The sequence below is a fragment of the Hyperoodon ampullatus genome, assembly GCF_949752795.1.
Source record: "Hyperoodon ampullatus genome assembly, chromosome: 18".
NCBI classification, from domain to species: Eukaryota; Metazoa; Chordata; class Mammalia; order Artiodactyla; family Ziphiidae; genus Hyperoodon; species Hyperoodon ampullatus.
This window is the reverse complement of record NC_136931.1, coordinates 53,133,136-53,243,362: the sequence shown is the minus strand read 5'-3', so window position 1 is coordinate 53,243,362 and position 110,227 is coordinate 53,133,136. Positions and strand designations below refer to the sequence as shown.

Sequence of the window (110,227 nt, the reverse complement as noted above, 5' to 3'; positions counted from 1 at the left end):
TTCTTGACATTCCTTGGTCTGCCCTCTTCCTCCAACTTCAAAGCCCACAGCGTGGCATCCTGCTTCAGTGTAGCACTGCCTCTGTTTCTGTCCTGCTGTCAAATCTCCCTCTTATGAGGACACGTGATTACATTTAGGACGCACCCTGATATCTCTCAAGATCCTTAACCATCACACCTGCAAATTCCCTTTTGCCATATGCGGAAGGAAAATAAAAGTGGAGTCAGTATCGCTAAGAGAACTCTCTAAAATGGAGCTGGGAGGCCATCGACGAAGTGTGACTTAAGCACATCCCAGCCTGGATGGAATCTGACCTTCTGATCACTTATTGTCTTAACATAGGCATCAAGAACATCTGCCAAGGGACCTCCCTGGTGGCACAGTGGTTAAGAATCCGCCTGCCAATGCAGGGGACACGGGTTCGAGCCCTGGTCCGGGAAGATCCCACATACCGCAGAGCAACTAAGTCCGTGTGCCACAACTACTGAGCCTGAGCTCTAGAGCCCGCAAGCCACAACTACTGAAGCCTGCACACCTAGAGCCCGTGCTCCGCAACAGGAGAAGCCACCGCAATGAGAAGCCCGTGCACCTGCTCGCTGCAACTAGAGAAAACCTGCGCTCAACAACGGAGACCCACGCAGCCAAAAATAAATAAATAAATAAATTTATAAAATTAAGAAAAAAAGAACATCTGCCAAAAATGCAAGATACTTATTGGACCCTTACCCTAAAATAACTCATGACAGCCTATCTACTTGTGGGACCCTTACCCTAAAATAACTCTTGATTCCTTAAGGACAAGTATTCCCTGGCTTGTGTCAGAGCCAATCACGATTCTCACCAGACAACTTTAACAACCTTGTAGCTTTTGTTTTATAAGCCCCTGATGCTTTCTCTTCCCCAGAACACTCCTTCAGTTTTACCCGAATCTGTCTCCTGAATTGCAATTCTTCTTTTTTTTTCTTTAAATTTTTATCAGAGTATAGTTGATTTACAATGTTGTGTTAGTTTCAGGTGTACAGCCTGAATTGCAATTCTTAAGACCCCATATAAACTCTTGTTTGCAACCTTCTGTGTTTTGTTTTGTTTTGCTTTTGGTTGACACATGTAACCTATGAACATTCATAGGTTCCAGGGCCTGGAGATCTTTGGGGACCATTATTCAGCCTATCCAGGGTGTATTGCAATTTAAACAGGGTGGTCAGGGAAAGCCTCGCTGAGGAAAGGACTCTTGAGGAAGACTCTAGGAAGGCTTGAGGGAGGTGAGGAAAGAAGCCATGCAGAGATCTGAGAGAAGAGCCTTTTCAGACACAGAGAATAGTGACTACAAAGGCCAGGAGGAGGCAGGAGGCAGTCATTCTAATTGGCTGCTGTCAATCACCCCTGCTTCCAGATATTCATGCCCTTCAGTAGCCCCTCCCCCTGGCTGTGGGCTTGTTGTGATGTATCCTAAGGAATGCAACACACTAAGTCCTCACTATCCATGGGTTCCGCTCAACCAACCAACAGCGGATTGAAAATAAAGCCGTCCCTTGGTATAAGCGGGGTGGGGGGATTGGTTCCAGACCCCCACGGATACCAAAATCTGTGAATACTGAAGCCTGTCATATAAAATGGCCTAGCACGGTTCGTCTTCTGTATCTGCAGGTTCTGAATTCGTGGATACGGAGGGCAGACTAAGGAACTTGAGCATATATTCACTGAGCCCCTGCTCTGGGCATGTCCTGTACTGGGTGGCAAAAGGCACACACAGTGGTGACCAAGACAGTCTCAGCCCTACCCTCCTGAGGCTCACAGTCCAGTGGGGGAGACAGAAACATCCTCAGAGAGTGACGACCCAGAGTGGGCAGGGCTTGGATGAAGGTGGGATGGGGAGCAGCACCTGGCCTAGCTGTAAAGCCTTGGGCCAGTTTTTCTCTGAGACTCAGTTTCCTCGCCTCTAAAGTGGCGATGATGACCCTTACATCAACAAATGACATTTATCACAGTCACACAAATGAGAATATCCTTCCAAAGTTAGGCAAAGGCTCTGAGAATAAGTCCTAGGGAGCTAGTAGAACTCATGATGATGGTGGTGGTAGGGGCGGGTGTTGAGCCAGTTAGTGAGGTTGCTGACATGACCTTGAGCCTTAAGAGATACCACAGAGATGCTCCATGCAGTACCATGTACGAGGAGAACAAACTGGGAAGAGCAAACACACCTGACATGAGATAGTTGGGAATAAATCATGGTGATGTCTTCCACTTCAGAGAAGTCTGTGCTCCTTAAGCCACATTCCAGCCCCATCTTGCTGCTTAGTTCCCTGCTTTCCACCTTCCTTTTTGCCTGCAGTGTCGTCTGCCCCACCTTACCCTGCCTCATCCCTACTGCTCACCTTAGTTCTCAGAGATGACTCCTCCGGGAAGCCCTCTCTGATCCCCCAGCTGGGTCAGGAACCTTGTCTGGGTTCCCCCATTTCAGCCCTGGTTACTTTGTTAAAGTGTGGGGGAAAGGAGGGAGGACATCTTAAAACCAAGAATATAATAGAATGAAACTGAGTATGTATTCGCTACTCAGATGATCTGGACAGATGCCGGTAGACCGAAACCCAGTGAATGCGATCTATTCTCTCGGTCCTCTTCCTTCCATGTTTTGTTCTTGGTACTCGGCGATCTTCAGCGATGCCTCCGGCACCGCCTCTCCCGGAGCCCGCCCCCGCATTGCCGTGCGCACGCGCATTATCCCGATTGACTTCGCCCCAGTGGAGTGATGGGCGGGATCAGCCAATGGAGTCCTGACGAAGGTGGAGCAGCACCTCGAGGACGCCCCGCGGATCCTGCCTCTACTGAATATTCATGAGGGAGGCGGGCCGACGCCGCTTCAAGCCGCGGCCGGCGCCATGAAGTGAGAGAGGGTCCTGGGTTCGCGGCTGGCGAGCCGGCGTGGGGGTCTGGAAGATGCAGGGGCCAGTGGGCAGGCCTCGGGTCCCGGCGGGGCGAGGGGAGGCTGAAGGGGAGGGGTAGGGATAGCCGCGGGGACCCACGGGGCGGTAACGGGGATGGTCAGAGACGAGATGCAGAAGGGACCCGGAGACTTCTGGAGAACTGGGAGATATCCGGGGGGGTGGGGGCAGCGGGCCGGTAACCCCTCTCGGTTCGAAGGCAGGGGAGTGTGGAGGCTGGAGAGGGGCTGAGGGGACGGGGGACTGACCCGGCAGCCCCCGCCGCCAGGCTCAACGTGGACGGGCTGCTGGTCTACTTCCCATACGACTACATCTACCCGGAGCAGTTCTCCTACATGCTGGAGCTCAAACGCACGCTGGATGCCAAGGTGGGTGGGCCGGCCCCCCTGCTGCCTATCTGACAGCGGGGGCTGCCGCACGTGCGTCCAAGACTGAGATTGCAGGACATCTGGAGTTTAGAAATCTGAGGTCCTTGGGAAGCCAGCGCTGCCAAACTTCTTTTTATCTCAAACAATAATAGTTAATAATAGCAGCAGCTGACACTTGTCAAAGGTTAAGCTGCTCAGTGGTTGGCTTAGGAATATAGAGACTTTGGAATCGGCTACCCACAGCTGTGTGTCCTTGGGTAAATCACTTAATCTCCCAGTTCCACAGTTTTCACCTTTGTAAAATGGGCATAGTAATAGTACCTACGTCAGCTTAATATGAGGGCTTTAGGGGTTAATTCACTAAGTAAGGCGGAGGTTCTCAACTGGGGACCATTTTGACCCCCAGAGGACATTGGCAATGTCTGGCGACATTCCTCATTGTCAGTACTAGTGGAGTGGTGGTGCTACTGGCATCTAGTAGGTAGAGGCCACAGATGCTGCTACACATTGTACAGTGCACAGGGCAGCCCCCTCACAATCAAATATTATCTGGCCGCAAAATGTCAAGAGAGTCGAGGTTGAGAAGCCCTGATGTAAGACACTTAGTACTAGTTCCAGGCACAGAGTAAGTGCTGTGGAGGTGCTTGCCAAATTAAAACAAAAAAGGTTCACTATATATCAGACACTGTACTCAAGATTTCACTCCCAGTTTCTCACTAATCCTCATAGCCATGCTATGAAGAAGAGCTTATTAGGCCCATTTTTAGAGATGAGGATCCTGAGGCCCCAGAGAGGTTGAGAGGTCTTGCCTAAGAGCACTCAACAAAAGTGGCAGAAGTGGGGTTCAAATCCGCTGCCCCTAAGGCCCAGACTTTTAACTGCTCTCTTGTCCTGCTATTCCAATGGTGGCATTTCGGGGTGGGGGTGGTTTCCCAGAGTTTGTGTCCCTGAAGTTCTGAGAGCCTGTGTCTTGTCCCTCCTGCCCGAATCATGCAGGGTCATGGAGTCCTGGAGATGCCCTCGGGCACTGGGAAGACAGTGTCCCTGTTGGCCCTGATCATGGCGTACCAGCGGGTAAGTGACCCACGGGGCCCATGGACGGGGAAGAGGGAGGAGGCTGGACAGGGGCCGAGGCTGAACCCATTGTCCGCAGGCGTATCCACTGGAGGTGACTAAGCTCATCTACTGCTCGAGGACTGTGCCTGAGATTGAGAAGGTGAGTCTGGAACCAATCCCAGTGCCCCTCACTGTCCCCTAACCCAGCGGTCCCCCTGGCGGTTGCCATCATAGCTTTGGGGGCCTGTGGGAAGCTGGGGAAGGGGCTGGGGCTTTCAATGAGGCCAAGTTCCCCCCTCCCTTATCAACTGGAACAGGTGATTGAAGAGCTTCGAAAGTTACTCAACTTCTATGAGAAACAGGAGGGCGAGAAGCTGTCGTTCTTGGGGCTGGCTCTGAGCTCCCGAAAGAACCTGTGTATTCATCCCGAGGTGAGTGCCCATTCCTCCCCTCGCCCTAAGCCTCAGGGTGGAAGAAACTCTTCCATCCAACCAGGAGTCCTACATCCCCACCCAGACCAGACATCTCAGGGAGATGTGCAGGTGCCATGCACAGAATTCTCTTCTCACTCATCAAATGCTGACTCATCGTTCATGGCCCAGGCACACCTCCTCTGGGGAACCTTCCCATTTTCCCCAGCCTGAGAGAAGTTAAAAAGGCAGCTCCTGGAGGCCGGCAGGCCTAGTTTCCTGATTCTGAAATGTACTAGCCATATACTCTTGCATTTCTGCTCTCTGGGCCTCAGTCCTCTTTTCTGTAAAATGGGGATAATTAATCACCTGCTTCATACAGTTGTTGATGAGATTGTGCAAGGGGGTGGGGTTAGGCAAAATCGGTGAAGGGGTCAGAAAGTACAGACTTGGGCTTCCCTGGTGGCGCAGTGGTTGAGAGTCCGCCTGCCGATGCAGGGGACACGGGTTCGTGCCCTGGTCCAGGAAGATCCCACATGCCGCGGAGTGGCTGGGCCCGTGAGCCATGGCCGCTGAGCCTGCGCGTCCGGAGCCTGTGCTCCGCAACGGAAGAAGCCACAACAGTGAGAGGCCTGCGTACCGCAAACAAACAAACAAACAAAAAACAGACTTCTAGTTATAAGATAAATAAGTCACATAATGTACAGTTGACTCTTTGTATCTGTGGATGCAGAACCTGCAGATAGGGAGGGCCAACTGTGCTACGCCACTTTATATAAGGGACTTGAGCATCTGTTAATTTTGTTATCCATGGGGCGGACCTGGAACCAATTCCCCCTTGGATATTGAGGGACAGCTGTACAGCATGGTGACTGTAAGTCGTATACTGTATTGTATATTTGAAAGTTTCTAAAAGAGTAGATCTTAAAAGTTCTCATCATAAGAAAAAAGTTGTAACTAGGTATGGTGATGGATGTTAACTAGACTTATGGTGGTGGTCGTTTCCCTACATATACAAGTATCGAATCATGTTGTATACCTGAAACTGATCTATAATGTTATATATCAATTATATTTCAATAATAAAAAAAAGATTGGGCAAGATAATGCATGTATAGCCCTTCACACGTATGAAGAGCTAAAAGAATATTAGGAATTATGGGGAATTCTCTGGCGGTCCAGTGGTTAGGATTCTGCGCGTCCACTGAAGGGGACACGGGTTCGATCCCTGGTCAGGGAACTAAGATCCCACAAGCCACACGGCACAGCCAAAAAAAAAAAAAAGAAAGAAAGAATATTAGAAATTATAGTGATATTAATAAATATTAATATATGATACATAGAAAAATAGTTGTTATCATTAAATTACAAAACCACTGGGGTCACTAGCTCCAGGCATGGTTTTAAGTGTTTTAGTGTGGTAATTCTTTAGTGTGGTATAATATATTCCAAGAATGTATTTTTTATTTATATATATATATATATATATATATATATATATATATATATATATATTTGGTTACGTTATTTATTTATTTGATTGTGCCAGGTCTTGGTTGTGGCATGTGGGTTCCTTACTTGTGGCTCACCAGCTCTTTAGTTGTGGCACGAGGGCTCCCCAGTTGTGGCTCGCGGGCTCCTTAGTTGTGGCATGTGAACTCTCAGCTGCGGTATGTATGTGGGATCCAGTTCCCTGACCCGGGATTGAACCCGGGCCCCCTGCATTGGGAGTGTGGAGTCTTAACCACTGCGCCACCAGGGAGGTCCCAGAATATATATTATGTAATGTAATTTGTAAGAATGTATGAGAAATAATACAGATGGTGTATGATGGCTAAAGAGCAGTGGCTCCCCAGCACTGTGTTTAAACCCGCGGATGGGAATCTTCCCCATTCTTGGTGATGCTGTAGTGCACAAATATCCCTGCCTCTTTCTTTTTGGACAGCCGACTTTGTGCCATCCTGCTGTTGCTATGTGGAATTAAGGAACATAAGTCTCTTCAGCCTTTGTTATCTGATAGCAAAGGAGGATTGGGATACATGGAAGCTTCCACAGACTCTGGAGCAAAATTTCAAGATGCTTTCTTGTAAACAAAAGTTTAAATTATGACGTTAAGTTTAGAGGCATAAATGAAGAGGAACCAGGTAGTAAATGGATGTGTGCGTGTGCCCAGAACACGCTCAGGTGGTGGTTCTGTCCCCCTTAGGAAAGTGAGAAGTTGAGAATTAATTAACTGGATTAGATTTCCTGGAAATGTGATAAGTGTATAAGTAGTATTCTGCTGTATGTCAGGATGGTATCTTAGTTGTCTCCAGAGATATATAGTGACCTGGATAATGCTAAAGATTGCGACAGATAAGTCCATCTTGGTTTTGTCCCTCCACATGCCTGCTGCCTTGGAACGATGTAAAAGCATAGCTGTAGTTTTCATTTGGATTGAATTTAGTTCTTCAAAATAGATTTGCCATTGGGTCTCTGCTTCAATCCTAGATAAAGTTTTCATAGTTTTAAAATACTTTTCTGTGGGAGCATACATGACACTTAACATTGTGTACCTTGTGCAATGTATTTTTTCTTAATAAATTTATTATTTATTTTTGGCTGAGTTGGGTCTTTGTTGCTGGGTGCAGGCTTTCTCTAGTTACAGCAAGCGGGGGCTAGTCTTTGTTGCGGTGCGCAGGCTTCTCATTGCGGTGGCTTCTCTTGTTGCAGAGCACGGGCTCTAGATGTGTGGGCTTCAGTAGTTGTGGCTCGTGGGCTCTAGAGCGCAGGCTCAGTAGTTGTGGCGCACAGGCTTAGTTGCTCCGCGGCATGTGGGATCTTCCTGGACCAGGGCTCGAACCTGTGTCCCCTGCATTGACAGGCAGATTCTTAACCACTGTGCCACCAGAGAAGCCCAATGTATTTGTTTTTTTATGTGATCTTTTTGGGTATTTATTATTTGTTTGTTTATTTTTGGCTGTGCCAGGTCTTAGTTGCAGCACGTGGGATCTTCGTTGCAGCATGTGGGATCTTTAGTTGCGGCATGCCAACTTCCTAGTTGAGGCATGCGAACTCTTAGTTGTAGCATGAGGACTTACTAGTTGCAGCGTGTGGAATCTTAGTTGTGGCATGTGGGCTTCTTAGTTGAGGTATGTGTACTCTTAGTTGGGGCTTGCCGGCTCCTTAGTTGTGGCATGCAAACTCTTAGTGTGGCATGCAGGATCTAGTTCCCCGACCCAGATTAGAACCCCAGGCTCCCTGCATTGGGAGCAGGGAGTCTTACCCACTGGACCACCAGGGAAGTCCCATACGACGTATTTGTATTACCTAATTAAAAAAAGATAAAATGTAAAGGCATCTAAGAAAGAGAAAGAAGTAGTATAAGCCTTGGCAACTAGGGACTTCCTTGGTGGTCCAGTGGTTGAGACTTCGCCTTCAATGCAGGGGTACTGGTTCGATCCCTGGTCGGGGAGCTAAGATCCCACATGTCTGGCAGACAAAAAACCAAAAAACATAAAAGAGAAGCAATATTGTAACAAATTCAGTAAAGACTTAAAAAAAAAAAAAAGCCTTGGCAGCTGATGGAAAGGGAGGGGGAGGGGTCAGCAGCCTCAGAGCCTTCCCTTTGGTGAGGGAAAGGTTTTGTTCTGAGGGGAGAGGGAGCCCTGGGCTGTGACGGTGCCACCAGTGGAGCCTCAGAGTGTTTGGAGCAAGGCAAAGGTAAGGCAGGTTCTCAACCTGCGATCAGAGCCTCCTCTGATTCTTGGGCCTTGCCAGAGTTCTGGCTGTTTTAGCATTTTAAAAGATAAAGCAGGACTTCCCTGGCGGTCCAGTGGTTAAGACCCCGTGCTTCCAATACAGGGGGCGCAGGTCGATCCCTAGCTGGAGAATTAAGATCCCACATGCCGTGCGGCACGGCCACAAAAAAATGATAAAGCAGTTATCCTTTATCTACATGCTAAAGAATCTTCAAGCCTTAATATTTTGAAAAATTAAGATGTAATTGGCATTATATAGAGGTTAAAAAGAATAAGAGCCTAACAACTGTACCACTCTTGCATCCCTGCAGTAAGTTCTCAGGTGTCTTAACTGTTTAATAACGAAGCAGATTGAGGTTCGAGTTTTCCACAAATGCCCGAGTCTCACCCCAGTTGGAACAGGATGGCCTCCTATCCCGCATAGCCGTTAGGTGTTGAGCCCCGGATTCGAGGAGTGGTTGGGCCTCTCAGCCTGTCTCGGTGCTAAGATGCTCCCTGGCCCCTCAGGTGACGCCCCTGCGCTTTGGGAAGGACGTCGATGGAAAATGCCACAGCCTCACGGCCTCCTACATAAGGGCACAGTACCAGCGGGACCACAGCCTGCCCCACTGCCGCTTCTACGAGGTGCCTGCGGGGCAGCGGTGAGAGACGGAGGGCGGGACCACTAGCAACGGCCAACCTCCCTGACCCCCAGGTACCCTCTCACCCATAGGAATTTGATGTCCATGGGCGCCAGGTGCCCCTCCCCGCTGGCATCTACAACCTGGACGACCTGAAGGCCATGGGGCGGCGCCAGGGCTGGTGCCCATACTTCCTTGCCCGATACTCAGTGAGGAGGCCAGCAGGGGTCGGGCAGAGGGGCGTGTGTGAGGGTTACAGGCCGCCTGCCCATCTGTCTGTCTGCCTAGATCTCCCTATTGGTCTGTGCCTGTATCTGTTTGTCAGTCTCTGTTCGTTTGCGTATATGTATTTGTGCCTTGCCTGTGTCTGTCTTGCCTCACCTCTGCCTACCCGTCTGTGTGTCTGTCCATCTGCCCGTGTCTCTTGCCTCGCCTCCCCTCTGTGGGCCTGCGGGGCAGTGATGTGGCATCGTGGTGTGGATGGCGGTGGCAGCGCCCTAGGGCTGGGTGCTGGCAGACGGCCCGGGGTGACCCTGCCCGCCTTGATCCCCAGATCCTGCACGCCAACGTGGTGGTCTACAGCTACCACTACCTCCTGGACCCCAAGATTGCCGACCTGGTGTCCAAGGAGCTGGCCCGCAAGGCCGTCGTCGTCTTCGACGAGGCCCACAACATTGGTGAGGGAGGGGGCCAGGGCAGGGAGGCGATGCCAGCCCCTCGGGCTGCCGCTGCACCCACCTGCCTGAGCCCGGCCCTCTGCCCACTGTCCTCCAGACAATGTCTGCATCGACTCCATGAGTGTCAACCTCACCCGCCGGACCCTGGATCGGTGCCAGGGCAACCTGGAGACCCTGCAGAAGACGGTGCAGAGGTGGGGATGCTGCGGCCGGTAGGCCCTGGCGCCTGACCTGCCCCCCAAGTGTCCCCACTTGGTCTGCCCACACCCGGTCTCCCCACAGGATCAAGGAGACGGACGAGCAGCGTCTGCGGGACGAGTACCGGCGCCTGGTGGAGGGGCTGCGGGAGGCCAGCGCCGCCCGGGAGACCGATGCCCACCTGGCCAACCCTGTGCTGCCCGACGAGGTGCTGCAGGGTGAGCCGCCGCCCGCCCCTGCGCCCCCTGCATCCCTGCTGCTTGGACCCCCAGCGGCGCCTGGCTGAGCCCCTCTTCCCGCAGAGGCGGTGCCAGGCTCCATCCGCACGGCCGAGCACTTCCTGGGCTTCCTGCGGCGGCTGCTGGAGTACGTCAAGTGGCGGCTGCGCGTGCAGCACGTGGTGCAGGAGAGCCCACCCGCCTTCCTGAGCGGCCTGGCCCAGCGCGTGTGCATCCAGCGCAAGCCCCTCAGGTGCGGCCCCGAGGCTGGGTGGGTGGGTCCCTGCTGAGGGGGGGGCGTGGAGGCCCGCCCTGGCACTCGCTGAGCCTTGTCCTCCCAGCCAGTCTGTGGCCTGGGGTCACCGTGTCACCAGTATCGGGAGTAGGGGAAGGGTGGTGGTGGGGGTGCATGGGTGACACGCGTGGGTCAGAGCGGGCAGGTCCGCGAGCTGGTCCTGGGGCCCTGGTGGGGCAGGCGGCACGTGGCTCGATCAGAGAATTTACCTGTGTACAGGGGGGCGGGCAGGGTGGAGGAGCTGGCGGGTGGCGGGTGGCGAGGCCCCTGGGCCCTTGCTAGAGGTCAGAGGTGTTCTTGCCCCAGGCCACAGCGGGGGAGGGAGCGGCCCCGGGGAGGGGCTGCTGATGAGGCTCAGCAGAGTGGGAGCTGGGAGAAAACGGGGCCCTCCCCCCCGACCCCTGTCTCCTCCATCAGCGCCTCTCACTGTGCCCCCGCAACCCCGGCCCCCAGCCTGTGAGCCGGAGCAGCCCCTCACTGCGATCTGGGGGACAGGGTCAGTCTCCCCGTCACAGGGCAGGCGATGAATAGACCTGGGAGTGGGGATGGAGTTTCCTGTGCTTTTCCTTTGCTGTTTTGCATAAGTCATTGGTCTTCTCTGAACCTTAGTTTCCTCCTTTGCGGAGGAGTGGGGGCTACTCTTCGTTGCGGTGTATGGGCTTCTCGTTACACTGGCTTCTCTTTTTTTCTTTTTTAATTCATTTATTTATTTTATTTATTTTTGGCTGCATTGGGTCTTCGTTGCTGCACCTGGACTTTCTCTAGTTGCGGCGAGCGGGGGCTACTCTTCGTTGTGGTGCACAGGCTTCTCATTGCGGTGGCTTCTCTTGTTGCGGAGCACAGGCTCTAGGCACGCGGGCTTCAGTAGTTGTGGCACGCGGGCTCAGTAGTTGTGGCTTACGGGCTCTAGAGCACAGGCTCAGTAGTTGTGGCGCAGGGGCTTAGTTGCTCCGCAGCATGTGGGATCTTCCTGGACCAGGGGTCGAACCCGTGTCCCCTGCGTTGGCAGGTAGATTCTTAACCACTGTGCCACCAGGGAAGCCCTATCCTGGCTTCTCTTGTTGCGGTGCTCGGACTTCAGTGGTTGCGGCATGCGGGCTCGGTAGTTGTGGCTCGCGGGCTCTAGAGCACAGGCTCAGTAGTTGTGGCGCACGGGGTTAGTTGCTCCGTGGCATGTGGGATCTTCTTGGCCCAGGGCTCGAACTCGTGTCCGCTACGTTGGCAGGTGGATTCTTAACCACTGTGCCACCAGGGAAGTCCCTCCTGTGGTGGTTAAATGACAGAGCAGTGACGCCAGGAACCTACCCAGTCTAGAGCACTGATGATGAGCTAAGTGCTTTACGGTCCACATCCCATGGAATCTCAGTACAGTGTCCTCCTTACCTCGCGGTCCAGTGCAGTGGTTAAGACTCTGCCCTTCCACTGCACAGGGCACAGGTTTGATCCCTGGTTGGGGAACTAAGATCCCACATGCCACGCAGCCAAAAAAAAAAAAAAAAAAAAAATACTGTCAATACAGTGTCCTTGCCTTGTGCTGTAGATGAGGACGCTGTGTCCCGCAGAGGAGAAGCCATCGCCCAGGGCCACACAGCGCTGCATATGGCAGTTGTGACTCGAAGCCCGGCCTGTAGGGCTCCGAAGCTCCTGGCTGCTCTGCCTCTGAGGGGGTGGGGAGCCCTCGGTGTGGCTTCAACTTTCTCCCACAGCTGAGAGACTTGTGAGGACAGAGGGGATCTTAGTTAGCCACATGATACATGTTCTGAGTGTCTGCTCTGTGTTGGGGACGCAGTGATGACTGAGACAGCCCTGGCCCTGCCCTCCTGAGGCTCACAGTTCAGTTGGGGAGACAGACCCGTCCCAGATAGGGCCAACCCAGGGCTGGGATGGGGGAGTCCTGGGGGCTGAGGGAACACAGGGGGCACCTGATCGAGCCTGGGGGTAGAGAAGACAGACTTGAAGAAAGGAGGTTCAGGAGGCCAGTTTTAAACTTGACCGTCTGCCTGGCTCCAAAGCCAGGTTCTGCTGCTCCACCGCCCGTCCCCGAGGGGCGAGAGCCTCCAGCTGGGTGGCCGTGCGTGTACGGCTCTGTGAGGGTGTGTGAGATTGTCCTCTGTGAGCATGTGGGACTCTGCCGCTGTGAGTGTCACCGAGGGTGGTGAGTGTGACTGAGACATTGCGAGAGGTTCTGGGCGTGCGTGTATGACGATGTGGCCGTGCGGGATTCACGCTGTGACTGTGGGAGGCTGGGTCGCCCCTTTTGACCGAGAACCTGCGTGTGAGAGTGTGACCTCACGTGACATGACCGTGCGACTCTGTGGGCCGTGTGATTATTGCTCCGTGTGTGCCCTCGTGTGGCTGTGGCCCCGTGGGACATGCAGTTGTACAAGGTGGGGACACAGAGGTGACGGACACAGACCCAGGCCCTGCCCTCACGGAGCTGCCAGGCGGCTGGGGAGGCGGTGCGTGACCACGTCCTCTGAGGTCGAGGAGGGGACTCTGGGGCCCGCTGCCTTCCCTCAGCCCGTCCCGCCGCCCCGCCAGGTTCTGCGCCGAGCGCCTCCGCTCCCTCCTGCACACCTTGGAGATCGCGGACCTCGCTGACTTCTCCCCTCTCACCCTCCTGGCTAACTTCGCCACGCTCGTCAGCACCTACGCCAAGGGTGAGCTCACCTCTTCCTGCCTCCGCCGGCCCCCGGCAGCCGGAATCGGGATCTGGCAGAGCCTAGAGGGTTGCCTCTGGGACTTGGACTGGCGGGACCTCGTAGGGTTGGGCTCGGGAGTTTGGGCTTTATTTTGAGGGCAGCGGGGAGCCACGAAGAGCTCTGAGTGAGCGAGCCTCGTGCTCAGATTTGCGTGTTCAAAGGTTCTCTCTGGCTGCAGAGTGGAGAAGTATGGGGGTGGGCAGAGGCCTGAGATGAGACCGGAGAAGTTCTGTTGGGGGTCTGCTCACACCGGGCGGTGGGGTCAGGGGTTGGTCGTGCTGCTCCCAGTGGCACTGGGGAGCCACGGCAGGTTCTGGGCAAGGGAGAGGCAGGGTCAGATCCGTGCTTTAGAATGCTGCTTCTGGCGGAGGCTGGGCCAGTGCGGGAGGAGAGAAAAGGAGGGGCTGGAGAGAGGTGTGGGAGCTAAAGAGGCCGGGACTTGGTGCCTGGTCGTGCGGGGCCTGGGGGAGGGAGTCGAGGAGGATGCTCACATTTCCAGCCGGCCGGGGAGAGGGGAGCCTTCCCTCCGCTTCCTCAGCTTTAAGCCGGCCAATCCCCGGGGATTACTCCTCTATCCAGGAAACTAGGTCAGGCCTGCCTGATGTCCTGCGGCCCGGTGTGGCCTTGGCAGGAGGATAGCGAGTCCGTCTCCCCCACCCCAGGGCCGATCGGCAGCAAGTCTCACTGGAAGCTTCCTCTGCGTCCATCCCTCTGTCCACCCCGTCTTGCCTCTCGGTCTTTCTCCTCTGTTCCCCACTTCGCCGTCTCCCAGCACCTGACGTTCTTTATTTGGAACGTCCTTCCCCACCTTCCTCAGCCCCCAGCTGTCTCCCCCTCGTCCTTCAGTTCTCGGCTCGGGAGAAATGCCGCCGCCTCCTGCAGGAAGCCCCTTCTGACTCCCAGGCTGGGCCAGGCCCCTCCTCTAGGCTCCCCTGTCCCAGCCTTGCCCACTCAAGAGTGGTCACTCTGTGGGGACAGGTCTGTGTCCCCATCACTGGACTGTGAGTCCTGAGAGGGCAGGACCAGGGCTGTCTCAGTCACTGCTGCATCCTCAGCACAGGGCTAGGCACAGAGGACTTGATTTTTTCAAAAATTTTTACCAAATGAAATTGAATATGTGGATTCATTCATTCATTTATTGGTTCAACAAATGGGCCAGGCCCAGCACTGGGCAGGAACCAAGAAAGACCTCATTCCTGACCTCCCAGAACTTACGTGCTAGCTGGGAAGACAGGGAGCCGAGATGCAGACACAGGTAAGGAAGATGATTCCAGAAAGTGATAGTTTTCATGAGAAACAAACATGTCGCCACGTTGGAGAACACCTACATGGCCGGCGTGGCTTTCCTGAGGAGCTGACATTTCAGCTGAGTTCCGAGTGACTAAATGGAGCCAGCTGCCTTGGGAAGCTTTCCAGGCAGTGGGGCAAGTGCAAAGGCCCCGGGGTGGAATGAGCCTGGTGGTTTTGAAAGTGAGGCAGGAGGCCAGTGAGCAGGGAGGAAATGGGGTCATCGTGGCAGGATCCCACAGACAATTCTGGACCCTGGGAGGAGTGGGGGGGGCTTCTGAGCAGGGGAGAGTTGTGAACTGACTCAGGAGTTCACAGAGTCTCTCTGGCTGCTGTGAAGGGAGCAGGGGTGGGAGCGGGGCGCCCAGTGAGGAGGCGACTGCAGTGGTCCGGGCAGGAGGTGATGGCGGCTGCACTGGGCCGGGGGTGGGGGAAGTGGGCAGCTAGACTTTGGAGGCAGAGCTGACCAGCCTCCTGATGGCTTAGACAGGTGGTAGGAGAAGGTTCGAGACTGGCTTGAGTTGGGGGGTGGGCCCCTGCAGCCCGGGAGAGCGAGGGGTGAGCCTTTGGTACTCTTGGCTCAGGGTCCTCTGAACGTTTGCACAGGTGTCAGCCCTGGGGAGAAGCGGGCGGATTGGGGTATATTGTGGACTCAGATGCCTGGGTTTTAGGTTTGGGCTACTGGTGGCTGGTCCCATTCACTGAGGAAGGTGGGGGGGAGGAGGACTGGGGTGGAGGGAGAAAGTGGGGGGCAGGGGTGGGGGGTGGCCTAGTGGGCATGGTCATGACTGGCGCCCAGGGCATCTCACCGGCCCCCTGTAGGTTTCACCATCATCATTGAGCCCTTTGACGACAGGACCCCAAGCATCGCCAACCCCATCCTGCACTTCAGGTGAGGCCTGACCCCAGAGGGGGTGTGAATGGACCGCAGGGGCCTGGGCCCCCCAGCCTGGCACTCAGCACCCTTGTCTGCTCCTCACAGCTGCATGGACGCCTCGCTGGCCATCAAACCCGTGTTCGAGCGCTTCCAGTCCGTCATCATCACGTCTGGGGTGAGGGCCCTTCTGGCCCCCAGACCTCCACGGGGGGACTCCTGACTCCTGCCCAGTCCTGCTAAGACCCCTCCTGCTGTCCCTGGTACAGACGCTGTCCCCGCTGGACATCTACCCCAAGATCCTGGACTTCCACCCCGTCACCATGGCAACCTTCACCATGACATTGGCTCGGGTCTGCCTCTGCCCCATGGTGCGTGGGAGAGGGTGAGGTGATGGGGGAGGGGAGATGGGAAGGAGGGCTGCCTTTCCTCCCTCCACTCCCCGCCACTTCTCAGGCAGCTGCGGGATTCTGGATTGAGACAGACCTGGGCTTGAGTTCGACGGCCCAAGCCTTCGTTTTCTCGTGTGTGAAATGGGAACACCCCGTCCGTGATCTCCCAGGGTGGTTGAGGGGCTTGAGTGAGACAGTGGGTGTGAAAGGCCTTTGTGGCCCAGGGCCCGGTACTTGGTTAGCGTGGCTTTGCCCGGTTCATCGTCTGGCTGTGACCTTGCTGAGTGACCCTTCCACTCTGCCTCGGTCCCCTTCTTTGTAAAATGAACATCGTAACACGGGCCCTCAGTTTCATATCTGAAGTCCCTGGGCCGGCTGTGGTTTTGTTTGTTGTTTTTTGTTTTGCGGCGTCACGCGGCTTGTGGGCCCTTAGTTCCCTGATCAGGGACTGAACCCGGGCTCTCAGTAGTGAAAGCGTGGAGTCCTAACCACTGGACCACCAGGGAATTCCCCGGATGTGTTTTAGAATTGAGAATTTTCCAGACTGGAAACTGCCAGTGGGGCCTGGGCAAGTCCCTCCCGTGAGAGTCATATTTCAGCAAACATTTTGAAGAGTCAAACTAAGGGAGATACGTCAGGACTCTGAATAGGCTCAGGGCAGGTTTTGCTGCTGTAGGAGTTCGCGCCAAACTTAAACCTCTGGCGTTTCCAGAGCGTTTTCGCTTCTGAATTGCCCTTCAGGGGTTGTGGACTGGTGCTGACCATGGGCCATGTACCGCGTCGTGCTTCTGTGAGGTTGCTGGCGGCGTTGCACAGTGGCTGTCGAGCTGGGGGTGAGAGGCAACTTCCTGAACCGACTGGCTGGAGGCCGGCGCGGGCTAAGAGGGTATTTGCTGCTGAGACACGTGGGCAGACTTCGGTTCAGTTCCGTCTCTGCTGTGACCTTGGGTGGGCGACACGACGCGCCTTCTGTGAGCCTTAGGTTACTCATCTGCGCCATGCAGGTAACAGCGTAGCTGAGGGTTCATTCAATGACCCTGTGTCTATAAAAAGCTTAGAACAGCGCTAGCAGGCCACCTGCACTCACGCGTTGGAGCGGTTGCTGCTGTTTCCCTTATGACCTCTCTTGCTCTCTCCAGATCATTGGCCGTGGCAATGACCAGGTGGCCATCAGCTCCAAATTTGAGACCCGGGAAGATATCGGTATGATACCCACAGGGGATGGTTTGTATGGGTCCCAGGAGGGGAGGTGGAGCAGTCAGTGTGAGCTGGGTCATGATGCAGTAACAAATACCCCCAAATCGAAGTGGCTTTAGGCAGAGGTACTTCTTGCCCACAGTACATGCCATTGTGGGTTGGTGGGGGCCTGCTCCCCGTCTCCTCATGCTGGGAACTTCCACCATTGGACACATCACTGTGGTGGTGAGCTGTGACAGGAGGGATCATGGGGAATTGTGAACTGGCTCGTAAAGGTTCTCACCTGGAAGTGCCATGTGGCCCTTTCTGTATTCGGCCATGGCAAGTCACATGGCCACGCCTAACTTCAGGGGTTTGGGTGTGCTGTCCTCCCAAGGAAAAGCAGAATGTGTTTGAACAGTCCTACAGAGGCCTCAGTGGGGTTTTTAGGAGCCCAAATTCAAGAGGAGCCATTAGACAGGATCGCTCTGATAGGGAGTGGGGAGGAGGGACCAGGCCAGGAGAGAGTCCAACCTCTGACCCCTCACAGCGGTGATCCGGAACTACGGAAACCTCCTGCTGGAGATGTCCGCTGTGGTGCCCGATGGCATCGTGGCCTTCTTTACCAGCTACCAGTACATGGAGAGCACCGTGGCCTCCTGGTACGAGCAGGTATGCCCAGCTCCTCACCCCACAGAAGGCCCGTCTCAGCTCTGGGCTCTGTTCCCCTGTGTTGGCTTCATTCCTCTTGTGTTTTAAATGGTGACATGTATCATAGGTGATAGGACAGCGTATAAAACACAGATGGACAGTTTAAAGAATAAATAGCGTTCACTCTTCTCCCAACATCCAGGTTAAGAACTAAGACATGAGCAGCCTCGCTGGGCCCCTTCCTCAGAGGCGTGGCCCTCAGGAGAGGTGACCACACCCCACCTTATGGGTTTTGGGGGTTACTTCATGACTGTCTCTCCAGCACATATGGCTTGGTGTCGAGACACTGGGTAGCAGGAGTGACTCTAGCTGGGTGCTGTGCCGCTAGAGGAAGGTTCTGGAGAATTAAGGCTGGATACAGGCTCGGGGCAAAGAACCTGCAGGAGCCCCTTCTGGGGAGCGTGTGGGTGAGGTCATGGGGAAATGGAGCTCACAATGGCTGGGCACTGGCAACTCAACAGGATGTGGATGGGGAAGGGGCACCCTGTCCTTTCTGATTCTGAATGCACCCCAGGCCCAGCTCTCGGGTAAGTTAGGGCAAGTGCTTCTTCGGGCTGAGACGAGTGAAGTTGTCTAATGTGAGCACCAGGCAATGTGTGGGAACCTCATTCACGCACAACCAAGACCTTGGTGGTTTCCACACAGTGCGAAAGGTGGCTGTCAGCCATCTGAGCACCACATCCTGTGTGCCTTTCGTGTCTTATTTAAGAAACCTTTGCCTACCCCAGGGTCACGACGATGGTCTCCTGTGTTTCCTTCTAGAAGCTTTGTAGTTTTAGCTTTCACATCTAAGGGCTGTGAGGTACCTCAGATTTACCTTTGTGTATGATGTAAGGCAGGGGTCAAGATTCATTTTTTTCCCATATGGAAATCAAGTTGCTCCAGCCCCACTTACTGAAAAGAGCTCCTCGCACTGAGTGGCACAAGTGACCATCTGTGTGGGGGTGTGTGTTTCTGGACCCTCTGTTGTGTCTCACTGGTCCATCTGTCCTTTATTAGTACCACACATCTATTTCAGTGTCAAATATGAAATCTCAAAGTCAGCCTCTGATTGGCTCTGCCTGGCCTCTCCACCTAGCAATCACCTGCATCCCGATGGGCCATCTTGAGCCACAAGCCTGTTCCATTCGTCCAAAGGATGAGGATTGGTTCCCTCCCCGGGTCACGGGGTTTTCCAAAGAAGTGACAGTACCACCACCCTCCCCAAGTCTCCAGTGGGCAAGCTGAGGCCTGGGGAGAGAAGTGGTCCGTTGCATGGGAATCTGGCAGAGTTGAGTTTAACCAGGACTCCCCTGTCCTTTAATCCTTCTGCCAACCCACACCCTGACCTCCCTGGTGTCTTTCCCTAAGGGCATCCTCGAGAACATCCAGAGGAACAAGCTGCTCTTTATTGAGACCCAAGATGGGGCTGAGACCAGTGTGGCCCTGGAGAAGTACCAGGAGGTGGGTATTACTGGGGGAAGAGGAAAGTCCAGGGTGGAGAGGGGCCAGAGGCGGCAGCTCCGAGGTGACGCATCTTGTGTCCTGGCCTCCCCTCCCCAGGCCTGCGAGAACGGCCGTGGGGCCATCCTGCTCTCGGTGGCCCGAGGCAAAGTGTCCGAGGGAATTGACTTTGGTGAGTGGACTAGGCTCTCCCCTCCCCAAGCGCCTGCGTGGATGTCTGGCCGTTTCTGCTCCCCCAGGGGACCGGCGGCCTATAGCCTGGGCACGCACGGGGGCCTCCGCTTCCTTCCGTCCTTCGGTGCTCTGCAGGGCCCGTGGGGTGCAGTCACTCAAACAGCACGAGCTCCCGGGCCACGCGAGGGCAGCCCTCTCCCTCCCCCTCCTCTGTCCCGCAGTGCACCACTACGGCCGGGCCGTCATCATGTTCGGGGTGCCCTACGTCTACACCCAGAGCCGCATTCTCAAGGTGAGCAGCGCCTGGGGGCGGTAGGACGTGAAGGCCTCTGTCGGGCCCTCTCCTTAGGACTTGTGTGAAGCAGGGATGTTGCCCCTCCACCATCTCCCCACCTACAGGCGCGGCTGGAATACCTTCGGGACCAGTTCCAGATTCGAGAGAACGACTTTCTGACCTTCGATGCCATGCGCCACGCGGCCCAGTGTGTGGGTCGGGCCATCAGGGGCAAGACTGACTATGGCCTCATGGTCTTCGCCGACAAGGTGCGGGTTCTGGGCCCCCGCCAACCAGGCTGTTCCCCCAGTCGTTTCCCAGATGGGGTGGGCCAGGCCGAGGGTGCCCGGGCTCCCCCTGCCAGGGTCCTGACCTCCTCCCTCTCTCCCACTCACAGCGGTTTGCCCGGGCCGACAAGCGGGGGAAACTGCCCCGCTGGATCCAGGAGCACCTCACCGACGCCAACCTCAACCTGACCGTTGACGAGGGGGTCCAGGTCGCCAAGTACTTCCTGAGGCAGATGGCACAGCCATTCCACCGGGTGAGCCCGCGGCGCCTAAGCTCCTCTTCCAGGAAAGGGCCCTTGGCTTTCTCCCTAAGCCCAACCTGCTCCCTGCCCCCGACAGAGAGGGGTTTGTGTGCACCCGCGCACCAGATCTGGGAACTGGAACTGCGGGGAGGGTCGAGGGCTACAGACAGAGTGTGTGTCTCCAGTGGGAGCCCCGAGCCGGCCGTGGGCCTCTGGAAAGCCAGTCCTTCTCTAGCGTGGACACAGCTCTCTGGCTGCCGCCTCCCTCCCTTGGCCCATCTTCTGGTTACAGGAACGGGATGCCCTGGGTTATACGGGTGTTTTGAAATTCAAGCATCCTGTCCTATAGCCCCCTGGGCGGGCCGCCTGTCCCTACTGAGTTGTGGACCTCTGTGTTAGGAAGTGCGGCAGCTGACACCACCACCCCTGTCCCCCACCAGGAGGATCAGCTGGGCCTGTCCCTGCTCAGCCTGGAGCAGCTGGAGTCGGAGGAGACACTGCGGAGGATAGAGCAGATCGCGCAGCAGCTGTAGTGGGGTGGGGGCAGGGCCATAAAAGGAGTTGGCTGAGACTCCTGAGCCTTACCTGGCCCTGGGGCCCAGCAGCTTGGAGGGCGCCTCCGGGGGAGTCGCTTAAAGGGCCCTGCAGGACACCTCAGGCAGACGTTCTGGCTGCCAAGTCTACAGCCTTTAATCACAGGAGGAGAGGACAGCTGGGAAGCCCAAGACACTGGGTGCCCCCGAGGGGTGGGAGCGAGTCAGGGAGATGAAAGGACCTCCCTCCTCTCCTCCCATCCCTCTCTCGCTCCTCCTGAGAAGCCGCAGCCACGTGGTTCTGTCGCCTTCAGCGGGGGCCCAGGTCCTGGGTGCTGGCGCTGAGGGTCCGAGAGGCCTCACCCAGGTGCCGGCTGGGGAACTGGGGACAGGCACAGGGGGCGAGTGAGGGGCAGGACACAGCTCTGCTGCAGCTGCCCCTAGGGTTACTCCCCAGCAGCCTGGCTGCCAGCTTGTCTGTCCTGAGGGCCGTGTTGCTCGTCCTCCTGTCCCCACGTCCGCCCTGACCCAGTCCATCCGTTCCCCCACCTCTACCCAAGTAAAAGCCATCCATGCTCCCTGTCCTGGCGTCCACCCCCCCGCCAGCCAGACCACTCCCACCCTTCCCTTGCCTCTGGGCCTGTCAGTGTGGCCCCTCACTCCACCCTTGGCCCAGTGTCCCCCTCACCTGGTTCCCAGCAGCCCTGGAGCCATCCATGTTCAGCATGTTAAGTGACATGGCTCTCTTCATCCTACAAAGGGAAGTTGGTGGGGGGGGCACGGGTGAGCCCAGGAGTGTCTGCTCCCACCCGGGGAGGGACCTCTCCAGCGCCAGGTTTGATGGTGTGTGTGGCAGGGGAGATGGGAGCCATGGACGGTTCTTGAGCAGGACAGGGAGGGGTGGGCTACAGAGTCGGCCACACCAACCTGACCCAACACTCACCCGGCTGCGCCCGCCACCCCCTCGCCTCGGAGCCGGGAGACCAGCTTCTCGCTTCCCCGCCGGATGGATTCTCGGAGCTTGGAGAACGAGCTGCTCCGACGAAGGGTCTGGGGAGGGCGCCAGGGACACGGGTCAGCCCCCCCCCATTCCATCCAGTCCCCACCTCCACCCTGGGAGCCGAGGCAAAGCCTGTCCTCACCTGCTGTTCTGCCTCACCAGCTGTGCCTGTGTTGGGGGCTCCTGGGGAACAGATGGGGCCATTGTGGTGGGGATGCTGAGGAGCCCCCTGGGGGAGGGGAGGGGAGGGGCTGGGGGCTCACCGAGAGGGGCAGGCAGGGCCTCCCTGCTGAGGATTTCTTTGTACAGTTCCTCCGCCTGCTGGTACTTGTTCTGTTTCAGGTAGGCTGAGGCCTGTGGGGAGGGCATAGCTTGAGTGATCTTGGCTCAAATCTGGGAGCTTCCCAGGCCCCAGCACTGCACCCAAGCACATCCTTCCAGCCCCCGCAGGAAGAAGCCCAGGTTTACCCCACACTCCAGGCCTTGGCCGACAGCAGGGTGGGCTTGGAGCCCAACCCCACCACTTCCCATAGGGTAGATGACTTCCTGACTCAGAGCAGGAACCTGTTCCCCACTCTACCTTGAGCCAGTGACACACCTCTCTGTGCCTCAGTTTCCTCATCTGCAAAATGGGGCAACGGGAGCACCTACCTCATAGGGCCCTTGAAGAAACGGACAGTACAGGCAAAGTCCTAAGAAGGGGGTTTAGCTCAATAAATGCTCTCTTCTGCTCCCGGCCCGTCTCTCTGGCTTCCTCTTTGACTGGAGCAGTTCTCTGGCTGCCACCAACTTGCCTGTTTCCTGACGCTTCCGTGTCCTCTGTGCTGAGCAACCTCACCAGTCAGGGCCCAGCTTGGAAGCCGAGTCTCATGGGACAGCTCGAGGGCTGGGCAGAGGTGGGGCCCCTGGCCTCCATGGTATCCCACCCTCAAGCCGATAGGCGCTCCCCAGTGCCGCGGCCCCAGGACCAAGACACCCGCGCCCCAAGGCTGCCCTCACCAGGTTGTTCTTGGTCTTGGCCACATTGGGGTCGTGAGGCCCACCTAGGGCCTTGTAAATGCTCAGGGCCCGGGCGTAGTGCCGCTCCACCTCCTCGAACTTGCCCTGGTTCTGGCACAGCAGGGCCAGGTTGTTGAGCTGCTTGGCCACGTCCGGGTGGTTGGCGCCCAGGACCTAGGAGTCGTGGGATCACAAGTCATTGGGGTCAGCCGGGGTTGGCGGGCCACATGATGCCAACAGCCGTAATGAGAGTCATGGGTTGGTGGTTATAGGATTGAAGTGGATGGAGAATTACAGGAGGTTGGGGCGGAGGGCAGGAACTGCACAGTCAAACTGGGGAGTAGCTGGGTCAGAGGTCATGGTGGTGCAAAACCTCGTGATTATGGGTCAAACAGGTAGATCAAGGATGGGGTTGTACTGGTCACGTGGGGTTGGAAGGTCAGGACCGGGTGGGGGCATGAGGTGACCTATGAGAGTCAGAAGTCAAGACCAAACGGAAGTCACTGGTATGTCAGGGGTGGTGGGTCACGGGATTGGGTGCTCTAGGCTCAAATTGGAGGGGCACATAAGGTCAGAGGTCACAGGAGCAAATCAGGGTCATGCAAGGGCCACAGAATTGAGCGCTGAAATCAGGATCAGAGGGTGAGAGCCACTCGGGACAGGGACTCCGTGGGAGCCGGGTGGGGGTGGGACCTTCTCACGGATCTCCAGGGCACGCTGGCACAGGGGCTCCGCCTCCCGGTAACGCCCACGCTTCCCGTAGAGGACGGCCAGGTTGTTGAGGGTGGCAGCCACCTGCAGGGCGGGAGAGGCGGTCAGGGGTAGGGAGGCACAGCGCACAGCCCTCCCTCCTGGGCCCCACTCACCGCGGGGTGCTCCCGGCCCAGCGTCTGCTCCCGGATCCGCAGGGCGTCGTGGAGGAGGTCTGTGGCCTCTTTGTACTTGTTCTGGTCCCTGTGGGGCGGCCCAAGGGTGGAGGGGGTTCGGCCAGGCTGGGGTGGCAGGGGCCATGGGCTGGGCTGAATCCCGCAGGCCCAGGGACCTGACGACCAAGCATGGGTGGCACCCTGTGGGGGTCCCTTCTGGGGGTCCCCATACCTCCCAAGTCTAGCACAGGGTCCCCACACTCCCAGATGGCTGCCAAGCCTCTGCCACCCCAGGTCTCTTCCCCACTCCACTGTGGTCTCTCTTGCCCGTGCTGACTCCTCTTTGCCTGGGTCTCAGTGAGTGGCCTCCCCAGATCTCTGTCCCTTCTCTCCACCACCACCCCTGGTGCCCTATGCTGGCAGAGCAGGACACCACGGTCCCCCCCTCTTCTGCCCAACGACAGGTCCCCGCCCTTCCTGCCCCCTCCAGCCGTGGTGGCTGCAGCCCTCACCGGTACACCAGCGCCAGGATGTTGAGCATGGTGGCCACGTCAGGGTGGCAGTGGCCCGAGCTCCGCTCCAGATCCTCTAAGGCCTGGCGGCACAGCGGTGCAGCCACCTCGTAGCGGCCCTGCCCCGTGTACTGGAGCACGAGGTTGTGAAGGGTCCGAAGGCGGGCCGGGATCTCGTAGCCACCCTGCTGAGCAGAGATGGCCCCCGCTGCCTCGGGACCTGGGGGTGCCGGGCACCGAGTCACTGCAGGCCTCCTACTCCTGCAGCCCCGCACAAGGGGACACGTGCACCCCAAAGCTACAGCTGCCTCGCTGGCCCCTGGGACCACGGGCCCCTGTTCTGACGTCTGAGATTGGAATCACAGGCATCTTCCTGGCCCGTGGGATGTGTCCTAGCCTGCGGGACAGAAACGTGGGAGCCACCTGGCTCCTGGGGCCGTGACAGGCCTGCTTTTGCAGCTTCCAGCGTCACCTGCCCGCTGTCACCCCCACAGCCCCCTGCTTCATCCTCCTGACACCCCGCCCTCACCTTCCCCATCCTCCCTCAGAGGCCTTGGGGGTCCAGCGAATCAGCCATTCATCCTCCTGGCTGAGCTCCTCGCACCCACCTTTCCTCTCCTCCTCCTCACTGGGGAACAGGGAGTCCAGGCTGTCCTGCCGATGGGGGGACTCGGGCTGCTGCACAGAGGACAGGAAGGTGTGTGTCATGAGGCTTTTGGGAGTCTGAGTCAGAGGCTGGGGTCCTGGATCCCAGGGCTTGAGGGAGGTGGTGGTCAGGGGTCTCCTGAGGGCTTGGGGAGGATCCTCAGGCTTTGTGCAGCAGATGGGGGCCTTCTGTGGAAGTTCTAGTGGGTCTGGGATCTGTGGGGCTCTGCAGAGGGTCGGGGGGTTCTTTGGAGGGTCTGGGGCATTGGGGGGCACCACGGAGGGATGGGGGCTGTGGGGTATCTAAGGAGTGCGGGGTCCCTAGCACATCACGGCCCCCGCCTCGCTGGGTCCCGCAGCACCTGGCTCTCCGCCGGCGGGTCGTACTGCCGCAGCTGCCCCAGGAACTGCAGGTGGCTCTTCTCCTCCTCCAGCTGGGCCACGGCCTCCTCGCTGGCCCGCAGCCGCTGCTGCGTCTCCTCCAGCTCTTCCCGCAGCCACGCGTTCTCCTGGGCCAGCCGCCGGGCCTGCGCTCGCAGCCGCTGCTTCTCAGCCTCCAGTGCGCCCACATGTGCCGACAGGGCCAGCAGCACCTGCCGGGGAGGCGGGAGTGGCGAGTCAGAGGCCTGGTCCCTCCCGCCCCCGACCCAGCCCAGGGCCTCAGATCAAGCCAGAGCACCCCATTCTCTCCAGGGTGCCCCGGATTATACAGAGACCCCTCCGCTGTGGCTCCAGGGATGCTCAGAGGCTCTCAGGGACATACCCCAATCCTGCCCCGGGACCCCTCTGATTTCACCCAGGCACACAAATTACACTCAGGATACTTCACATTCCACCCGTGCAACCCCAAAGTCTCCCCAGGACCCACAGTTCCACGGAAGGGCCCCACGTGGTTCAGGGGTCCCTGTCGCACATAAGGACCTCATCCCCAGTGCAGCCCAGGGATCCCATCCCAGGACTGGAGCCTCCCCCGCCCAGGCCTGGCTCCCCTAGTCCTCCCTCTCCCCAGGCTGCCCCCTCCAGCGCACCTGGCCCCCTCATCCCTGGGCAACCCCCAGGCCTGAGCCACATCCTCCATAGTTGGGTTGGCCCCCACATACCTGGGCCTCACCCAGCCCCAGCTCGATGGCCTCCAGTGAGTGGCTCACCACCTCCTGCTTTTCTTCCAGCAGTTCCAGGCCAGCCACCGGGCCCTGTCCTGCCAGGGCCTCTGCCAGGTGCCCGGCCAGGCCCCGGTGCTCTGCCCGCAGGGCCTCCAGCCCCTGTACCACTTGTCGCGTCTGTCGCACCAGCTCCTCAGGGCTCAGGTGCTCCGGGCCCAGCCCCATGCTTCCCGGGGCCACCACCTTCACGGACATTGCTGCTTCTGGGGGTGACCGGGATCAGGGGGTCACTGCCAGGGCCGGGCAGGTCAGCCCCTCTGCCTCCGCGCCCTTTGCGCCACAGGCCCCCTCAGCCCTCTCCCTGTCCGCCCATCCCGGCCAGCCCTCTGCCTCCGTGCTCTCCTCACCCCGGCCAGCATCCTGTCCCACACCCATCCTGGCCAGCGGGCAACTGGAAACCTTCTAGACTCCTTCCCTGTCCTCAGCCCAGGGCCCCGCCCTGAGGGCAACTCCAAAACCTCATTATGTATGATTAACCAAAGGAGGGCAAACAGCCATCTGGAGGCCTCCCACCCACCTCAGCTCACCCGGCCAGCCCAGCCCACCCCAAGGCCCCTGGGTACCCTGGCCCAGCACCCTCGGCCGTGTGACCTCGGGACCAGAGGTGCCCTCTCCCGCTGGGCGTGTGGGGCAGGACGCGTGGAGGCGGCAGCCTCTCTGTGAGCTCATTCTTAGGGTGTTTTTTCTGGGAACCAGTCAGACCACTGGGGGTGGGGTGGGGCGGGAGGAGAGGGTCAAGGGGCTGGGGTGCTGGAAGCAGAGGCCTCTAGACTGGGGAGGTCAGGAAGGGGGGCCCCGTGTGGTGGCTCCCAGACCCCGAGGACCTGACAGACCCAGAGGAGACAGGCTCCACCCTCCACTGCAGACATGCTCAGCCAGCCCAAGGCGTGCTGGGTCACACGTGTGGCAGGCGTGGCCCATGGATGTCACATTGGCCATGTGACAGCTGAGGGTCTGACGCCCAGATGGTAATGGATGGGGGGGTTCACATGTGGGACTTCATGGGGTTGTATATGGGTGACAAGGTCAATGACACATCTGGTGACGATGCCTCTGGGGCCCTCACATACATACACACACGCTTCTCAGAAATACAGCGTAATACACATTGTCCTCTCAGAACTGACACACACTTTCTCTTAAAAATACAACTCAGCACACCCTCACACACATCCACATTTTCCTTTCAAAATATTGATACAACCTAATGCAACACACTAAGGCACGCACACAAATACATTCTTCTTTCAGAAACAACACATACACACTCCTCTCTGAGAAATACAACTCAACACACAGGTGTATTTTCCTTTCAGAAATAAAAGCCAGACATAGAAAACAAATTTATGGTTACCAAAGGGGAAAAGGGGTGGGGAGGGATAAATTAGGGGTTTGGGATTAACATATACATATATAAAATCGATAACCAACAAGGACCTACTTTGTAGTACAGGGAACTATACTCAATATACTGTAATAACTTATAATGGAAAAGATTGTGAAATATATTATATATAACACAACGGAATCACTTTGCTGTATACCTGAAACTAACACAACAGTGTAAACCGACTATACTTCAATAAAAATTTAAAAACAAAAGCCAACACACAAACTGTCTCCTCCCTCAGCCCCCATCACCTGCAAAAAGATAACCAAATCACTTCCATTGGGACTGTCTCCTTGAACTTTTATGCCCATGACACATGCCCTCTCCTACACCCCCACAGTCCTGCCAGCACCTAGCGCTCCATCCTATGCCCAGCGCCTCCTCCATGCTCCCAGGATTCACGGTGGACCCGTCACCATCCTCCCCATTTCCTTCCTTCCTCCCCACCTCGCCAGCCAGGGATTCGCACACAGACACACTATAGAGCTTCACACGTGGACGTGCGAATGACCCCTGAGGCCAGGCTCTTACACCGTCACAAGCGGGTGCCCATGGCACAGACAGCTGTAGAGACACGGGTAGTTCCATGCTTTCCCCACAGAGTCTCTCAGGCTTACTTCACTCAAGCCACTGTGTTCCCCAGAACAGCCCAGAGCTTTTAGCACCTGTGCACAATGCTCCCAATCACATCCACTCAGACACAGAGTAAGGGCAGGTGTGTAATCCTGCGGGTTTTATATACTGCAGCCTCTCCATCGCCATCAATATGTATATACGTGTTCGTGCATACATCAATCTCTCTGTGTACGTAGTATATAAGTGTGTGTATGTATATCACACCATACGTAGTCTCACACCCCACACACAAGTCAAACAACCACACCCGTTCATTGAGTCATCCCGACAACCATGACCATCATTCACGAAAGTCTGCGGACGTATACAACCTCCCACAACATCACGCACGATCTCAGACAGCTGAGCCGAATGTTCCAGACGTAACCTCTGCACAGTAACAGAGCGACACGCACAGCCACACATCACTCGGGCTGTTTCCCTGACACACGCTGGCTCCCACACTCATGCCGGCCCCCAAACAGCAAGCTCCCCTTCACCAGCTGAGCCCCGTGCGCACAACCGCGCAGCTGACAGCGATGATCACAGCCGCACTCCACGCATCCATCCTGAACCCACAGTGCCCACCTCCTTGTCAGCCCCCCAGTCTTACAGGCAGAGACAACCACGGCCACACAATTTCTTGGTGACACACCTAACCCTATAAACAGTTCAACTCCCTGCCAAACACACACACACACACAGCATTACAGACACACAGAGGTCGCCCACATTTTCACATCACTGAAACAGTTTCACATCATTCAAGCAGTCCCTCTGTGCCCTCGCAGGCTTACACGGACAGGCCATCTCCTGTACCCACCTGTACCCACAGCCTGACACCATCACACACACCTGAGCTTCGTACACTATCTCTCATGCACACGCACGCACCATCTCCACACACACATACACTCGCAGGCGGGAGGCCCCCATCCTGGCCAGCCCCCCAAACCACACAACTTACCCCTGGCCGGCCGGTCCAGCCCCGCGCACCCCGGTTTCACCGCCCGCGCGCCCGCCCGCCGCCAGGCCGTCACAAGGGCCCCCTCCCGTCCCCAGGCCCCGCCCCGTCCTCGCTCCTGTTTACCTGAGCCCGGCGGAGGGGGTGCGGCCCCAGCTGGGCCTCCAGACCCCGGGGAGCCCCAGGGGGGGACAGGGGGCGTCCAGGGGCCCCAAGGCCCGTCCCCGTCTCCAGGCTAGAGGGCCCAGGGGTGCGCCAGGCCCAGCCCACACCCTCCACCCTCGCCTCCATCCTCGCAGCTCCTGGGACTCCCACCCCGCATTCCCGGAGCCTACCTGACCGCAGACAACTCCCGGTCCTGCTTCACCGCCCTGCGCCCGCCCGCCGCGCACGCCCCGCCGCTTCCAGCTGCGCAGCGAGTCTCGGGCCGCGGGCGGGTCCTCCGGGGGGCGGGGCGGCCTGGAGCCCCGCCCCCGCAGGTGAGACCGGCCCCGCCCACCGCCCGGGGAAAGTTAAGCGCTGCGGCCCCGGCCCTGCGGCAACCGCAGAACTTCGCGCGCGCGTAGCCGGTAGCCTCTAGGGCACGTCGAATCTGAGATGATTCCAGTGCGCAGGAGGCCTGGAAACCAGAGTCGCAGCGAAACTAGAATCTTGGAAACTTTGGATCCCAGACGGATGGCTTTCTTGCAGTGCCAGCCGCCGGCTCTTTGCCTTGGCTGTGCGCCCTGCTTGGACATCTCTCCACACAGATCTCGACGTTTGTCTGGTCCCTTTTCAAAGGCCGCTTCCTCCGAGAGGCCTCCCTTGCCTGTCTCTTCTAAATTACACCTTCCCACCAAAACACAACCCCATTTCTCTGCTTGATTTTGTTCACAAAACTTTTCAGGACCTAAAATTATTTCATGTAACATTATAATTACTATGTTGTGTTACATCACATTATTGGTGAGGCTAAAAATTGAGCTCTGAGTTCACATCCGATTTCAGCACTTACTAGCTGCGCAGGCCTTGGACAAGTAACTAAACCTCTCTGTCTCCGTTTCCCTAATCTGTAAAATGGGGGTAGTCAAAGGCTGTGAGAATTTTTTTTCTGGCTGTGTTGCGTCTTCGTTGCTGCACGCGGGCTTTCTCTAGTTGCGGCGAGCGGGGACTAACAGTGCGCGGGCTTCTCATTGCAGTGGCTTCTCTTGTTGCGGAGCACGGGCTCTAGGCGCGCGGGCTTCAGTAGTGTGGCGCATGGGCTTAGTTGCTCCGCGGCACAGGGCTCGAACCGGTGTACCCTTCATTGGCAGGCGGATGCTTAACCACTGCGCCACCAGGGAAGCCGAGGCTGTAAGAATTGAATGCGTTAATATATGGATCGGAAGCATTTAGCAAATATTACCTACTGATTTTATGGTGTTATATTATTGGTTCTCCCCCACTAGAATGCCAGCTCCCTGAGGGCAGGGCTCTGTATTGTCAGCACGGTATCTTTAGCATTAGAACAACCTGGTGCAAATTAGGTGCTCAATAAATAGGTACCTTTAGCATTAGAACAACCTGGCGCAAATTAGGTGCTCAATAAATATTTGTTGAGTGACTGACTCAATGAATCAAGTCCTAGAAACATAAAGTGGCCAAAGCTGGGCGAACAGGATTCTAGCATCATCGAATTTGGTTCAAGGCGAGCTTTGCCAAACCCAGGCAGTACACCGGTCGCTGCACTAAAAGATACTTCCAGCAGAGGGCGCTGTTGGTCCGTAGACCAGGAACCAGATTCCCGCGCGGCTCTCTACTCCCCTGTTCTCCGATCCTCCGTGCAGATGCTCCCTCCTGCCGGAGGCCCTCTCTGACGACCCCAAGGCTGGAGGAAACGCCCTTCCTGGGCTCCTGCAACCTCCTGGGCTCCCATGTTCCAGCCATGCCCATCCTGGGTCATCTCTTGCCTGTCTCCCATGTAGGACTGTAAGACCCAGGAGGGAAGACAGAGCCAAGGCAGTGTCAGTCCCGGCTGTGTGCCCAGTGCTACCCAGCACAGCCCGAACACAGAGAAGTCACTCGGGACAATGGTTGTTGACTGACTGATGGAAAATAAAACTCAAGCTCACGCTCTAACTTCTCCAGGTATTTCTAGGGAACAGGGTAGAAGGCGGCAGCTGAGTCCTTGTCCCCCATTGTTCTGGCCTCAGGACACGGGACATTGGTTCTGGAACTGCCACACGCTTACTACGAAGCAGTGCAGGGACTGGAGCCAGATGACCTAGGTGCAAATCCCTGCTCTGTCATTTGTTGGCTGTGTGACCCCTGAGCCAGGAACTAACCTCTCTGGTCCTCACGTTCCTGATCTGTAGAAATGGACTCACATGTGTAACCTACTTTGTGAGGCTGATGTGGGGATTAATGAGTAATCCCTGTAAAAGGCTTAGAACAGAGTGGCACATGGTAAACACTATGTGTGTATGGGGGGTTGGGGGGTGGCAGGGAATTGGAGCCAGGTAGATCTGCATTCAAATCCTGGTCTTGACATTTCCTTTCCATGTCACCTGGGGCAAGCCATGATTTTCTGAGCACCTATTTCCTCATCTATAAAACAGGGATGGGGACTTCCCTCGTGGCACAGTGGTTAAGAATCCGCCTGCCAATGCAGGGGACATGGGTTCGAGCCCTGGTCCGGGAAGATCCCACATGCCACGGAGCAACTAAGCCTGTGCGCCACAACTACTGAGCCTGTGCTCTAGAGTCCGCGAGCCACAACTACTGAGCCCACATGCCACAACTACTGAAGCCCGCATGCCTAGAACCTGTGCTCCGCAACAAAAGAAGCCAACGCAATAAGCCTGGGCACCGCAATGAAGTTAGCCCCCGCTCGCTGCAACTAGAGAAAACCCACGTGCATCAACGAAGACCCAAGGCAGCCAATAAATAAATAAATAAATAAAAATAAAACAGGGATGATTGCACTCATCACATAGCATAGTGGTGAGGAATAAATGAGATAAAGGCTGAAAGAAGGTGTTAACCAAGGTGATCATTTGGCCTGGCCCTGTGCCAAGCACTTTTGCACAGCGTCAGCTGGGGCTGGCATTCCTGAGTTCTTACCCAAGACAGGCCCTATGTCAGGTCTTGTCTTGTAGATTAATTCTGTTCACCTTCACACCAACCTGCTATAATTGTCCTCATTCCACAGGTGAAGATGAGGCACAGAGAGGTTAAGCAACTTGTCCAAGGTCACACAGCCAAGGAGTAGCAGAGCCCCTGAATCCATACAGCCACCCTCTGAGGTAGGCACTGTTACTTGCCATATCTAAAAAGGAGGAAACTGGGCCAGGCTGCACTTCAGAGGACGTGGGGCTAGCCGGTGGAATCGGTGGGGTCTCTGGACTGGCTCTGCCATGTCAAAGGTTTTCTTTAAGATCACTCTGACGTCAGACTCTCAGCTGCCCCGCAAAGTACTCTGTGTTACCAAAAGTACACCTTTCACAGCAGTCTTAAAGTTTGCAACAGAAGAATTTAAAGTTCCTGCAACATCCAATAACTGCAATTATTACCCATAATGGAATAGGCATAAATCCTGCACAGACTGCTGGAAATGTTTTTCTAAAGCATGGTTCAGAACTGCAAATTAGGGACTTCCCTGGTAGGCCAGTGGTTATGACTCTGCGCTTCCACTGCAGGGGGCACGGGTTCAATCCCTGGTTGGGGAAATAATATCTTGCAACCTGTGTGGCCAAAAAAAAAAAAAAAAAAAGAACTGCAAATTGTTCCTAGAGATCATGTTGGAAGTTGTTAATATCTGCTACTTGGAACATAAGATTACCTTTCAGAATGAATATTGGTATTGTTGTTGTAACATTGAAATCAGGCATTTAAAATCCTATGAAAACACCAATAGTTGAGGAAATAATGAAGGTGACTGTCCCTTCCTGTTATTCACACGCTTCATGTGAAGAGGGAAGGCTTCCGCATTGAGGGCATCACTACTGCAAGAGGATTGTAGTCTTTCACTGCTACCTTACAACACACACAGGTAGTTCCTGTGGGGTAAATGGATTTACTCAACTGGAGGATGCTTCAGATGTAGAGAACAAACGTATGGACACCAAGGGGGTAAAGTGGCAGGGGGTGGGGGTGGGTGGGATGAATTGGGAGATTGGGATTGACATCTATACACTAATATGTACAACATGGATAACTAATAAGAACCTGCTGTATAAAAAAATAAATAAAATTCAAAAAAAAACAACTGGAGGATGCTTCTGTTCATTCTTTCTGAGAACATTTGGGAAATTAAAATGTACTGAATCTTATTTGTCTTTAAGTTAAAAATGTAAGAGGATTATGGATTGTACATGGCAGTTGGCTTGATAGCATCTGACTTGCAGATGTAAAAATAGTTGAATTCTTACTTATGTATCATTTATGATAGAGAATATAAATGTATCGATGGGTTCTTTTTATCATTTAGGTTGTTTTTGAGTTTCAAATTCATGTATTCATATAAAAGTTAATTTAATATCAGAGCCCAAAATTGGCTTTTTGGATCCAGCCATTGTGTGTAAAATTGATATCCTACACCAAAGTGTTCTAACTATGATCTTGCAGAATCTGACACTTGTAATGGTGAGAATTGAAAATAAAGTAGACGCATCTTTGGCTGAAAAAAAAAATAAAGAAAAAGGAGGAAACTGAAGCTCAGAGAGGAGAAATCCCTCACCCAGTCCACAAGGCAGTCAGCATGTGAACTTGATTCTAGCTGGAGGAAGGCAGCTCTAGTTCAGTCAAAGCATAACCAATTCCCTGGTTGCCTTCTCTGTTGGACTCAATTTTTTTTAGCATTTCCACCTTTTTCCTCCACTTGCAAGAACACTGTGGAAATTATTCCTAATGGTCCATGAAAAGATCAAGGACCAGCCAAACTCAGATGTCTTCAGTTGCCATGTTCTAGTTATTGGCAATAGGGTGAGTAATGCTTTCCTGAATATTTCCGGTTAGGTTGCTTTACCAGATGAAAAATGGCCAAGACAGTTATTAATTAAATAAAAATGCAGCAACCAAATGTGAAGATCTCAAACTGTTTCATTTTGAAGTATCCATTAAGAAACACTGGGTGGGGACTTCCCTGGTGGCGCAGTGGTTAAGAATCTGCCTGCCAGTGCAGGGGGCACGGGTTCGAGCCCTGGTCAGGGAAGATCCCACATGCTCCGCAGCAACTAAGCCTGCGTGCCTAGAGCCTGTGCTCCACAAGAAGAGAATCCACCGCACTGAGAAGGCCCGCAGGTAGCAACGAAGACCCAACACAGGCAAAAATAAATAAATAAAATAAATTTATTTAAAAAAAAAGATAAAGCATAGCTAATTAAAAAAAAAGAGCCTATGTCAAAAAAAAAAGAAACACTGGGTGGGATGGATTGGGAGTTTGGGATTAGCAGATGCAAGCTATTATATACAGGATGGATTGGATAAACAACAAGGTCTTACTGTATAGCACAGGGATATATTCAATATCCTACGATAAACCATAATGGAAAAGAATATGAAAAAGAATGTATACATAGAGATATAACTGAATCACTGTGCTGTATAGCGGAAATGAACACGACATTGTAAATCAACTATACTTCAATAAAATAAATTAGAAAACAAAACAAAAGAGACATTGGGTAGAAGAGAAATTTGTCATACCTTTTAGCTTATAAATGTATTTTCAACATCCATCCATATACAACTAACTCCTGGTTTCATTTTCTATCAAATGATCCTTTGAACTTGTCTTCCTTCTAAAATCAAAATCATCCCAAATAAACTCATATTAACTAGTGACAAAAAAAAAAGAAGAAGAAGGCGGCACTCAACAAAATCCCCATCCAATCACTTAAGGCCTCAGTTTGCCATGTTAGGAAAATGGGTAGATGTGATGGGGGCTTTTCTATTTTCATCTCTTGGCCATAGTTTTTTAAAAGCCTCCCCCCTTTTTAATTTTTATTTATTTATTTATTTATACTCTCTTAACTTTCTTTTTTTTTTTTTTGCGGTACGCGGGCCTCTCACTGTTGTGGCCTCTCCCGTTGCAGAGCACAGGCTCTGGATGCGCAGGCTCAGAGGCCATGGCTCACGGGCCCAGCCGCTCCGCAGCATGTGGGATCTTCCCGGACCGGGGCACGAACCCGTGTCCCCTGCATCGGCAGGCGGACTCTCAACCGCTGCGCCACCAGGGAAGCCCTACTCTCTTAAGTTTCATATAACATACAGCAGTGTGAATTATATTTACTCCCTTTTTTAATTTAAGAAGTAAAGTGCTGTCAGAAAGGATGTTCACAGAGAACAAAGGACTACAGAGTGAAAAGTAGGTCTTTGTCACTCCATGATCCCCACTCTTCCCAGAAGCAAACATGATTACCAGTTTCTAATACCCTTCCTGAGATATTCCAGGGATATGAATTGTATGTGGATGTCTGAGGATGAGTGACCATTTAAGAAAAACACAAATGAGAAAAACCTTACCCATGGAGGTAGACTGAACAATGGCCTTGACTTTGAGTGTGGTCACGTGACTTACTTTAGTCAATAGCAGAGTGGCACAAGTGCCAGTCATGCCAGTTCTGAGCTTCGACCTAAGGAGCCTTGAACGTTGCCTTTTGCACCCAGGCACAGGCATGAGAAAAGCTTCCCCTGCATGGCTGCTCCCCCTTTGGCCCACACACCACAACGTCTCTGGAGTGTTAAAAGATAAACTGAGGTATATTAAAATGGTATTGAGTTTGAGCAAAAATCGATTCGAATCAGGCAGCATCCAATCTAGCAGATAGAAAGGAGCTTCGAGGAACTAAACAAAATGAAAGACTTTTGTAGGTGGAAGGGAGCAGAAACAAGAAAGTTGCACCCGGAAAAAAAAGCAGGCTGGTTATTGCAAGGTCACTTTCCTTTAGGGACGGCAGGGGTCTATCAGGCAGATTACCCCTAACTAGTGCTGATCTGAGTGGGTGGTTTGAGATTCCATCTCCAGGAGAGCCGAAACTGTCATTAAGTCTTGATTTGGTGACATGGGGCTTAGCATTTTGAGCCCGTTGTCTTGTTTTTAACATAAGAGTGTGGAGCAAAGCTTCCCAGTTGTGCCCAGCCCAAATCAGCCAACTCTCAGTCAACCCCACATCCATTTCAAAGCTCCTGCATTTTGGGGTGGTGTGTTTCACAGCATTTTTGTGGCAACAGGTATATATATATTTTTCTCTCCCCCCCCCCACTTAGCAATATATCTTGGTGCTATGATCTAAATGTTTATGTTTTCCCAAAATTCATGTTGAAATCCTAACCTTCCAAGGTGATAGCATTAATAGCTGGGGCCTTTGGTATTAGTAGGAGGAGAAGCCCTCATGAATGGGATTGGTGCTCTTATAAGAGAGATCCCACAAAGCTCTCTTGAACTTCTGCCACCTGAGGATACCAGAAGTCTGCGATCCCTTGCCCTTTTCCAGCCTCAGCATCCATCTGCTGTAAAATGAGGCTTTAGCATGAACAGGTGGAATCAGGAAGGGAATGACTACCCGGTCCAGTCTGGTTCTGCTACTTCCCAGCTGTGTGATTTTGGGAAAGTGACTCAACTTCTCTGGGCTTCACTTTCTTGACTTGTAAAATTTGCATATCTACCTCACAGGACTGTTGGAGAATTAAATGAGTTAATACACATACAGTGATTGAATCCTGAAACCAGACTGCTAGGGTGATGAAGGAGGCAAGGGGATGTGGGTGCAAATTGTCAGGGTCCGAAGACCCAGAAAGAGACTCTGGGCTGACAATATTGTCCGACCTTGCTGAGAGGCCTGAAAATGATCCTTACCAAAGCCTGAACCCACTCTCAGCAGCCCTGTGCCAGTCTGATTCCCAGCTCTGCCCCTTCCCAGCTGTGTGACCTTGAGCAAGTCACTTAACCTCTCTGAGCCTTATTGTTGGGAATGTTAAACGAGCTAATATATGTAAAGCAGTTAGCCTAGTACTTGACATATAGGAGTGCTCCATGAGAGTTAACTGTTAGGGTGGAGACTGTGGAGTGGCCACTCTATATCCATGCTAACTTCCTTCTAGCACGTCCAGTTTTTCAGAGGAAGCATGATTCTGGGGGCAAGAGGTGTCCCTGGAGGCCCAGCCTAGAGCCTGCTCCTTCAGCCCTTCCAACAATTTTGTGAGCATCTAATATCTGGTAGGAAAGCCCTTTCTGCTTAAGCTGGGTGAAGGGGTTTCCAAATGACTGATAAAGCGACTATTATTTACTTAGTCAACAAATACTCATTTATCCTGAGGGCACTGGGGAGCCATGGCAGGTTCTGAGCAGGAGAGGTCAGCAAGGAGGGAGTAGGTGGGACAGGGCAACACTGGGGCAGGAGCCCCGCGAGGAGGCTAGGGCAGGAGTGAACGTGGAGGTCTTGAGCTAGGGTAGGAGGGATGGACAGGCCTTGGAGACTGATGGGCTCAGGGGCTGGGAGTGGGAGGAAGATATATGATGGGGATTATAGTGCTCCCCAAGGCCAACTGTTTCTGTGAGACTCAAAGAAGATAAAGGAGGTAGAGCTTATGATACAAGGTCTGCTGGAGTGTTTGGTTGGTTCAGCCCTGGTCACATGACTGGACCATTGCTGCAAAGGATTATGGGAAACTGAGTTTCTGACATTTTTGGCGTCTCCAAAGGAGGTGGTCAGAGGGTGGGGGGCTCCCCAGACACAGAAAGGGCTCCGGATGCTGTGTGGCCAAAAGGAATGTCAAATGTCCACACAAGGGGTTATTAGGGGTCCAGGGGGCTGAGCTGTGTGTGATGTGGCTGGATCCTGTCTCTCCCTTGCTCATAGCCCTCAGGGGCTCCTATCCCACTCACAGTGGGATGGAAACTCCTCCACGGCCCCTAGGGCCCTACAGGTCTGCTCCTGGCTTCTCTCCAACCTCATCTTCTCCCTCCCACTCTCCTCTCTGCCCCATCTGCTCCAGCCCTCCAGCCGTCTCCCTGTCTCTCAGATAGGCCAAGCCACTCCCACCTCAGGGCCTTTGCACCTGCTGTCCCTCTTCCAGATCTCCACATAGCTGGCTCCCTCCAGTCTCTGCTCAGATGTCACCTCCCCAGAGAGGTCTGACCTGATCTCCTCTGCTGTGCCATCACTCTCATCCCTTACCCTCTGTCACTTTCCTTCAAAGCCCCATTGTCCCTAACATTAGAGCACATACTGACTTGTTTACTCTCACTGAAATGTCACCTCCGCGAGGGCAGGGGTTTTGCTTATTTCCTGCTGTGTTCCCATTAAGTGCTTAATAAATGATTGTTGAAATGATAAATGCGTAATAATTCTAGACCAGTTCCTTTTAGTTCTCTGGGCCTCAGTTTCCCTAACTGTGAAGGAGAACTTTGCCACTCTGACCTTACTGGGAAGGGGGAGTTGGTGGAGAGGTAACCTAGGGAGAGGCAGAGAGGGTCCCCTTTCCCTAGATCCGTGCCCCCACACCTGGGAGGAAGTGGGGAAGACCGGGGAGGAGGGAGGAACCTCAGAGGGAAAGGAACGTTCTCTTCTTTGTTTCAATCCGGGCGCTCCCTGAACCTCCTCCTCCCTGGACTTGACCCCGCTTGCCCAAGTCTTGGCGCCTTCCAGGCGGAGGAAGCAGTTTCCTCTGTGCCGTCCCATTTCCGCAGAATCTCATCCTCGGCCCTTGAGGTCCCCCATCACGGTCGAGGTGCTGAGAGCCCGGATCCGAGCGAGTCCTGCGCTCTGACCTGAGCCGCCACCCAGCCCCCTTCCCCCTGCGGGTGGGGCTGGCCTCCCGGGCTCGCGCGGCTGCCCTTGTAAGGAGGCGAGGCCTGGGGACACCCGAGATGCCTGGTTATAATTAGCCCGGACACGTGGCGACCCCACCTCCTCACACCTGCCCCCGCGCTCCCCCATCCCCAGCACCGCGGGTCCCCCAGAGGACACAGAGGACTAGCTCTAAAAATAACCTCCCTTCCCGGCAGGCCACGTCCCTCCCTGTCCCCTCCACAGCGGAAATCTCCCAGTGTCACCAGGAGGGCGGCCTGGAGTGGGAAAGGTGACCACTGCCTCCAACCTGTCTTTGAGTTAGAACCGCCCCAACTCAGCCCAGCCTCAGTTTCCCTCCCACCCGCTCCCACGGAGGAAAGTACATCCAAGCACAGGCTTCTGGGGTCAGGTCACCCCTGTTCCCACCCCGGCTTTGGTCAGATGCTCCCTGTAGCTGGGTGACAGCAGGCAAATCACACAGCTTCTCTGGATCTCTGTTTCCTCTGCTGGAAAACCAGATACCTGACCTTCAGGGGTCATTGCAAGGTTTCCCCAGGGCTAGGGCTCAGGACCTGCTGTTTGCTGGGGTCAAGGCCGCTGGGGGCTGAGGAGAGGCTGGTGGCCTAGCGGAGGGCCAGGGGAGGGTGGCTTCTACGTGCCTGAGACATTCCCTGACACTATCCCGTGGCCCCGGCGGGGGGCCAGCTGTCCCCGCCAGCCCGACTCAGCACTTGCTCGGGGGACCAGCTTGGTGGTGACAGGGGTGTGGGGGGGTCTGGGCCCAGACCCTGGGGCGGCCCATACAAGGCCATGGGGATGGGCGCAAGGCATCCCTGGGTTCCGGGTGGGTACGATGCCTGGGCGGTGAGGTGAGAGGCTCAGCTGCCTTCCAGCCTCCTCCCGGGGTGCAGCCCCTCCCAGCCAATAGCACAGCCCGGGCTCCCCCCTATATAAGGCCAGGGCTGTGGGCCTCTCCTTCGGGTCAGTGTTGCCTCCGGGATACAGACAGCCCCTTCCAGCACAGCACAGCCAGGTACTGCCTGGGGTGGGGTTTGGGGTGGGGTCCAGAGTGGGGTCCTCCTCTGGAATCAGAGGCCAAGCTGGCTCTGGAAGGGGTCTTACGTGTCCTCCCCGACGTCCTCCTGCACACAGGTGGGTCAGTGTGTGGCAAGGTGGACCTTGTGTCAGAGAGTCCCCTCCACCTGTGAGCCCCTGACTCCTGGCTGTGACTTGTGATCTCTGCGGCACAGGGTCCTGGGGAGGGTTCCCAGAATGGGAAGGAGTCTTGACAGCTGCCAGCTGTCACCCCCTGCAAGGGGCTTCGGGCCAGGCCTTGTTCATGATGGTTTGTCACCAGAACTGGGTGCCATAAACTGTGTCACCTGTCAGGGTCTCTGAGAGGGCAGGGACTGCGGGGTCTTTGCGTTGGTGACCTTGTGGGTCCCTATGGCGTTCCACACAGTGTGACCTTGTGTCTAACTTTCCGTGGCTCCTGCATGAGTACCTGTATCCTGGGTGTGTCCCTGAGCTTGGAGGTGTGCGAGTGTGCGTCCGTTTACGGTGTGATCTGGGGGTCCATGGTGACGTGTGTGTGTGTGGCTCTGGGGCTATGACTGCTGGTGTCTCTTGGGCTCACCAACCTTGCTTCCGTGCCTTCTCCTGGCCTGTCCCTAGCAGGGATAGGGGTGGGGACATGCTCTGAAGGGGGCTTTCTGGGTGGAAAGCCCTTGAGCCCCATGGCCTGAATGCATATGCTCCCGGCCACCCTGGTCCACCTGTCTCTGGCTTGCTGACTTGGTGCAAGCCGAGCCCCTGGAATGTGGGGACTGGCAGCGGGGAAGGAGGAGTTTGCCAGACTCTAAAAATAAATCCCCAACCCTGGACGTCAACTCCAAAGGCTTTCGTGGGTTTCCATCCCCCTTGGCCTGATGCCTCGGCCTTCCTCTCACCCTGGTCCCCATCTCCTTCCCACCATCCTACCCGCTTCCCATTCCTGGAGCTGGGAATGAGTATCCCATCCCTACCACCACCACCAAGGGGTCCCTCCTCCTTCTGGGACTTGTGGATAAAAGTAATAATAACAATAATAGCAGCCACTCCTCTAGGTATCAGGCCCCAACTCCACGCTCGGGCCTGCGCTCGACCGGCCACATGCCTGAGCTCAAAGAATCCTCCCGGCAACCCCATGGGGAACGTTCAGTTCACAGAGGACAGAGGCTCAGAGAGGCTGAGTCACTGGCCTGGGGTCACACAGCCCGGAAATGGCATGGATGGGATTTGAACCCAGTTCTGTCAAACTCAGAGGCAGAGCTGTTCTTCTACTGTGCCCTGCAGGAGAGGTGTCAGCAAAGAGAGGTGGGGGCAGGCACCCGGCCATCACTCCCACCCTGCCCCTCACCCCTCGACGGAGCACCCAAGAACTTTTATGGAGAGAATGTCCCTTTTCTGCTCACACACTCATTGCCAGCAACACCCTCCGTCTTCTCACCAGCTCCTCACAGTTTAAAATAACAAAAACAACAATAACAATAGCTGAGCAAAAAAATGATTATTGTGTTCCAGGCACTATTCCAAGTGCTTTACATAATTAACTCACTTCATCCTTCCAACACCTCCATGAGGTGAAGGCTATTATACCCGCATTTTACAGGTGAGTACTTTCAGGCACAGAGAGGTTAAGCAACTCACCCAAGGTCACACAGCTTGTTGCAAGTGGCAGAGCTGGCATTCAAAGCCAGGCTGTCTGATTCTAGAACCTACACTCTTACCCATGCCATGATTACTACTCTGGCTTGAGGGGTTCCCCCCTCCATTTTCCAGCTGGAGAAACTGAGTCTCTAGCAAGGTGACTAGTCTAGGGTCACCTGCCACGATGCGGTGGAGCTAAGATCCTAACACAAAACTCTTGATACATCCTGTCGAGATGCCGGGGCTCAGAGAGGGGATCCCTTTGGCTCCAAGTCACACAGCACAGGAGTCAGGAATGACCCTCAGGCCTGCCTGACCCCAGAGCCTGGCTCTGTTCTTTGGCTGGTCTCTACTGGATGTGGGCTAATCTTCCCCTCCGCCCCTGCCCACCAGGTCCCCCACGCCGCAACCATGCCGTTCAGTAACACCCACAACAAGTACAAGCTGAACTTCAAGTCTGAGGAGGAATACCCAGACCTCAGCAAGCACAACAACCACATGGCCAAGGTACTGACCCTTGAGCTCTACAAGAAGCTGCGGGACAAGGAGACGCCATCTGGTTTCACTCTGGACGATGTCATCCAGACAGGTGTGGACAACCCAGGTAAGCCTCCTTGGTGGAGCATCACAGGGACCAGAAGGCTGGGGTGGGGCTCTGGAGGTTGCCTGCCAGGCCTCGATCCCACCTCCCTGGGTCTCAGTTTTCCCATCTGTAAAATGGGGACCATACCCATGGGGCTGTTGTGAGAAACAGATGAGTTGAGATGGGTGAAGTGCTTGGGACAGGGTGAAATGCTTGGGACACGTGGTAAACCACTCGCTAAATCTGCAGGAGTATAATGTGAGACTCCCCTGAGGAAGCTAATGCATCTCCCAGGCCTCAGTTTCCTCACCTGCAAAATGGGTACCCATGTTGGGAAAACATAGGCATCAGTACACAGGGAGCGGTGCCTGGCACAAAGTGAGCACTCAGACTCTGACCGGGGGTATCATGAGCACTGCGCTTCTTTCTCCAAGGACACCCCTCCAGGGCGAGTGGAACTGGGCAGGAGCCCAGCTTCTAGCCTTAGCCCCCAACTCATGGTGTGATTGACGGGAGAGGCCCTTTCTGTCCAGGCCTCTGTTTCCCCACTTGGGAAATAAGAGGGTCTTTCAAGTCTCTTATTATCTGTGGGGGCTGATAGTCTAAGGTTCTGAAATTTTTTAGGGGAAGATTCCATGATGTGGGGACTCTGACATGGTAATATTTTTAGTAACTGGCCCCCCAGACTCTTTCTCCTCTGTCCTGCCCGCAGCCTTCCTCTCACCCCCCCCAGATGCCACCTTGACCTTTCCCAGCCTTCCCTCCCCATTCCTACCAAGCCTCAGCCTTCTCAGTTCTGACCCAGAGGTGTCGAATGAATTCCCTTCTTGCACGCGCACGCACATACGCATACAGTCTACACTGGACCCAGGAGCCCAGGCCTTCCTTGCTGGGGACGAGCGCCTCTGACCTCCCCGCCGACCCCCCCAGGTCACCCCTTCATCATGACCGTGGGCTGTGTGGCTGGTGACGAGGAGTCCTACGTGGTTTTCAAGGACCTCTTTGACCCCATCATCCAGGACCGGCACGGGGGCTACAAACCCACCGACAAGCACAAGACCGACCTCAACCACGAGAACCTCAAGGTTGGCTGCCCCCAGGGAGGGGAGGGGTGGGGGAGAGAGGGTAGAGGGCTGAGGAGAAGGAGAAGGGAGGAGGGTGGGGGGGACACCCAGAGAGACAGGGAGACGAGCAGAGATGGAGAGAAACGCAGAGGGAGATGGGAAGAGAGAGGGACAGAGAGACACGAAGTCAGGCAAGGAGATGGGGCTGGGGGGCAGTGGCGGGGGGGAGAGAGAGAGAGAGAGAGGGAGGGAGGGAGCGGGGGGAGAGAGAGAGAGAGAGGGAGGGAGAGAGAGAGGAAGGCAGGTCCAAAACAGACATGTAGAAGAGACAGAAACAGAGACACAGAGATGGAGAGAGAAAAATGGAGAGAGAGAGAGAGAGAGAGAGAGAGAGAGAGAGAAGGGGTGGTGGTGGTGAGGGAGGCCAGTGGGGAGGGAGAAGCCAAAGGCAGCATCAGGGAGCCTGAGAGATCTGGGAGGGCCTGGCGGGAGACTTGACCTCACTGGGGAGGGGGCCAGGGCTCATAGGATGGCCCGCCCCGCCTTGACCCCCGCACCCATTCTCTAGGGTGGAGACGACCTGGACCCCAACTACGTGCTCAGCAGCCGCGTCCGCACGGGCCGCAGCGTCAAGGGCTTCTCGCTGCCCCCCCACTGCTCCCGCGGTGAGCGCCGAGCCGTGGAGAAACTCGCCGTGGAAGGTGAGAGCCCCCCCCAGCACACGGCCGGGGTACCCCAGCTGTGGTTCTGCTCCTCTGTGGGCAGGTCTCTGGACTCCCCTGGGCCCCCCTTTTCCAAAACACTGAAAGAACTTGGTAAGTCATGAGTACTTGGTGAGTGACAGCTGGCAGCATTACCCCTGGTGGAAGCCTGGGGGTGCTGTCAAGACTTGACACCCAATTGCACCAGGGTCCTGACCTTCGTCCATCTATTCATCCGTCCACCCATCCATTAAGCAAATATTTACGGCTGTTCTGGTGCTGTGTGGGGAGCTGGGGCTCCCGTGATGAATACGATGGACAAGGTCACTGCTCTCACAGAGCTGTCAGCCTGGTGGGGAGATTAAGAGGAAACACAGAAACCAACAAAAGAACAAGATAATCCCAAAATGCCATGAAGCCAAGAAACAAAGGTTGTGGCACAGAATGACTGGCGGGAACTACGTTAGAAAGGAGTTGAGACCTGACTGCCGAGAAGAAGTCAACCTGGGGAAGGATTCCAGGCAGGTGGAACAGCAAGTGCAAAGGCCCTGGGATGGGAAGGTGTGTTGGAGGAATAGCGAGGAGACCAGTGTGCCTGGAGCCGAGGGGCTGATGGCGGGAGGGGAGGAGAGGAGGTCAGAGGGGTGTGGGTGGCCAGGTCGTGCAGAGCCTTGTGGGCTGTTGGGAGGACTATGGCTTTGACCCTGTGGGAGAAGGAAAGCATGGGAGGGTGGTGAGCAGAGGGACAGGTTCAGACGAATATGGATCCCCCTGGCTGCTGTGCAGGGAGCAGACTGTGGGCAAAGGTAGGAGGGAGGCTGAGAAGGGGGCAACTGCAGCTGTCCGGGTTGGGGGTGAGGGGGTAGCAGTGGAATGGAGAGGAAGAGTGGGTACGTTTGGGAGGTAGGACTAGTAGGGCTGGCAGGCAGTGCTGTTCTGCTAAATGTTTAACACTTGGCTCTCAACACAAAAAAACAAAAAACCCAAACAAACAAACAAACAAGCCCTGATTTGCAGCCAGCAACTACCAATTTCTCTGGTGTAAACTCTCCTACTGTGGCCGAGTTTAAGCTGATCACGTGACATCCTACAGAGCCGGGCAATGGGGGGCAACGTGCAGTAGCACATGGTTCTGTAGCATTTCCACCGTACAGATACAATGGATGCGAAGAACTGCAAGAACACAGAAAACAGTACGTGCAGTAAAATCATTAGAAGGTGATAGTTCTGAGCATGTATTCCCTATGTTTTAACTGTACGTTATTGAATTGTAAGTGTTTCAAATGTAGTTTTAACAGCGTAATATAGAATATAGTATATGATATAGAATATATTATGTGGTATATTATACAAATAATGTATAAAACCTATAAAACTATGTATATGTATTATATACATATATGTATTATACACATAATACATATTTATTATGTATTATGAATACATATGAATATATACAAATACTATAAATACTAGAATAGTGTTTACTGATGGCTCCCAGATTCCTGAGACTTTGACTCTCTGTCCTGCCAGCCAGCAGGAGCGGGCACCAGCACACTACTGCTCGCAGGTGAACTGGATGTGAGGCTTGCTGGCGGGAAGGGGAGAATCCATGTTTTTTGTCTTGAGCACTTGGTGTGGGTTTTCCCAGGGCAGACAAGGGGATGAGCACGTTTGGGGGAGGGGTCATGAATTTGGGTTTAGACACAGCGTTTAGGCGCCTTTAGGACCTCCAGAGGGCCAAGGTCCAGGCCCGTTAGGGGTGACAGTGTGGGGTCCCCAGGGTCTCTGCGCCCCACTTGAGGTGGGGCGGGCTGCTGACCACTCCTTCCTGCGGCCCCTCAGCCCTCAACAGCCTGACGGGAGAGTTCAAGGGGAAATACTATCCTCTGAAGAACATGACAGAGAAGGAGCAGCAGCAGCTCATCGATGACCACTTCCTATTTGACAAGCCTGTGTCCCCGCTGCTGCTGGCTTCAGGCATGGCCCGAGACTGGCCCGATGCCCGTGGCATCTGGTGAGGTCCCCCTGCCCTATGGCCCCCTTCTCCCCTGCCTCCTCCAGCCTTCCCATGACTTTCCACCAAAGTCAAGACCATTACAGTAATTATCCAGAATGATCTTGCCCTCCACCCCTGCCCACCCTGTGGCCTGCATGTCACATTTTGGGAAACTTGAAACTTAGACTTGAACCAGACTCCCTGGATTCAAATCCCAGCGCTGCCACTTACTAGCCGTGTGACCTTTGGCACATGATTTAACATGTCTCTGCCCCAGTTTCCCCATCTATAAAATGGAGATCATGACAATTCATAGCTTTTGGGGTTCTTGTGAGGATTAATTGAGTTAATTTATGTAAAGTATTAGAAAAAGTGCCTGGTATATAGTAAGCACTCATATTGGCCATTAGTATGATTTTTATTACCAGCTGTTGTTGCTAGCTGGGCTTTCCATGAATCTTTGAATCCCTGATTCTGATAGTCAAAGATTTTAAAAGGTTTTGAGGACCTAGGTTTCAAAAGATTTGGAGAGTGTAGGTTGTAAGATTTCAAGATTTTAAATATTTTTAGATTCCACTAATTTCCGATTCTGTGATTCAGTGGTTTCAAACATTTCCAGATCCCAGAGTTTTACAGTTCTAAGACTCTTTCTGAGATGCCATAATGTGATGGGAAGATTTATCAATTCTGATTCCTGGCTTCCGTTTTTCAAATATTCTGAGACTCTAAGAGTCTATAATGTTGTCCAAAGAATTAAGACCCTAAAAGTCACTGATCCCAGGATTCGAGATTCCACAGGTCCAGTGACATTAGAGTCTACAGGTGTTAGCTTCTGAGACTTTGAGGTGCTTCCACCTCTTGCCCTTCAGGCCCGCTGCCCCCTAGCGGTGGGTATGTGTTTGCAAGACGCAGGGGAATGGGGTTCCCGCGGAGCTGATTCCTCAGCCTTTTGCTGCGCCCGACCTAGGCACAATGACAACAAGAGCTTCCTGGTGTGGGTGAACGAGGAGGACCACCTCCGAGTCATCTCCATGGAGAAGGGGGGCAACATGAAGCAGGTTTTCCGCCGCTTCTGCTTGGGGTTGCAGAAGGTGGGTGCCTGCCTCTCGCGTGACCCCACGTGACCACCCCAGCTGCTTTCCGAGGCCCCTCCCCTCGGAACTCGGCTCCTCCCTATACCCAAGCCACGCCCCTCAGCACCCACCCCACTCGCTTTCCAAGGCCCCGCCCTTTGAGAAACCGGCCCCACCCCTATGTTCAAGCCCCGCCCCTAAGAACCCGCCTTCCCGGCGTCCTCAAGCCTAGGCCCCTCAGAATCCTGCCACCACCTGTGCTGTCGGGCCCCTCCCCTCAGAATCTCGTGCCTCCAGGTCTTCCAGACCCGCCCCCTCAGAATCCTACCCCTACTGACATTCTCACACCCTGTCCTTCCGAACCCTGTCCGGGTTGTGGGTGTATTTGGGGGCGCCCGCCGGCGCTGATCCAGGGTCCTCTCCCCCACCTCAGATTGAGGAGATCTTCAAGAAAGCCGGCCACCCCTTCATGTGGAACGAGCACCTGGGCTACGTGCTGACCTGCCCATCTAACCTGGGCACCGGGCTGCGTGGAGGCGTGCATGTGAAACTAGCGCACCTGAGCAAGCATCCCAAATTCGAGGAAATCCTCACTCGTCTGCGCCTGCAGAAGCGGGGCACAGGTGCGGCCCACATCCCCTCCTGCGGCTTCCGGGGCTGGCCCTTTGCGGCGGCTGAAGGGGAGGTGGGGCATCCCCACGAGTTCTGGGGGTCGGCAAGGGCTGCCCTTCTGTGAGCTTCAGTTCCTTCCTCTGCAAATAGGCATCAGCACGCCTTATCTCAAGATAAGTCAATATACCACCATGGTTATATAATTAATATACACTGTGTATGTCCCTGGCCGCCTAGGGACCTCACTTTCCCATCTGTAAAGGGGAGGATGGTCAGGATTCGACCCCAGGCAGCCGGGCTCCAGAGCTCAACTCCGTTACCCACAGTGCTGGATGGTCGAGGGGTGAGGTACCCAAAGCCGGAGATGTGCGCCCGTGAATAGACAGACGCTTAGGAAACTGCGTACACTTAACCCTTACACAGTAGGCACTCACTCAGTACATGCGGCAGTCGCCGTTGCCACGGGGGTTGCGTCCTGGGCCCCGCTCCTGCATCTCTGCTCGCTCCTTAGCCCCGGCCTCCTATTCCCGCAGGTGGCGTGGACACGGCCGCCGTGGGCTCAGTGTTCGACGTGTCCAACGCCGATAGGCTGGGCTCGTCGGAGGTAGAACAGGTGCAGCTGGTGGTGGATGGTGTGAAGCTCATGGTGGAGATGGAGAAGAAGCTGGAAAAGGGCCAGTCCATCGACGACATGATCCCCGCCCAGAAGTAGGCGCACTGCCCGCCCGCCGCCGACTGCTGGAGCCCCAGCCAAAGGGAGGACCCGGCCCACCGGAGGCCCGCCCTTCATCCTTTGCCCCGCCCCTTTCTCCAGGAGTCGCGCCTATAAAGGTTTAGTCTACCCGGGGCTCTATCCACCCTCCTTCGCGTTCCAGTTCCAACCAGAGTTCCAACCAATGGGCTCCATCCTCTGGGTTCTGGCCAATGAATAGCCTCCCTTATGCTCTCCTCCCCTGAGCTCCGCCCGCCATCAGGCGCTCTGGCTAATGGAGAGAACCCGAGCTCACCTGCGGGTCATGATTTTTCTCCGCTCAAAGCAACAAATAAAAGCAATGGCGGCCTTAGCGTTGTGTGCGATAGTTATGAGGGGGTGGGGAGGAGGAAGAGGAGGAGGAAAGACTTTTGTAATTGGCTGCTGTGTGACCTCGAAGCGGTTTGCCGTCTCTAGGAATGTCCTAGGGCTAGACATGCTTTATCCCATCTGTAAAATGAGGCAAAGTTAGGGTACAGAGTCTAATCCAAACATTACAAAGCGCTATGGGGAATCTGAGACCCGGAGAGGTGTGGCCCAGTGTCACACCGCCGAGCTTGGGCCCTTCCCAACCTCGGCTCCCAATCACTCACGCTCAGATCTCAAACACAGGGTCCTCGCGAGGGAGAAACGGAAGCCAAAGAAAATGTCTGAGACTTGAATTTGGCCCCCCGGCCTCCGGTTTGAGACCTCCCATGCATCTCATCACTGTCTACTTCACTATGCTTTTCACTGGCCTCCTTCTGTGCGATCTGACTTCAGCCCTCTAGAGCTGCTACCAGTCTTTCCAACTTTCCTTACTTTGCTCGAGAACCTGCCATGGCTCCCCACGTCGCCTAGAACGCCCTCGTATTAAGTGCGATTCTTCAAGGCCAAACAAATTCATACCATTTGCTGAAGGCTCATCCTTCTAGTTCTTTTCCCATGATTCCTCTATATACTCTTTTGTTCCTTACACCTGCAATTCCCACCTTAACGTCTGCCCAAGCTGTCTCCTCCTCCAGACTGGGGCTTGGGTCAGAGCATACCTGTGAAGTCTTTAAGGATAGGACTTCTGGAGAGCTTGGTCCCAGAAAAGAGCAGGAAGGACCCTTGGGGTCGCGTGTGGGAGCAGGTAATAGAAGTCAAGAAACACCTGAACATGTATTGGGTGCTGGCCACGTCAATCACTTCTACTTGACCCAATAGGCTGAGGCCTCCATTTGCTAGGGCATAGCACATGGGCCCCTGAAGAGACAAAGGCCTCAGAAGAAAAGGTGAGGCAGAGTTAAGAAGACAGAGCCCCCAGGGACCTGGAGGAGGCACTTTTTCAAACCTTGTCACATAGGCAAAGGGCCCTTAGGGATCAAGAAATCTCTCCATTTTCCAGAAGGGAAACTGAGGCCTGGGCACATCAGAGTTCCTAGAGAGATTACCAAAACAGAAAGGTTAGAAGAGACCCCAAAGGTCAAGGCATGCAGGGCCTGTTAGACATGGGGATGCCCTTTACAATACTATCCCCAAATGAAGATCCCATCACTAATCCCAGCTCCACCCCTTAGGCCACACAGACCACACACACTCCAGCCAGTAAGGTCTGAGCCAGCCAAATCCAGAGTCCAGGCACTTGTCAGCTACCATGCCTGTCCCGCCCATTTTGCCTCATAAGGCTGAGGTCCACTCCTTCTCTCCTCACCTTCTGTCCGGTCCTGACCTCCTCGCTAGTCTTCTGACCTGATTCCTTCCCTCCCTTCACAGCACAAACCTGCCCCTGCCTCTCCCTTACTCACTACCTTGCCATGGCTCCCCAGTACCCTTGGTACAAAGCCCAGGCACCTCTCCACAACCTTCAAGGCCCTGCCAGCATCTCCATCCTCATCTCTCACAGTGACTCTATACTCACTCAAGTCATGTGTCATTTGAAGGACCTGTATGCTCTCTTGCTTCCCAGCCATTGTACATGCTGTTCCCTCTGCCTAGAACACATGACCCACATTCCACCATGTCTGGTTAGCTGCTCATCATTCTCTCCGTCACAGCCAAGCTGTTCCTCCCAGGAAGCCCTCCCTGGCTAGGGCAGTTTCCCCCTTTGTTCTCCTGCAGGCTCTGGACTCCCCCATACCAGCCCTGCCCACTCTGGATCACTGAGGACTCGGCTGTCTCCTCCACTGGACTGTGAGCTCCGTGTGGGCAGGGCTGGGGCTGTTTTGGTCACCACTGTGTCCCCAGCACAGGGCTGGGCACAAAGGAAGCCCCCCGGGATTGAGGTTTTGTGACAGGGTTGGTTCCCCCTACGCACACCTCATTTGTCTACCCTCTCAACTGTAAACACTTCCCTTTCAGCAGAGTCCTATTCTGGCCTCACTCACGACAGGACTTTGGTTCTGCCCCAGACCCTGAATTTTTCAACACTGGCCACTCTTTAATCTTTACCACCCTTCATTTCTCATTTGACTTTCCTGTCAGCTCCATGAAGAATACAACAGTTGACCCTACTACGCTCTAAATGGGCAATTGAGGCAGTCTGACTAAGCCTCTTCCCTGCGTGCAACCCTCCATGGCTCCCCAGTGTCCTCGGATGAAAGCCCAGCCTGCTCCCTTTGGCCCACAAGGCCCTGGGTGAGGCAGCCCCGCCCTTCTGCACTAGACAGCCCTCTACTGCTTAAGCCTATCATGCTTCCACTTCCCTTCTCCTGCTCCTACTCTCGACTTTCCTTTGGGGAGCCCCTTCTAAGTCCAGTTCTAGGCACAGGCCACTCCAGAGTCACAGCAACTGGTCCAGGGACGACCACATGACTTAAGATCGGCAGACTTTATGCTGCAGCAACTAAGCTGGAAGGATGAAAGCTTGGAACTGCTGGGGTCATCACTGCCATCAGGGAGCGCCTACTGGGTGAAACTACTAGAATGAAACTCACACTGAAAAAAGCAGAGGTGAGCTTGCCTGCTGCCTAGATCCAGATGTACCTGAAGTCAGGCACCCCTGGCCTGTGGGATGAGCAAACACCTTTTTGCTTAAGTGTAGATGGATTACAAGTCCTAATACAGCATTTGTCTTGCTAATTCTCCACCCACCCCCAACATAGCAGCCACCCTGAAACTACCCACAGTTCTCTGAGCTATACCACGCACTTCCACATCTAGGCTTGTGCCCAGGGCATTCCCAATACCTGGCCAACTCCTACTCATCCTTCAAAGCCCAACTCCGGTACCAGTTCCTCTGGAGTGCCTTCCCCAAACCCCCCCCCCTTCTCTTCTGTGGCCCCCAAAGCAATGGTTTCTCTAGTGTCTATCAGAACCCCCCCACCCCCGCCCCGACAGACAGGGGCTCCCTGTGTCTCGTGTCCACACTGGGCCTGGCATGGAGTAGGCACCGGTCAATGACTGTTTATTGAATAAATGTACTGCTGGAGTAAGAAGTGGCTTAGAGTCCAGTATAACATGTGGATGGGTATGTGAATGGATGAACGGGGGTCCGATATAGGAACTGGGGCCTCGTGGATGAGGCCGAATCCTGTCCTGCCCTCTTCCACAATCATCCTTGACCCTCACACCCCCACTACTCCCATTCTGCAGATGAGAAAACCGAGGCTCAGAAAGGAGAAACCACTGGCCCAGTCACACACCTCCTCTTCATCTCACTTGCAGGTGAGGGCAGGGAAGGAAGACCCCAGGGTCAGCGTGGGGGAGGGGGGACTTCCTAAGTTTATTGGGCAACAGGCTGCAGGTGAGGGGCTGACGGGAGGAGGGTGGGGCTGTAATAACTTAAAAACCGGAGGTGAGAGCGGCAGCTCCTCGAGAGACCTCTGCAGAGGGGAGGGTGCGGGGGTATTTACAAGGATTTGTACAAAGTGCCCCGCGCCAGCCTGGGGCAGGAAAGGGGGGTTCGAGCAGGAGGGGATGGGGAGGGGAAGGAATCTGCCTCTCTGACCGCCACTCCCAACCCCACCCACCCCAGTTCTCCATCCAGTCTTTAGGCTCAGCAACTCTTCTTGCCCCTGCCCAAGGCCTAATTCTTGAGCTGTTGGGGGGAATGGAAGTTTCCTGTTTCCCTTTCTGCCCCCACCCCGCCCCCAAGGTTTCCTCAGGTACCCCGCGGCAGGGTGAGGGGGGACGGGACGAGCTGGGGGCTCCAGGAAGGTGCCAGCTTCCCCTGTTAAGCCCCTTTGCTCTTCTCTCCTGCCCAGCGGCCCCAGAGAACAGCAGAGGGGACAATCTCTGCCCCCAGATAGATTTCAGGGAAACTGAAGTGATGACAAAGGGAGAATCCCCTCCTTGATCCCCCTTCTCTCCTGCCGAAGCGAAGTGGGAGAGGAAAAGAGGAGGGGACCCAGGGCCATGATGGCTCAGAGCTCGAGGTCATTGGAGATGCGGGTGACGAGGGTGCGGAAGGCCAGGGCAGTGCCCGCCACGCGGCGGAAGAGAACTCCTCGCAGGCCTGGCCGGGGCAGCTGGCAGACCTCCACTTCAAAGTGGGACAGGGGCTCGGGCCCGCCCGCACCCCCGTGCAGGCAGGCCAGCAGGAACGGCTGTGGCTGGCGGCAGCGGCAGCGGGCGGCCGCCGTGGCCTGGCGCAGAGCTGCCATCAGGGCCTCGGGCGGGCGCGAGCTGGTCAGCTTCACACTCCAGGGGAATCGGAGCAGCCGGGGGGCGGTTTCCGTTTGATCCCAAGGTAGATGGCAACTGAGGTGGGAAGATATTAGGGGTTAAAGATGGGGGAGAAGAGGAAGGTAACCCACTGTTCCCACTTTGGGACAGACTCCTAGCTATCTCCTCAAAACCTCTTTTACCCCAGTGACAGAGTATCAGCTGTACATAGAGCTATCAGCTGGAGACTACATTTCCCAGCCTCCCCTGCAGCCAGGTGTGGTCTTGTCTCCAAATTCCCGGATGTGCGTGGAAGTGATGGGTGCAACTCCACATCACCCTTTTCAAAGGAAACTGCATGCCCTGGACTCTCCTGTCCCACCTCCTGTGAGGCTGCAGCATGAGCTAGCCTGGACCGTGAAGATGACGGGGCTCTAGGGATGGGGATGTAAGAGCCCTGGGAACACAGTGAATGACCTCATGGAACAGAGTGGCCCTGCCAGCCTGGTCTGGACACAGGGTTTGTGTGTGAGACAAGTTTATTCCTGTTTGTATTTTGGGGTCTCTCTGCTATAGCAGCTCAGCTTGTCTCCTAACTGATATATCCTTCTTCTGGTAATAGTCATTTTCCCTTGAAGGACCAACCTACCTTACTCTAGACTAGGGGTTCTCACCTGGGAGCAGTACTGTCCCCCAAGGGATATTAGGAAACTTCTGGGGGCTTTTTGATTGTTAAAATGTCTTGGGGTGGGAGCAATGCCGGCATTTATTAGGTTGGGCAGGAGGTTCAGGAATGATACATATTCTGCAATGTGTGAGAAGGCCCTGCCTAACAAAGAAATGTCTCGCCTAAAATACCAAGAGTGCTCCCCTTGAGAAGCACTGCAGATCTAGTCTTTCTGGTTTAGGTGGGGCACGAACACAAGGGTGAACACATGACTCACTTCCGGTCAATGAGAGCATGCAACCCCCCCTGGTCACTGTGATTGGTTCAAAGATGAGCACACCACTAAGTATGACCAATCAGAATACTCCACCCTTCTGGTCCCAGGAATTGGCGTAGCGATGGACATGTGACCCATTTCCAGCCAATGAGATTCGGTCCTGGGACTGTTGGAACTGCTGGGGAGGCTCTTTATTTCCACTAGGGTTTCTACAATGGCCCAGAGCTGTTGGCAACCCTTGTGCCTCATTGGATGAGAGGGGAAAGGAAGTGTGGTGTCAACAGGGGGAGGAGTGGCTTAGAGATGGGAGAGGCTGAAGTTAAAGATGGTCAAGGGATAATGCTCAGGGATGGAGGTGGAAATGAGAGGAAATCAAGGGGGCGGGGGTGGGTAAGAGGAGCCAGCAGAGAAGGGAGGGTCATAGGGACATTTCAGGAAGTTGGCCTTGGAGGATGAGGATGAGGATGGGGCTTGGGCCCCATCTAAGGGTCTGGTCGGGGGTGAGGAGAGGTACTTACACAAGTGGGGTCTGAGACAGGCAAAAGGGGAGGGGCTGGTGTGGCACTCAGGGGAGGCACATGCACTCACCTTGTGACCTCAGGTCCCCCGATTCTCTCAGGTTCGTCTGTGACCCTAGGGGAGGGGAGGGGGGAAAAGTGTCTAATCTGGACATAGGGGCCTCTCCCTCAACCCACTGGTTCCAGGACTCTGGGCAGCCCCTGCCTCAGCCCTGGTCCCTCCCTGCTGTATGGAGCTGGGCTGGGGAGGGCTGGGAGTCAGGATTTGATCTCCCTCTCCATGCCCAGAAGGGAAGCCCCATCTGAAATGGTTAGTGCAGGTTGGAGAAAAGATACTGAAGGATTTGGAAGACAAAAGAGAGGGGGTGGGGTGGGCAGAGACACATACCTACATATAGAAGGACACACACACACACACACACACACACACACACCCATGTAAAACGGCACCCCCCCTTCCCCACACCCCTGACCCCCCCTTCCTTGCCTCCTTTTTCTCCTTAGTACTTGTCACTACCTGACAGTATATATATTTTACTTATTTATTGTTTACTGCCTGGGGCCCCTAGTAGAATGTCCTGGGCAGGGATTTTATCCCTTTCGTTCACTTTACTCTGGGCCCACGATGGTGCCAGGCACACAGTAGACACTCAAAAAATAGTAATAGTAAATATTTATAAAGCATTTTCCAAGGCAAGATTTTAAGCTCAGCCCGTGCATCACCTAACTTAGTGATATACCTCACCGCACAACAACCCTGTGAGGAAGGTACCGTTATGACTATCCCCACTTCAGGGAAGGGGAAAGTAAGGCCCAGAGAAGTTAGGTCATTTGCTTAGGGGCACTCAGAAGAGCTCGGGTCTGAACCCCGAGAGTCTGGCTCCAGAGGTCAGACTCTTGTTTATTAACTGAGTGAGGAAATGACCAACCAGAGCCCCTACTCGACTCACAGCGCCCCCTCCCGCCAGGCCCGCACACAGGTCAGACATGCAGAGAGAGAGGCAGAGCCAGTGAAAGCAGAGGGTGGAGGGGACTTACTGATCTTGGATCCCTGGGGCAGAGAGGCGCCCGAAACGCAGCGGTTAGAGTTCTGCCGTTTAGAGGGATCGAGGGTAACCCTGCAGCGTGAGGAGGGAGGTGAAGGGTGACGGAGGAAGAGGAGGAGACGTGGGAATAGAGAGGCAGAGTACAGCAGAAGACAGGTTAGGCCCCATCAGCCCCCCCCATCCCGCTCCCCAGACCCCACAACCCGTGGGGCTCACCTTCGGGTCAGTTTGGAGGTCAGCTTGGTGAAGAGGTTGGTGGTGGGGCGGGGCCGCCCAGTGGGCAGGGGTGTGGCCTCATGGGCCAGTGTGGGAGAGGCGGGGGGCCCATTCTGCACGCCCCCACCTGCCCCGCCCCCTGCCCGCCTGTCCCGGACCTGGCCACCGTGGAACGTGCTGCGGATGGTGGAGCCGCGTGCCAGGCGGCTCCGCTCCCCTGTTGGGGGAGCCAGGCTGTGACTGGAGGGGGAGGCGGGGGGCACCCGTGGGGTCCCCGAGCTGTGGGCAGAGAGGTACAAGTCAGGGTGGGGCCTTGACGCAGGCCAAGCCCCCAGCCCCCTGCTTCTCCACTGGTCATTCCTGAGATCAGAAACCTCTAGCAACCTGGAGCTCAGAGACAGGGCTGCTGTGTACGTTGTGCAGGCTGTGCGCTGTGCAACCCTAGTATTGTCTTACCACCTCGTCTCAACTCCTAAGTCATCCCTCCTTCAGACTATCCTTTCTTTAAACTCTGCCCCCTCCAATCTGTCCCCTATCCCAATTCTCCTCTCTCCAAACTCGGCAATTGAATAGATTCAGATTCATTTTTGGATGAATCCCTTGCTATTTGCCATCCAAACCTCAGGAACCAAACCAACTGTGCAAACACTTTGCTGTTATTCAATCGCGGGAAAGGAATAGATGTGAACCTCAAGGGGACCTACATTCATCATGAAAACGTTTCAACAGGTGAAAAGAAAGAGGAAGGCACCCTCTCCCGAACTCTTTCAAGATGCTGTGTGGACAGAGGTGGCTCCACTATCCCAGGACCCTCCTCTAGGCCCTCTGAGGCTCCCAGTCCTGACAGCAGGAGCCAGACCTCCAATTTCTATCCTAGGGAGCTGGGACGAGCCTGGATCTCAAAGAGGGAGCCCTGATTGGCAGATACCACTACCTCTCTCCCAGAATCCGTACACCTTGTTTTACTCTCAGTGACCAGACCCCCTCGAGTATGAACATTGCACATGGCTGCCCAGCCAGATACTACATTTCCCAGCCTCCCTTGCAGCTAGGGGTGGTCATGTGACCGTGCTCTGGCCAATAGAATATAAACAGAAGTGCTTTGTACCATTTCTGGGTCATGCCTCTAAAAAGAAAGCAGTTTGCACTCCACTTTCTTTCCACCCTACTTGCTGGTTGGGAAGTAGTGGTAACTGGTGCAGTGGCCTCAGATCCAGAGCTGGAGCCTCATGTTGAGATTGGTCCTGAATCCTTGGAGGACCCTGCCTCCTACCTCTGGATGGTTGCATCACAGAGGACTAAACCTCCATCTCATCCACTGCACTCTGGGGTCTTTTCATTCCTGAATCTATAATCTAACTATACACTATCTCTCGGCCAGAACTGGGAGGCCATATATTATAGTGATTACAAGTACAGATTCTGGAGTCAGTCTGGAATCTTTGCTCCTTGACTTACCAGCTGTGTGGCCTTGGACAAGTTACTTAAGCTACCTGTGCCTCATTTCCTCAGCTGTAAAATGGAGATACCAGGATCGACCTCATAGGATTGTTAGGGGCATTCAACCAGCTAATGTACAGAGGACTGGCACATGGTTACTGCTTGGAAAATGTTGGCTGTTATTATTTTTATTTAACCACCACAAAAAAGCTCGTACTCATCAAATGCCTTCTGTGTCTCAGACCCTGTGCCAGGTACAAGGACACACCTGATCTCCACTGGATCCCTCTAATAGGGTCTGGAGGCAGAGAACATCAGCCCCATCTTACACAGGAGGAAATGGAGGCTCAGATACCTGCCGAAGAGCTAAGAGGCAAGATTCAAACTCAGAGCTGAGTAGCCACACAATCACTGCCCTCAACCACTCCATTACCTTGCCCCCACCAAAGAGTAACACCTGCATCTGTTTATCAGGTGCTTCCCAGAGTGCACCTCGGCGTCATGCCTGCCAGTCCTGGTGGGCGGCAGTGTCATTATCCTGAAGCCTGCCCCACTCCCAGACTTGAACTGTGATGTGAACCAATTCATTCCCTTTTTATGCTCCAGCCAGTCTGTACTGGTTTCCCTCACATGCCAGCTGAAAGAGACCGAACAGACTCAGGCAAAGAAGTTTGAAACCCAGCCAACCAGAGGATGTTGAAGCTGTGACAATCTGGGGCTTCTCTCCAGCTCTAAAAATGGATCATTCAAAAAAAAAAAAAACGAAACAGAATCAACTCAGGTTCCCAAGGCTCGTAGGCAGAGAATGGGGCAGACTGCTTTCCTGGTGCTGACGACTAATTAATTAAGGGTGGAGGATCTTCAGGGGAGTCTGGGAGAGGCAGGACACGGGTAGATTCTGCCACGGGAAGGGCAGACACAGACTCCCCAGTCCCCATGGCACCCCTCCCCGCATCGATCATCTGAGATCAAGGGGGGCCCTGCTCACCTACACCCCACTGCCCCCTCCCTGTTGCTGCCCTCCCTCCATACCTGTTTTCTTTGCCATTTGGCAACAGGGATGGGCGCTCAGCCCCCGGGCGTTCTGTGCAAACGTAGGTGTTTCTGCGGGTCATCATGCTTGGGGGGAGGTTGTTCTGCAGGAGACAAGGCCAGGAGGAGAGTGAGGGAGCAAAGGGACACCCCTTAATCCCCCCTTTTACCCTCTCTGGCCTCCCTCATTAGGAACGAGGCAGGGAGGACTTCCCTGGCGGTCCCGTGGTTAAGACTCCGTGCTCCCAATGTAGGGGGCCCGGGTTCGATCCCTGGTGGGGGAACTAAGATCGCGCATGCTGCAAGGCACAGCCAAAAAATAATAATAATAAAGAAATAAAGAAAGATAAAAGGAACGAGGCAGGGGCCTGTGTGTGAACTGAAAGTGAGTAGGTGGTTTATTGTACTTTGGCTAAAGACATGAAGGGTTAGTGGGCCATTCCAGCCATGTAGGCTGAGAGTCATAGAAGGCCTTGGAGCTGGGAAGAGAGGAGGTCAGGGAAGGTTCCCAGGGGGCAGCCTCGCCCCCGTCTCCTCTCCCAGCTCTCCCCCACCTCTAGCCACGTCAAACTTTGAAAAACATATTCATGCCAGGCTGTCTCTCCTCATAAAGGCCTTTGCACATGCTGTCTTATCTGCTTGGATATTCCTCCTACCTTTCCCTCTGACTGACTCTTAGGTATCTTTCAGGTGTCAGTTCATAATGTATCCACGCCCCGGCCCCAGGCTGACTCAGCTACCATCTTTGCACTCCCTGCTACAGCCTTGATCACTTTGATTGACCATATCTGTTCACACATACATCCCCACCCGCTACTGCATGGAGCTCTCCGAGGACAGGAATGGCATATCAGGATTCTGTTGCCTCACAAAATGTGTTGGAAAGCAATCCCTCTTTCTTCCCTCTGGAAGTCTGACTAAGTTGGGTATTATTCCTTCTTTCAGGGTGTGGAAGAAGACTTCCACCAGCTTAAAGCCATCTGGGTCTGGAGTTTTCTTTACGGGAAGATGTTGAGACTGTTCAGGTTTTCTATTTCTTCTTGTGTCAGTTTTGGTTAACTGTGTTTTTAAAGACATTTGTCCATTTTGTCTAAGTTGTCAAATTTATTGGCATAGAGCAGTTCCTAATACCATCTTACTACCTTTTTATGTTAGAACAAAGTTCTCTTTTTCACTTCTGATAGTGGTAATTTTGTGTTTGCTGTATTTTTTCTTTATTTTTTTAAATTGAAGTATAGTTGATTTACAATGTTATGTACTGTCGTTTTTATTAATTAGTCTCGCTAGGGGTCCATTGATTTTATTAATCTTTTCAAAGAATCGGACTTTGGCTTCTTGATTTTCTCTAGGGTACATCTGTTTTCTCCTTTATTGATTTCTTTTCTTCTCTTTATTATTTTCTTCCTTCTACTGCTTTGCTGGGCGTGCGGTACGGGGGGTAATTTGCTGTTCCTTTTCTACTTTCTTGAAGTGTAGGTTTATTTCAACAATTACAACAGCTCTCATTCATTGAGTGCTTACTGAGCCAGACACTGTGTGAAGATTGTACAAGATCCTCCCAACAACCCAAGTTCTTTGATGAGCTCATTTTCACAGGGTGGAATAGTGAAGCTCAGAGAGGGGAAGTTACTTGCTCAAGGTCACACAGCTCATCAATGTAATTCAAACTCTGGTCTATGTAGCTTCAACATCCTGACCACCTTCCTGTAACTTGTCTTCACCCTTGTCTCTGATGATGAGGATATTTTGGTTCCCTTAGCTTGTATTATATTATTCTAAGGAGCTGTAGAAGCAAGAAAGCCAAATGCTACATTCCCCAGAAACTCCTCTGCAGCCCAGGTTCTGGATATGAATGGGTTCTGCCAATCTTTGCACTCATGAAGATCTGGAAGGTGGAAAAGGGGTGGCAGCCACTTTCTTGCCCCCTTTGACTTGGGCTCACACAGGCAAATCCGTGAGATGAGGGTCTTTGCTTCAGCAGGGCACCAGTGCCGGTTCTCCAGACTTCTGGGCAGCAGAGGATCTTCTTCTGGAGACTGAAGTTTCTGAGTCTTGCATTGCAGCCATGACTGTATGTTCTTGAATTCAACAGAGCTAGAGGTGGCCTCAGAGGCGGCAGCTCCCTTGGTGGGTCAATTCTGCTGTGGCAATATGTCATTCTTGTAGGTCTTGTCTATTGCCTGCCCCTCCAGCCCTTCCTACAATTGTGTAAGCACCACACCTAATTCCCCGTATTAAATCCTTCCCGTCGAAAGCACAGAGTACTTCCTTCTGACACTGAATCCTAATTTATACACTAGAATCAAGTACAAGCTTAGGCAGAGAGAGCACTCAATAAATGTCTGTTGAGTGAACGACTGAATGGATAAAACAAAGAATCCTGTGTGGTGGTCTGGGGAACAGGATGGGAAACAGCAGAGTCTGAAAAATGTGACCCAGGTGGCATCGATAGGCTGGGCCACAGGTGGTGGCACCCCAGTCCCATCCCCCAGCCCCTCCACTCACAGGGGTGCTCGTACTGTCCTTCCGCCGCTCTGGGATCTCTGCCTTGTTGGGGTTGTGGGCGCTGCTGACCATGGGGCTGGAGGGGGGCAGCCCTCGGCTCCCGCTCCCCGCGGCACTGCAGCTCGCCTTCCGGCCTGGCAGGCGCTCCTCCTTCAGCTCCGCCTCCCCTGTGCTGGTTGGGCTGCGCTTGGGGTGCAGGGGTGCAGGGGATGGGCCACCTGGTAGAGGGAGGGGACAGTTTAGGGTTGGTGTCACCTGGAAAAGCCAGAACCTACTCCAGATGATCCTTAGAACCTTAGAATTCCTCACATAGGCTACAACCTCTGCATGGGCCATTCTGATAATATCTAAGTGACAACATATATACTGACCCAGAAGCTCCACATAAATGACATGACACACATACAGGTTATTCACTGCATCCTTCTTTTTTTTTTTTCAGGCCAAAAGATTGGGAACAGGCTAAATGCCCCTTAATATGGGGATAACTAAGTAAGTCACAATATTGTCACACAATGAATACTATGCAACTATAAAAAATGTTCCAATACAGAAAGATCTTCAAGATAGATTATGAGGTAGAAAAGGCAAGGCAAGGTATGAGGTCTACAGTGGGCTATAATGTGTATAAAAAGGGCGAAAAGTGTTTAACTATATCTATTTATCTATACTTGCTTATAAATGAATGTTGCCTAAAGGCTATCATTTCTATTAAAAGGGGAGAATATATCTTTATAGTATATTAATATATTAATATTGTATTTATCCATTAAAAATTTTTTTTCTTTCTCCTTCTTTTCACATCTGTCTCTTTATATATTTATATATGAATGAAACTTCTCCGAAAGAATTGATATAAAACCGGTAATAGTGGCTGCCTCCAGGGAAGACTGGGGGCTGCGAGATATGTGTAGGACAAAGACTTTTTTACCATCTACCCTTCCTGCGCTATCAAGTTTTGAAGGATGTGAGTGTAACAGTTTCAAAAACAAAACAAAACAAATTTTGTCCTTTAGAACATCTTGGGAATTTACAGTTTTAGAACCCGGGGGTTAAACATGTTCAAGAACTTCAGAGAGTCAGAACTTCTGCATGTTAAATCCTCAGGAAACTTAATGCGCAAAAGTCCCAGAACCATAACAAGCTCTACAATGACAGACGCAGGGTACTCATAAACCATCTTTTATCCCGAGAACCCCAGAACCCAGGTCTCCATGTGGGTTATTTTTAAAGGTTACCATGTTCTAACCGTAGGCTGTTGGAGTCACAAGCTTCTTAGGGACTGTCTGGGCCAATCTTGCTATTTTATAGGTGGGGAAAAGGAGGTCCAGGGGAGGGGAAGGGCTTGACCATCCAGAACAAAGCAGGTTCTGCTCAGGACTGACGCTAAGCTTCCCTGACTCCCCTCTCCCTGTACTAGTGCCCGTCCCAGAGGAAAGAATTTCACCCCTAGAGAGAAGTAGGGCTGCAAAAATAACGGCAAGTTGGAAATCCCCTTGGCAGTTCCTTAACTGTTAAACGTAGAGTTACCATATGACCCAGCAATTCCACTCCTAGGTACATGCCCAAGAGACGTGAAAACATAGATCTACACAAAAACTTGTACATGAATGTACACAGCAATGCTATTCACAGTAACCAGAGGCAGAAACAACGCAAATGACCCTCAGCTGATGAATGGACAAACAAAATATGGTATATCCATGCAATGGAATATTATTCGGCCATAAAAAGAAATGAAGCACTGATACTGCTACGATACAGATGAACCTTGAAAACATGATGCTAAGTGAAAGAATTCAGTCACAAAAGGTCACATACTGTATGATTCCATTTATATGAAATGTCCAGACTAGGAAAATCTACAGAGATAGTAAATAGATTAGTAGTTGTCAGGGGCTGGAGGTTGGGGTGGATGGGAGATTTGAAATAGATGAATAAGGGTTATGGAGTTTCTTTATGGGTATTGACAATGTTCTAAAGTTGACTGTGGTGAAGGATACACAAACCTGTGACTATACTAATGCCACTGAACTGCACACTTTAAATGTATGTGAATTATATCTCAATAAAGCTGTTAAAAAATAGTGGGGATGATTAGCATTTGATGAGGGTATAGGTAAGAGACCTCTTGGAAGTTCCCATGTCTCATTTGTGGTGGTAGTAGTGGTGGGTCTATTTTCTGCAGGGGATGATATATATGTTAGTTGCAGAATGTGGGATATAATCAGGTGTCTGCCCATTCCCTTCCCACTAGTAAGTAAGGAGGAGAGGCCAGAGGGCAGGCTCTCAGCAGCCATTTTGTACAATGTGTCATCCTGTGTCCTAGTCAAGTGGATTAATCCCAACTGGACCCTGATATCAAGTGGACCAAAGAGATTCCAGCTATTATTTGAGTTGGCCTCTAAAACTGAGTTGTAAGGAGTTAAGAGACTGGGAAAAAGATAAGGCAGGATATGTAAGAAAGGAAAAAACAGACGAGCAGAGAAGAAGCAAGACACAGAGTGTCTGCTCTGGGTCTGGCTGCTTTTCCAGTTTCTAATCCCTTACTGAGCCTGACTGCCTCCAAATTTCACGCAATGTCCCTGCACCTTTATAAGACATTCCTCCCTTTGTTGCAGTTGGCTCGAGCAGGTTTCTCCTGCTTGCCAGCCAGAGAACCCTGATGTAATGCAGGTCCGAGGCCCTGGGACCAGGGATGGCATGTGAGGGTGTGGGGCCGATACTTACAGAAGTCGCTATGCCTGCGCTGGCGGTGGTAGGTGGAGGAGGAACTCCGCTGCCCTTTGCTGTGGCTGGTGCCTTTGCTGGAGCTTGTTCCATTGGTGGTGTCGCTGGGCGCCCGCACCCGTGCCAGGGCCAGCCCCGGGGTGCCCCGGTCCCCACCCTCCTGCAGGAAGATGACAGACGAGGAGCCTCAGCCCCTGTTCCCTCTGTCCCAGAAGTCCCACCACCCCGGGCATCGCACATCCCAAATGTCCCTGACGCCTTCTGACCTCAGTCTTCCTGCCCAGCAGGAGGTAGGTGGCGGTCACTTCGTTGTACTTCTGGCTGGTCAAGGCCTCTTTGATTTCTTCCCGCGTGTAGCCCATACCCACCATCACCTCTGGGAGAGGGAGATGGAGAGGAGGTTCAGTCTCCCCAGATCCTTCCCTTCCACTCGTTTCTGCATCACATAACGCCTGCTCTTTGGCTTGTCCAGTATCCATTCCTCCTTCTGCCAGCAGCACCCTGATTTTCCTTGGAAGAACATTTCTTCCCAGCTCAGATCACCTGGCTGACTCCTGCCTGCTTCAAGCCCCAAGGGCAGGCATATAACTCAGGTCTGGACCATCAGAGTGTCCCATCCCCAAGGCCATACTGATTGGTTCAGGGTGGGCAGATGACCCAGGTATGGCCAACAGAATGATCCATACCCAAAGCCACAGTGATTGGTTAGGGTGGACATATGACCCAGTTCTGGCCAATAAAAGTGTTCCATCCCCAAAGTCTAATTGACTGGTTCAGGGGTAGTCAATGAGCACCGCCCTAGGGCTTCTATTGGAACATTAGGAAAGTGGCTTCTCTTCCTGATGGGGTGCCCAGGCCACTAAGATATGCTGCTGTCAGCTTGCTCCTGGTGGGGAGAGCTGCCTGGGAAAGAAGCCACCACTGAGAAGATCCCTAACAACTGTCTCTGAGCACCTGGATCTAGCTGTGCCTGAAGGCTGATATACCCTGGCCTTTTCAGTTATGTGAATGAATAACATCACTATTAGGTTAGAACACATGAAATTGCTGGTATTAACAATTTTTGAGCTATTACAATGGCAATTTCACATGGTTCAACCTGTTATTATTATCTGGTTTAAGCCAGAATGGCTTGGGTTTTCTGTTACTTGCAACCAGGAAGTCCTGTTAATACAGTCAGATCTGATGGTGGCCTTGGTTTCCTCAGCTGTAGAATGAAGGTTACTGGATGGTTCCTAAGGGGCTCTTCCAGGGCTAATGCTTTTGGGGTCAAATGTTCGAGGGTTCCAGGCTGAAGGGACTGGGACCAAATGGGTGGAGGGTGAGGCATGTGCCAAGGTGGGAGTTTTTCTCAAACATGCTGATTACTGATGGCTTTGACCAAACTCTTCTGGAAGTGACTGTGATTTCTTGTGTCTTAATAGTCAAAGCTAACACAAAAGCACTTATTACATGCCTGATATAAGTGCTTTATATAAATTCGTTCATTGACTATTCATAACAAACTTATGAGATAGGCCCTCTGATCATCCCGTTTTACAGATGAAGAAACAAAAGCACAGAGAGGGGAAGCCACTGGCCCTGGGTCGCACAGCTAGAAAGTAGTGGCACGGGGACTGGAGCCCAGACCTCTCTGCTCTCCCCAGTTGCCTTGCAAACTTCTGTGATGCACTAACCAGAGGCGTAGGTGCTGGGAAGCTCCTGCCCCCGGCTCTGCGGCCTATGGCCCTGCTCCCCCAACCCTCACCGATTCGCTTGGTGTCCCCGAAGTCCTCCTCGGGCTCTGTGTATGGCTTCAACTCCTCACCCTCATAGCCGATGTTGATCCATTTGTCTTTCATGATTTGCTACAGGAATGGGGAGTGGGACAGGAAGGGGAAAGAGAGATGTCAGAAGGAGCTGGGAAAAATATAGCTTCCCACCTCCCACGCAGGCCCCCAAATGGGGTTCCTGCCCTGCCCCGCCCCCACCTCCAAGGCCTAGCACCCCAGAACCAAGAGCTTCCTGAGAGCTAGCACCTCCTCGCCCCATCCCTCACCCACCCAGCTGAAGCCTCCTGAAGCCACCCTGCCTCCTCCGCATCATCTGGGTCCCTGGCACCCTGTAATCGTTCTAGGAGCTCATTAGCTAATTACTGGCATGCCGGGGAGTGGGCGAGGCTGTTTGGGGGGCGGTGTCAGGACGGGCCTGGGAGCCTTTTCCTGGGCCTTTTCCTTTCCCCTCACCTTCCAGCAGCGGGTCGGGCACGGGAGAGGAATTGTGTCAGCCAAGAAGGCTTCCGTGGGAGGGGTGTGGGGCTGGAGGCTTAGCTTACCTCGAGAGTACAGCGTTTCGCTGGGTTCAGCACCAAAAATCTCCGCAGAATGCTCTCACAGTCTGTTGACATGTAGAAAGGGACCCGGTACTTCCCTCTGAGGACTCGCTCTCGCAGCTCCTGGGGGGATGGGGTTACTGGGGGAGGGGTCCGCCCCGCCTCCCCACCCGTTTTCATCACACACACATCATTCTCCCAATCCCCCGACAAAAGTGATAGGAGCTCCAAGTCCCAGCCCTGATGCAGTGGGAAAAACCCCACCACTTTTCCCGACCTCAGTTCCAATCTGTAAAATGGGAACGTTGTCATAGATGCAGCAGTTTTCAAAAAAGTTTTCTTAAAAAGTGATATAACTTTTCACCCTGAGTTAATCTTAGAGAGGGTGAGTTCTATAAGCCAGACAAGAGGGGAGGTGGGTCGGTGAGTCAGCCTCTGGGGCCTTAGTTTCCATATCTGTGAACAGGGATCACAGCACTCACTCCCCAGGCCAGGGTAGGAGTGAGTTTGTAGAAGTAAATGCCTAGCACGAGTCATGTCCAGAGCAAGTACCTTTTTTTTTTTACCGTGCCGCATGGACTGTGGGATCTTAGTTTCACAACCAGGGATCGAACCTGGGCCCTCGGCAGTGAAAGCGTGGAGTCCTAACCACTGAACCGCCAGGGATTCTGCAAGTGTTTTTTAAAAATTAATTAATTAAGTTTTGGCTGCACTGGGTCTTCGTTGCTGTGGGCGGGCTTTCTCTGGTTGTGGAGAGCGGGGGCTACTCTTCGTTGCAGTGCATGGGCTTCTCATTGCGGTGGCCTCTGTTGCAGAGCGTGGGCTCTAGGCGTGCGGGCCTCAGCAGTTGTGGCACATGGGCTCAGTAGTTGTGGCTCACAGGCTCTAGAGCGCAGGCTCAGTAGTTGTGGCGCATGGGCTTAGTTGTTCTGTGGCACGTGGGATCCTCCCGGACCAGGGCAAGAACCCGCGTCCCCTGCATTGGCAGGCGGAGTCCCAACCACTGCGCCACCAGGGAAGTCCCCGCAAGTGTTTTAATACTAGGTTTACAAAAGGGGAGGAGAGAGGGGCATCCTGCCCCCCATCCCCCATCTGTCTTTCCAAAAAGCTATGAGGCCCTGGCAGTTTCAAAGAATGAGCACTGATTTATATGCTGACTTTTTTTTTTTTCAAGGGCCTTTTAGAAGGGCCCTGCCAAGGTTATGAAAGAAAAAATAAACTCCACGCTCCATGGCATGGCAGACTAGGGACAGCCCCTTCCATCCTGAATAAAGAACTGAGGTAGCCAGAAAATGGAGGGTAGGATGAATGCGGGAAGGGGTCTCTTGGGGTGGAGCCCTCTGCCAGGGCCTGGGCTGGGAGCTCCCTCCGGGGGCCTTCTCCTAAAAGGGCTGGAGGAGGCCTGTGCCTGGGGAGCCTGCAGATCATCGCAGCCTGAAGGGTCGTGAATATTTCATAGTAATGAGGATCGCTTTCAGACCGCTCACCCGGTGCTGGGCAGCGTTCTCAGTGCTTTACACATATGACATCTGTGTTCACAAGGATGCTGTGAAGCAGGGTTAGGACGCCCCGTTTTCCAGACGAGGAAACTGAGGCCCAGAGAGGTTAAGTCACTTGCTCTGGGACTGTGCAGCCAGAAAGTGGCAGGGCCAGGGTTCAAAGCCAGGCAGTCAAGCCCCGGAGCCTGTGCTGTGTAACCACCACTCCACGCCACCTCTGTCACGTGCTGCTGAGAAGTAGCCGTCAGGCCACTGACACCACCACCAGGGCAGCTCCCAGCGTGACATCCTGGGCAGATGCCAAGTCCCTGTGAAGGGCTTCACACACCCAGTCTGGCTGTAACTGTCCCCATCTTTCAGGTGGGGAAACGGAGGTTCAGAAAGGGACTTGTTCAATGTCACTCAGCAAGGAAATGACAGAGCAGGGATCTGCCCCCAGCTGCCTGTCTCCTTCACCCAGCAAGGCTTGGGGTGCCTGGCGGGGAAACTGGGACAACAGGAGGTGACAAGGGCCTGGGGCAGGTGAGAGGCAGGTCTGGCCCTTTGGAAAGTTCTCTTGGCTTCATGCTTGGGGCTCAGAAAGATTATTCTGTGATCTCAGCAAGTCCTTGAATCGCTGCTGTGAGGTTGGTACCCTAGGGTCCTCACTGAACAGAGGTGGAGACTGAGGCTCGGCGGAGTTGGCTGCTTGGCCAATGCCACTGTGACGAAGGGGTCCCCTTCCTCATCACTCAGGGCTCTGCTGGCCTGTCCTCGGCAATGACCTCCCTGATCCCCTGACGGCGCCTCACGGCCGCATCAAGCAGCCTGAGCACTCCCGCTGAGGAATTCCCACCCAAAATGCACCACCTGGATCCAAGCGTGAGGACACACTGTGCAGCCCGGACTGAGGAAGGTGCTTTCTGCAAGATGACTGGCCTGAACTCATCACTGCCATGCCATGGAAGACAAAGAATGGTGGAGGGACTGTTGCAGATGAAAGGAGACTAGAGACAGGACAACAGAACGCCATGAGGGCGCCTGAGCGGATGTTGGAGCAGAAGACATGGTTGCCAAGGATATTCTCGGGATGACGGATGCAACCCGAGCATGGGCCATGGGTTAGAGCCAGGAACACATCAGCGCTGGATTTCGTGAGCGTGATCGTGGATGGGGAAAGGCCGCGTCTCATGAGATCCCTGCTGTATGCAGCCTTTAGGGATGAAGGGACATTGTGTCTACAACTGATTCCCATGTGTTCCATCAGTAATGGTGATGACAGCGGTACCACGAGCTTATATAGACACTCACATGGCACATGTGGCCGCAGGCAACCGGAGCATCTCCTGAAAGGTACACACCTGTCCCCTGTTCTAGGCTGACAACTTCTCTGTTGACTGGCAATGTTTCAGAATAAAAAGTTCAAAGGGAAAAAAAAAAATCCGCCCCAACACTACAACTCACCCCACGCTTCCCACCCCCTTCCACAGAACTAGCCAGCATCTAGCGTGCTATATATTTTGCTTATTATTTTATTTTCTGCCTGGCTCTGCTGCAAGAATGTCAGTCCATGAGAGCAGGATTTTCTGTTTGTTTGTTTAAGTGCACCCTTCAACGGCTTTCAGTATATTCACCGCGTTGTCGCAACCATCACCAGAATCCGTTTTAGAACATGGGCATCACCCCCAGAAGAAACTCTGTAGCCCAACTCCCCCTCCTCCCTAGTCTTAGGCAACCACTGATCTGCCTTCTGTCTCTGTGGATTTGCCTATTTTGGACATTTCATAGAGGGGGACCCCACAGCGGGTGGTCTTTTGTGACCAGCTTTTCCCACTTAGCGTGTTTTCAAGGATCGCCTGGGGAGCAGCATGGATGAAGGCAGGGGTTTCTGTCTCTTTTGCTCACCCTGTGTCAGCAAAACTTAAAACAGAGCCTGACCCGTGGACGGGAAGCAATAACTATGTACTGAGTGAATGAGTGAGTGAGCGGGATTTGAACCCAAGCCTGCGGGCGGCCACGCCCACACCCTGAACCCCGACACAGCCTGGTCCACTTGGGCTGGCCGTGCGGCTGTGGGGACCTGGGTCCTCCCTGACCCCCGTCATGCCCTGTGACCTCGGCCCCACCCCTCCAGCCCTCTGCAGAGCAGGTGCTTGAGGGCCCGACCGTGAGGGCCAGAGAGACCCTCCCCGGGGGAGTCGCAGCCCCCGTGCCAGCCCCGCCCAGCACCTTGAGGTTGTGGCCGTCGAAGGGCAGGGAGCCACTGACGAGGGTGTACAGGATGACGCCGAGGCTCCAGATGTCCACCTCCGGCCCGTCGTATTTCTTGCCCTGGAACAGCTCCGGGGCGGCGTACGGGGGGCTCCCGCAGAACGTGTCCAGCTTCGAGCCCAGCGTGAACTCGTTGCTGAAGCCGAAGTCGGCGATCTTGATGTTGGCCTCGGCGTCCAGCAAGAGGTTCTCGGCCTGCGAGGCAAGGAGAGGGCAGAGGGTGGACGTGTGCGGCGCCAGAGCCAGCGGACCTGGTCTGACTGTGGCCCTGCCCCTTATTCCCTGTGTGACCTTGGGCAGTGACTTTACCCCTCTGGGCCTGGTTTCCTCATCCATAAGGTGGGGATAAACATAGTCCCCACCTCAGAGGGACGTTTGAAAATTAAGTGAATTATTCCGTGAAAAGTCCTCGAACCATATTTCATGCCGAGTAAGCGCTATATAACGTTAGCTCTATTATCCCGTGTGGCCTGCAGAGCCGGAAGTCCTCAGGCAACCTCCAGCCCTTCGCAGAGCCTCAATTCACCCAGCAGAAAAAAAATGAGGACGGATCGCTCAAGACTTACAAAAATGAAAACAATCATTTTATATAATATTTATTGTGCACCTACTATGCGCCGGGCTTTTAGACTATCATTTTTAAGAGTGGCTACATACAGTGGGGTTAAAGTACAGATTCCGGAAGACTCCTAGCTTCAAATCCCAGCTCCACCACTCACTTACTGTGTGACTTTGGGTGGATTACCAGCTCTCTCTGTGCCTCAGTTTCCGATGTGTAAACCGAAGGGTCATTATAGCACCTGCCTCATGGGCGGATGCAGGGTTAAGTGGAAAGTGCTTACCACAGCACATGGGACAGAGTCAGCACTCAAGAAATACTTTGTACTGTTATAAGGTTTTGTCTATTTTTGGTGGCACGTGTTTGTTATTTGCCATTTCATGGGGGAGGGAACTGAGGCTCAGGGAGGCCACCTCATGCCCACAGCACGGAAGTGGCAGAGTTGGAATCCAAAAGAGGCCTGCCATCTCCACAGCCCGCGCGTGGAAGGAGCCTCCGGCATCCCGCCTCTTCCAGCTTGTTGACTACAAATTGATGCATGAACCCACCCTTCAGACTTGCTGCCCGTGCCTCGCCCCTCCCTACCACCGCGCTTCCCTAGCCCAGCGTCTCGGGCTTCCTCCCGGTCTCCCTACTTCCTGGTGTATTTCAGTACCAGCCTTCCCCACCTCTGGCCCAACGAAGGGATAGAACCCACACAGACACACACTCCAGAGGGATCCTCCCCAAACCTCCATCTACTGGCATCTCTGTCTTGCTCAGTGGTGACACTCCCCCTCGTGGCATTTGGGGCTCCGCAGTTCAGCCCCAACCTCACTTCTGGGTTGGTCCCCGTGGTTGGTCCCCCAGGAGACTGTATCCCCAAATCCCCTTTCAGCCACTTCCAGGACCTTCCACCAGGGAGCGTGCCTCCTCCAGGTTGTTCACCATGGATTCCACCCCCCACCCCCACCCCGCAGAAGCCTCCGACGTGCCTCCTCATGGGGTTGTGTGTGGGGACATCGGGGCAGTACAGAGAGAGGGAGTGCTTCAAAACGTCTACAGCAATTTGACAGTGGAATTTTATGTTTTTTAAATCTATTAATAATCATCTTAAAAATCGGGCTTGTATTTTGCACATCTTTTACTTTTCCTTTCATTTTTATTATACTTTACCGAAGTACCTGTCCACAGTGGATTGGGCATTGAAAATACTCAAACAAACCTGGTCCTTTGCTACAGAAACCTTGAGAAGCACTTCCTTAAGTACTTAGACCAGGGCCTGGGACACAGTAGATGCTCAAGAAATCACGGTGAAGACAACAGACAGCTTGATTCGCACCAGACAAACGTTTCTCTCGCTGGTCTAGGACGGGAAGTCCTGAGACAGGAGGTTCTCTCTGGGTGGGGCTGTGGAGCAGGGGCCCTGGGACAAGGAGTTGCCCCTGCTCAGCTCGGCCAGGCAATGGGGGTAGGGCGGCGGAGGGGGAGGCCCTGCTGAGTCCCTTCCCCGAGGGGCACTAGCCCTCCCAAAGGTCCTTCTCAAGTTCAATGATGCCTGTGATTCTAAGACCCTGGGGGCTGTGTGACTCTGGGGCTCTAAGATCTCAATTCTTGAAGTTTCCTGAATATTCTGAAGTCTCCCGGAGGCTCTGGGAGTGACTAAGTCTTTATTGCATTCCAGTGACCTTGTCCGGGACCGCATGTAATAGTCTGAGGCTGTTCCGGGGACACTTTGTTTCTTTTCCCTTTGTTCCCTCCTCCTGTCCCCATCCCCCACCCGCTCCCCCATCAGCTGGCCTTGTTTTTGCCACAAAAGCTTGGGAAAAAGTCAAGGGGCTCTGGATGCTGAGGGAGGAGCACGAAGACAAAAGGAAGGAGAACATGGTGGAGGGTACAGGGCACCCCAGGGGATGGGGGGGCGGTGCTGGGGACAGGCAGGGGTCTGTGGGCTGAGCTGGGAGGCTCACCTTCAGGTCCCTGTGTACAATGTTTTTCTGGTGACAGTAGTGCACAGCCGATACAATCTGGAGGCGAGGGGAGAGGAGAGGAGGGGGGGTCAGTTACTTACGGTTCCCAAACCCCTCGGCCTCCCTCAGAGACCCCATGAACCCGCCCCTCAACTGAGCTCTGGACTCCAGGCCTCCCCAAGCACAGGTTGTGATGCTGGTGCCATTCCCCACCTCCCAATTCGGCCACAGCAGGAAATGATGTGGGACCTGCACAGACACACACCTCCACCCGGACACCTGGACATCCTCGTACCCAGACATCGGGACACCCTCCCAGCACGGACATCAGCACCAAGACAACAGGACTGGCCCCTCCTGACTTTCACATCAAGAAACACGCATGAGAACATCGCACAGCTATAGACAGACACGTGGCCCAACATTCCAGGGCTTAAGCCCCGCGCACCCAGCCCAGCTGCGTCCAGCAGCTGGACAGTCCCGGACCAACACCCTCGCTCAGATCTCTTCACCCACCAAACCCTCACACCTGAAGGCCCTCTCACCCATCTGGGCACCCTCCCTGCCACACACTTGGACATTCACACACCTTCTTATCCACCTGGACATCCTTGCACCATATACTCTCTTGCTCACCAACCTATGTGCCCACACCTGGGCATCCTCCCTGCCACACATCTGAAACAACAAGCACCTTGTTACATCTGAAACATCTGTAACACATCTGAACATCTGTAACACATCTGAAACACATCTGCCACACATCTGAAACAACAAGCACCTTACCCACACACCCGGGCACCCACATCTGCGTGCCCTCTTACCCACAAACTTAAGATACCCACACTTGGGCCTCCCTCACCCATACACCCCAGCTGCCATATGCACTTTTACCCACACAGCTACACACCTATATACCTGGGTACCCACACACCTACACTCACACACCTCAGCACCCTGGCACCTGTGTGCCCTCTCAGGCACACTCTTATATACGGGGCACACCTTCATACCCACACATCTGACACTGGCACACCTGGGCACTCTCATGCCCACCCACCTGGGTACCTGCATTCCCTCCATCTAGGTATCCTCACACCTGGGCATCTGCATGCCCACAGCCACCCAGCTCTCCACCTTCACCCCCACCCTGCCGTAAGCCACGCCCCCAGGTCCTTGGACAGCCCAGACCCACACCCAGCAATCAGACCCTCGTGCCCAGGGACTGCGGCTCCCCTCCCAGCCCCACCCGCAGCTGTGACCCCAACCTGTCGGAACTTGGCTCGAGCTTCCTTCTCCTTCATGCGGCCGTGTGACACGAGGTAGTCAAACACTTCTCCTGCAGGGCAGAGGCCGAGCGGGGTCAGGGCAGGGCACGGGGGGGCGCAGAGAGAAGGGCGGGGAGGGGAGGAGCCTCACCAGCACTTGCATATTCCATCACCAGGTACAGTGTCTTCTCTGTCTCGATCACCTCGAAGAGCTTCACTGCAATGGCCAGGGGATGGGGACGGGGAGTTACAAGAGAAGAGACCCCTCACCCTCCACCAGCACTTGGTAACTGCGCATGGGCTGACCCTAACACCCCTGACTCAAGAACACTCGATGGCTCCCTGCTGACGGCAAGCTTTTCCAAATTCCCTGGCCCCACTTCACCACCTTCCCACTTTCTCACAAGAATGTCAGCTCTATGAGGCCAGGGGTTTGTACCTGTTTTCTTTACCGCTGTGCCCCAGAGTCTGGCACACAAGCAGCCCACTCAATAAGTATTCACCGAGTATATATAAACAAATGGATGAATAAAGGCTACGGCCACATTCAGGCCAGGCTAAATCCTGCTTCTTTTGTAAAGACCCCACTCTCTCCACACTGCCTAATGATAATGACAATGACAATGGATGCTGCTGATGACAATAATCAGATCAGCTCCCACAGCTTAGCTCCGAACTAAGTGTTCTGCATGCATGACCTTACCCAAGCCTCGCAATGACCTTGAAGTAAGCCCTCTTATCACCACCCCACCCCCCCGCTCCAGAGGAGGAAACTGAGGCTCAGAGAGGTTGAGTGACTCACCCAAGGTCACACAGCCAGGGAGCAGGGATACTGCTACGAAAAAACAGGTCTTTCTAATTACTGTAACGGCCAGTTCTCTCCTCCCCCGACTCTCTTTTCCCAAGTTCCCTGGTTGGTATCCACCGAGCCCGCTCCCTTCCCCTCCTCACCGATGTTGGGGTGGTTTAGGCCCTTCATGATACGGACTTCTCGGAACAGCTGGAAGAAAGGAAGAAAGAGAAAGATGAGGGTGGGCCGTTTCAAGGACCCTCTTCCCAACCTTGCCCCTGCCCTGCTGCCTCTCCCTGGGCCTCACCTTCTGCAGGCTGCTGGGGTTCAGCTGGGTTTTATCGATGATCTTGATGGCGACCTAGAGACGGAAGAAAGGGGGGAAAGGTCTAGGTACCACAGGCCCTCGAGCTGGGAAAGGTTCCCCCAACCCAGATCACCCTAGGATATCCTTCCTTTGTCCCTTTTCAGAGAAAGCTCTCAACCTGGGCCATTCTTAGTGGATGTGGGCTCTGAGCCTCATGACCTTTGCACATGCTGTTCTTACCATGTCCAGTGCTACCCTTACTTCTGCAGGGAAATATATCCCCTATACCACCATGGGGCCTGGGTGGGGCGGTGGGGCAGCTCCAAGGGTCTGTGTGAGTGAGTGTGAGGGTGACTGAGACCTTGAGGGGGCCCCTCTGGGAGGGCATCTCAGACCATTCACCTATCAACATCTTTGTTTTGAAGGCACAAACTGTGGAACAAGAAATAATAACCAGACCTCACATCTACTGAGCAGTCACACGGGCCAGGCCCTGGTCTATGCGCTTTACAAATGAGAACTCTCTTAATCCTCACAACAGCCCTATGAGATTATCCTCGTTTTACAAATGGGGAAACCGAGGCACAGAGCTGTTCAGTCACTTGGCCAAGGTTACTTGGCTGGTAAGTTTGTGGGCTTGGATTTGAACTTATGCAGTCTGACAGTCAACCTCTTTTTTTTTTTTTTTTTTTTTTTGCGGTACGCGGGCCTCTCACCGCTGCGGCCTCTCCCGTTGCGGAGGCTCCGGACGCGCAGGCTCAGTGGCCATGGCTCATGGGCCCAGCCGCTCTGCGGCATGTGGGATCTTCCCGGACCGGGGCACGAACCTGTGTCCCCTGCATCGGCAGGCAGACTCTCAACCACTGCGCCACCAGGGAAGCCCCCAGTCAACCTCTTAAACACTTAAAATCTGTAGATAGCTCTGAAAGAGCTTTGAGGTAGTCATCATGGGGGAAAAATCAGAACGTTACTGAATCCTCTTTGTACTTATCCTGAAGTTTAGTTAAGTTTTTATTTTGAATTTCAAACTGGGGTACAGCACTACAAAAGCCATAATCCAGCTTAGGTCTTTAGTTTTCCCAAAGGGTTTTGGGGTCACCCCCCCAATCACCCCAGATCCACTGGATTACAGAACTCTTCCCTCAGGAGGCTCTGTTCTTTTAGAAAACCCTGGAATCACGTTCAAGACCACAGGAGAGGAACAATGTGCTCTTTGTGGGGGAAGAGGGTCCCTTAGCTTTCTTCATATTTTCACAAACGAGTTTTTAATCTTGTCAAGCACTTTTTATGCCAGTATTGAGATGATCATATGGTTTCTGCCCTTGAATCTGTGAATGTGGCGAAGTACATGAATAAACTGTCAATTTGAAAAGAGCTGTGCATTCCTCGGATAAACCCAGCTTTGTCACCACACAGCTTTCTTTAATTGATCTGTCAGGTTCTTTTTGCTAATATTTTGTTTAAGATTTTTGGACCTACATTCACATGTAAGACGGGCCCACAATTTTATGCCTCATCTGGCTTTGTTGTCACCAAAGAGCACATAAAATGTGTCTGGCAGTGGAACCTCTTTCTTTAGTCTCTGGAGATATTAGCATAAAAATGAAATGTTTGGTACAATTTGCCCATAAAACCACTGGGGCCTGGTGACTTTTGTATGTATGGCACAGACAGCGTGAGGGCAGGATGAATTGCTCCAGTTACTTTCTCTAAAATTGAAAGAGGTGCAGAGGGGTCATAAACCCACCCACCATCTTTTTTTTCCCCATTAAGTGTGAGTTAGATGCGTCCTCTCCCTTTCTGCAATAATGTTGCCATACTCAGTACCTATACCCATCCTGGAAGGCCAAGTGGGGAGAGTGAGACTGTGGAGACATGAATAAATCTCTTGTGTTCTCAATCAAGATCACTGGAAGATTTGGTGGGACTGAAGTCCACCATTAAAACAGGGAGGTGGGGCTCCCCTGGTGGCGCAGTGGTTGAGGGTCCGCCTGCCGATGCAGGGGACACGGGTTCGTGCCCTGGTCCGGGAGGATCCCACACGCCGCGGAGCGGCTGGGCCCGTGAGCCATGTCCGCTGCGCCTGCGTGTCCGGAGCCTCCGCAACGGGAGAGGCCGCAGCGGTGAGAGGCCCGCGTACCGCCAAAAAAAAAAAAAAAAAAAAAAACACAGGGAGGTGGCCTAGGTTTAGATACAAAAACCATATGAATTCTTAGAAACACTACACATGGCTTGCCTGTGATCTGAGACAGCCCAACAATTTCAGGGATACCTGAAGTTGGCTCCCTTTTCCTACTTGAGTTGTTCTGGCAAAATGTGAGATGTTCTATTGTGAGAGTGAGACTTACATGTGGTCACAAAGCAAAGTGAGGGCCAAGCCCGACCTCTCCCTACCTCCCACCACGTGCCAGGGCTGCAGGATTCTTTTTTTTTTTTTTTTTTTTTTTGCCGTACGCGGGCCTCTCACTGTTGTGGCCTCTCCCGCTGCGGAGCACAGGCTCCGGACGCGCAGGCTCAGCGGCCACGGCTCACGGGCCCAGCCGCTCCGCAGCATGTGGGATCTTCCCAGACCGGGGCACGAACCCGTGTCCCCTGCATTGGCAGGCGGACTCGCAACCACTGCGCCACCAGGGAAGCCCAGGGCTGCAGGATTCTGCCCCGAGCCCCGCCCTCTCCCCTCACTCACCTCCCGGCCCGTAAGGATGTGGCGGGCCAGCTTGACTTTGGCAAAGTTGCCCTTCCCGATGGTCCTCAGCAGGCGGTAGTTGCCTACATGGGGCTGCTCTTCAGGACAGGAGGCGATGGAATTCCGGCAGCGGGCACCCAGGGAGCGGCTGGACCAGGACGGTCCCTTGTCCGAGGAACGGCCAATGCCCAGGGTGCCATGCTGGGCGGGGGAGACGGAGCATGAGAGGTGAGCAGCGCCCATCCAATCCACCTGTGCGCTGGGGCGGTTAACTCCAGCCATGGCCCCTGGTCCCCTCGTGGCGCTTTTCAAACCCACGTCAGAGAGAAGGCTTTGGGTCCCCCATCTTTCTCTGCGAAAAGACACCTCCGAGAACAAAGATGCTGGGGCTCCCCCAACTCTGCAGCACCTGGGACCCCAGATAGCAGGTCTCTTCTTCACCCCTCCCTGCAATCAGTCTACCCACCCCCCCAACTTCCTTTTCTAATTACTAGAACCTTCATCAGCTCCAAGATATCGTGTTCTAATGCTGCGGCCCTCAACCCCCATCAACACCGACTCAGCCTGGACTCCACCCTCTACCCCAACCCTCACTGCTTCCAACATTCCACCTGATCCATCACTGTCCCCATCCAGCCCCCCAATTCTATGGCAAGCACATATTTCAACACCTGACTTCCAGTTTACTGCCTACAATGCTTTCTTCTGATCCTCACTGCCCCAAATTCTACTCCAAACACTCTAACCAACCGTCTTTCATTTCGCCCTGACACTGTAGCCCCACACTGTCAACCTTCCTTCTGTGGGAAACTTTGTTGCATCCTCGCTGGGGTGGGCATGGGGCGGCACCGCCCTGTGAATCCATCGGCGCCCTCACCCGCTGACTCCCACGCTACACCACGCTCTGTCCCCGACGTTGTGTTCCTGCCATCCTGTCCCTCCTGGGCCTCTCTCCCCCGCAGGTCACCTGCCTGCTCCCGGCTATCCTGTCCTGATTGTGAGCCCCAGGGACTGTGCCTCCCTTTTAGCGCTGGGGCCCAAGGTGTGGGTGACAGAGGCCCCAGCCAAGACGGCTCTGCTCAGACCCTGGGCTGTCCCTGCGCCCTTCCCAAGGCTGGGGGTGGGACACAGGAGGACACAGGGAGCTGAGGAAGACAGAAGGCCAGGTAGGCAACGAAGAGGAGGACCCGGGCTGCTCCTTGCAGGGATCTGCCGGGCCACTTAACAGTGATGAGGATCACCATTTAATGAGCACTGGCCATTAAGGCACCATCATTCCCATTTTATAGGTAGGGAAACTGAGGCTCAGAGATGGGACCTGAACCCAGACAGTTTACCCCAGAGTTGATGTCTTCACCGCTACTGTGCCACACTGTCTCACACTCCTGTCATTTTTATTAAGTAAGCTTTACTATTGGCCAAATCCTGGGCATTAAAGCACCTCATCTGCATTTAATTCCTACAGTAGCCCAATGAGGGTGGCACCTGTATCCCCATATTCCAGAGGTGAAACTGAGGCTTGCAGCGAGACGGTGCCTTGTCAAGGTCACACAGTTCATTCATAAGCAGCAGAAAGGTAATGCTCCCCACAAGGGGCAGAAAGACAGCCGCCACTGCTGGAGCCCTACTGCCTACTGTGCCTTCACCTGACTTCCAAGGTGGGTCCAGTTGTGATCCGCGCTCTCCACATGGGGACCCTAAGGCCGAGGGCAGGGTTAAGCACCTTGGCCAAGGTCACAGGGCAGAGGGAGCAGAGTGCCTAGGATTCGAACCCGGGTCTGCCGACTCCTGAGCCCCCAGCTCCTTCCCACATCCCCCACCGGGCTGCTCACAACCCCAGGCCTCCTTCCCGGGGAGGGCAGGAAGGGAGGTGGAGATCCTGGCAGATAAGACCTCTGAGTCTCACCCAGATAAGGGCTTGGAGAAGAATCCCCAGCAGGTGGTACGAGGGGAGCCAACTGGGGCTGGGTTGGCAGTGTGGCCGAGGGACCCCTGCAAGGGGCAGCTGGGGCAGTGGGTGACAAGGCCCTCAGGGGCCGGGGGCGGGAGCTAAATTGGCCGGCACCACCAGCTGGCCTGGCTCCCTCCCGCCGGCTGGTGCCCCAACCCTGGGTCTGTTGCTAGGGAACCTCCAGAGAGGTTGGGTGGTGGGGGGCCTGGAATTTGGGGTGGGGGAGCATGACCCCACATGGCTGTCATCATGGTAACCAGGTGGCAGAGGAGGGGGCTATGACCTCAGATTCCAGACGGAGACAGGTGACCCTCTGCCAGGACTGACAAGCAGGTCTTACAGACTGGAGCTGGGAGGAGAGGGGAGAATTAGCCTTCCCGAAGTCCCCATGATGCACAAATCTGAACAATAAGGGGAGGAGGAAGTGCTCGTACAAGCCCTGTTTTCCGGATGAGGAAACTGAGGCTCAGAGAGGGGAGGTAACCTGCCTGAGGTCACACAGCTAGGGAGGGACAGAAACTAGATTTGAACTTACGCTTCTCTGAAAAATCAAAGTCATAACAACAACAATAATAAAAATAGCAGCTCCAATAGGCCTGGCCCCGTGCATCTTGCTCCCATAATCTCTTTGGCTCCTTATAACGTCCCTAACAGGGAGGTGCTACCATCAACCCCATTTAGAGGTGAAGAAACTGAGGCTCTGAGCAGGGAGTGGGTCTGCAAGCTCACATAACAACTAATGACGGCCCTGGGTTGAGGATCCATGACCGTCTGACTCATATCCACAGTCACAATAGCAGCGAACATGTGTGGAGTGCATCCTATGTGTCAGGCTTTGCCCCTATCATCTCGACTAACCCTCTGAGGGACTCAAGCCATCACCCCATTTTGCAGGGCAGGAAACAGGCTCAGAAAGCGAGAGCCGGTTGCCTGAGGCCACAGTGCAAAGTGGCTGGCGGAAGCAGCACTGGAACCCAGGCCTGTGGGCTCCCTGTCACTTTCTGGAGTGACTGGGGTGGGGTGGGGGAGAGGTGGGTTTCTCATCGAAGACTCCAAATCAGAGTCTGGCCCACAGGATGATGGGTCGTGATGGCAGTGGTGGTGGTGATGGGGGATCTCTATGAGGCAGGGTCCTACAAGATGAAAGGACAGAGACAAATCTCTCTGGTGGGGATCTGGGGTGAGGGTGGCTGAGGATTGGCAGGGACCTGGCAGAAGGCCTGGAAAGGGACGAAGACTCCAGCTGGGGAGGAGTCTGGCATTGGTTGGTGGGAGGGTCTTTTGAAGCAGTGAGAATAACCAGAAACCAGGGAAATGGTGGGGCGGGGGGGTCCTCTCTGGGATTGTTCCTGGCTGTGGTGTAGGGACAGGGCGGTCTGGGAATAGTGGGAAGGGTCCAAGCCATGGAACAATGGAAGTGAGGAGCCAAGGATACCTGAGCCAGGGGCCTGGGTCTTGAGGAAACTCCTAGAAGTCAAAGAAAGGGGTTTCTAGGAGCACTCCTTGGAACCAGAGAAAAGTCCAGGGGCCTGAAATCCTGAGGAAGGGGCTTCCCGGGCAAGGGGCAGATCCAAGGAATAAAGGCTGAGCCTTGTGGGGGTCGAGAGGCCTAGGAACTTGGGGAGAAAGCTCCCAGCGGACAGACCCCAAGAGAAGAGGGCTTAGAGCCAGGGCAAGACCAGAGGCTTCAAATCCAGGAGTTTTCTGGAAGAAGGATCTGGGGCCAGGCCTTGTGAGCTGGGGAAGGACTGTGAGGCTGAGGAGGGGGTTCCCCTGGGAGGCCAGACCCCTGGCAAGGAAGGGGGAGGCCCTGGGCAGCGGAAGGGACGGGGGCCTGGAGATCTAAGGGATGAGCTAGTATCCTGTGAGGAGGGGCCTGGCCTAGGAGCAGGGTCAAGGGGTTGGGGGCTTGGAGAGGGGGCTTGCCTGAAGTGGAGAAGTTGATACAGGGAGGATGAGGCCTGGAGGCAGACTGGTTCAGGGCCTAGAAATCCGAGACTGAGCTGGGGGCCTGGAAGTTGGAGGCCAAGGCTTCCTGGGAGAGGAAGAGACCAGAGAGGGTCTGGGGGGATCTGGGGGGACTGGAGATGCTGGGAATCCAGGGACAGGGCTGCTTGGAAGATGGGGACCAGGCCTGGAAGTGGAGAGACCTTGAACAAGGTAGAAAGGACCCTCGGCCCAGGAAAGGTGGAACCGGCTTCCTGTGAGGGGGTGCCCACGGGAGCCGGGAGGATCCCGGAGGGCCAGAAAGCTGGGAATGAGAGGACGGGGGATCCTGGGGAGCCCGGCACCCAGATCCAGACGGGGAAGGCCAGAGGCAGAGGCAGGACTGGGCCAGGCCTTCCTGGGAGAGGGCCGGGGCTGGGCCTTAGGGTCAAGAGCCCGGCAAATCCGGGAGGGGGTCAGTTGTCGGATGCGGGAGGCCTGGAGGGGAAGGGGTTTAAGAACCCGCTGGAGAAGGGAGGGGCTCCTGCAAGGCAGGGGAGGGGGCTTCCTGGAGGGAAGAGACCCGAGCGGAAGCGGTCTGCAGAGGGACAAGACAGGGGTCCCGCGAGAGGGGCGCCCCCAGGGGTCGGGCTGGGCTGAGGAGTGGGGGAGGGTCGAGAGGCCTGGAAGTCCGGGCGGGGGTCGGTGGGTGGCGAGCCAGGCCGGGCCGGGGAAATAAGGGTAGGGGCTCGCGCGGCGAGGGACACAGCAGGGCGAGGGGTCCGGCGGCCGGACCCAGCCGGGGCTCCCCAAGGGGCCGGGCCCCACTCACCGTGTCCGAGTTCCGATCGTTGCCCGGGGCCAGAGCCGTCCGCGAAGACATTTTCTCCGGGTCTCGGGGGACTGGGCGGCCGGGTCGGTGGGGGGGGTGGGGGTCCCGGGGTCCCCTCTCTTCCCCTCCCCCCCCGCCGGCCTGGGGACGCGAGCTCAAAAGCTGGGCGCCGTGGACACCCGGGTTCGCGCCGTGGGAGAGGGGGCAGGGTGGGGCAGGGAAGGGGATGCCGAGGGTCCTAGTGGCCCCGCACAGCGGGGGCCCGGGGCGCCATGGGGGCGGCGGGCAGGCGGGCGGGCGGGGGCCGGGGAGGGGGCGCGGAGCCGGCCCGGGCGGCGGCGGAGGGAGGCGGTGGAGGGGCCTGGGAGGAAGGGACGTCAGGGGGAGGGGCGGGCAGGGCGGGGCCGCCAAGACCCCGCCCCCTGCCGCCGGCACTTAAAGGCGCAGGCCGGGGCCGGCCGGGGGCTCTGGGGGGCAGAGGCAGGTCTGGGCGCGTTGAGGGGAAGCGTGTTCTCACCAGAGAGTAGAGACTCACCGGAAGAGAAGAAAGAGAAACGCCAAGGCACAGCGCCAGCGACGCAGAGAAAGATACTGAGAGACGCAGAGATAGAGAAGCTCAAAAAGAGAGAGACAAAGAGACACAGGGATAGACAGAGGTGGGGAGAAACACAGAGACACAAAAAGATGAAAAGACAGCCAAAGGACGGAGAGACCAAAAGACAGAGAAAGGCAGAAAGAGGGAGAAACGTAGGGAAAGAGAGACACATACAAAGAGACAGAGTGAGAGATACAGAGACACAGAGAGCGACAGGGACTGACAGACCCACGCACGGAGACAGAGGGAGAGACAGAGATGCAGAGACCCGTGAAGAGAATGGAGACAGGACTGACAGAGAAGCCCTCAGAGGCAAGAACCACGCAGGCAGCGCTGTCCACATTCTCCCTCCCAGCCCCCTCTCCCCAGTCCGGGAAGCTCTGGGGACCGAGGGCTAAGGATGCTGGGGGGATGGTTATGGGCGGAGCCACTGAGGAAGGGTGACCTACCTCTCTAGCAATGCTGCCTCCCACCTCCCAGAAAACTCCAGACCCCAAGGTTGTAGGTTGCAGTCTCCTCCCTTCTGCACCCCAGCTGGGGTCCCAGGGCTCACACTGTCCAGCTCTGTGACTCAGGGCAGGCACTTGCTCTTTCTGGGCCTCAGTTTCACAGTCTATAAAGTGAGGGGGAGGATCTGCATGTTGCTTTCGTAGCGGGGCTGAAGTAGGTGCAGAGGAACTCAGTGCAGGTATTCTCCTGATGGGCAAACTGAGACCAGAGCGGTCAAGGGCGTTGCTGACATCACACAGTGCCCTGGGAACTACGCATTCCCTCTAGATCAGGGTGGGATGAAAGAAAAGAGGGGCATTGTCCTGGCCTGGGAATCACACAGCCGTTGCATGGGACCTATGCCCTGCCCCTGTCTGTTTGAACATCTTCCTGAGCCTCAGTTTCCCTTTCTAAAAAATGGGTGTGACAATAACAGCAGTGTGCTGGAGCCAGCTCAAGCAAGCTGGTTTTTGAAGTCTCAGAGATTTTGGAACTGGTTTTTAAACAGCCATTATTAAAAATTAAATTATGCACACATACAATTAAATAAATTATATTTAAAACAAAGATAATAAATACTCATCACATCCTCATTATTTTACATTTTACTCCCATGCGTGATCCTGAGGTTATTTACATCTATTGTATTCACATAGTGAAACTGCTATGTAAGGGGTGACTGCACATCTCTTCCTCCCGAAACGCTTTCAGTGATGTCATCCTGGTAGCATGAAATTAGCCATGGTGGAATATTTACACCATGGAAATTGGCAAGTGCTACAAAGCAAGGCCTTCCACCCTCATTCCCCAGAGAGCTGGTTGTTACACATTTACCAGTATATCACTGGTTGATACTATCAGCTACATCGACTCACAGAGGCTTCCTCTGTCCAGGCTCTGAGCACTTTATCCTTTCGGCCACACTATGAGTTTGGACCATCCTTATCACCCCCCACTTACAGAGGAAAAACAGCATGCTGAAGGTCACACAGCTGGTGAGCGGCAGGGCTGAGATTTGAACACAAGTTTCGCCAAACTCCACAGCTTGGGCTCTTAACCACTACGGTCCCCTATCCCTGGATGGTAGGTAATAGCAGCAAAGTCTGTCTGCAACAAATTAATGAGACTATGTAAGTAAAGTGCTTCACGTGGGAACAGATTAGAATTTCTTAAATGGGTGATATTATTGTTCAGCAAATGGAGCCTGAGGAGTCTCAGGGAAGGTGGGAGGCAGAGACGGAGGAGTGCAGGATGTTGTTCTAGAAGCTCTGGGATCTCAAGGGTTCTGCGGGATGAGGGGTGGGGTCTTGGGGATAGGGGGCTGAATCAGCCCAATCCCATCCCAGCTCTAGCGCTGAGAGCTGCAGTTCTCCGATATACCACACGGGGGCAGACGATCACCTTCCTATATACGTTTGCCCACCACACTGCGGGGTGCACACTGGCTCCCCACTTCCCAGTATTATCCCCACCCTATTTCCCAGATAGGGAGACTGAGGCTTAAAGAGGGGAGGCTATGACATGGATGAGCCTTAAAAAATTGTGCTTAGCAAAAGAAGCATACAAAAGACCACTTATTGTATGATTCCGTTTATATGAAATATCCAGAATAGGGAAATCCTTAGTGACAGAAAGTAGATTCAGGGTTGCCAAGGGCTGCGGGAGAGAGAGGAGTGGGGAACGACTGCTAACGGGTTACAAGGATTTCCTTCTGGTGACAGTGTTCTGGAATTAGATACTGGTGATGGTTGTCACAACCTTGTGAATGTACTAAAAACCACTGACTTACGCACTTTAACAGGGTGAATTCTATGGCATGTGAATTCTATCTCAATAAAAAAATTAAGTTAAAAAAAAAGAGGGAGAGGTCCAACAGTGGCCACGGCCCATAACAGGCCACTTTGGTTCCAGCTCGGGCTGCCTTCTGATTACCACAGGTCCACACTGATTTGGGGAGGACATAAACTGTCTCTCCCCCTCCCCTCTAGGCCAGCAAACCAGCCCCTTTCCCAGGGCCCATTGTCTGGCAAATCCAATCCTTGAACTGAAGCCTTCAGACCTTGGAATCTTAACCCCTGGTCCACTTATCCCAACCTAATGTCTACAGAGCCCTCGCTGGGGCTGGGGGAAAGCAGTGATCCCTGAGCCCAGCCCCTGACCCCAATGTCAACCCTACCTCATCCCAACCCCAGTTTTGCTGAGGCAAGTGATCATGCTCTCAGGCCAAACACCTGGGATGTTATGCCTGAGCCCCCAAAGGGCCACCTAAACCTAAAACCCAGCCTTAAAAGTCACCCTAATCCTGCATCTCACCCCATCCAACCCCCAAGCCATTCCCAGTCCCAACAGACCTGCCATCTCTATCCCCAACTTCCAGTCCTTAGCTCTGATCTATCCCCATTGGTGCAATCAGTTCACAGATCTTTACTGAGCACCTACTATGTGCCAGGCACGCATCTAGGGATAGCAGATGAACAAGGTAAGCAAAATCTGCTTTGAATTTATATTCGATTGGGACAGTCAGAAAATCTACCAAGGAGACAGAGGAATTTGATCATTTCAGATTGTAGAAGGTGCTATAAAGGAACTGGCAAATCAGAGCAATGTCCCCTGGGGAGAGAGAGTACAGGGCTGGCAGAAGTACTTTTGCTGGTCAGGGAATGTCTCCTTTGAGGAAAGGACTCTGGAGCTGAGACCTGGATGATAACGAGGAGTGGGGGGCGTATGGAGACCTGGCGATGGGGGCTTTTAGGCAGAGAGAACCACAATTCCAAAGTCAAGCCCAGGGTCACCCCCTTAGGGCTCCAATCCCAGCCCCTGGGCCCAGCAGAACCTTCCTTCATGTCTTTACCCCAGAGCAGGGAACGCAAGAGAGAGCTTCGGGCTCACATCCAGCATGGGGTGTCTCCGGGGGTACCCAGGATGGTGTTGTCACCTTGGGAGGTGTGAAGAGCAAGTGCGCGGGGGGTGGGGGTGGGGGGGGGGTGGTGCCAATTCCGGCCTGGGGTTGGGGGCTGAGGGTGGGGACCTGACTGCGGCCTTGTCCTTCTTCCCAGCCCAACCACAGCCTGGCCTAAAAGGGCAGACAGATAACAAGTCCTTCCCGCCCCTGGCCCCAGAGAGGGAGGGGTTTCCTGACAGGAAATTGACCTCCTCTAACCCCCCCCTCCTCAGATCCAAGCTCTCCGCAGTCCTGGCTGAAGTAGCCTCAGGACAGGACAGCAGCACGGACAGAGGGACACTGACAAGGAGGTGAGTCTGTGGGAGGAGGGGGCAGGATTCACACGCCCCTGGGGCCCTCTGAATTGGGGGCTGGACCAGAATTTGGGAGAACGTGTGCCCTGAAGCCAGGAGAGGCTGGGGGCAAAGAGAAACTGTAGGGCCTGACCTCGGGAGGGTGCCAACCAGCAAGAGGGTGGCGGGAGGAGATGGGGGAGCAGGGGAGAGTGCAGGGAAGACTTTGGGGGACTCTGAGGATCTAGGTTGCCAGGGAGTCATGGAGAGCTTGGAACCGCCAAGGGAGAAGAGAGACAAGATGTCATTGGGTGGGAAGCTCTGGGAGTTCAGGTGGGAAGGCTGAGGCCAGAGAGGGATGAGCACCCTGCTCCATCCCCAGGAGGTGGGGTCTTGGCGATGGAGCGGGAACAAGGGTTGGGATGCAGATGGGATGAGGTTGGGAATGAAGATGCGGATGAGCCTGAAACAGGCTGGGCTGGTGACAGAATTGTTTGGGGGCAAGGTCTGGATTGCGGTTGTATTGGACACAATTTGTAAGGGCAGTTCCCTGATACAGACACAGGACTGGAGGTGATGACTTCTGCAAACAGGTCGGCTGGCCGGCAGAGGGTTTGGGACTTTGGGGAAAGGCTGGCAGTGAGGAAGAGGAGGAGGAGCCCAAAGAGGGAAGCTCTGGTGGCCAAGACATCCTGCAGGAGCTGGGAGGCTGGGGGCTTGAGGGATGCCTCGGAAGTGAGTCAGGGGCCGGGCACTGGGAGGCAGACGAGGGGGCTGGAGGGGGCAGGATGTGTTTGCAGAGGTGGGTGTTGGAGCCAGGAAGGGGAAAGACGTCGGGGCCAGTTTTGGGAAAATGTTGCAGCCAGGTCTGAGGATGTTGGAAATGGTTTGAGGGGGATCCAGTTTAGGGGTGGATATGGGAGCCAGGGAGGGAATGTCAAATCTAGCATGGGTGAAAAAAAATCCAGTTTGGGTCATGTTGACTTCAATTGGAGGGAAATTGGAGGCCCCTGTTTTGAGGGGGGAGGTGGACTTTTTTTTGGGGGGGGATGATGGAGCCATTCTGGGGATTAGGCATGTGGAGGCCAGTTTGGAAGATGAAAGACAGAGAAATCAGTGTGTGAATAGTGTGTGTATGGGGAGGGGGGCTGGTATCGATTGCCCACAGCCATGGGGGTTCCAGGCAAGGGTTGCCATGGTGACTGCCTCCCTGGGGGATCGGGGACCATGGAGACTGGAGAGAGGTTGGGACAGTGTTTCTAGAAACAGGAGGCTTGAGAAACAATGGCTAAGGTGTAGAGGGTGAAGTCAGGGAGGGAAGAAGGGGCGCCCCCACCAGGAAAGGAGATGCTCTTGCCCATGGCTCGGCTAACCCAGGGCCCCTGCAGCATCAGCCTTCCTCCCAGGCCCCCCACCCCCACCCCGTGCACTCCTACACCCACTGCCCCATCTTGACCCTGTCCCTAACCTGCTCAGAACCTGTCCCGGTTCAAAACAACCTACGTGTCCAGCCATAGGAGGATGTGTGAACATCCGATCCTTAACACGGACTGGTCATAGTCATACGGTGGAATAGTGGGCAGCGCTTGATTAGTGCCACAGAGACAGGCATAGAAAATCTCACATGTAAAATGTGAGGGAAAAAAAGCAAGATGCAGGGGATACCTGTAGTATGACAGTATTTATGGAGAGCTTGAAACCACGTAAAACAATATATTATTTCTGGATGCCAGTCTGGGGAGGCAGGCACAGGGTCAAAGTCTGCTTGGACGGCTTTCCTTGGGAGAGGGCTAGAGTGGGCGGGATCAGGGAGGGGCTTGGGGGGCTTCAGTGCATTTGCAACGCTTGATTCTTAGTTCCCAGACCAGGGATTGAACCCGCACCCTTGGCAGTGAAAGTGCAGAGTCCTAACTACTGGACTGCCAGGGAATTCCTGCAATGCTTGATTCTTAAAACAAAACAAAACAAAAAAGAACCCAAAAGAGCAAATGCTTGCATTAGATGCAGCTACTAGGATCATAAGCACAGGGGTGTTTATTAAATTTATTTTCTATAGTTTTCTGAACATTTGGAATCTTTCATCATTTTCAAAAGCGCCCTTCTATAGTTCCCAGCGCCCTCAGGAGAAAGTCCAAGCCCTTCCTTAATGGTTTTCAAGGCCCTGCGCGGCCTGCTCCTTGCTGAGCTCTCCGTTTTGACTTATCATTCCTCCTCTCCCACAAGGAATGAAGTCCTTGTCTCCTTCCTTTGTTTCCTGTTTAGCACCCACTCATTACCAGAGTGCCTGCCCCGGGAGCTGGGGACACAGTGGTGACCCAGACAGCCCGCCCCTGCCCTCTTGGGGCTCACAGCCCAGTGGAGGACACAGACCCATTCCCAGACAGTGATGACCCAGAGTGGGAGTTTCAAGGGGGGTGCACCTGACTCAGCCTGGGCATCTGGGAAGAGGCAACACTGGGGCTGGGTCCTGAAGCCTGAATGGAACATGGAGAACAGGCCTCCATGTATAAACAGGTGCTGGAACCCAGAGGAGCCTGAGGTAAGGAGGAGAAGGTGGGGTGGTGCTGACGAGGTGTACAGCTGGCAAGCAGGGGGGCCTGAATTTCATCTCGAGGGCACGGGGGAGCCATGGAGGGTTAAGAGAAGAGGGAGGGGCAGGTCTGAGCCTTAACAAGGTCCTCCAAGGTAAACTGGAGAACTAGAGGCTGGAGGTCAGGGAGGAGGCTGCAGCAGGGAAGCAGGAGGGGCCTTGGACTGGGGCAGGGGCCATGAAGAGGTAGGAGATGGATTTAGGAGAAGGAATGGGCAGGACTCGGGAAGCTTCGAGCTCCATGAGGGCAGGGACTGGGTCTGCCTTGGCCACTGCTGTGTCCTCAGGGCCTGCTCAGGGCTGGGCCCATGTAAATACCTAATCAGTTTGTGTGTGTGTGCACGAGTGTGTGTGTGTGTGTGTGCGTGTATGGGGATGTGTGTACGGGGATGTGTGTGGAAAAATCTACGTAACAAAATTTGCCATACTAACCATTTTAAAGTATACAGTTCAGTGGCATCTAGTACATTCACAATGTTGTCAACCATCGCCACTAATTCCAGAACGTCTTCATTCCTCTAAAAGGAAACCCTGAACCAGTTAAGTGGTCACAGCCCAGTCGCCCTCTCCCAGTCACTGGAAACAACTAACCTTCTTTCTGTCTCTATGCATTTGTCTATTCTGGATATTTCCCAGTAAAATGTTTGTTGGAGGAATCAATGGGGTAGGGTAGAGGAGACAGGGGTACTGACTGGACAGGAGAGACGAAGCAGGTGGCCAACTGTGTGAATAGGACACCTGGGTAGACGGAGGGGTGGGGCCTGGGTCCCCATGCAGCCTCTGCCCTTCGCTGGCTGTGCCACCATGGGAAAGAGCCTTCCCCTCTCTGAGCCTGTTTCCTCATGGAGTTGAAGGGTGCACTAAGATGATGAACACCCCTGGGCAGGAGTAAGGTAGGGGAAGGGTCTGGATGCTGATGCTCAGGGGAGAGAACCCTGGTTCTGGAATCTGACAGGCCTGGGTTTGAAACCCGACTTTGTCCCCGAGTCACTGTGGGACAAGCTTAGGCAAACACTTGTGCTCTTCTGAGCCTCAGTTTCCTCATCTGCAAAATGGGCATAGTGACATTACTCTCTTCATGAGACTGTGCAGACTCAAGGGGTAAGTAAGTGCTCAGACCACTGCTTGGCACACATGCCCCAAAGTGCTGGGTACACAAAGGCATTGTCATCAACACCACCGATGGTCCATTATTTTTTCCCCAGGTCCCCGCCTGTCAAAATGCCCATCCTGAAGAGTCTAGGGGTGGCAGACTCTAAGATGTCCCGGGCGGGGACACTGCCCCTGAGGTCCTCTCGGAACCCCTTTGAGGAAGCTTCAGGGCTAGAAGAAGAGGAGGCTGGGGAACTGGAGACCCTGCCCAACGGAACATCATGTCGCCGCCGTGCCACCCTGGAGAAGCTGGCAGGCCTGGCCCCCTTCCGGCTGGGCAGAACCCCTGGCCGGCGGGCGGGCAGCCCTGGGGATGGGCAGCCTCGCTCTTTCCTGGGCCGTGTGCTGACGCCGGGGATCCGCAGGAGCTCAGCAGATTTTGGCCTCCTGGCCAGGCTTCAGGGGACCCGAGCCCAGGCCGATGAGGAGGCGACTGGGGAGGCTGCCCGGAGACTGGCCTTCCTGAGACTGGGGCGTGGGCCCAAGCCCCGGCGGGCGTCACTGGCTGAGAGAGTGGTGCCCGCAGGCGAGGCGGCTCCCGAGCCCCCGCCCAAGGTCCCGGAGCCCCCAAAGATAAAGGAGCCGCTCTCAGGTGAGTCGGGAGTCCTGGCCCAGACCTGGGAGAATCACAGTGTCTCCACCCGTGACCCCATCTCCATTCACATCTCCAGCTTCCATCTGCCCACCTCCACGGACATGGCCAGCCCGTCCCCGCTGCGGTCCTAATCTCCATCACCAAGCTCCAGCTTCAGCACCGTCTCCACCCCCAGCCCAATCTGTCCCTCTCTCCATCTGCCTTCAACCTCGTCCCCTTGTCCAACAACCACCAAATGACCAACTTCGGTCTCATCTCCTCCAATCCCCTCCCTGTCCCCAGTTTCAACCCTCTCTCCGTTACTATCCTCAAATTTAACCTCAATCCCATCTCCTTTCAAAACTGCCTCTTCCAGCTTCTGGTGCTTTGCTGGCAATCTCGGGCGTTCCTTGCCTTGTAACTGCATCCCTCCCACCTTCCATCCACACATGGCCTTCCCTCTGTCTTCACATCATCTTCTCCTCTGTGCATGTCTATCTTGGTGTCCAAGTTTCCCTTCTTCTAAGGACACCAGTCATAATGGATCAGGGCCCACCCTATGACCTCTTTTTAACTTGCTTCCCTCTGTAAACGACCTATTTCCAAATAAGATCCCATTCTGAGGTACTGGGGGTTAGGACTTCACGTATCTCTTCTTCTTGGGGTGGGGGACAAACACAGTTCGACTCATAACACCACCCCTGTTGTATCCTCAACCCCAATACTACCCCAAACCCCAATGTCTTCCTCAATGCCTTTTTAGCCATCGCCACCTGAGGCACATCCGCATGCTTATTCCCAATCCATCCCTTTCGCCAAATGCCACCTTTAACCTCATTGCTACGCCCGACACCATGACAAGCGCCAACTGGTCCCGTCCCACGCCATAGCTCATTCCTCTACTCTCATCCCATCCTCAATCCCAGCCCTGTGTGCAACTTCAACCCTTTCCCCTCTTCAGTCTCACTCCCACCCCCCAACCCCAGGTCCATCTCAGCGTCCCCCTTCAACCCCATGCACCTCCCCAACTTCCTCATTCAGTCCTAGTCGCACTCCCAGCCCCCATTTTCAACCTGAACCCCAAACTCAACCTCTTAATCCCATCTCCACACCCAGCCCGAGTCTCAATCCTAACCCCCCCATTTCCAACCTCCAACTTCAACTGTCCACATTCCTAACCCCAGCTCACGTCCAGACTTCTTCAAACTCACCTCCATCTCTACCTTCTTTCCATCCTCAACTTTCACCTAAACTCATCTCCAAGCCCATCCCTACCCCAAACTCCAGATGACATTCGCAACTCCTTTCCCATCTCCCTCTTCAGATTTCAGCCCCAACCTCACCCTAACCCTCAACGCCCTCATCCCAGCCTCCACCTTCATCCCCACCCTCTTCTCCAGCCCCAGCCCTGCCCAGTCCCCACCTTCCTTCAACCCTGTCCCCCACCCTGCCTCTATCCCCCGCCCCCATCCCCACTCCTACCCTCCCCCCAAGGACAGCCCTCGCTGCCCCATCACTGGAGAGCCCTTCCTTCAACCTGATGCCCTCCACATCCTGCGCCAGAAGCTATTTCAGCCCCTGCTCCCTAGGGACTGGGAGGGCACCACAGGGGAGGTGAGAAGGGAGTGACTCAAGCCCCCGCCTTCTGGAAACGGATGGGCAGAAATAGCACTGGCCAGGAAATAGTTTCTCTGCCAGGGAGGAAGTGGAGGGGGCTGGAGGTGTTGGGGGTAACCCTGGGCCACTGGGACCCTCCGCCTTCACTCAGAGGCCTCCCGAGCCCATCCCCTCTCCTGGGGGAGTGTGAAATCATCAGAGAGCCAGGTCACCCCTATAGCTGTCCCCACCCCCGAAAGACCCATCTCTGGCCTTCATACCCTCTTCCCACCTCCATGCCCCAGCCTGCCCCCCAGTCCACTGGCTCTCTCCATCCCTCTCCCCCTTACCTGGCTCCCACTGTCCTCCCTTGGCCACCCCACTTCCTCTGATGCCTTTTTTTGGCCCTGATGCCCTTTTTCTATCCTATCCGCCCTCAACTTCCCTAACTCCTCCCCACATCCTCACCTACCCCCTGATACTCTCTTCCTAGCCCTGACCCCTTACCCCAGGCCCTAACCCTTTCCTTCTTCCTCATTCCCCTAAACCCACTTCCTCTGACTACCCTCTTCCTAATCAGACAACCTTTCTTTTTTTTTTTTTTTTTTTTTTTTTTTGCGGTACGCGGGCCTCTCACTGTTGTGGCCTCTCGCACTGCGGAGCACAGGCTCCGGACGTGCAGGCTCAGCGGCCATGGCTCACGGGCCCAGCCGCTCCGCGGCATGTGGGATCCTCCCGGACCAGGGCACGAACCCGTGTCCCCTGCATCGGCAGGCGGACTCTCAACCACTGCGCCACCAGGGAAGCCCCCTTTCATCTTTTGACCTCCTTCTTATATCCAGACTCCTTCTCCCATCGCCAAACCCCCTCTTCCCTTCCCTAACCCCTCCTGTCCCCTCCCCCTTGTCCTGGCTCTCCCCCTTGCTCCCTCCTCCCTCTCCTCCCCTCCCTTCTCCTAGGCCCCTCACTTGACAGCCTTCTCTCTTCCCCTTCTCCCGAAATGCCCCCACATCCCTCTCTGCCCCCCACCTCTCCCCCTCCCCCGACCCTCTTCCCCTCGCCTCCTACCTGTTTCCCTTCTTCCCCCCCTCCGCCCGGTTTCCCAGCCCCTGATCTCCCGCTTTGCGCCCACAGTGCTGGAGATCCTGAGCTTGATCCAGCAGCGCGAGCTCGCGCGGGCCGACGAGCACATCTTGGAGCTGGAGGCCGAAGAGATGGCGTCGTCGGGGGGCGGCGCGCCCGGGCCGCCTAAGGCCGAGGGCGCGGGCGGGGGCCGCCGGGCCCGGGACGTGGCTCTGCTGTATGAGGCCCTGCAGCGCGAGCTGTGGGCGCTGGTGCGCGAGACGCTGGCGGGCCCCGGGCCGGGCGCAGGCGCCGGGGCGAGCGCCGTGGCGCAGCTAGGTCAGGTGCTGGTGCAGGAGGAGGCGGCGGACGGGCGCCGGGGACCCGAGGCGGCCCGCAAGCTGCGCGCCCGCTGGGCGGAGGCGGTGGCGCGTGCGGCCCGGGAGCGCCTGGAGGCGGCGGCGCCAGGGGCGCCCGGGGGCCTGGCCGGGCAGCTGGAGGCGCTGCGGGGGCGGCTGCTGGAGGATATGGGCGTGGTGCGGGGCCGCCTGGCGCCCTCCTACCCCGCTGGCCTGGGCGCCTTCGGCGTCTACCTGCGCGGCTACCACGGCGCGCTGGCCGAGTGGATCGGGGCCGCCGCCCGCCGGAGGCTGCCGCTGGCCGACCGCTACGCGCTGCTGCACTGGCACAACCAGGTGTACCCCAGGTGAGCGGGGGCCTAGGGATCGGCTGCCCCAAGGTCGCGTAGAACCGTCGCTTCCCCCCACTCCCTCCAGCCCCGGCCCCTTCAGAACCTAAGGACTCTCCTGGACCTACATTCCTGGAACCTTAATATCGTTGACCCTTCCAGGCTCAGCACTGGTGACATTTACAGCCCGAGAATCTTAGCGCTCTCCACGCTTCCCGCGCTAGAACCTCGGCAACAGGAATCCTTCTGATCCTAGAACCTTACCACCCGCCATCCTTCGGGTCCTGGAATCTTAGCATTGTTGACCCTTCCAGTCCAAGAATCTTTAGAATCATCAACATGTACACTCTTAGAATCTTAGCACTGCCCACCCTTCCAGTCCTAGGAACTTAACACCAATGACCCTTCTCATCCTAAAATCTTGGCACTGTTGACCCTTGGAATTCTAGAACCCTTACACTGCTTTCGCCTTAGACCCTAGGGCACAAGCGCTGACTCTTCCAATCTTAGAACTTTAGAACTGATGACAATTTCAATCCTAGAACGTTAGCGCCAACAAGCCTTCGAATCCTAAATTTTAGCTTCATCCCCCCTTTGGATCCTAGAACTCTGACACTTGTCGGTCCTTCCAGTTTTAGGATGGTAGCACTTTTGGTCCCTTGAACTCTATAATCTTAGCATCAAGAACCTGAGTACCATTGACCCTCCCAGTCCTAGAATCCTATAACCATCGAGCCTTTGGATCTTAAAACATTTCCATTCTTGTGGCTGGGAGATGGAGTACCATGATCAGCTACGACTGGGTCCCTACAGGCTCCAGGGAAAAGGGAGTTAGCCACACCCAAACCACACATTGGAGGGTGAGGGAGTGGGTGGTCCCTCATCGAAATCAGGATGCTGTCACCAGACAAATGGGAAGGCCACAGTTACCAACACTGACCTGTCCAGATCCCATTTGGGAATATATGTTCATGACACTCACATGCCATCCATGAGAGATGGAGGCGGAATAGAGAGCCTGGAATGGTGAGACACGAGTTAAGTCTGATTTGCAGGGAGATGGGGCTTCTGGCTGAGAGGATGCCATGAGCAAAGGCCTGGTGTGTGCAGGGGTGGTGGGGAGGTGTGGGGAGAGTGAAGGCACGGCACAGGCCAGGGCATGCAAGAGGGTAGAGGCTGGGAGTCAGGGCTGGAGCGGCGAGGCCTCCAAGGCTAGGTGATGACGTAGGGACTAGGGGCGGAGGTGGAAGGGAGCTTCTGTCTGGTGAAGCTCTGGCGGGTGAGACCTTGCGTGCCAGGTCACAGAGCCTGGACTTGACCCCTACGAGTCTTGCCCGGACACCATCCATCAGGGAGCTGACTCAGGGAATTGGAGCCAGGGGAGCAACAATTCCAGAGACTTCCTTTGAGGGATGAGCAAAGCTGGCCCCGAGAGAGGAAGGGAGAGGCCCAGGTCACAAACACACAGGCTGTGAAGGGATGGAGGTGGGGAGGGGTTCAGCTGCCCAGCCCCACCTCTCACAGAGCCCCCCACCCTGTTTCTTACCCCCACCCCCAGAGAGGTCCTAGGTCTGGTGGACGTGGTCGCCCTGGAAAATGGGGAGCTGGATCCCCTTCTGTCCCCTGGCACCCTTCGTGGCTTGGAAGATGAATGTGTCACAGACGTTAAGGTACCTGGAACTTGGCTTTGCTGATTAGGGAGCCTGAGGCGCTCTGCAGAGGGGGCGGGGTCACACTGAGCTTGGGGGCCTCTCTCTGCCCCCTTTCCCTGTCTCCATCTCCCCTTGCCCTTTGTGGACTTCTGAGTTCTGTCCAAAAGACATAGAAATGTAAGCCCATACTGATCACTTCTGTCTTACGTTCAGTGTATCCAATGCACCTGGCTGGGCGTGGAGACACTCAGTAAAGGTTCAGTACATTCAGACACTTCAAATCTTACAGCAAGAGAGAGTCAGTCACAGAACCTCAGCTCGCAGACTCAAAGACTCACAGAAGGAGGGCATCAAAGCATCTCTGCATATAAGCAGGGCTGATAGTAAACACGGTTAATAACTGGCCGGGCACAGGCACCGCTGAGCAGAACGGCCCAAGCTGTAAACAGCCATCCCAGCCACAGGAGTGTTTCCGGTCTAAAAGCCAGTCCTGCCAGTCCCGCCCCAGCCACAGAAATCAGTATCTTTGCAACTTGAGAGCTTTGAATCTCAGGACCGAACAAGTGTGCATTCTCAGACTCACTGAATTGAAGACAACATAGGACCAGAGAATCAAGAGATGTGTAAACCTTAGAATCCTAGACACTTGGAATTCTTGAATCACAGAATTTGGAAATCGTGAAAGAATCGTCTTGCAGACCTGAGAGCAGAGTCATAGAATCATCAGATAATGAGAGAATAAGCCCTTAAACCCTCTGGCTATTAGATGGAGGAGGCTTAAAACCACAGACTCAATATCAAGTGCCAAATTGTAGACTTAGGAATGGAAGGGGCTGGGGAAGTTTTCTGGTCCAGGCTCTCTCCCCAGCGTTACCTTGATGAGCTCACAGGTAGAATCCAGAGCTGCCGGGGGGGGGGGGGGGGGGGGCGCTAAGGGGCGGGACGGCGGGGAAGAGCGGGGAATCCTGGTGTGAGAAAGGGAGGGAGAGGCTCCCAGGGGCTCTGACTCCTGCCTCTGCCCCCACTTCCCCACTCCAGGCTCAGACACGGGCAGCCCTGCTTCGAGTGCTGCAGGAGGACGCGGGGCACTGGGCAGGTGCGGAGGACCGGTCCAGCAGCCTGGCACAGGATGTGTGTGAGGTAGGGGGCGGGGAAGAGGAAGGAGAATCAGCTGGATGGTGACCAGTGGGAAAGTGGGACCTCGCCTCCTCATCACTTCTCATCCCCCTGGACCACGCAGCTGCTGGAAGAGCACACAGAGCGAGCGCCCCGCATCAGCCAGGAGTTTGGGGAGCGGATGGCCCACTGCTGCTTGGGGGGGCTGGCAGAATTCCTGCAGAGGTATGGAGGGCTGGGGGGAAGGGCGCAGGGCTGGGGTGGCGCCGGGGCATCTGGAGCCGGGAGCCAGCAGAGAGAGGAGAGCTGAAAGTGAATCAAGTCAGCATGGGTAGGGGCGCCTCTGTGGGGATCACAGGCTTTGCTGGGCTGAGTGCCCAGCCAGGGACCCTTATCCAGCGGTGCTCCATCTGTCTACCATCCTCCCTTTCTCCTCCCACCAGCTTCCAGCAGCGCGTGGAACGATTCCATGAGAACCCAGGAGTCCGGGAGCTGCTACCCGACACCTATATCAGCAGGACCATCTCCCTGGTCAATTGTGGGCCCCCCCTGAGGTGAGAGCACCCCCCACAGTGTGTGGGCGAGAAGGCCAGTCCTGGGTGACAAGCTGACCTGGGGTGCCTGGATCCTGGGTGGGGATCGCAGAGCTAGCCCCGAGAGGCATATCCAGGGGACCTTAGAAGCATAAAACCTGGGAGTCCTAGAAAGAACCGTAGCATCACAGAGCACGAGAATTATAGAGTAATCAGAACCTGGGAGTGTTAGAACTACAGGAACCTAGAAGCCAGACTCAAGGGATTACATTTTTTTAAAACATTTTTATCTTATAATACTTTCCTTGTATAGTTGATTTAGCATGTTGTGTTGATTTCTGCTGTACAGCAAAGTGATTCAGTTATATTACTTGACCTTTTTATTAACTTATTTTTAATTGAGTTTTTAAAATTGGGAATGCATTCAAGACACAATAAGGCACACAGTGAAAAGCCTCCCTCCTCCCTCCTTCTCTCCAGTTATTGCTAATGCCTCACATATCTTTCCAGGGGTATTTGATACATTTACCAGTAAATATGTGTAAATAAGTGTATATATGCATAGACACACTTCATGCATATGCATAGATAGCCATGCATATGCATATTTCATAATATACAAGTAAATCTATTACTATGTGCATACATATTATTCCTTTTCCTTTAAAAAAAAACACAAATGGTAGAATATCGAACACACTCTGTCCTTTTCCACTTAACACCTTGGAGATCTTTCTGTTAACGCCTGAAGAGTTCCCACCAGCTTCTTTTATACCTTTTATGGCTGAACTGTCTTCCACCGCTTGGATGTGCTGTCATTCATTTAATCTGTCCCCAGTGGATGGACAGTTGCCTCCACTCTTTTGTAGAGAAAAACCTGGCACATCTGTCCACTCCCACAAGTGTGGGGACCAGGGATACATTCTCAGAAGGGGATCTGCTGGGATGTGGGCAGAAAGTGCCCAGTTGCCCTCCAGACCAAGTTATTCTCCTTTCAGTGATGGAGAGGGTCCTCAACTGTTCCAATAACAGAAAATGAGAGGGTCGGATTTTAGAATTGCAGTCCTGTAGAAGCACAGACTTTTAGGATGGAAGCATCCCCACTCTCACCCAGAAAGCAGCGAGAGACACAGACCCCTTCCTCCCCACTCCATCCCCCAGACTCCCAGCCATTCCACAGAGCCCCCCCAACCCCCAACCCTCCAGACATCCCCTGATATTTCTCAGCCCCCAGGCCCCCCCAGAGCCCCTGACTTCCCCCAGCTCCCCATCTGACCTGTCGCCCCTGTGCCCCACAAAATAGGGTCCGTCTAATGGGAGGCAGGTCCAGGCAGTTGGGCTGAGATGTTGAGGTTCCTTGACTTTTGGCTCCACTGATCCCCACAGGGCTCTGGCGGAGCGCCTGGCCCGGGTGGGACCCCCTGAGAGTGAGCCGGCCCGGGAAGCAGCAGCCAGCGCTCTGGACCGAGTGACCCGACTCTGCCACCGCATCCTGACCGACCTGCTGTTCCAGGAGCTGCAGGTGAGAGAGGCAGTGGGCTGAGTGGGGCCGGGGCAGGACAGGGGAGTGCCCCCGCCCAATCCTGCAGTTCCCTTCAGCCCATGACTCAGTGTTCGGGAAGCAGAGGGGGTGTGTGTGGGGGGTGATGGCCATGTCTGGCCCGTTTAGGGGGACGGGGGGGCACAGGAAGGAAGAGGTGGGAGGATATGGTCAGGGGGAGGATAGAGAGCAATCAGCACGAAGGGGCCTAGGGGACTGGGTGGAACCCCTCCTCACTGAGGTCCTCCAAATCCCTGCCCAGCCTCTCCTAGACCCTAGGGCCTCATTCACTCATCCCCGGGGTCCTGCACATGCCCAGAGGGGACTGGGTTCAGAGGTGGGTGAGAGCGGGGTGAGAAGCTGGTGGGAGTACCCGGGAATGGAACTGAGAGGTGTGCGTGCCCCTGGTTGTAATTTGTGCTCAATCCACATTGTACGTCGGGTTGTGTCCCACCTCTGCTTAGAACCCTCCATGGCTCCCAGCTCACTTAGGGCAAAAGCCAAAGTCCTCCCTGTGGCTCCCGAGGCCCACATGGTCTGCCCTTTCCCTCTCTGACCTCATCCCCTCCCACTTTCCTCCTTGCCCCTCGCTTCTCCTTAACGTGTCAGACACATTCCAACCTCAGTACCTTTGCACCTGTTCCCTCTGCCTGGACTACTCTTCCCTCAATAGCCACAAAGCTCCCTCTCTCACCTCTTTCAAGTTTTGACTCAAATGCCACCTTCTTAGAAGGACCTCCCCTGACTGCCCTATTTAAAATAGAAGCCCCTGAGATTCCCACATGCCCCCCCCCGCCACTGCTCTATTTGTCTCCAAAGCACTTATCACCACCTGCCATGCTATATCCTTTGCTTTTTTATTTTTATTTTTTTCCAATCTGTCTCCTCCCATTGGAATGTCAGCTTCTCAAGGGCAAGGATTTGTTGGAATGTTTCTAAAATAACTTTTCTATTATGGAAAATTTCAAACATACACAAAAGTAGGCAGAATGACAGAATGACCTCTTGTGGACCAACTCCAGCAAGTATCAACTCCACCTCTCCCCCCACCTCTCCTGCCCACTGGATTCTTTTCAAGCACATCTTTGGCATCCTATCATCATCCGTCAACACTTTAGCCTGTATCTCCAAAAGATAAGGAACCCAGCCTTTTTAAACAAATGTAACTGCAATGCCATTTTCCTACCTAACAAATGGAACAATCAGTCCTTAATATCATCAAATATCAGATCAGAATTCAGAGGCCCCCAAGTGTTTATAAGTATCAGGAGCTTGGAGTTTTGTTTATCTCCCTTTGTGCTGTGTCCCCAAGCGTTCTCTAATGTATCCCCAGTGATCCACCCAGGGCTGGGCCACAGGAAGAGTTCAGAGAGTGTTTGTTGAATGACTAAATGGACAAGCATGGGAATGAAAGTAAGCGAGTGTTGGGGGGAAGGGGGTACAGTCTTTGTTCCAGGCCTGGCTGTACTGCTTCCAGGTAGGGAGACTTAGGCAAATGGCTTTCCTCTTGGGGGTCTATGTTTGCTCATCTGGAAAATGGGCCCAGGAATTCCAGGCTTCTCAGATGGCTGTGAGGAAGCAATGGGCTTGTGGCCATAAAGTACTTAGCTTGGGTCCTGGCCCTCGGGTATTGGCCATTAGGGAACTTCATAAATGTACAGAGTTTATAGCAACAGCAACACGTCCTGAGCTGAGTGCTGTACCAAGAGCGTCAGCTCATTTGATTCACACCTGCTTTCCAACAAAAGCCCACAGGCCTCATTTTTGGAGGTTCAGAAAATTGGGCTACCATGGGATGAGAAAGCAGGAAGGGGGTGCTGGGCTGAGTGGGATAGGAACCTGCTTCAGACCCCCATGGACACCAACCCCAGAGGTGTCCGGGCACCTCATGCTCCCAAGTATCCATCCGACGGCAGCACCTCCCCCTCGCTCCTCCCAGCCTCCATCTGAGGGACAGACCCACTGCCCATCCCACCTCCAGGATCCAGATGCCTCCCTCCCCTCCCCCCACTGGTGGCCACTTACTACATCCTATGAATCTACCACCTGCATTCTCCTCTCCCCCTCCTCATCCCTTCTCACCCCTTCCCCTCCTTCCAGACCCCCCATTTCTGCCTCAGTCTTGCCCCCTCCCAGCCAACTCGGTGAAGCACAAAGCTGACCCTCTCCCTCTTCTGCTTAGAACCTGCCATGGATCCCCAGTGCCCTCAAGAGAAATCTGGGGCTCCTCCCAAGCCCAGGAGGCCTGTGTGCTCTGCTCGGTTCACCTGACCAGCCCCATCTCTTCACTGGGCAGTCATACAGGCCCCCCCCCATCCCCCTGATTAGAAGGGTCCTAGCTTGGTTTAAAGCTCTGCTCTCTCTGCCTTGAAGTTCTTAATACTTTTTGAACAAAGGGTCTCCCATTTTCATTTTTGCACTGGGCCCGTGAATTATACAGATGGTCTTGCCAGCCACACTGACCATCTTTCCGGTCCTCTGACCCGCAAGCCCATCTGAAATCTGAACCTTCTTCACACTGGCTTTCCCCTTGGATTGAGCCACTCCCTCTCCCACCATTCACTTGGCTAACAGTGACCATCTTCCTGGCCTCAACTCTGGTGCCCTCTCCTCCAGGAAGCCCTCCTTGACTGACTCAGGCTGGGCTTCCTAAACCCCTGGGCTCCCTCTTTCCAGCCGTGGCCACTCTGAGTGGTCACTGTCTGGGGAACGGGTCTGTCTCCTCTTCTGGAGCAGAGCCCCAGGAGGGCAGGGCTGGACTGTCTCCGCACTGCTGTGTCCCCAGCACGGCGCAGCCCTGGTTCAGCTCGGAGCAGCGTTTGGGAACAAATGCTGAATTGATCTATGAAGAAAGAGGGCGGAAGGGAGGCGAACTGTGACCCTCTACCCACTCTGTCCCACCCAGCCGCACTTCGGCAAGCTGATGCGCAGGAAGTGGCTGAGCAGCTCGGAGGCCCTGGATGGCATCGTGGGCACGCTGGGCGCTAAGGCCCTGGCACTGCGCAGGATGCAAGATGAGCCTTACCAGGTGCATCTGCTTGTGCGGGGGAGGGACGCAGGGTGGAACCCGGGGCCGGTGGGGGGGAGGGGGGGAGAGCGGAGCTAGAGCGCTCAGAGGGGAGAGACCCCTTCTAGGTGGGGAGAAGCTCTCTCAGGGCGAGATAGGTGGCGCTCTACCTGGGGTCTGCGCGGAGGGTGCCTGCGGATACCGGGGTGTAGCGCGGGATGCTGGCGGGGTTGGGGCCTCTGGATGGCGGAGCTCAGGAGAAAGCGGAGAGGGCTGGGATGGGGCACCCTCTGGGGGCCGGTGGGGGAGAGTCCGTGAGCTGATTAGGGGGGGCAGGACAGGGGTCACCCACTGGGAGCCGGGAGGGCCGCCGGCGGCTGGGGGTGGGCAGGGGTTCCCGTTGGGTGTCCGGAGCGGGAGCGGGCGGGTAGGAAGCGGGGAGGGTGGGGTCACCGGCGGCTCACCTCCCCCCCCCGCGTCTTCCCGGGTCCCCCAGGAGCTGGTGGCCGAGCTGCACCGGCGGGCGCTGGTCGAGTACGTGCGGCCCCTGTTCCGCGGGCGCCTGCGCTGCGGCTCCGCGCGGACCCGCAGCCGCGTGGCCGGCAGGCTCCGGGAGGACGCGGCGCAGCTGCAGAGGCTGTTCCGACGGCTGGTCAGTGCGGCCCGGGGGTGGGGGGCTCCGAAACTACGGAAAACTTTGGCTTCCGGGAATCCCCAGACTCGATAGCCGGGGGCTTAGAATAAGACCCTCACCCAGTTTGCAGCCAATAGTAACACTCTGATCTTCGCCCTCTGAGGGTAAACATTGCCTTTCTAAATGAAAGAGAGAGCGCTCTGGGCGCAAATGAAGAGAAAAATGGTCCCTATGCCTTGTTGTGGGGATTAGATAAGTCCCATTAAAAGGGCTTAGGACCTAAACATTAGCTATTATTATGAGCACAGATAATCGCTAAATGCAAGAGAAACTCAGAACCTTAGCGTTCCCAAATCCAAGCATTTAAAAATCAGCAAATCTTATTAGTACCCAGTTGTAATGAGCTGGACGGGAAGGGTCTCACTCAGCCGCTATTCCAGGAGTTTCTAACCTAGAGTCCTTGGAATTTTCTTTTTAATTTTGGGGGAGATAATTGTAGAGTCACATGCAGTTATAAGAAAGAATGCAGAGAGATCGCTGGCATACCTTATGCAGTTTCCCCCAATGGTAACATTTTGCAAATTTAGAATAGGTTTTGAGGGGTGTCCCCGAGCCCCAAATTATCTGCAAAACTGGGAGTAGGTTATATTATGGATTTTTCTTCAAATTTCCAAAGGTTCCAGATAACCTCTGACTGCAGTCTGCCCTCTGCCCGGTTTTACGGACCAGAAAACTGCCAGGCGAGGCGAGGCCTTGGGAGGCTGTGGTTTCGAGGGGGTGGGTGTTGAGTGTGAGCCCGGGGTCTTCCCCTGCAGGAATCCCAGGCCTCGTGGCTGGACGCCGTGGTGCCCCGTCTGGCCGAAGTTCTGCATCTGGAAGACACGCCCAGCATCCAGATGGAGGTGGGGATGCTGGTGCGGGACTACCCAGACATCAGGTGAGATCCCCGCCCCCACGCCGGCTTGGTTCCTTTTTGCCCGCGCTGCCGCCAGGCCGAGGTCTCCCGGCGAGCCTTGGCATCCGTCCCTGCGTTTCCTGCCCCTTGGGCGAGGGAGGGAGGCGGCGAGCGTGTCTGACGGCCGTTTCCTGCTGGAACCAGGGCATTATTAATACGATTTCCCTCCTTCTCCTGCCGCTGCCGCCGCCGCCGCCGCTGCCGCCGCCGCCGCCACCAGGGCTCGCAAACAAACAAGCAGTCACAGGAAGCCCAGGGCAGGGGGGCGCGGGGCCGCCCGGCGGCAGGAAGGGCCGGCCCAGCTGGGGAGCCGCGGGGGACACGGGGACACGCACGGGCACACGGGCGCACACGCACTGGGACAGTGGCAGGCGCCGTTCAGATCCTGATGGACCGTTTCCTTTCTCTGTGATCCTCTCTGAGCCCCAGTTTCCTCTTCTGATCCATGGGGACAATAATACTCTTTTCATAGGATTATTGGGGGCTGATTAATCATCATCCGTGGTGACAGCAGTAACAATACCAATTCCTCCTTATTGGGTTCTTATGTCAGACATAAGAAAGCATCTTACATACCCACTCTGTGAGTTATTTTATTTATTTATTTATTTTTTGTAGGCAGTATTTGAGTATTTTATTTTATTTTTTAATTTTGGCTGCAAGGCTGCAGCATGTAAGAGTTATTTTAGAATATAAGCTATTTGAGAAAATCTTTGCAAAGATTTTCAAAGGCAGCACTGTTCTGAGTGCTTAGCACCATCCGATGTAGGCGGAAATTAAGTAGCTGACCCCAATGTCACAGCTGGCCAGCAGCGAAGTTGGGACTTGAGCCCAGGCAGCAGGCTCTAAAGCTGGTACACCTGACCACCACACAACACTGCCACTTTCATAAGGTGGTGGCAGTCCTGCGGTGCTAGTCGGGCAGACATTCTGTATGCAGAGAGACAATCCCCCAGGACCCAGTTGTAAGGCATCAGCTGGGTTGAGGTTGAGGACGTGGGGCTGAAGGTGAGGATTCTGGAACTGATTCAGGATGGGCGGTTCTGCTTCTGAGGTGTGGGGCTTATGTCCTTGGGAAAGCACAGAGCCCTCGAGTTGCATGGGGGCCAGGGTCCCCGCATTCCTGCTCGGTTGGGGTTTCTGAACTTGAATCTGAACTTGGATATGCAGCTGAGTTTGAGAGGTCTCAAGCTGGGCTGGGAGGAGGGGTTCCAAAGCTGAGTTTGGGGGCTGTGTTTTGCACCTCTGTTGAGCTGGAAGGTTCTTGAGCCCCATTTTGGATGAGTGTTTTGGAGCTGTGGGGATTCCAAACTTGGGATGCAGGAGGGTGAAGAGACTGAGCTGGGTTGAAGCGGGTGGTGAAGACCCCAGAACTCTGTTTGAAATGAAAGTTCTGGAAATGAATGTTGGGTGCAGGATCTTGAGTTGAAAGATGATGGTGGTTCTGGAGTTGAATTTTGGATCCGGGATCTGGAGCTGAGATTGGGGTGAAGGGACGGTTCCACTGTGTTGGATTTAGGGGCGAGGGTTGTGGAACAGAGTCAGTTTTTTTTTTTTTGCGGTACGCGGGCCTCTCACTGTTGTGGCCTCTCCCGTTGCGGAGCACAGGCTCCGGACGCGCAGGCTCAGCGACCATGGCTCACGGGCCCAGCCACTCCGCGGCACGTGGGATCTTCCCGGACCGGGGCACGAACCCGTGTCCCCTGTATCGGCAGGTGGACTCTCAACCACTGCGCCACCAGGGAAGCCCCAGAGTCAGTTTTGAGCACAAAGTTTCTGGTTGGAGTGAGGGTCCCCAAGGTGAATTTTAAGTTCTGGAGGAGAATTTTAGTTGAGAACAATTCCAGGAATGGGTTAGAGGTGAAGTGAGTGTTCCAAGGCTGAATTTGGATGAGGGTTCTGGAACAGCAGTGGTGAAGACTCCAGACCTGGGGTTGGGGTGAGGTGAGGGTTAGGATAGGGCTGTGGGTGAGCACTTCCGGGCTGGATCTGACTGATGCTGTGGGGCTGTTTGAGATGAAAGTGAAGTTAAGGGTTGCTATAGAGTCCAGAGCTTAAACAGGTGCAAGGGTACCAGAATGGAAATTCAGGAGCTGTCTGAGCCAAGTTGGGGGTGAAGATGGAAAGTTATTTTAATCAGGAGCTGAGATGGGGCAAAAAGGAATATCCTTGTGCTGGGTTGGGAGGTGACAGTTCTGGAATCCATTGTGCGTAGGAGGATTTGGAAGTGTTTGGAAGGGAAGCTCTGGAGGGGGGCTGGTATGAAGGGGGGGATCTAGGGGGGCTGGTGGGAGGGCGTGATCTCGGGGGGACTGGTATGGAGGAGGAATCCAGAGGGAGCGAAGGGGCTCCAGAGCTAAGGCAGGTTCTGGAACAGACGGCCGGGTGGGGCCCACAGGTGGGCTGGGAGTGTATCTGGAGGACCCGGTGCACCTGTCCCCTCCTCTACCCCCAGGCGGAAGCACGTGGCAGCCCTCCTGGACATCCGTGGCCTGCACCACACAGTCGCCCGCCATGAGATCCTGGCGGTGGCCCGGGACTTGGAACTCTCTGAGGGGGGGAGCTTGTCGCCCCCCCGGGACCATGCCTTCTTTGCAGACATCCCTGTTCCCCGGCCGCCTTTCTGCCTCAGCCTCCCTCTCTTCCTGGGCCGCCTCTCCCTCTCCCGGCTGGCCTGCCTGCCCTGGCCTCGGCCTCCATCTCCGTCTCCATCGCGGCCCCGGGCCCAACACTGAGACTCTCCCGGCTCCACCTCAGTGCCCCCCATCTCTGCTGCTGACAGACCATCCTCCCGACTCCGTCTGGGGCCACAGACCCCTGGGCTGGCAAGATCATTAGAGGTCTCCTCACCTACCCCCAAACTCCCTGTACAGAAGAGAAAGCGGCCGGAAGGAGCAAGGACTTTCCCAAGGCCATGAAGCCCGTTCCCAGCACCACCTCCCCAGCCCAGTGAGTGGTGGGTGGTGTTTTGGAAGGCTCTACAGAAATATCCCAGGCCCCCGCTTTCCCCTCACCTCAAGGTCTGGCCTCAATCCAATGTATTAAGGAACGTACGATACTTACAATAAAGAGGTTTCTATTTAACACAAGGAAGGGCTGAGTCCCCAGTGTGTGGGGGGGAGGAAGGACCCGGGGCAGGGCCCAGGGCCAAGGGCTTCTCACACGCCCAAGGCCGGGCTAGGGTCCAACTCTTGGGCAGGGCAGTGGAGGCTGAGGCAGGCCCTGCAGTGCAGGAGCAGCCGGGCCGCCCTGTTTACACCAAGTCCCCGAGGCTGCGTGACTCCACAGCAGGCCCTTGGCCTCTCTGAGCCAGCGTCCCTCGTTTTGTCAACCCCAAAGTGCCTTCTTTCCTGGGTCTAGTGGTTCCACCTTGGCAAGCCCCCACCCCCTCATCCTTAGCCGGGAAACTGTATCAAGAGAGGAAGGAGGTTGGGGGCAGGGCTGGCAGCATCCAGGGCGCCCTCCTGGGTTGACGCAGGAAAATGTCAGGGTGGGAAAAATTCCAGCCTCTCACCCCCAGCCCTGCCGGATCCTGGTCCCCACGGAGACCTTGAGGTCACCTCCTTTCTGACCCCTGCCCCTCCGGCCCAGTTGGACAGCCTGTGATGGATGCTTCCTGGCATGGCTTTTTTTTTTTTTTTTTTCCTGCAAAGTCGGAAGGAGGAGGCAGCCAGGGGTCAGCGTGGAAGCTGCGGTTGGAACCTCACGCACATTTGAACTCACGTTTGAAGGTGGGGACTCGGGACTCTTGGAGCCCCAGGACTGTGTGATGCCCGATAGGAAGCTGACCCTCTCTGGGCTGTGGTTCCTGTCCCTCTCTGAGGAACTGCTTAACCTCTCTTTGCCCAAGACAAGGTGAGATGCCCAGAGGATATATGCACCTCACTTGATGTCCTAAAATGACACTTTCAATGTTATTGATATACAAGAGAGAGGAGTTGAGGAATGGACATTTTGTATGTATTTAATTAAAGATGTATTCACCTTGGTTTGGCCGGGTTCTTTACAAATTTTGGTGCCCCGCTTAAAATCGGCTGTATTGAAATATAATTTACACAGCAGACAATTCATCCATTTAAAGTGCACAATTCAGCGCAATCACCCCCGCAGTCAATATTAGAAAATTTTCAGCACCCCCCCGCAAAGAAGCCCTGCACCCCTCAACCATCAACCCAGCCCCTCTATCCCTCTCAGGCCCTGGTGACCACTGGCCTACTTTTCCTCTCTGTAGATTTGCCTGTTCTGGACATTTCGTATAAATGGGATCATAGAATATGTGGTCTTGTGTGTGCGTGTGTGTGTGTGTGTGTGTGTTAAGAGCACAACGTGAGATCTACCCTCAACACATTTCTAAGTGCACGATACAGGAGCGTTAGCTACTGGCACAAAGTTGTAGAGCAGATCTTTGAACTTAAACTGTATGCTCATTAAACAACTCCCCCTTCCCCATCCCATCTGTTCTCTACTTTGACGAATCGGAGTATTTTAATTTTTTATTATTTTTTATTGAAGTATATAGCTGATTTACAATGTTGTGTTCGTTTCTGCTGCACAGCAAAACATATATAGACATTCTTTTTCATATTCTTTTCCATTATGGTTGATCACAGGATATTGACTAGAGTTCCCTGTGCCGTACAGGAGGACCTTGCTGTTTATCTGTTTTATATAGTAGTTTGTATCTGCTAACCCCAAACTCCCAATCCATCCCTCCCCCACCCCCAGAGTCTGAGTATTGTGAATACCTCACGTGAGTGGAATCATGCAGAATTTGTCCTTTTGTGACAGGCTTATTTCACTTCACCTAATGGCTTCCAGCTTCAATCATATTGTCACAGATGGAAGGATTTCCTTCTTTGTAAAGGCTGAATAATATTCTACTGTATGGGCTACACAACATTTTCTTTATCCATTCATCTGCTGCTGGACATTTGGGTTGTTTCTGTACCTTGGCTATTGTGAATAAATAAGTGATCTTTTGGGTCTGTCTTCTTTCACTTTGCATAATATTTTCAAAGTTCATCATGTTGCAGCATGTGTCAGTATATCATTTCTTTTTATTGGCAGATAACATTCCACTGTATGGATGCACCACATTTTATTTATCCATGTATCAGCTGACAGACATTTAGGCGTTTTTTACTTTTTGGTTATGAACATTGTGCTCCACTTTTTTTCTAGGTTACAAACATTTTCTTGGTCCCCTGAGAAGCTCTGACCTTACCCTGAGCCTCAGTTTCCACTTTTTTTTCTTTTTTTTGGCGGGGGGGCTCGCTGCACGGCTTGCGGGATCTCAGTTCCCCAACCAGGGACTGAACCAAGGCCACAGCAGTGAAAGCCTGGAATCCTAACCACTAGGCAACCAGGGAACTCCCTCAGTTTCCATTTTTGTAAAATGGGGGAAAGACTCCTAACAGTTGCATTAATTTAGCACCTACCGCGTGCCAAGTGCCATGCTCCCGAGGATTCACTCAACAAACTTGCAGATTTGGAAACAGAGGCCCAGATGGGGGCAGGAGTGCAGCTAAAGTCACCATCCAACGAGTGCCAGGGGCAGGACCCCTCCTGCTCACCCCAGGCTCTGACAACAGCCCTGCTGCCAAGCGAGCGGGCTGGGAGCACTCAGCGAGGAGGCTGTGTGTGAGGCATTTGGCTCAGATCCTGACCCAGAGAGAGCGCTTGTGAAACACTAACTGTTTGGATTCAGATGGAGGTGATTTCTGGCTGTGGGATTGGGGCAGGGTGGCAACTGTTTATTGGGTACCTGTTCTGTGCAAGGGGTTCCCTGAGTGTATCTTAAATGCAGAACATCTCATGGCACCATGCCCCTGGCCCTGGGAGAAGGGACTGTTTCTGTCAGGCAGAAAGTAGGCTCAGAAGGTTAGGACAGTATGTTAGAGGCAGTGGCCGGAATTTGAACCCCAATCAGATAGACTCCAAGAGCTCTTGGCCACTGTCTGCCAGCCCCGCTGTGTGCCAGGACAAGCATGCACCTAACTCACTGTACCCTGTGCCTCACTGCCTGGTCCTATCCCCGTCAACCCTTGTGAGGTGGATGGTGTTATTTTTCCTGGTGCACTGATGAGGTCCCCAAGGCTCTGACGGTCACCCTGGTCACACAACCAGGAAGTGGCTGAGCAGCCCCATCACTGGGGAGAAAGATGAAGCCAGATGGGGAGGCGGCTATCCACAGCCACGGTCCAGATGAGAGAAAGGGAGGCAGGGAGCCTCCAGGTGGCCATGCCCTCTCCTTGAACTGGACTTGAGTCAACTGGGATCAGGATAATTCAACTCCATCTAAACGTGAAATTGCAGCCAGCACCAAAAAGTCACCTGGGCAGGAAATTCTGGGCAAGGAGAGGCACCAGGGGTCAGGATTCACACTGCCCTGGGGCTTCCTGTCCCCTCCCCTCCATCCCTGCCCAGAGAGGGTGGGGACCCTCCTTTTCAGCCCAATGCCTTTCTGATGAACAGTGTGGAAGAGGCCCCTGAGGTGTAGGGGAGAGGTCAACGGCCTCCAGGGCTGACCCAGCAAAGCCCCTGGGCCCCTCCCCAGCCCTCCAGATCTGAGCAGGTGTCAAGCTTGAGGAGACAAGCCTGGGTCTCCCTGTCTGCAAAAGGAGGAGGACAAAGGAGGGAGCTTACCGAGCCCACACCCTGCCTTGGAGCCTCAGCTCCCAGGCCTTCTGCAACTTGCACCCACTATCGGAGCATCCGTGGTCCTCGCCAGCTTTAACTCCTCTCTCTAAACCCCAGTCACCTCTCTGAGTTCCCATGCCTATCCCTGAGATGCCACCCTTCTCTGAGTCTCCATCTCTCTCCTTGAGACCCCGTCCCCTTCTGGAAGCCCCCTCCCGATCCTCAAGTCTCTGCTCCCCTCTCTGAGCCCCTGGGAGCTGAGTCCGGTCCGCTCTGAGTCTCCACTCTCTCTAGTCCTATAAAGTCCATCCATCCATCCATCCGAGTTCATCCTCTGTGCCCAGCCTTGTGCAGGGTGGTGCTGGGAACACTGTGGTGACTTCAACAGCTTTGGCCCTGCTCTTATGGAACTGACAAGTCGCGGCGGCGGGGGGGGGGGGCGTGGGGAGACACATCTATCATCCAGAGTGGTCAGGGCTAGAGGTGGGGAGCTCAGGCAGCTGGGGAAGCCCAAGAATTCTCTGACCCTGTCTGGGAATCAGGGAGGGCTTCCTGGAGGAAGAAGCATCTGCTCTGAGATTCAACCTTCACCTGGAACACAGATATCATCTTGCAGTTCACAATATTCCAGAGGCCCTGAGGTGGAAAACGGTATCAATAGATCTCCCACATTTTCTTAGAGTCTCGCCTAAAGCACTTTGTTATACATGGAGCGGTTTTCAAAGGGAAATTTAAAATGCTCATATCCTTGAACTCAGAAACCCCACTTCTAGGAATGCATCCCTTTGCAATACTCACACAGGTGCAAAATGGACATTGCTACACTGCTCAAAGTGGCTAATATGGAAAA

The 110,227-nt window shown here is 54.6% G+C and overlaps 5 protein-coding genes across 10 annotated transcripts; 3 read left to right on the top strand and 2 right to left on the bottom strand.

The window, feature by feature from the left end:
* Positions 1 to 3,262: 3,262 nt before the first annotated feature.
* ERCC2 (ERCC excision repair 2, TFIIH core complex helicase subunit) lies at positions 3,263 to 20,657 on the top strand (the record flags this gene model as incomplete). Of its 3 annotated transcripts, none has more annotated exons than XM_079723014.1 (22): positions 3,263 to 3,310; positions 4,307 to 4,384; positions 4,464 to 4,526; positions 4,684 to 4,797; positions 9,024 to 9,140; positions 9,229 to 9,345; positions 9,690 to 9,813; positions 9,911 to 10,007; positions 10,096 to 10,229; positions 10,314 to 10,482; positions 13,066 to 13,184; positions 15,336 to 15,405; positions 15,496 to 15,565; positions 15,657 to 15,758; positions 16,919 to 16,982; positions 17,506 to 17,627; positions 19,017 to 19,109; positions 19,209 to 19,281; positions 19,505 to 19,575; positions 19,683 to 19,826; positions 19,955 to 20,098; positions 20,527 to 20,657. In XM_079723014.1, the coding sequence occupies 22 exons, from the start codon at positions 3,278 to 3,280 to the stop codon at positions 20,617 to 20,619; spliced, it is 2,211 nt and encodes a 736-aa protein (XP_079579140.1). In that variant the 3' UTR covers positions 20,620 to 20,657. The 3 variants fall into 3 exon arrangements, with proteins under 3 accessions (XP_079579140.1, XP_079579141.1, XP_079579139.1); XM_079723013.1 differs by having other exon boundaries at positions 3,278 to 3,310; positions 20,486 to 20,657; XM_079723015.1 differs by lacking the exon at positions 4,464 to 4,526.
* Positions 20,658 to 20,748: 91 nt separating this feature from the next.
* KLC3 (kinesin light chain 3) lies at positions 20,749 to 29,041 on the bottom strand. Of its 2 annotated transcripts, none has more exons than XM_079724322.1 (13): positions 28,900 to 29,041; positions 25,742 to 26,007; positions 25,004 to 25,234; positions 24,605 to 24,674; positions 23,997 to 24,216; positions 23,485 to 23,572; positions 23,312 to 23,413; positions 22,619 to 22,792; positions 21,883 to 21,973; positions 21,762 to 21,802; positions 21,563 to 21,669; positions 21,308 to 21,371; positions 20,749 to 21,001 (listed from the first exon to the last, which is right to left on the bottom strand). In XM_079724322.1, exons 2-13 carry the CDS (start codon positions 25,997 to 25,999, stop codon positions 20,930 to 20,932), a joined length of 1,518 nt encoding a protein of 505 aa, XP_079580448.1. In that variant the 5' UTR covers positions 26,000 to 26,007; positions 28,900 to 29,041; the 3' UTR covers positions 20,749 to 20,929. The 2 variants fall into 2 exon arrangements, with proteins under 2 accessions (XP_079580448.1, XP_079580449.1); XM_079724323.1 differs by having other exon boundaries at positions 24,605 to 24,671; positions 28,900 to 28,986.
* Positions 29,042 to 41,624: 12,583 nt separating this feature from the next.
* CKM (creatine kinase, M-type) lies at positions 41,625 to 47,957 on the top strand (the record flags this gene model as incomplete). Of its 2 annotated transcripts, none has more annotated exons than XM_079723681.1 (7): positions 41,625 to 41,817; positions 42,727 to 42,881; positions 43,429 to 43,561; positions 45,407 to 45,578; positions 46,528 to 46,651; positions 47,067 to 47,256; positions 47,779 to 47,957. In XM_079723681.1, 7 exons carry the CDS (start codon positions 41,625 to 41,627, stop codon positions 47,955 to 47,957), a joined length of 1,146 nt encoding a protein of 381 aa, XP_079579807.1. The 2 variants fall into 2 exon arrangements, with proteins under 2 accessions (XP_079579807.1, XP_079579806.1); XM_079723680.1 differs by having other exon boundaries at positions 42,727 to 42,953.
* A 3,389-nt stretch (positions 47,958 to 51,346) lies between these two features.
* MARK4 (microtubule affinity regulating kinase 4) lies at positions 51,347 to 81,372 on the bottom strand (the record flags this gene model as incomplete). Of its 2 annotated transcripts, XM_079723611.1 has the most annotated exons (18): positions 52,528 to 52,658; positions 54,095 to 54,139; positions 55,063 to 55,142; positions 55,287 to 55,565; positions 57,759 to 57,862; positions 60,264 to 60,481; positions 62,994 to 63,153; positions 63,260 to 63,369; positions 64,741 to 64,840; positions 65,308 to 65,427; positions 69,012 to 69,248; positions 71,562 to 71,618; positions 72,830 to 72,900; positions 72,981 to 73,046; positions 73,781 to 73,829; positions 73,927 to 73,980; positions 76,613 to 76,813; positions 81,322 to 81,372. In XM_079723611.1, 18 exons carry the CDS (start codon positions 81,370 to 81,372, stop codon positions 52,594 to 52,596), a joined length of 2,067 nt encoding a protein of 688 aa, XP_079579737.1. In that variant the 3' UTR covers positions 52,528 to 52,593. The 2 variants fall into 2 exon arrangements, with proteins under 2 accessions (XP_079579736.1, XP_079579737.1); XM_079723610.1 differs by lacking the exon at positions 55,063 to 55,142 and having other exon boundaries at positions 51,347 to 52,658.
* An 8,078-nt stretch (positions 81,373 to 89,450) lies between these two features.
* Positions 89,451 to 105,473, top strand: EXOC3L2 (exocyst complex component 3 like 2; the record flags this gene model as incomplete). Its single annotated transcript, XM_079724113.1, has 11 exons — positions 89,451 to 89,973; positions 92,686 to 93,319; positions 94,860 to 94,971; positions 95,992 to 96,093; positions 96,194 to 96,294; positions 96,513 to 96,623; positions 97,989 to 98,124; positions 101,048 to 101,170; positions 101,646 to 101,801; positions 102,599 to 102,720; positions 105,194 to 105,473. 11 exons carry the CDS (start codon positions 89,451 to 89,453, stop codon positions 105,471 to 105,473), a joined length of 2,400 nt encoding a protein of 799 aa, XP_079580239.1.
* Positions 105,474 to 110,227: the final 4,754 nt, after the last annotated feature.

Bases quoted from the DNA above. Each gene is read 5' to 3' on its own strand.
- KLC3 (XM_079724322.1), bottom strand. From the start codon at position 25,999: ATGTCCGTGAAGGTGGTGGCCCCGGGAAGCATGGGGCTGGGCCCGGAG. The intron at 22,793-23,311 runs GTCCCACCCCCA...CACGACTCCTAG, and splicing joins CCCTGGAGATCCGTGAGAAG to GTCCTGGGCGCCAACCACCC. The intron at 21,002-21,307 runs GTGAGGGGGACA...GCCTGTCCCCAG, and splicing joins CCAGGGCTGCTGGGAACCAG to TTCCCCAGCCGGCACCTGGG.